At 35.6% G+C, this 144,179-nt stretch overlaps 1 protein-coding gene across 1 annotated transcript; it reads left to right on the forward strand.

Moving 5' to 3' along the window:
* The first annotated feature begins 12,082 nt into the window (after positions 1 to 12,082).
* On the forward strand, positions 12,083 to 104,755 carry LOC142352014 (uncharacterized). Its single transcript, XM_075404343.1, has 4 exons — positions 12,083 to 12,206; positions 18,333 to 18,447; positions 68,821 to 68,936; positions 104,367 to 104,755. Exons 1-4 carry the CDS (start codon positions 12,140 to 12,142, stop codon positions 104,558 to 104,560), a joined length of 492 nt encoding a protein of 163 aa, XP_075260458.1. The 5' UTR covers positions 12,083 to 12,139; the 3' UTR covers positions 104,561 to 104,755.
* Positions 104,756 to 144,179: the final 39,424 nt, after the last annotated feature.

A 144,179-nucleotide genomic window follows, 5' to 3' on the forward strand; every position in this document is an offset into this window, starting at 1 on the left:
AATAAATAGTATTAAAGTACTATAAGTAGTAATAAAGTAGTAATAATGTACTACTAATAGTAATAAGTTAGGCTTAATTAAATAAGTAGTAATTAAGTTAGGCTTTATTGCGGAATATATGCGAAATCGAGCTACATTGCGTGCGAAAAATAAAATCTATACATGAATGGAGCGGATGCGTGATACAACTCGCGCGAAAAATAGGTTATTAAGTTTGTACTTGTATTTCGCGGCTAAAATTAGGACACTTTTGCGAACACGGGATACGATATTCCCTTCCATCTTGCCGGTTTCTGCTAAAGTAGCTATTTTCCGCAATATTGTTTCACTTTCAATGTATTAACATACTAAAAACGAACACAAGATGCACGCATCGGGCATATCTGCCCGTGACGATTTGGGTATACTTCTGCATCGTAATGTCGTTTTTTTCCACGTAATGATCTGGAGTTTATAATAAGTACAGTATGTTCTCTTTCGTGTTCCAATGAAACAAAATGCGACAGATTTATTTTGCAGTACTGTCCCATCTAAAGGTAGACTTTCTGATTTCAGAAGACACTGATTAATTAATCACTATTGGGAAAGTGGTTCCCTGCTGATGCGTTCCTGCAATAATTGAGGGGTTGTTTTCAAAGCTTTAAAGTGCTTTAAATGCATGCAACCACAAAAACTGAATTTTTCTGGAAAATCCCTCGCACATCAAAGGCTTTGTATATCAATGTGGGAGTGGCCGAGTTTAATAAGTAGTAATAAATAGTATTAAAGTACTATAAGTAGTAAAAAAGTAGTAATAATGTACTACTAATAGTAATAAGTTAGGCTTAATTAAATAAGTAGTAATTAAGTTAGGCTTTATTGCGGATTATATGCGAAATCGAGCTACATTGCGTGCGAAAAATAAAATCTATACATGAATGGAGCGGATGCGAAACTGTCCATTACGATGCAGAGGTATACCCCAAAATTTCCGTCTTTGTAAAATTGGCTCAAAAATTAGATACATACAATGAACGAAATTAGGAGACATCCTTTGTATCTTACTTTTCGCAAAAGGGGTTCCGCCAGTTTTGCGAAATAAAAGAACATTCAGTGCGAAAAGTAGGTAACAAATCTTGTAGCACGTTTCCGCTCAATTTAGGTATCTATTACTCGCGCGCATTTTGAGCATGCAATAAGGACTTTAATAAAGATTTAATTAAAATTTTCAAAGCTTTAAAGTGCTTTAAATGCATGCAACCACAAAAACTGAATTTTTCTGGAAAATCCCTCGCACATCAAAGGCTTTGTATATCAATGTGGGAGTGGCCGAGTTTAATAAGTAGTAATAAATAGTATTAAAGTACTATAAGTAGTAATAAAGTAGTAATAATGTACTACTAATAGTAATAAGTTAGGCTTAATTAAATAAGTAGTAATTAAGTTAGGCTTTATTGCGGATTATATGCGAAATCGAGCTACATTGCGTGCGAAAAATAAAATCTATACATGAATGGAGCGGATGCGTGATACAACTCGCGCGAAAAATAGGTTATTAAGTTTGTACTTGTATTTCGCGGCTAAAATTAGGACACTTTTGCGAACACGGGATACGATATTCCCTTCCATCTTGCCGGTTTCTGCTAAAGTAGCTATTTTCCGCAATATTGTTTCACTTTCAATGTATTAACATACTAAAAACGAACACAAGATGCACGCATCGGGCATATCTGCCCGTGACGATTTGGGTATACTTCTGCATCGTAATGTCGTTTTTTTCCACGTAATGATCTGGAGTTTATAATAAGTACAGTATGTTCTCTTTCGTGTTCCAATGAAACAAAATGCGACAGATTTATTTTGCAGTACTGTCCCATCTAAAGGTAGACTTTCTGATTTCAGAAGACACTGATTAATTAATCACTTTTGGGAAAGTGGTTCCCTGCTGATGCGTTTCTGCAATAATTGAGGGGTTGTTTTCTATGCTAGGGCTTTTTTGTATTCTCTCCTGGGGTTTACTAAAATAAGATTTACGAGGAATCAGAATCTTTGATTAAAAAGATCTAGAGATTTTCAATTTTTCCGCGATACAACTCAATTATTCAGTGTGGTTACGCAAGACAATCGAGTGAACTCCAGAAACTGACTTTTATTATCAATTCAAAATAGAAAAAAAACAGCTTCAAGTTACTGTTCTTTACTTACAATTCTTGTTGATCATCCGTTTCGACGAAGAGAAAACGTAACTTGTTCTCTGTGTAATCCCTGTCATCTCAATATGAGAGATCGTATCAAATCCTTTTTGGATATTCCTCGTCTTTGGGTGAGATCAATGCGTCTTTTAATCTCAGTTTAATTGTCCGCTCTCTTTGGGTGACAAGAACTTCTACTTATACTTAAACTGCAAGTCTATGGGAAGAGCACTAGAGGTCCATTGGGCTCTGGTTGGAACCATTCGATGCCTCCATTCGCAAAGACTAATACGGATTGAACAAGCCTGTTGGACGAAACAAGCAGGTCGTGCGACACAAAACATCTGTTGTCAGCTGCAACTGCAACTTTTTTCTGTGTTTTTTCGGAACGTCGACGGAACCTTCAAATCTTACCCAAGACCTCCAAAGCAAGAGCGAGAAATGATTCTCCGATATCATATTAATTTGATTCCTTTAGACCAATTTTAATCCCCTCAGCTGCAAGTAGAGCGTAACTAACCTTCAAAGCCGCATTTGATAAATGAAATTGACTGCAATCTTGAAGCGATCGTCACGTAAAAAAAACCCGTACATCAAATTTTCAACAGAGAAACACATTTCCCGTGCACAAAAAGGCTTCACATATTGTCTTTCTCAAAAATGATGTAAGATCACAGAGGAACAAGCAGGCTCAAACTATGTCTTTTGAGTACATTCTGAGTATCGCTTTTTGTGAACCAAAAACACATATATTTAAAAAATGTTTGCTTGTTGTTCTCAAAAAACTTAAGAAGTTCTTGTAAATCAGATGTCACGGTTTTTTTTACTGCAGACAGCTAGTGGACTGTAGATGCAGTAACGAATTGTTAGTTATGTTTTTGGACTTGATGCTTTGAACAAAGACATTTCGTGCTAGTCTTTTGAACAATGACTGGATACTTTTTAAACGCCAGTTATGGACTTTTTGGTTAGCTCTGATAAAAAGAATTTTAATAAATTTGAGTCACCTCATTTTCTTGTTCAAAAATTTAGAGCCATGGTCTGCTCTTTTTTCTAAATAACATAGTTTTTAAACATAGGGAAATCAGTTAAAAATTCAAAAAACAAAGTTTTTACGTGCTCATCCAAGAAACTAGATCTAAACAGATGAAAATTCTAACACTGAAACCTCTTTATGTTTGATATGAGCCAAATTTCATCGATCAGATTACTAGATCAAAAGAAAAAATATCGGATCTTTTTTTCGAAAAATGCATCTGAAAAAAAGAGCTCACCAGTTTGCATGAAACTGCCGCAGAAACTGTCGACTTTTCCTTCTGAAGAAATGACAAAAGTGGAGGTTTATGCGTTTTTTTTTTTATAGAAAAGCATAAAATCTATGCAATGTGACATATTTTTTGCATTAAATTCACGAAAATTTCGAAAATAAACTAACGAAAGTCTAGATATTCTTGAAGTTTATAGAACTCGACTGATTTATCCATCTACCCACCGAGATCAATGAAATCGCATTTACTTATTACAGTTGAGTTCAAAAAAATCCCAAAACCAATGTTCTTTAAAATTGGCCTGAAATCTTTAAAGTTTGAAATAACTTATAGAATTTGAAAAACTGGGGTGGGGAGATTCCCTAACCAAATCCCAACAATTTGTATATACTTAAATATCCAAAAGAAAACAGAGAACTAGAGTAGTATTAACTTCGCAAGCCTATTATCCCATATAACAGAGAGGGTTATACCAGGCCCTTCTATTACTCCTAAGATTCAGATTGGAGGCAGCAGTATGTTTAAAATAATAATGATAAGTTGGATTCGAAGTTTTTATCCTTAATAAAGAGCTAAGTGTAAGGAAATAGGAAAACAATTATAAATTAGGTGGTACTGTGATTAAGAAGCAAACCGAGTTCTAAATGCAACTAAATTATACTAAGAGATCAATCTGCGACCCTAAAGCCTACTAAAATTGCAGATGAAGCGAAGTGTGTCATAGTTCACTCCACAACACAGCCAAACGAGTATTAACCACTTGAAAAAAGAACGTAAGATCTTTTGCCCATCAGGCACTTCAGGGTTATTGCAGACCGTGTTAAAAGTGTAACCGTTTCGCCCATCCATACTGCATGGGTTAGTCTTACTCGCCAAGTCTTCCTTGAGCAGGCAACCCTACCCTCAGAGTGGCTTCCCTTATTCAGTCTCCAAAGGAGCTCAGTGATTGATACTCTTAGAAACTCTCGTCTTGAAGGTGTCTGCAGTCATTCTCTAGATGTCCCGGGATATCTGAACTTAAACTAACAGTCAATGATCTCTGTAAAACCACCTATCTTCCTAAGTAGCTATTTTATGTTTCGAATTAAGGCCAAACTTTAACTTAAGAAATCACTAGACTTATAAATTAAAGGTTGCAAAGTTACCACAGACCTTATTCCTAACTGAGTCAAACCAAGTGTATTCTACAAAAGTCTCCTCACTGTTTTCCATTTCTCTACTCTATATCTGAGTCTACACCGGATCTATCGAATAATCCTAAGACAATAGAAAAATCAAACTAAGGAACGAACTACTATTACCGATGAGAATAACGAAGGTTGCATAACAAGCATGTGAATTTAGAATCAGGATATTGAGTTAAGAAAAAGGCTCAAAAATTAGCCGTGTTTATACTAGCCAATCTTTTCAAATCTTAAGATAATTGAGTCCTGTGGGCCCAATTTAGCCTAATAATTTGAGAAAATGCTTTTTAAGGGCGCTAAATGTGGCCTTGTTACTAGGGGTTTTAGATGTCCGTATGTATTATGTAAGGTCCAAAAAATGCGTTCCAGGTCATAAGCTGATGCCTAAGTCTTCAGATAGTATTTTTAATATGCTTTCAAGGTGTTTCGTCTACTAAGATTATCAGGTCCGAATAACATCTTTATTTTAAATTTGGTACCAACGTAGAGAATCAAATCATAACTCTAATCTTGATCTGTACAAATAACTATATTTTTCTTTGGTCTAATTTCGGTTGCGGTTTATACGGCTCATTGAGCAAATTTAGAGGTTGGTTCAAATTTCTTTATTTTTTGTTTTTCTGTAGTTCCTAGGTTTCATTTTTTACAAAACTTTATATGTGACTTTATATTATTACGCCGAGTGATAAACTTGTAGCCAGGGGCTTTGTTGTAGTCCGGGCTGGGGCGCCAGATGCAATCTGGTTTATCCAGTCCGTGTCAGATGGAAAGTGTCTAAACTGTGTAATTTTGGAGACTGTCCATTTGAGGAAATACTGCCCATTTTTTCTAAACTATGTAATTGTTCCGACCCCCAGTTTAGTGGAGAGGAGGACCTTTATACACAAGTGGCTTTTTTTGTTCAGTAAATTTTGGCCGATCGATATATTCATCGTAGAGAACTGTGAGTGGTATCATTGAAAAGCCCGTCCAGCGTAGAATACGGAATGAAAAAGATTTTTTCGATTTTCATTTTTTCTATAAGGAGTTATCGAGGTTTCAAATTTTGTGAACTTTCGACTGTTTTTGTTCACAATTTCAATAAATTTTGCTAAAGTTTGGCACAGTTTCGCTAATATAGTTCAAAATAAGTTTAAATTTTTAAAGGCAGTGTGTTGTTATTACCGTTAAAGATACAGGAGATTTGCTGAATTGTTTGATTGAAGTTTTTTTGGGCTGAAATTTTTGATAAAATTTTCAAAATTCAAACTTTTTTCATCAAAAATGGCACAATATATGATTTTTTGGTCCACTTTGTGATAGTTTGCCAGACACAGTAACCTAGAAACTTTAAAAAAGAGTCCCTAATTCTGAAAGGAGCGCTAGTTGCAATTAGGTGCCGTATGAAAGTCTTCTGGAATTAAAGACTTTTCGTTTTTTGGAGATTTAACTCGATAATTATACAAAATGCATCGTTCTTTTTTTAATATATGACGAGTTCCACGCAACAGTTGGTCTAATTCTCGAACACTTGGAACAATTGTTCGGTTTGCTGGGTTCGTGACAAAATCAGGGAGAGGTTCGACAATATCATGGATTCTTAGAATAAGAGACTTTTTGGTTTTTAATTTGATGCTGCCTTTTTTCAAAATATTTTGCCTTTGTTTTTTGAATGTTAATTACTGACAATATTTTTTATTCAGGGATCTTTTTATGACAGCTCCAATTTACGTAAGTTTGAGGCAAATGTAGATACAGTTTGTTTTCAGAGAATCAAATGGTTTTTTTGGCTTTGAGGAAGAGTTTCAGTAAAATTTAACTAAATTCTTGACTTTTGCCCTCAATTGTTATTCTTTTGGCAGTCTGATTTTTAAGTTTAACCAGTCAAATATCTAAATATTTTCCTAGAGAGGTGTAATTGAGCCTTTTCTATTCGTTCGGTTGTTACCAAATATCTCTTTTGTTATTGAATGTATTTGTTTTAAGGAAATTTCAGTGATTTCTTGAATTTAACAAATTTTATATTATTTTAGTCAACATTTTGTTTATTCTCAGTAAGTACAGGTCAATCATCTCTCCGTACATAATTCAAACCAATTGTGTGGCCGATTGGTTTAACGGAAGGTTTTCTTGCTTTTGGTACTACGAGTTTTCATACAAAATTTTCTGATTTTTGTGTATAATTTCCCATTTTTGCTGTTGTTTTTGTTTCTTTTGTAAATTGAAACGTAATTTAACAATACAACTGAAAAAAACTTTGCAACATTTGAAACTTAATATTTTTTTCGTTTTCATAACATCTGGTTTGAAGGGCTGCGACACCGTTCTCTTGCAGAAATTGGTAGTTTTTTATTTTTGCCCTTTATTTGCTGTTAATTTTTGTTGTCATATGCCAAATATTGTGTAATTAAAGGTCTCAGTGACCACTTAAAGATAAACAAATGAACTTATTAACTGATATCGGTAAATAGCTATTGGTTGTTTTGACATTCGAATTAAATTTCTAAAAAAGAGTAATAGTATTCTTAAACTTTTTGTTCTGGTTTGCGTTTTTTCTTATTGTACAATGTTATATCATTTTCGTAAATTAGCTTCATTATTTAGAGCTGTTTTTAATGTTTTGCTGAATTAAAAACCATAAACAATATTTTTTCTGGTGTTTAAACGTTTTAAATGATGTCTTCAGGGCTTAGACAATTTGTCTCAGTAGAATTTTCTGATGTTTAGATACTTTTCAGTTTTTGTGGTTCTCTTTGTTGTCATTTTGTGATATTCGTTTTAAAAAAAGACGTTATAATAGTCAAAGAAGACGCAAATGAAGATGTTGTATTCTCGTGGTTTATATCTTATAAATTTAATGGCTTCAAAACTGTGGTTTCGTAAAGTTGTTTGTGAAACTTATTAGTTCAGCTTGTATTTAATGTTATTTTATTGTCATATGATTTAGTCTCATTAATAAGAGTTGCAATTAATTTTCTGGGTAGTTGCAAGACAAACTGTCTACTCTTTTTTTGTTGGCTTTGAATTCTGAAAATGTTTGTTTTTATTTAAAAAAAGATAGATTTTTGAGATCTGACAATTTTATTTCTGTTTAATTGTAGCTAAGCATCTCAATATGCAATTCAAACCTTTTATCTATTGAAATAGAATCTGCTCTTCATAACGGTGTTATTTTCCTCAAATGGTCTTTCTTCTTAGAACAACCAGTTTTCTTGAAACCAATTTTTGTGATTTTTGCATATTTGCCCCTTTTTTGTAGGTTTTTGTTTTCTTTTCACAGTATCACAATATTTGGCGTCATTTGATTTAAAAATTCTGTCACCTTCAAAAAATGCAAACGAAGATTTTCATTGTTATTAGTGATGAGCTCAATGTTTAATTGAATGGTGAGACATCGTGTTCGTGTATAATTTTTCGTGCAAATTTTTAGTTTTGCCTGTACTTGTCGTTTATTTTTGTAGCCGTATGACATATCCTGGATAATGAAAGACCTCAGTTGCTCTCTATTGAGGTGTAAAAGACTCTCTCAAGGATTTCATTTGATGCGTAATGTTTCTAATCAGTTCGAATTTAATTTTCTTTTAAAAAAAGCAATTTTTTAATTAACTTTGCACCTTTTACTCATTTCTAGTCAACTTGTTGCCAAGTCGCATCGAGGAAAAGTCCCATATTTTGTTCCAAAAATGCCAGTTAATCTGCTGATTATAAATTTTATCTGATGCCATTTTGATTTGGTTATTAGTGGTTTTCAAAAACGGACAAGGAGTTTTGGTCGTAATTAAAATTTAAACTATTTGGTTTTTATTGCCGTCTTTTCTGGTACTCATATTATGGTAGCCACAGATCTCATAGGCCCTCTAGAGTAGATTGTTTTATTATTTTAGTACTTTGTTGAACGGTATGTTGATATGTTATTTTTTTTTCATCTCTTCCTCATTTGGTAGACAATTAAGTGAAAAATGTAGATGAGCGGGATCGGAACTTAAGGTGCGAACGCACATTACCGAGCCCCCCTGTTTATTTACGTACGACACTTCCCTCCCTCCTCATGCGTCCATCTTTGGTCTGGACATGATTTCCTTTGGTTTGGGAGCTCAGCCGGGGAACTATTTATTTAATAGAGAGTCCTTTTCTCAGAACAAGATGAGCTAAAGTAGATAAAAATTTCTTTTCGCTGCATTTTGTTCAATATACTAACGAAAAGTGATAAACTTAAAATGTTAACGTTTAAATTATTTCCATTTATCCGACAAATAATTGGGTTAACAAATTTGAACTGCAAGCCGCATTTTCGTTGAAAAAGAGCATCATTTGCCAGGCCAGGCGTCAAGTGGGTTTTTGATGGTTGAAATCGGCAAGAATCAAGTCGCTGAAAACGAGAGGTTAAAAATATGACCAATTTAAATCCCAGAAAACTACATGAAGAAGAACAATTCATAACCCGGGTTGAGAAATTGCGACGAAATCGAAGCAAGAACTGTCGTTTTTGGTCGACTTTTGTCGATTTCGTCGGTTTTTTATCAAAACGACGAAAAAAACGTAAGGGCTTTGATCGTTTTTGGCGAAGTAAAAGCGACGAAAACCGACGATTTCTTATGTTTAAATCTGAAGAATTTCTCAACACGGGAAGTAACTACTCGTCTTTGAGTGCAAAAAGTAGTGAAAGTTGAAGCCAGTAAGACTGTTCTAGATTAAGTCCAAAACACAGCTTTCCGAGATAGTCGTGAGTTTTTCAATAAAACAAAACTAATTCATCGAGCAAACTATTGTTGAATTTTGGCGTAACCCTAATTTTTTTTAATAAAATGGAACAATTTGCAAAATTGTTGATATATTGCTGCATTGTAAAAATTTTAATCAATCAAATCAATAATGGCTGTTTATTCATCTAAGCACTGAGGACGACACTTTGCTGCTTTTACAAAAATAATGGTTTGACCTCTATGCTTGAACGCTAAAGCTTGCTGGATGAATAAATCTAATAAATCTATCTCAAACAAACAATTAACAGAGCGCTGAGGATCTACATGAGAAAATGTCGTTGGTATAGCGTGCAAAGGCCACTAAACCATCTGTAAGGAGTGCGCAGGCACCGTTAGCAAGTGATTACTTCAGACGAACAAGAAAATCAAAATTGATACGATACTTGAACTCATCCGGAAAAAAACAATACTTGAAAATCAGTTGCAAATGCAAACCGGATTATCTGTACTACTGATCTCAACTGAATATCACCGATTTTATTTCACATTTTCTGAAAGCTTTGAAGGTACGGGAGTGGGCCGTGTAGCCAAAGTTCTCAAAAAAATTTTGTTAAAAGTATTTCATTTCTCCCTTATCAGGTATCAACAGAAAGGCCCTACGAGAAAAGCCAAATGGCAGTGCTGTTTAGATTTTGATAATGGAATGAACAAATAAAGAGCCGATGATAGAGTAACTGTGAAAAATTACTTTTTTACTTCTCGTTTTTTGAAGGAAAAAAGAAACAAACAAAACTTCTTGTTCTTATAATACAGCATACCTAGTGGATCGCTCAGCAATTTCGTGGCTTGGCAGTTTCAAACACTGGTGAAGCCGACCTGCAGAGCCGCAATAAAGTGGGAAGACAATCAGTTCAAAGCTGAATATCTGAAGAATCAATCAACAGTTCCATTAGTCAATTCCAAAACAATTCACAATTTCAAAACTAAAACAATCAGTCATCTTCTTATATAATCTTTTCCTAATCATTTGGTACAATCTTTCGAAAAGCGTACAATATTAAAAAAGCGATGCGAGGTTTGCAACGGCGGTCTATTGGAATAGGTCATCATAGAGCTTTTTACGTCTCATTACTTTTAAGCGTTCTCTTCATTTTTTTGTTTTATTCTTTTTTAGTATTTTTTACTGTTGTATTTTTTATGTTATATTTTTTTGATTATTCAAGAACAGAGAAATCTCTGCCTTATTTTCGTGAATCTTCTTTAATTTCGTAAAAATCCTATTTATTTTCGAAACAACCTCTTTAATTTCGAAACAACCTCATCAAAATTTTTGAGACCTACGTTTTCAATATTTTTTTTGTTATGAATAGATCGACTTGTAGCCCAGAGGTCTAATAATTTGGTCAATTTGGTCAATGATGTTGCTCAACCCCGACCAGGCGCAAAGATTTTTCATTACGATTATTCTCCATATTATCAATATATGATCCCCGAGTTCATATGTATGTTTCATGATAGTTCTTTCGAGAATCGATAACAGCATTTGATATCCTACAACTACTGGAGAATAACAACTAATTCTCTATCCCGGAGGCTAGCCAGTAGCACCACGTAAAAGAAATAGAAGAATGAGAGTCAGCAAAAAACTTTTCGTTGCTTGAAGTGTCTCCCAGAAACAACTCAATCACTTTTTTTTCAAAAACAAGGGCTTTCTGAAAGGGCTATGGCACGAAATTTTCTCTTTTATTTTCAAAACAAATTCTTTTATTTATAACGATGCCTTCTAAATTGAATAATTGTGATTGTATTAAAACGGATTGGTTCATGCTCAATTGTCCATCCCTATTTCGGCAAAATTGGGTATATAAATACTTAATCAATTAACCTCACAGAGGATCACTGATGGATTAAAAATCTTATCATTCCCTCATCTCTCAACGTGTCCTACCACCTTTCGAGAAATTAGACCCTTAATCTTACTTCATCTTACAAACTTAGACAATTTCTCTGTTCAGTCCTACATCAAAATGAAAGGAGTTAGTCGGGGTATTTATGAACGGAAGGCTCGCTGAATTTATGAAAGAACCGTTATATAATAACTCAGTTTTTAGTGATTTCTCGAACATTTTTTTGCCATTGTTGTCATCATAATATAGTAACTCTAAGACTCCAAAGGTTTAGTTAATTTTCATCAATTCAATTAATTGCAATTTCAATTCATGACATATTAACTCTTGTGGTTGATGTGAGCGTAACAAAATTAAGGAGCGAACAGCAACCTAACTATCATCGCTAGGAGTTAACTGGAGTGACCAAAAAAGTTCCAGTAATACAAATTACTTTCAATCTCCGCGTTCATAAACGTTTTCAGCTCAATTTCGCCGCTTGTTGACAGCACTAATTAAAAAGTGTACCATTAACAAAATCACAAAAGTGTATCACGAAAGAAATTAAATTTCAACTTTTCCTGAAGATTTTCCGTCGTTTAACTCGTCACTAAGTCACTGTCTTGTTGCTTTTTTTTCTTATTAAAGCTCAACCAATGCTTGTCTTAACGCGATGTCGGCTCTAATATCAACTATCAACTGCTGAACTTCGAAGTATATTTGTGCGACCCCAATTTCCAAATGCTAAGAGACACTCCTCTCAAGCCGACATCTAAAACATCTTAGCATTTCTATTCGAGATGGTTCTCAAAATGTAAAATCTAAAAAAGAAGGGAAAAATTGACCACCTATTTGACCGCCAAAAAAGCAGATGTTTGTTTTATTTATTCGCAAAATGTTTGTCTGAGTTTATTATTTCAGAACTTTTGAGTCTCATTTTGTCCAAAAATGCGGAGAATTTTAATTCAAGCTATTATTTTTCTGTTAGAGGCAACGTTTATAACAAGCAAACTTGGTACGTAAGTTTTTTTTTTTAAGTTTTTTTGGGCTTCGAACTATGATTATTAAAAAAGTAATCATAAATTCGGGCTTTATTTATTAAGTTACAGATACTTGTTTTCCGTAGTTTTAACTTTGTAAGAGTTTAATTTCCAAAATAGCTCAGTTTCGTGTTTAATGAAAGACGAGTTTTTAAAGCTCCCTAGTCGAGGCCTCGACTCTATGAAAAGACTTAATAAGTCATAGCTGGCGATAAATTTTGACTCGAATTACAGTTTCGACACTTCGAATTAAACCTTTTTTTTAAATATGTCGAGCCTTGTTCTTTTTATACTTCAAGCAAAATCTTTATAAAACTCGACGCAAATGCCGGACATAACCCTGAATGACTCCAGTTTAATTATTTTCGAGGATTTAAAAAAATCGTGGCTATTTCATTTCATAAAATCAATTTAGGAAGAGACGATAAAACAACCTTAGACCCGCCCGTTATTGAGACCAGTACGAGAGTTTTTTGTTAGTTCTAATTAAAATTTTTTGAAAATAATTTAAGAGATCGCGCTTCCAGAAATCTAATGACTGGATAACCGGAGTAATTTTAGAGTTCTCTGTGGAGTATCGTTCCAAAACAATGAAAAGATTTTAAAATTAGCAAAAAATCTGTCAATTATATTCTATAAAAGTATCGTCACTTGTTTTGATTATATATATATATATATATATATATATATATATATATATATATATATATATGTATATATATATATGTATATATATGTATAATTGTATGTTTGTCGACTCAAACTCTTTAACAAGGGTAGGCTCGAGAGAAAAAGTTTGGCGTGGTTCAGCTTACATAAAACCAACAGGTATATTTTCAGTGTCTATCTTTTCAAAAACCGGGTTCAAATCAGCTTTTAAATTTCAAAAATTCAACATTCAAGAGTTGCCTTCAGTTCAATTTTGGGGTTGCATAGCCATTTCTAGTGCATCAATAAAATAAAGCTTGAGTTTATTAAATCTTCTAACCCACTATTAGACCATATTTAAACTTTTAACTTAACCTTTTGTGTGCCGAGTTATTAGCAAAAAATCACTTCGTCGAAATTTTGGAAAATTGAAGTATCAGTTTTTTGAAAAGTTGACAAAATTAACATTTTTTTTGTAAAATGGTGCTGTAGGTAGAATAGTTAGGTAAGCAAAAATTTTCTTTAACTGGATTAACAGATCTAACTCTTAAAAGGTCTATAAACCAATCAAGCTATAGTTTTAAAAAAATCTCTGCATCTGGCTTTGGAAACAAAAAATTCAAAAAAAGCACAAAATCAAGTACTGAATATTTTTAGGATCAACGCTAAAATTTAAAATCTGAATTTATTTTAGTTCAACGCTATTTTTGAACGCCAAAATAAGTACGATCAACGCTATTTTTAATTGTTGCACTGACGTGAGATTTTAACTTAGAAACACAAACCTATGTCAAATCTACGCTTAGAAGCGCCATGGTTTTGTAAGATTAGCGTAGATAGTGTTGACAATATAGAAATTCACCACTTTTCCAAATTTATCTCGCGGGGTTTATGCGTTGAAATGTTGTCTCTAAATTCACCGACGATTCTGTAATGGCGGCCGATTCAATAATTTCTCAACGCTAGTTATTTACCGCTCTTCTTGCATTATTTTGGCACCATTCTGCTGCCCGGGAAATATGCTCACTTTGAAATTGCTTCAATTCGGTTCGCAAAGTTGACAAGTTGTTTCACCTCATAGATATGAGCAGAACTATTTTCAGTTTTAATAATCATATGGACTATACCCGGGTTGACCACCATAAACCTTTCTTGGCAACCATATCCAAGCCATATATGGAGTTTATGGTAACTTGGCAAACATATAGATGACCATGCAAAAAAAATCAACATTGCTCAAAAAGCTCTTAAAACACCCATACAATGCACTCTGAGCGGAGAAAAACTCACCAAGACACTTGAAAAAAAATTGAAGTTCATGGTGTCTTGGAAACCATATCCAAGACTATACACATTTATGGTGCCATATACGACCAAAAAAGTCAAAGTCAAAAAATACAAAAAAATTACAGAGAACAGCCTAATTAACATTTTCTGACTACATTAAGCGTTCCAAAAAAGCAAATTAGGTTATTTCGATTTTTTATTTCTTGGCAACCATATCGAAGACCATAAATATTTATGGTCTTGCATATGGTTGCCAAGCAGTCCATGACTTTTCAGATTTCTTAAAAAATGTCTAAAAAGCTTGAAAAATGGCAATAAGTAAGACGTTTTTGGTAGCAGAACGCATATGTTTACTTCAGCACTATGTGGAGTTCTCAAAAAAATAAAAGAAGAAAAGATAAGAAATGACTTTATAATTTGACACAAATACATTGTTTCTAGAGCCAAAATCAGTAGTAAAAAAACGACCACTCTTTTCACAAATAAAAGGCCATACTAAAGTGCTTTTGCGGGCATTTTGATCAGAGGGCATAATTAGTAACAGAGAGCTCATTCAATTACACAAAAATAAGCTACTGTTCTTCTTAATTATGATTTTTTTTTGAATTGATGTTATTACATTTTGTTGTATTTCGCGGAGTGTGATAAAATGTGCTATAAATGCTGCAATTAACATCTGGAGCTATAATATGCGGCCTCATACCTATAAGATTGTCACTTTTAGCATTTTGTTACAATGGTCTTTGATATGATTGCCAAGAAATCCATAAATGGAATATTATTAAATAAAGATCTCCTTTTCATACGTGTATGTTGTTGCTCCTTAGAAGAGGTAGTTATAAGTTAAAAAAAAGAAAAACAAGTAAAAACTACAGTGGTCATATCAAAGACATTAAGCCTTCGAAAAAGCAAATTCAGTACTTTTATATTCTTCTTGGCAAACACATGAATGTAGGAAACACAGACCAACTACGCAAAAAACACGTACTATACGTGGATATTTAGAGAACTATGGAGCCTTAGAAAAGCCGTTCATAAGTTTTAAAAAAAGAAAAACAAGTAAAAACTACAGTGGCGATATTGAAGACCTTAAGCCTTCGAAAAAGCAAAAACAGTTCTTTTATAATCTTCGTGGCAACCAGATGCATGCAGGAAACACAGAGAAACAATGCGAAAACCAGGTACTATATATGGCTTTTTTGAGAACCAATGGGCATTAGAAAAGGCATTTATAAATTAAGGAATACAGAAAAACAAGTAAAAACTACAGTGGTGATATTAATATGACATTAAGCTTTCGAAAAAGCAGATTCAGTTCCTTTATATTCATCTTGGCATCCATATGCTTGTAGGAAGCCATGCGAAAATCGCGTACTATCGCGTTGATATTTCGAAAACCATAGTGCCATACAGGAACCGTTATGGAACCATTTGTGAGTCATGCAAGAACTATGTACGAAGGTTGTAAGAACCATATATGGATCATGTAACAATCATGTAACTATTCACAAAGGTTTGTTGTAGTAATCTTTTATGGACCATGTAGTAACCAGGTTTGGATCATGTAAAAAACATGTCGGAACCATATTTGAGCCATCAAAGAAACATGTAAGAATCATATATGGATCATGTAACAACCATGTAACCAATCACGAATGTTTCTTGTGATAACCTAATGTGGACCATGCAAGAAACATGTCGGAAGCATATATGAACCATGTAAGAAACATGTAAGAAGCCTATATGGATCACGTAAGAACCATGTAACTATCCACGAGCGTTTTTTGTAATGACCATGTATGGACCATGTAATAGCCATGTAAGGAACATGTCGGAACCGTATGTGAACCATGTAAGAAACATTTAAGAACCATATATGAACCATATAAGAACCATATATGGACCATATAAGAACCATATATGGACCATGTAAGAACCATATATGGTACCAATATGCCATAAGTCGTGTAAAGCGTTTAAAGCTGGAACTGTTGCATAAGCTTTGTATGGGCGTTGAAAGAACGCACGAATGACCATATTGGATTCTTGGATGCCATATAAGAATCATATATGGAGATCGTGGCAACCATAGCAAGATCATATAAGAAAATTTTGTATGGCCTGTATGGGACCATATATGGTTCTTTTATATGGTTGCCAAGAAAGGTCAACCCGGGTATAAAATAAATTAACTTTTAACATTAATGATGATTTGTACATATTATCACTAGTGTTTATTAGTGTTGATTGTAAATAGTTGTACTGTATGGAGGATTGATCGACTCCGATTGATCATTAGGAGTTTATCATAGAATAGTTGTCTGTATTTTTAGTGAACAATGTATTTTATCCTCAATTTATTGGGCTTTATCAACACATGCATGCTATGATTGATGTCATTGTATTTTCTTAGGATAATTTACCTAAATGGTAACTTTTTATTCAAAAAAGGGAACTTCAATGAATTGTAACAATAGCGAGCACTGGAATCTATATTCTTTTAAATTTATGAGTTTTAAGGAAGACAAATTTTTTAGTGCAGTATATTGCGAAATATAATCAAGCTTTTCGGTGCCCTGATACAAGATAGATTGCTTTTATGAAGAGTTGCTTTTAAGTGTGCCTTACTGCGGCTCCTACGTTGCTTTGAGAACATGTTCAACTTGGATGCCACCATTGCGTTTAGTTTGAATTGCAGCAAAGAAACCACAGTTGTTTTAAATGAAGCGGTGCACTTGTTTTTCAAGATGAACTAAAACAGATTCTGAGAGTGCTTTTCTGATTTGCTGTAAGGTTCTTGTCATAAAAATGCGGTGAGTTTACTCAGAAAAGACATGATGTCGGTAATGAATTCTATCATGCCTGGATAATACACTCCAAAAACCTTGATGCATTGTGGTCACCTTATAATGCATTATCTCTGTTTTACAAGATAAACAATTCATTAAAAAATTCTTTTACATTCAAATGAAGGCCAGGAGCCAGTATGGTAGGTGATAAGGCCTGCTGAGTGAACAAGAGAAAAAAAATTGAAACCACGTTTTTTTTCTGTCATAGAGTTTAGCTATACCATTGGTGCTTCGGAAGTTTTATTGCCAAGAGTTTCTTGAATTTTCCCTTTAAAGAAAACTGATAAGTTTCAAGAGTGGATTTTGTTTTAAATCTCTTGAAAAATTTTACCATCTGTTGGACTCTGACATGTTCTACAATAGGCGAACCAATTGTTCACTAATAAGATTGCACGTAATGTTTTCAGGATAATTAATTTTTAGCCCTACCTAGGCCATGAAGTACAATCTCTAACGAGCAGAGCTCTAGCGATGTATTTTGGGGATTCCAATGGTTACTCCTAGACTCCCTAAAGTCGCGAAGTGATTTCTTTCGATTGGGATTAAACGTACAATGGGACTGAAGTTGGATTAGAGTTAATTCAACCTGAACTTGAATAAAAATGAACAATCCTCAAACGAGCAGAAACTGAGGGACTTAATTACGGGCTGGACAAATACACACCCATATAAACTACCTTAAGCCAATTCTGATGATACCTGGATTTGAACTGGGTCATAAACCCCGGCATTATTTTGAACAAGTCAAAGTTGTTTTGATCATAGTCGTTTTGTCTGTATGGATCTGATCCTAGGACATCTTGGTCTGGCATAATCTTTTTTTAAAGCGGGAACTCGGGAGACAGACTGGCGACTCTGGGTTGAAAAGTTTTCAGATGTAAAAAATGAAAAACCCTAAACCAACTTTGGATTAGATTACAACGGCTCTGTAGATTTTAACATTTTAAAAATAACTTGTATTCGTTCTTCTCATAAGAATAGTTTAGAACATCAGCATGTCTCGTGTTAAATGTGACGACTACTCTTAAATTTACGGGATTCATCGCTTTAAAATTTTGCGCCATCTATAATCTGAATCTGATCGAATTGTTGGCCATTTTCTTTGCAAACCAGTTAGTGATTTTTGTCAGACCACGAAAACACAAATTGTGCTCTGATCAGACTTAAAGTCGTGTCCAGATCGTTTTTTTTGTGCTGTGTCCAGATAAGAGTCGCTTAGGGCACGCTCTTTGCAACACCAGGGGGGTCTGGGTCTGAACAATACAGCTTAATGGGGGGCCTTGGTCTTCAAAAAAAGAATTTGATTGTTTGATTTAGAACCATGTCCTGCGGGGTTCGAGGCCTGGCCTGGTATGCACAATACGAAGTGTTACGCTGTTATTAACACCTATTATAGACACTTCGGGGATGCTCACAATGCGTGTCAGAGAAAGTAAGTAAAACTTATTTCCGGAAAACTTCAGCGCATTTCAGCAAAATATTGTTATATTTTTTGCGCTGAAAGTTTTCAGAATTCAGCGCAATTCAACGCATTCCGAAATTTTCAGAAATTTTCTGGAACCGGACTTCATGTTTGTTATCAGATGACTTGAGTTTGTTCATTTGAAACAATCTAATTGAGTGTCAAGTTCTTGAAACAGACATCATATTCATATGTCTACGAAAAAAACCAAATAATTATTACATCGTAAGATGAGTTCACAGATCTCCGTGAATTACACAATTTCATGTCACTCTGCAAAAAAATCTGTGAACTAGTTGAAGCAGCAGGCCTGTATTGCCATATCACTTGACCGAATAAAACTAGGTCAGTTAATCATAGGAACACTGACCCTTTTACCATTTTGAAAAGTGGTATTTATTTAGTTTTCTCTTGAAATTTCTTTATTTTTATAACAAGCAGTATTTTGATTGAATACTAGTTTTTCCAGAATTGCACCAGATCAAGAATTAAACTTTCAAACTACGTTATCACAATTCTTAGCAACATCACATACTTTGACTAAGGCAAGATTTTTTTTTCGAATTATGATTTGACGAAACTCTACCTTGTTTCTATTTAATCTCGTTTTTTGTCTGACATAAAATGCAAAAATGTTGCTTTTGAAAAACTCTATAGAGTTTGAGAAGAAAGGGTAGTAAACAAAGACTCTAATTACTTGGTCGCGGAGCCAGTCAAAGTCAGGCTACACTCTTTTCTTTGTTGAAGCCTAAATTCTTTCGATAAAAAGGACAATAAAAAACAATAAAAAACAAACTTGAGAAAAAAGCAGCATGTCAAGAAGTTTGCCTAATTCAGATCTGAAAACTTTTTTGTCCAGCCAAATTCCAGTCGATGCTTCATATTGTGCAGAATAATGATTTTTGTGATAATTTTGACAAAAAACGGGCTGAATAAGTGTAATACATTTATCTCATGACATCAAATGAAATAGCAGTTTTGGCTGGGCATTGGTTTAAGTTGAGCTAGAATAAAGAAATTATTCCGGTAAAAGCGATGATTTTTATTGTCTTGTTATCTAATGTTATCTGTGAGACGGTATGAGATTTTCAATTTTCTTCTGCTTTATGGGGACAGTCTTCCTCTTAGTTTGATGATAATTGATTCGCTTCGGGCTTCGGAAACGAATTGTCTATTCTTATTTGCAGTTCCCGCGACTGGATGCCTTGTATATGACTAATTTTTGATTCCAATAATTTATCACTTTAGTCAAAACGCATATCAGTTCTTCAATTTCAATCTTGTAGTCCGTATTAAACACAGGTCAATTTCCGAGTCAAAATACAAATCTAGTCTTTTTCAAGTAAACGAGAGGTGTACTTAGTAAAACTCTGAAACAAAAAATGAGCGTCCCCGGGTCGAGATTTTGACAAAAATAATATAAGATTAGCGGTAAATAGCCGTGAAAAAAAAACTTTTTTCACCGCAAAGCGCCCGCGTCTTTTAGCGTTGAATGCGCTGAAAGCGGTGAATTTTTGTAAGAATTGCGTTGAATTTTGCGGTGAAAAATTTTTTTCACCGCATTCACCGGAATTCTCACAAAAAAGAAACTGACGTACAAGGGTTCGAACCTCTACCTCATGCGTGTCACCAACTTCATAATCCACTGCGCCATCTGTCACTTACTTCAATGATATTTCCTGTGAATGTAAGATAAGCGTTGAAGTTAGCGCGGTGAATATTTGTAAGATTTGCGATTCTGCTGGTAGCGGTGAAAAAATTTTTTTTCACAACATTCTGCTGGTTGCGGTGAACTTTTTTTCACCGCACACTGCATGTAGCGGCGAAAAATTTTCTTTCACCGCTTAAATGCTGAAAAAAATTTCACAGCTTAAAAGTTTTTTTTCACCGCATTCATCGCATTGAACGCAAATCTTAAACTTTTTCTCAAATTCACCGCAAATCTTACATCTTTTAGCGATTTTTAGCGGTGACACCTGGGGTCAATCGTGTCATATTTCACTCCGCACCTTAAACAAGTGCAACATTATAGTGCGATTTCAGCAATAGATAGCAAAAGCACCTGGCCTGTCAATCGTTGTTTTCAAAAAGAAAAGAAATAAAATGTTTTCAAGCTTCTAAGACCAAAATCTCCTCCGTCAAAGCAAAAATACTCTAGTACTCATTCTTGCAGCCACAAAATTTATAAACGAAGCTAAAATTTTTTGAGATTTGTACATCGATTAAGTTATTCCATACAAAGGTATCAATTAATGTATTAATTTTTAGGGGGTAATTGGGGTATCCGCCTTGCAATCCCTAATCTTCCATTGTTTTAGCCCCCACCCCCATGCTCGAAGAACGAGCTACATCCTCAGCTGGTTCTCCTTGGTGTCCAAACCATCAAATCTCGACTAGTTCTTGACTATCCATCTATATCAATCTACTCACTATTACCCTAATTACCGCCGTAATCTTACAACTTTTTGTAGGGTAATTTTCAGGCGAGTAAAAAATAAATATTTCCCCCATTAATCCCATCGAGCCGCAACCGAACCACCCATTCGATGGGAGAAATGGCGAAAACAAGTTAAAGCAATATTGCCCCGCGCAAACATCACAATGGACACCTCAGCGACAATATCTACGATCTCAGAACGCAAAAATTGTGGGAAATGCTAGGATTAACATTCATCCAACCCGCAACATAAAATTTGACCGATATGTTTTCTTTTCTAGAAAACAGAAAAATAGGTGGGACAGTTGAACAATTCTACAGCACCCTGAAAGAACCAGCCCAAAATTGTAATTTTGAGAACCGCGGATACGACATAACGCGAAACATTTTTATAACAAACAGTTTACACGATGATTTTTAACGAGAACTACTATGCGATACAGTGGAACTGGAGAGAGCGCGCAGAATTGCTGTCAACATGGAAATGGAACATCAAAACCAACAACGAATTTCCTCTAACAAAACAGGCGGTGTAAACATAGATCAACAAATCAAATGATTTCGCGGCGCGACAGCACGTCCCCAGCTAAGAGGCATAAAATCCTTCAATCGCGAACCAAATGGCCTCTGCAGCAACTGTGGAAAGAATTGGACACCCAAAAACCGTCTGGTCTGCATCGCCATGGGTTAGAAGTGTAATCACAGTGGTCTACTCAAACCCTTTGCGAAGGTTTGTAGGAAAAAAAAACAAAACACATTCAAAAACACACAATAGGGAAATCCGAGAAGTGAATAACCGAGAAAATCACGAAAATACAGATAGTATTTGGATTAAATGATTAGAACTTAAGTTTCTATAATTACAATGAACAGTACAATTCTCAATATTAGTATTCTGAGGACAATTATGTTTCAATGCTAGAAAAGAACTCAAATGAAATCGCACTGCTAAACTTGAACTTCAAAATTGGCAACACAGATTGTTAATTGCTTTTTGATTCTTGGATGTACCATAATTATTCTGTCACCCGCGAAACACATCAAATATAAATGAATACAAGCAATATGCTCGGAGAAAAAACCCATAGAAATAGTGTTTTTTTTCAAATGACAAAGTGGATACTCTGGGAACATTGAAAACACCAATTAAATTTAACGATTGACAAATTCCAGGTGCAGAGATACCCATAGTTGCAGATGGGTTTAAACCTATTCTAGGACGCGAATTATTCAATCAACTAGGCATAACAATAGTGCAAAAACCTTGCCCTAACATCGATCGAAATAGTATTATCCATCAATGTGCCATTAAAAAGTCAATAGCAGAAGAGTTCCTGGAATAAATAACTAGAGTCGACAAATCAAAACGTCATACAGTAATTAAAATTTCCATAGAAATTAAAAAGTCACACACCAAAAAAAAATCAAACAAAAACCAATTCATCTACAACTGAAAATGAAAAATGAACCCGAATAATCATTAAACAAAGATCACATTGAAAAACTGTCGAACTGTATAGACGAATATTTTATTTCACCATATTCATCACAGTTAAAAAGGCTCAATCAGTTAAAGTAGCTCTGGATTCGAAGCTTTTAAATATATTCATCCACAAAAACAGGGGATCAAAATTCCTAACCTTGACTCTTTTTTCAAAACGATTTGTAAAATGCTATGAAACGAGCAACAAGAGACAGAAAATTTCACTGCGCTTGATTTACAATACGTTTGAAGACAATTAAATCTAAACACTGATACGGCCCACAATTGTAAATTTACTTTATGAAGAGCTGATATGTCTGGCACATACCGTTTCAAAACAGTATTTTTTGGCTCAAAAGACTTGCCAGCGGAAGTTCGAAAAGCTGTTCACTTCACCTTGACAGGACTCACTCAGAAATTTTGCCTTCTTTACCATATCCTAATTGTCAGTAGATGAAAGATCGAATAGCGCTTGCAACTTGTAACCAAATGTCTCCGAAAATTGGATGACAGGAATCTAAGAATCAATTTGGCAAAATTTCGTTTTGCAAATACACAAATTGAATAGCTCGGCCACCGAATCACCCAATTGGGAATAACAACGTTAGCAAATAAAACAACGGCTGCACTTCAACAACTTAAGGTACCGAGAAATTTTAAAAAAAGTTAAGAATATTTATGCGTGATGTTCGTCATCATGGCAAATTTATTCCAAATTTTTCACATCTTTGCGACCCCTTACGACCATTATTAATAGAAAAAAATTCGTCTAGACTGACGAACGTGAAAATGATTCTAATGGAATTAAAGAAAAATTGCTGAACCTACCGAGAAAAAACGAAAATAAACACTTTAACGCAAATCTGGAGACACAAATAAAGTGAGACGCTTCAAGAAAAGTTCCCAGATCTGCTCTGAAACAACGTACACCTGATGGCTGGCAAACTGTTGCTTTCTCCTTGCATATCCTCATCACAGTTGAAAAAGGATACAGTATTAACGAACTTGAGCTCGTAGGTGTAGTCTGGTCAATAGAACACTTTAATTTTTACCTCTAAAATAAAAATTTTTATAATGTTTTTATTGATCATAGAGCTTTTTTTTCTAATATGCGTGAAAAAACAGCCAAGAAACCATATAATAGGTGGACTGAACTACTACTTCTCTTTGACTTTACACTTGATAATCTTCCTGGCTCAAAAATGGAGTTGCTGTATTACTTCTCGCGCGATCCTCAACAAGAGGCCGCTAATGTATCAACATATGATGAACAATTCTTTGTTGCTTAATTAGACTCAGCCAAAGGTAGCGCAAAGCGCTTTCTCTTTGATACCAAAAATTATACGGATTTTTCAGAGCAAGAAGATGCATTTAAACCAAACGGAAATAGTTTAAATACCAGCCACAAATTATGTGGTGAATTCGTGGCGCAAAAGCACGAATATTCTGAAAACAGCATTAATTACAACATATTTAACGAATTTTTTTCCAACCACTCCAACTCTACAGCCTTGCCCCAACATCGAGATTAATAATATTGACCATCATTCTACCTTTAGAAGGTAAACAGCAATAGAGTTCACGCAACTAATAGCAAGAGACGGCAAATTAAAGCATCAAACAGTAAATTAAAAACTCCATAGACACTAAAAAGTCACACACCAAAAAGGATGGAAAGTCTCAATTCATCTACAACTGAAAGCCAAAACTGAACACAAAAAATCCTTAAACAAAGACCATATTGAAATACTGTCGAATTGTATAGACTAAAATTTCATTTCACATATATTTATCACAGTCAGAAAGGCTCAATCACATAAACTAGATCTGGAATCGAAGGTTTTAATTATATCCACCCACAAAACAGTTACCAAATGTCTAACTTTGACTATTTAATTCAAAACGATGTGAAAAACGCTATGAAACGCGCCACAAGAGACAGCATATTTCACGACGCTTGATTCACAATCAGCTTGTAGCCAACTAAATTTAGACGCTGATACGGCCCGCCATTGTAACTTTAAATCATTAAGCGCTAAAATTGCTGGGAAATACAAGGTTTTATAGTTCAACAGAGATGCTAGCAGAAATTCGAAAAGGTATTAACTGCAATTTGACAGGACTTACTTATACGTTTTGCCTTTTTGACGATATCTTGATTGTCAGTAGTTGAAAAATCTAAGAATCAATTTAGCAAAATGTCATTTTGCAGAAACCCGAACTGAAGCTGCAATTCAACATATTAATGCACCGACGAGTTTAAAGGAGTTGTGATCATTTTTGAGTTCTGTTCTTTATCTTGGTAAATTATGCCAAATTTATCACAACTTTGCCACCCCATGCGACCATTATAAAAAACACAAAAACATTGACCAATATGAAAATCATTTCAATCAAATTAATTCAAATAGCTGAATCTATCGAAAATAATCACTTTAACTTGAATCTAAAAACAGGTTAAAATTATGACCCTTCAAGAAAAGGTCTCGGATCTGCTCTCGAACAACGTACACCTCACGGCCAGCAAACTGTTGCGTTTGCCTAGCGTATCCTCATCAAAGTTGAGGAAGGATATACCATTAACGAACTTGAGCTCGTAGGTGTAGTTTGGTCAACAGGGCACTTTAAATTTTACCTCTACGGTAAAATAGTTTATACCATTATTATTGATAAAAGAGCTTTTATTCTATTATGCGTCAAAAACAGTCAACAAACCATATAATAGATGGATTGACCAACTACTTGGACTTTGCAATTGATCATCTTCATGGCTCAAAATTGGCTTTGGTGGATTACATCTCGCGCAATCCTCAGCAAGAATTCGCTTAAACAAAAACATATAATGAGCAAAGCATTGTTGCGAAATTAGATTCAGCCAAAGGTAGCGCGAAAGGCTTTCTCTTTAATATCAAAAATTATACGGATTTTGAAGAGCGAAAAGATGCAATTAAACAAACGGAAATAGTTTGACTACCTACCACAAGTTATTTCGTGAATTCGCGGAGCAATAGCACGAACATTCCGAAAACAGCAATAAGGACAACATAATTAACGAATTTTTTTTATAATTGCTCCAAGTCTTCTACGTTGTCCCAACATCGAGATAAATAATGTTAACCATCAATCTACAATCAAAATGTCAATAGCAGTAAAGTTCACTCAACAAAAAACAAAACAGATCGGCAAATCAAAACATCATACAGTAAAAAATCCATGGAAACTAAAAAGTCACGCACCAAAAAGGATGAAAGGTACCAATTCATCTACAACTGAAAGTCAAAATTGAACTCGAATAATTATCAAACGAAGATCACATTGAAAAGATGTCGAACTGTGTAGATCAATATCTCATTTCATCTATAGCCATCACAGTCTAAAAGGATCAATCAATTGAAATAGCTCTGAAGTCGAAGATTTCAAAGAAATCCATCCACAAAAACAACTACCAAATGCCTGACATTGACTCTTTAATTCAAATGATTTGACAAACGCTAATTAAACGCGCCGCGCCGCAGGAGCCAGTATGATTCAGGACCCTTGAATTTGATTACATTTTTAGCTAATTAATTCTACACGCCGATACGGCCCATCATTGTAACTCTTAATTGGTAAGCGGTGATATGACTGGCATTTACCGTTTCAAAACAGTGTTTTATGGCTCAAAAGACATGCCAGCCGAAGTTCAAAAAGCTGTTAACTGAACTTTGACAGGACTCACTAATAATTTTTGACTACTTGACGATTGACGATATCTTAATTGTCATTAGATGAAAATTTGAATATTCCTTACAAACTGTATTAAAATGCCTCCACTTGTAACAAAATGTCTTAAATCGTGAAAATTGGATGATGAGAATCTCAGAATCAGTTTAGCAAATTGTCATTTTGCAAAAACGCAAATTGTTTGGCACGGCCACCGAATCACCCAATTGGGAACAACAACATTAACAAATAAAACGGTTGCACTTCAACAACTTAAGGCACCGACAAATTTAAGAAAAATTGAGATCATTTATGGGTGATGCTCATCATCATGGTATATTTATGGCAAAATTTGAAAAAAACTTTTCCACCCCTACGGTCATTTTTAATAGATAAAAATCAAAATTCATCTGGACTGACGTATATGAAAATCATTTCAATCAAATAAAAGCAAAATAGCTGAATCTACCAAAAGTAAGCTCTTTAACGCAATTTTGGAGACATGCATAAATTGTGACACTTCAAGACAAAGTCTCGGATCTGCTCTCGAATAAAGTACACCTGATGGCTGACAAGCTGTTGCATCCTCATCACAGTTGAAGATAGTTTCAAAGAGCTTGAGCTCCTAGGTGTAATTTTATCAATAGAACACTCGAAATTTTACCTTTACGGTAAATGTTTTTATCACTTTTTTGTTGATCATAGAGCTTTAATCTCTTTTATGCTTTAAAAAGAGCCGACAAATCATATAATAGATGAGTTGACCGACTACTTCCTATTGATTTTGCAATTGATCATCCTCTGGTTGAAAAAAGGTTTTGATGGATTACATCTTGCGTGACCCGCAACCAGAAACCGCTAAAAAATCAACATATGATGATTAATTCATGTTTGCAAAATTAGCCGCAACCAAGTGTAGCGCGAAGCGCTTTCTTTTTATTAACTGAAAATATGCAATTTTGCAGAACAAAAAGAGACATTTAAATTGAACTCAAGAAGTTTAAATACCAGCGACAAAATATGTAGCGAATTCAGGGCGCAGAAGCACAATTGTTCCAAAAACAGTGTCAAAGACAACTTGAATACCAAAATAAATTCCATTTGCTTGAATTCTACAACTTTCACCCACACAACAAACATTCCTAACTCGATTTTTACCTCTAATCACTCTGGAATTCTGTTGCCTCCATCTAATTCTATCTTTAAAAGATTGCAAATACATTTCAATCACATCTGATGATGTTGAAATCTGACGACAAAACGCTTCACAATATCCGATAGGCAAGACCATCAAAGGTGAGATTCGCTGACAAGGCCGGAGCTTCTAACGTCCAATAGACAACTACAACACCGTCCACGCTGGCACCAATACAACAATCGTAAAGAACACGCCTACATTAACAGATTATCCCCATTCAGAATCGTTTGGTTTCCCACTCTCGAACAGTTTTCTCTGTACCCTGATGGCAAGTTTGACTTCAAAAGTAGCCATATTGAAAGAAATCCGTGACTGTATCAACACTTATATCCAGGTCAGATATAAGCAGATCTCACCCTATATTCTCAGTCACTGGAAAGATCCTCACCTGAAGAACGACTGTGTCTGCGTAGATGACGAGATTGCCAAACCAAACTCGATAAACTATACGTACATAGAAGCCATACACGCAACGCATCCAGGAAGCTGGGATATGACTGATATGGCTATCTACGCATGGTGGCCAAATATGCATCAAGATTTGCTGTTCAAAACGGCAACATGTAATCCATGCGTCAAAATTGGTATAATTTAGACTCTATTATTCTACCAAAGGGGCACCATTAAATAGAAGTAAATTTCCTAATGAAGAAAATCAGATAGATTTTTCGCGGCCCTATTTACAACGAGAAACACCAAATACGTCGTTGCCTTCGTTTTTCAAAGTTTCGAACTGCGGATGTATACAATAGAGCGAAGCAGAAAATTTTTCAAAGTGCCATCAAGATAATGTATTTTTGCATGGCCTACCACGTGCAATAGTAATAGATCAAACTAAGTATCAAATCGGTCAGCAAGTTAAATCATTTTATGATCAAAGAAATATAAAGGTCATTGAAACTCCAATTCAGGATCACACAGCAAATGGGCGAGTAGAGAGGCGCGTTCAAACCATATATAGCCTTTTAGCATGTGTTAAAATTGCGATGCGAAATCGACTCAATTGAAAGGCTTCAAAAATTTCGAAAGTCTACCAACTACAAAATGATGTGAAAAGACAATCAATCTTTTACCATTTGAGACCCATTTTGGTTGCAAATCAAATGCTCCTTTTAGTAATACAAATACAGAACCAAACCTAAATACTCTGATATATTAAACCGTATTAAATATATATAAATATCGATCTAAAAACAGTTCGGTGGGACGAAATCACTCCAGAGGACCGCTGGGAGGATGCATTCCCAAGCGATATTGAGTTCAAGCAGACACGCCGCATAGACGGCAAAAAGAAGAAACAAGAAAAAACGAGGCATCTCTGTCCCTTAACCTCGAAAAAACCAAACAACAAAAGATCGAAAAAGAGTCCAAATGGTTTTTTACACTGTTTTGGCTCCAGGTTTGTCATTGATCAAAAAAGATAGCCAAACCTGGATAATTAAAGGGCGGGGAAGTAACAATACGTAATGCAGCCAAAATTGGGATAATAGCCGAGCGGCAAACTGATCTCGAAGAGTATGTGCACCGCAGCCAAAGGCTCCGACAGGAAACACAACGCAGGAACTGAAACAGAAGCAAGCTAGAGACGCCACAAGTAAAAAAATAAAACATCGCCAAAGTACAAATGATTCGAGTTTTGTTTCCTCTTTCCGCTCGAACATCTCTCGCGCGCTGCGAGTTCGAAGGCCAATAATGCCGAAAAACTATGTCCAACCGCGCTGCATATTCAAGATCAACAAAACACATCTACAATTGCAGAGCCAATCACAAAAAAACCATCGCCACAAGGACCGAAAAGAAAGCAGAAGACAACCAACACCAATCAACAATCAACAAGCAAAAGCCAACTCACATAGCACTCAATAACTGAGTCCGGTCAACCAACAATTCGACCCAATCCCGCCCTCCGAATGCCACAGCAAAAACAACGCATCCGATCAGAAATACGTCAATTAATTAAACAGCAGCAAACTGTGAGCAAAAGAATTATCTCCAATATAAAAAAAACCACTGAGCAAAATCCTGAAGGTCCCGAAGTAAACTTACAATTGGAAAACGTTCAGCAGATGTTCACCAATATGACTGTGAGATAGGCTGAATTTGCTGCGGATTCTGATTCAGATTAATGTATTTGAAAATACAAACTTATCAAAACGCATATTTTGTTACTTATATTAGCCAGTACTTATTTTATTAATTTTTTGATATAAATTAACTGTACCTTTGTTTATTTCGTAAAGAGGGAAGAGTGATACATAAGCACATTTCAAGTTATATAAATCTTTTCTTTGTGGCGCTCTTCATTAAATTTTCATCTTATTTCAAATTGCTCTTTATTAAATTAATCTCAATTTTCGTTTGTGATTTGAGGAAAAGTTAGTAATTGTTCAGTTTTCTAAATTTGATGACATGAATCATTGTCTGTACACACAGAGATCTTCCTTTTCTTTGTAAATATAAAGTAGGACCAAATTGAAGGTTAATTTCAATTCTCCTTCTCAATTGATTTTATTCAGTGTTCAGTTTTCTCTATTTCTTTATAATTTCCACTCCACAAAACAGCTTGGATCAAGCTACACTTAATCTCTAGTCGTTTGCTAAGCGAATCTCTAGTCAGATTCAACTAACGCTTGTATTGGGGTGCAAATATCACATTAAATTGGCCTCAAAATGACCAAATTTCAATATACAAAAATATACACAATTGTACATCGCGAAATCACGCAAATTCCAACACAAAACAAAATTGAATTTCGCCAAGCGAAATCACAACTCAGTACATATCGAATTCCAGTACAACAATACCGATACTATTACGCAAAAAATAATTTTGGGAAATAGAACCCAATATCAACACAGATTTCTCCTCTATCACGAAACTACTATTGTGACGAACGAATTGAGTTTTAGTGGAACCATGAGAGTTAGTAGAATCAGAGTTAGACTTTTTTGATTGCAATCAAATTTGAGCTGCATTTTTTACTGATCAACATCTGTCTGAAATTTCTGGACATGTAAATCTTCAAACAAACAATTTTCAGATAAAACCACATGACTAGCAAAAAAAACAACAAGAATGAAAAACCGACAAAAAAGAAACTGTTTCTCTTTTCCCAAAGGTTGCACCAAAGAATATGCCTATTAACTAAAGTTTCAATTAAAAACTTTTAGACACCGTAATTTTAACGTTTATTTTTTGACCGTAGAGGCAACCCGGCACATACAGATTCAGAAAATCTTTTGTAAGGCCGTTTCTACAGATAATCTTTTTTCTCAGCCGTTTGTAAGGCTTCAGCCAATGTTAGTAATGTTGCTAAATTCTCGTTAAGAAAGCTCAACTAATTTAAAACTCGCAAGATCTTAAAATCTGGCAAAACTTAGCGAAAAAGACTAAAGTTGATCATGAATCAAATTTTAGTCCAATCTGAGAGCCAACTGCTCTGTTTAGCAGTTTCTAATGGTTCTAAATGCGACATATTTTCACTATTCAAACAATTTGGTCAAAATAAATAATCAATTAGTTATCATTTATAAAATCATCGCCAGCTGTTTCTGATTGTTTAAACAAGTAATTGATTTATTTCATTATTTTAATAGTAAATTTCAAAATACTGCAATACCTACTTTCATTGACATAAGCACAGAATGTTATAACGTTGCTGTAAATGCCTCAAATGTACGGTATTTGACCTTTAATGGTCACCTTAAGCATCATGGTCACACTTGTTGGTCTGATGCAAAAACGTTTGTTGGGTCCATGAGTAGCTTATAAGTAACCCTAATCTTGTGCCATAACCTCGGCTTGATTGGATTTTCCCTTCCAAAAATCGTGGGGTTGTACAAAATTTCGGTCCCAACTCGTAAAAATTTTCAGTTTTGATCATTTTTAAGTTTTGACGACTTCTAAGTTTTTTCAGTTTCAGACGTTACTTCTTGCTGTCTGATGGCTTTTGTAGCTGGTTTGAAGTGGCGCCAACATTGCCGGCCCTCTTCTGATCTTGGAAACACCATCGTAGAATACTGGCGCTAACTTCACCTCTGACCAGTTTAGATCTCCATGTGCCATTTTGACTCTCGCTGATCTCACAACACCGTCATTGCCAGGAAAGATCTCAATGATTCCTCCCAGTTTGTACTCACATCGTTTCACAGAGTCATCTTTTGGCCAAACAAGTTCACCTTCTTTCAGGTTTCGCACATGTTCTTTTGACCAGTTCGATCTCTGGAAGGTATTCGCGAGTCTATCTTCTCCCAATCATGTCCGCATAAGCTTTTGTCCTTTTGAAGGATTTTCTCATGTCATTGTAGCGTTCACTGGATGGAATGAATGATGCATTCGCGTCCTCTCGTCCTAGTAAGAAATGATTTGGTGTAAGTAGTGTCAGGTCGTCTGGATCGTCACCTACCGCTGTCAGGTATTCTGCGTTGAGAGTCTGCTCTACAAGACACATTGTAGTGCTGAAAACTTCGTGTGGAGGCTTCGGTTGTCCAAGATTGCAATCATGACCTTCTTGCAACTTTGAACCAGTCTTTCCCAGATTCCACCAAAGTGAGGAGCTCGAGAAGGACCGAATTTCCAAACAATTTATTTCTGTGCTAAGTCACTCTCTATCTTAACTTTACCCCTCTTGTTCTTGAATGCTTTCAGCTCGTTGGCTGCTCCAATGAAATTGTTTCCGTTGCTGCTGATGATGATACTTGGGTAGCCACGTCTTGCAAGGAATCTTGTCACTGCAACTAGACATGACTCGGTGTCCAACGACTGTGCGACTTCGATGTGCACTGCTCTCGTTGTTAGACAAGCGAAGAGGCAGCACCATCTCTTCATGGTACGTCGTAACGTCGTAAGAACCTAACTTTGATGAGTCCGAAGTAATCCACTACGGCATGGGTAAATGGGAACACATGATCATCAAGTCGCTCTCGGGGTAGGTCTGCCATGGGTGAATGAATTGGGTTGGCGTTCCTGTGCCTGCATTTGACACATCTCGATTTGATTTCCCTGGGTGCATCTCTTAATTTTATGATCCACTAACCTTGTTGGAGCATGTTGCATACGTATTCTCTGCCCTCGTGTAGTTTGTCTCGATGTGCTTTCTCCAACAGAAGTTATACAACTGGCTGTTTTTCTGTCAATAGTATTGGATGTTTTGAATTGTAATCAAGGTTTTAATGCTTTAGTCGAATTTTTACTGCATTGTTCCATCCTCCTAAATGAAGACCAAGAATTTGCAATGTTTTTAAGATTTCGTTGCTATTTGGTATCGACCTTGAAACATTCGGGAAGCTTTCGTTTTGAACAAATCGATACAGTATTTTTGTGATGGATGGTTTTCGTCTGCTTTGAGAGGGCCCCTTCTGCTTCGTCGTTAACCTCATGAAGTAGGAAAAAAATCCTAACTCGGCGGAAGTTACTGTTTCCTCTCCAGTCGAATAGTTGGTATAGTTCAGTTTCTGTGGCTGCAGTACTTGTAACTTGGTCACCTTCAACTTCGTTCAATTGCAACCACGGCTTTGGCCTCCTTTCTTCATCTGTCTGGAGCCATGCCGACCCGTTTAACCACCCGGACTCCTTGAGACCTTCGATGGACATTTTTTGCCCTATTTTTGCCCTATTTTTGCCAATATATGCTGGGTTTTCGATGCCTTTAGCATGTCCCCATTAATCCATGGAAGAGTTTTCCAGTTTTTCTTGTGAGCTGACTGTGGCCACTTTAAGACTGTAGCTGAATCTGTCCAATGATAGATTTTGTCAATTCTGGCATCAATTTCTAGCAATATCTGCCTAGTGGTCCTAGCTTGTCACATTATGCCCAAATGCTTTTCAGTAGTAACCGCATTCTTATCGTGAAGGGTGAACATATCCTAGTTGAGTCGAACACGGCTGAGACAAAGAATAAGACAATTCTCTGAGTTATTTTGCTGGAACTTTCTGCTCAGTCCCATGACATACCATGAGACTGTCTGTGTCTACATTCTAGTGCAGTCCAAGTTTTGATGATGATTGTGGCTTGGCCTCGGAAGTTTTTCACAACTTTCGTTGATCTGTCTGCCTCTGGGATTTGGGACTTGACTTTTGCGTCACTCGTTATCCTTGTTCATGTGACTTCTTTGTTATCCTTTTCGTCAAATTGAATCCACCGTTGCTAAGGAGGTTTTGAACTTTTTGGAAGATTTCGATTGCTTATTGGGGTGTTCTGCCTAACTTGAGGAACTCGTCCGTGTAGAAATTTCGCTGAACAGTTTTGACAAGATTTTTGTCTGCTTTCGCGTTATCTTTCGCCACTTGATGCAAAGCGTATTTTGCACAAGTCGTTGAGCTCTTCACCCCAAAAGCGTGTCGTGTATACTCGTAGACTTCAAGCCTCTGCTCTGAATCTTCTCGCCAGAGAAATCGTAAACATCGGTTTTCATCGCTTGGGACAGCAACCTGAAGAAACATTGGTTCTATGATGGCTGAAAGTGCTATTTGGTGTTCTCGGAAGCGAAAAATATTTCCGATTAGACTCTGCAACTGGTCTGGTCCAGATAGAAGTTTAGTTTGTCGTTCAGGGCTACACATTGGTACTTTGCTGCCGCGATGAAAACTCTTCTGAATTTTTCGGGTTTGAGAGGGTTGATGACAAGACGATGTGGCAAGTACCACTGAAGCTTGTCTCTGGTTTCGGTCAGTTCAACCTGTTCAACTCTGCGGACTTAATCAGCTTTGACGTCAGTGTCAATGGTTTCCTGATAACGCTTTCGCAACATATCATTTTTCTCTAGGTGTCGTTCTAGGGACTTGAGTTGCCCCAAAGCAGAGTAGAAGATATTTGGTAACTTCAGTTCATCTTTTCGCCATAGAAGTTCAACTTCGTATCTTTCAACGGTGAATTGAGTTGTTTGCTCAGATGTTGTGATTGTTCTCTCTTCATTCTTCGAATGACCGGTCACATCACCTAGGATTTGATGTCCCACCATTTACTCAACTGGCTTGGTAACTTGTCCTGTGATACTGATACTGCTGTTGTAGCAAGAGTTGCTGCTGGCTTCGCTGATAGGGGACCACTTAAGGCCCATCCTAATTTCGATTTCTTGCCCATGGTTCAATTTTTTTGTCGGACTTCTTGAATTCTAATTGGTGATGAATGTCGCAGCAGTCTTGTCCATATTTATTTGAAATTCGTTTAGATTGTGGCTCTGGTTTGGCAATTTTCTCAGATGTCGGTAGCGATGTTTCAACCCCTAGAGATCTACAATTTAGTCACCCAACTTCAATTACTCATGAATATAGAATTGCACTTTTGTCAAGGGTCGAGACTTCTCGTGAGTTGAAACAGCTAGCAGCACAATTTCCTTCTTGACATTTTGTGATCCATGGATTCCTGCTACTGACAAAGACGCTTTTCGGCCTTGCAGCTGTAGTGTAGATACAGTTGACTTGTCCGCGAATGAGATTTAGGATCCCGTATCACACATTGCCAGCACGCTCAGGCTGTGTTTTCCCTTTACCAATTTTAAACGCGCTACTGGGAGTCCCATTTTTGTGATCATTGTTTCTACTGCTGTCGTAGCATCTGAGGCACCTGTTGTATCCTCCTTATTTCGGAAGTTGCTATGCAAAATCTTGTTGTGTTGTCGTCCACAATGGGGCACAATGCAATGCAGGTTCTACTTTTGCATCCCTTTGACCAATGGCCAAGTCTCAGGCAATTGAAACACAGTCTGAACTTCTGCACCTGTTCTCGTTGCTCGTTCAGCTTCATTGATTTAAATTTCTCGCTTTTCCAGATCCAGATTGCGTGCTCTCCGTCTTTGACATTCTGAATTCTTTGGTTTGATAGAATCATCAGCATTTAATTCAAAATTACCTGTTTTTGGTTTCTCGCAGTTTTGAAACTAGGAATTTGTCTGGTCTAACAAGTCTTCATGTGTGAAAGCAGTTGATTCTAACCAAACTTTGAAAACAATCAAGGTCGCTGCTAGTAGTCGATGAACCTGTAGGTGTCGTAGCCACTGCTATTTCAGCTGCAGTGAAAGTTTTCTGGTTGCTGAATTCAGAACTTCCTCCGATTCCAGGTCATGCTGAAATCCAAGCCGAGTCAAAACGTTAACCGTTTTTGTGATTAAATTTGAAAATTAAACAATGCCACTGAAGTCATCGTGTCTAACTGGCGGATGCGTGTATATCTTCTTGAGTTGAGATTCGATTATGACTCGATATCTGCCAAATTTCTTGCAGAGAATGTCCCCAGCTTGATAATATGCCTCTGAGCTCAAACCCATCCAGACATGTTTGCTTTCGATTGACCTGTGAGGCTAATCTTCAGATACTGCATCTTCTCAGTATCGCTCAGCCGCTGTTAATGTACAATGATATCAAAACGTTCTTTCCACTCGGGCCACACCAAGGGATCTCCAGAGAGTTCCGTTAGTTTGAGTTTTGGTAATCCTCTTGTTCACCACTCGGTTGGTAAATTGCCTGTGCCGTAGTTTGGCACACTGTTGTTTGATCTTGGCTCTCCAGCGATCTGTTGCTAGAATGGCTTCTCCGCCTGCTTGGGAACACTGATGTTCCTTGTAGCTTACTCGTCTCGGGCAAAAAACGTCTGGGAATTTGTTATCCTAATTGATTTAGGGATTTCAGGTTTCTTGAGATTTCTCGAATCTTGCAGTTTTGTTGAGAAAAATCCTACACCCGTTTGGAACAACGGGCTAGGCGCTGGAACTTTTGTCACCTCTCTCTAGTATTACGTTCTTAAGAGGGTCGATCACAACATTTGGAGATAGTGGTCGACTAGGGCCAGAGTGTTGGGCCACTGAGTTTTCCCAGCTTGCAGTTCTTTCTAGATTGTGTCTTGATCCAACACTTACTAAGTCGTCTGCTTGAGACCCAGATGCTCTTGAACTTCCTCTTCTCAGTTCAATTTCTATGCGCATTTGTTCCTCGTCGGCCTCAGCTTTCCTTTTTCGTGTTCGAGCTCTGTTTTACGTTGTCGCAAGCGTAGCTTGTCTTCTTGTTGTTGCAACTTGAGACGTAATTCCTGTTCTTGTTGTTGCATTTCTTCTTTTCTACGAAGTTCTATTTCCTCACGCCCCTGCTCTAATTCCAACTCTCGCTCTCGCGGTCGACGCTCTGTTTCTTTCTTAGCTCTTAGGTTTTGGAGATCCGTTTTGTCGTTCCGCCGACTTCTCGATGATCGCCAGTAGCCAATACTGGGTTCAATTCTGCTTCCCTGTGTGGCATAATGACTTGAAGAGATCTCGACGTTCTCTCCATCGTTTTTTAATACTCCATTTCTTGTAAAATTTACGGTCTCGTTTGGGTCTTTATCACCAGCCGATGTAGATGACACTAACGATGTTTGGTTTCCACAATCCTTGCTGTGCGCGTTTCATCTAGTTTTTCTACTAACCGTTCCACCTGATTACACAATGTCGGTTTTTCGGATTCGCTTAAGTTTTCTGTTTTTAACCTCTTCTCCAAACTTGGTAGTTCAGTCGGAATTGGAAGAGCAGCTTTCACTGTTTTGTATGCTCGAAATGTGTCTTCAAATTAACCGTTGAACTCTTTGCGAAACCTTTCGATGTGGCGGAGAAATGGTATTTTGTCAACTACCCATCTCAAAACTTTGCTCTTTTCTGGTTACATACGCTTGGTGTGATTCTCGGAAGCTTCTAAATACTTTGGTTTCAATAGTAACCTTTGCTGCTTTTTGTTGGCGTCAAAGTTGTCGTACGTCTCGAAAAAGGCTCGATATGCACTTTAGGCAGTCATTGTTTTGTTTTGTGTCAGGTAGCCTTCTAGCTCGGTGAGGTGTCTGGAGAAAAATTTGAGTAGGTCAGCTTGCTTTTTTCTAGCGTCTTCAGTTGACCACTTGTTTTCCAATCAACTGTTTTCCAGTGTCTATCGGGCTCTTTCCTGCCATCTTTAAGATTTCGTTCTGGGAAAAAAGGTCGTTCAACCAAATTAAACGGAAGATTCGTTGCTGTTCGTGTTGTTGTCCGGTTCGTCGGACCATATGTTGCGGCTTTTCAAGAATCTCATGGGAACTGGTATATCAGAGCCTGTTCTCGAGTTTTACGTCGGCTTGTTTCTTCACATGGTTCGATTGACTAACAATCTCGTCGAAGCAATTAGTCGCTCGGACGTATTAAGGGAATGTAACTTTATTTGGTTTATTGAAGTTAAGAAAATCCTTAGTGATATTCTATTTTTAAACTCGTGCTGATGTTTGTAAAGATTCAGCCAAGGTTATTAATGTTGCAAACTTCTCGTTTAGAGAACTCATGTAACCGAAAAATCGCAAGATTTTAAGATCTTGCAAAACTTAGCAAAAAAGACTAAAGTTGTTAAAGAATCAAATTTTAGTTCAATCTGAGAGCCAACTGCTCTGTATAACAGCTTCTAAGGGTTCTAAATGCAACAGAATTTCACCATTCAAATAGTTCGGACAAAGTAAATAATCAAAAATTTAACATTTATAACATCATCGCTAACTGTTTCTGATTGTTTAATCAGGAAAGTGATTTATGTCATTGTTTACATAGTAAACGTCAAATTACTGCAATATTTACTCTTATTGACGTAAGCACAGATGATTATAACGTAGCTGTAAATGCCTCGAATGTACGGCATTTGATTTTTAATGGTCATCTTAAGTATCATAAAATAAACAATTAAAGTAATTTAACGATAAATAAATAAATAAAGGAAAATGACAATTTTGCACCATATAGGTGCTAATAGCCACACTTGTTGGTCTGATGCAATAACGTGGGTTCATGAGTGGCTTGGGAGTAACCCTAACCCTGAGCCATAAACTCGAGTTGATCGGGTTTTCCCTTCCAAAAATCGTGGGGGTGTACAGAATTTCGGTCCCAACTTGTAAAAATTTTCAGTTTTGGCCATTTTTGAGTTTTGACGAAGGCTAAGTTTTGTTAGTTTCAAAAATTATTTCTTGAGGTCTGATGGCTTTTGTTGCTGATTTGAAGCGGCGCCAACATCGAGTCTTGACTAAGACTCGACAAGTCTTGCTCAAACTTTGTCCGAGACTTGACAAGTCTTGTGCAAGTCCTGGCCAAGACTTTACAATTTGGAGGTCATGTAATGAGCACAGTTACTGTTATTGGTTTGCTTCCGTTTTGTAACATAAGACGAAGGCCATTACTTATACTGGCCTGCCTATAAAACTTTTCAAAGCGAAAAACGAAGCACAAGACAACACGACAACTTCGACTTCCATAGAGTTCTCTTGATAGAGAATGAAAAACTCTGATATCTAACAAAGATACCCCTGATCAGACGAGTTTCGAGCGCACACATGTTCCCGGTGCGCTCGAATTACATAGTCTGGAAAGGCTTCGATTGCAGTTTTGTCTGGACAATGGTCTGGAACTTGCCTGATCAGAGGACACTTTGTTCTGGGACGGTCTGATCAGAGGTCACTTTCGTCTGGGGTGGTCTGATCAGAGGAAGTTTCATGCGCACACTAGTCTGATCAGAGGCCGATTTGAGCGCACACTAGTCTGTCCAGAGAACAATTCGAGCGAATTTTTTTTCAAGTTTTTTTTGTTTTCTAACTGACTTTTGTTGTCTCGGGTAAGAGTCAACAATAAAACAGCATTCTGATCGGAACTTCATCTGAAAAGCTGATGGGTTTGATCAGAACCAAGGGATCCAGCTGATAACAACCGCCGGTCCAATTTTCTTTCGGTGAATTTACTTTCAATAACAATACTTTCAGGATTGGTTTTTTGTTAGTTGAATGTAAGATGATAAAATGATAGATGAAATGAACATATTATAACGATATTGAGAGATTTGTTCATGTTCAAAATCATTTTCTGACCAGACTATTTCGAACGCACTTTAGTGTAAACAGAGGCATTTTAGAGCGCACTTTTGTCTGATCAGAGGTGATTTCGACCGCAATTTAATCTGGGACAATATTTTGAGCGCACTTTAGTCTGGACAATAGTCTGGAGCTCATCTGGAAAATGGTCTGGAACTTCTCTGATCAGGGGTCACTTTGTTCAGGGGTCACAGTTCTCTTGATAGAGAATGAGAAACTCTGATATCTAACAAAGATACCAGTCTTGGCCACTTTTTCTGCCCGTTAAAAAACGTTGGTTTCGGGATGACAATATGGGCCATTTTAAGTTGGTATATGCTCAATTAAGAAGCAGTTGGGCCCGATTAGCAAATTTTCCCAAAAAAGTGTTTATCAAATTTTGACTACTTTCAAATGCATTAACTTCTAATTGACATAATGTCTTCTTAAAAGTTTAGTTTGCTTGAATGCGCAGAAATCAAGACATGTCAATTCTTTGTGAAAACTTGACTCAATGCTTTTCAAGTCTTGGCCAAGATTTGACTTTATTGATTTGAGCAAGTATTGACATGTCTTCACAAGACTGATTTTAAGAGGTGTATTTCACCGGTGAAGTACTGATCAAGTATTGAAACTCAATCCTGAATATTTAGCACACTGTTTCACATCGAAATAAAAAAAAAACAATTACTCTGAGGATTAAAACTAATCCAAAACATGATTCGACTCAATAAATTTGAAGAAACTTTCTTAGTATATATTCAGTATAAAAAGTAAATATATACTTCTAATTATCTGAAAGGTTTTTCTTATTAAATTGTCATTTTTTGTGTAAACTTTTCAATTGTAATTTCTGCATAGTCTTCACGCGAAACCACGCGAAACAGAGTCTGAACTTCTGCACCTGTTCTCGTTGCTCGTTCAGCTTCATTGATTTAAATTTCTCGCTACTCCAGATCCAGATTGCGTGCTGTCCGTCTTTGACATTCTGAATTCTTTGGTTTGATAGAATCATCAGCATTTAATTCAAAATTACCTGTTTTTGGTTTCTCGCAGTTTTGAAACTAGGAATTAGTCTGGTCTAACAAGTCTTCATGTGTGAAAGCAGTTGATTCTAACCAAACTGCGAGTCTTGACAAGTCTTGTGCAAGTCCTGGCCAAGACTTTACAATTTGGAGGTCATGTAATGAGCACAGTTACTGTTATTGGTTTGCTTCCGTTTTGTAACATAAGACGAAGGCCATTACTTATACTGGCCTGCCTATAAAACTTTTCAAAGCGAAAAACGAAGCACAAGACAACACGACAACTTCGACTTCCATAGAGTTCTCTTGATAGAGAATGAAAAACTCTGATATCTAACAAAGATACCCCTGATCAGACGAGTTTCGAGCGCACACATGTTCCCGGTGCGCTCGAATTACGTAGTCTGGAAAGGCTTCGAGCGCAGTTTTGTCTGGACAATGGTCTGGAACTTGCCTGATCAGAGGACACTTTGTTCTGGGACGGTCTGATCAGAGGTCACTTTCGTCTGGGGTGGTCTGATCAGAGGAAGTTTCAAGCGCACACTAGTCTGATCAGAGGCCGATTTGAGCGCACACTAGTCTGTCCAGAGAACAATTCGAGCGAATTTTTTTTCAAGTTTTTTTTGTTTTCTAACTGACTTTTGTTGTCTCGGGTAAGAGTCAACAATAAAACAGCATTCTGATCGGAACTTCATCTGAAAAGCTGATGGGTTTGATCAGAACCAAGGGATCCAGCTGATAACAACCGCCGGTCCAATTTTCTTTCGGTGAATTTACTTTCAATAACAATACTTTCAGGATTGGTTTTTTGTTAGTTGAATGTAAGATGATAAAATGATAGATGAAATGAACATATTATAACGATATTGAGAGATTTGTTCATGTTCAAAATCATTTTCTGACCAGACTATTTCGAACGCACTTTAGTGTAAACAGAGGCATTTTAGAGCGCACTTTTGTCTGATCAGAGGTGATTTCGACCGCAATTTAATCTGGGACAATATTTTGAGCGCACTTTAGTCTGGACAATAGTCTGGAGCTCATCTGGACAATGGTCTGGAACTTCTCTGATCAGGGGTCACTTTGTTCAGGGGTCACAGTTCTCTTGATAGAGAATGAAAAACTCTGATATCTAACAAAGATACCAGTCTTGGCCACTTTTTCTGCCCGTTAAAAAAACGTTGGTTTCGGGATGACAATATGGGCCATTTTAAGTTGGTATATGCTCAATTAAGAAGCAGTTGGGCCAGATTAGCAAATTTTCCCAAAAAAGTGTTTATCAAATTTTGACTAATTTCAAATGCATTAACTTCTAATTGACATAATGTCTTCTTAAAAGTTTAGTTTGCTTGAATGCGCAGAAATCAAGACATGTCAATTCTTTGTGAAAACTTGACTCAATGCTTTTCAAGTCTTGGCCAAGATTTGACTTTATTGATTTGAGCAAGTATTGACATGTCTTCACAAGACTGATTTTAAGAGGTGTATTTCACCGGTGAAGTACTGATCAAGTATTGAAACTCAATCCTGAATATTTAGCACACTGTTTCACATCGAAATAAAAAAAAACAATTACTCTGAGGATTAAAACTAATCCAAAACATGATTCGACTCAATAAATTTGAAGAAACTTTCTTAGTATATATTCAGTATAAAAAGTAAATATATACTTCTAATTATCTGAAAGGTTTTTCTTATTAAATTGTCATTTTTTGTGTAAACTTTTCAATTGTAATTTCTGCATAGTCTTCACGCGAAACCACGCGAAACAGAGTCTGAACTTCTGCACCTGTTCTCGTTGCTCGTTCAGCTTCATTGATTTAAATTTCTCGCTACTCCAGATCCAGATTGCGTGCTGTCCGTCTTTGACATTCTGAATTCTTTGGTTTGATAGAATCATCAGCATTTAATTCAAAATTACCTGTTTTTGGTTTCTCGCAGTTTTGAAACTAGGAATTAGTCTGGTCTAACAAGTCTTCATGTGTGAAAGCAGTTGATTCTAACCAAACTGCGAGTCTTGACAAGTCTTGTGCAAGTCCTGGCCAAGACTTTACAATTTGGAGGTCATGTAATGAGCACAGTTACTGTTATTGGTTTGCTTCCGTTTTGTAACATAAGACGAAGGCCATTACTTATACTGGCCTGCCTATAAAACTTTTCAAAGCGAAAAACGAAGCACAAGACAAAACGACAACTTCGACTTCCATAGAGTTCTCTTGATAGAGAATGAAAAACTCTGATATCTAACAAAGATACCCCTGATCAGACGAGTTTCGAGCGCACACATGTTCCCGGTGCGCTCGAATTACGTAGTCTGGAAAGGCTTCGAGCGCAGTTTTGTCTGGACAATGGTCTGGAACTTGCCTGATCAGAGGACACTTTGTTCTGGGACGGTCTGATCAGAGGTCACTTTCGTCTGGGGTGGTCTGATCAGAGGAAGTTTCAAGCGCACACTAGTCTGATCAGAGGCCGATTTGAGCGCACACTAGTCTGTCCAGAGAACAATTCGAGCGAATTTTTTTTCAAGTTTTTTTTGTTTTCTAACTGACTTTTGTTGTCTCGGGTAAGAGTCAACAATAAAACAGCATTCTGATCGGAACTTCATCTGAAAAGCTGATGGGTTTGATCAGAACCAAGGGATCCAGCTGATAACAACCGCCGGTCCAATTTTTTTTCGGTGAATTTACTTTCAATAACAATACTTTCAGGATTGGTTTTTTGTTAGTTGAATATAAGATGATAAAATGATAGATGAAATGAACATATTATAACGATATTGAGAGATTTGTTCATGTTCAAAATCATTCTCTGACCAGACTATTTCGAACGCACTTTAGTGTAAACAGAGGCATTTTAGAGCGCACTTTTGTCTGATCAGAGGTGATTTCGACCGCAATTTAATCTGGGACAATATTTTGAGCGCACTTTAGTCTGGACAATAGTCTGGAGCTCATCTGGACAATGGTCTGGAACTTCTCTGATCAGGGGAGCAGTCTGAACTTCTGCACCTGTTCTCGTTGCTCGTTCAGCTTCATTGATTTAAATTTCTCGTTACTCCAGATCCAGATTGCGTGCTCTCCGTCTTTGACATTCTGAATTCTTTGGTTTGATAGAATCATCAGCATTTAATTCAAAATTACCTGTTTTTGGTTTCTCGCAGTTTTGAAACTAGGAATTTGTCTGGTCTAACAAGTCTTCATGTGTGAAAGCAGTTGATTCTAACCAAACTTTGAAAACAATCAAGGTCGCTGCTAGTAGTCGATGAACCTGTAGGTGTCGTAGCCACTGCTATTTCAGCTGCAGTGAAAGTTTTCTGGTTGCTGAATTCAGAACTTCCTCCGATTCCAGGTCATGCTGAAATCCAAGCCGAGTCAAAACGTTAACCGTTTTTGTGATTAAATTTGAAAATTAAACAATGCCACTGAAGTCATCGTGTCTAACTGGCGGATGCGTGTATATCTTCTTGAGTTGAGATTCGATTATGACTCGATATCTGCCAAATTTCTTGCAGAGAATGTCCCCAGCTTGATAATATGCCTCTGAGCTCAAACCCATCCAGACATGTTTGCTTTCGATTGACCTGTGAGGCTAATCTTCAGATACTGCATCTTCTCAGTATCGCTCAGCCGCTGTTAATGTACAATGATATCAAAACGTTCTTTCCACTCGGGCCACACCAAGGGATCTCCAGAGAGTTCCGTTAGTTTGAGTTTTGGTAATCCTCTTGTTCACCACTCGGTTGGTAAATTGCCTGTGCCGTAGTTTGGCACACTGTTGTTTGATCTTGGCTCTCCAGCGATCTGTTGCTAGAATGGCTTCTCCGCCTGCTTGGGAACACTGATGTTCCTTGTAGCTTACTCGTCTCGGGCAAAAAACGTCTGGGAATTTGTTATCCTAATTGATTTAGGGATTTCAGGTTTCTTGAGATTTCTCGAATCTTGCAGTTTTGTTGAGAAAAATCCTACACCCGTTTGGAACAACAGGCTAGGCGCTGGAACTTTTGTCACCTCTCTCTAGTATTACGTTCTTAAGAGGGTCGATCACAACATTTGGAGATAGTGGTCGACTAGGGCCAGAGTGTTGGGCCACTGAGTTTTCCCAGCTTGCAGTTCTTTCTAGATTGTGTCTTGATCCAACACTTACTAAGTCGTCTGCTTGAGACCCAGATGCTCTTGAACTTCCTCTTCTCAGTTCAATTTCTATGCGCATTTGTTCCTCGTCGGCCTCAGCTTTCCTTTTTCGTGTTCGAGCTCTCTTTTACGTTGTCGCAAGCGTAGCTTGTCTTCTTGTTGTTGCAACTTGAGACGTAATTCCTGTTCTTGTTGTTGCATTTCTTCTTTTCTGCGAAGTTCTATTTCCTCACGCCCCTGCTCTAATTCCAACTCTCGCTCTCGCGGTCGACGCTCTGTTTCTTTCTTAGCTCTTAGGTTTTGGAGATCCGTTTTGTCGTTCCGCCGCCTTCTCGATGATCGCCAGTAGCCAATACTGGGTTCAATTCTGCTTCCCTGTGTGGCATAATGACTTGAAGAGATCTCGACGTTCCCTCCATCGTTTTTTAATACTCCATTTCTTGTAAAATTTACGGTCTCGTTTGGGTCTTTATCACCAGCCGATGTAGATGACACTAACGATTTTTGGTTTCCACAATCCTTGCTGTGCGCGTTTCATCTAGTTTTTCTACTAACCGTTCCACCTGATTACACAATGTCGGTTTTTCGGATTCGCTTAAGTTTTCTGTTTTTAACCTGTTCTCCAAACTTGGTAGTTCAGTCGGAATTGGAAGAGCAGCTTTCACTGTTTTGTATGCTCGAAACGTGTCTTCAAATTACCCGTTGATCTCTTTGCGAAACCTTTCGATGTGGCGGAGAAATGGTATTTTGTCAACTACCCATCTCAAAACTTTGCTCTTTTCTGGTTACATACGCTTGGTGTGATTCTCGGAAGCTTCTAAATACTTTGGTTTCAATAGTAACCTTTGCTGCTTTTTGTTGGCGTCAAAGTTGTCGTACGTCTCGAAAAAGACTCGATATGCACTTTAGGCAGTCATTGTTTTGTTTTGTGTCAGGTAGCCTTCTAGCTCGGTGAGGTGTCTGGAGAAAAATTTGAGTAGGTCAGCTTGCTTTTTTCTAGCGTCTTCAGTTGACCACTTGTTTTCCAATCAACTGTTTTCCAGTGTCTATTGGGCTCTTTCCTGCCATCTTTAAGATTTCGTTCTGGGAAAAAAGGTCGTTCAACCAAATTAAACGGAAGATTCGTTGCTGTTCGTGTTGTTGTCCGGTTCGTCGGACCATATGTTGCGGCTTTTCAAGAATCTCATGGGAACTGGTATATCAGAGCCTGTTCTCGAGTTTTACGTCGGCTTGTTTCTTCACATGGTTCGATTGACTAACAATCTCGTCGAAGCAATTAGTCGCTCGGACGTATTAAGGGAATGTAACTTTATTTGGTTTATTGAAGTTAAGAAAATCCTTAGTGATATTCTATTTTTAAACTCGTGCTGATGTTTGTAAAGATTCAGCCAAGGTTATTAATGTTGCAAACTTCTCGTTTAGAGAACTCATGTAACCGAAAAATCGCAAGATTTTAAGATCTTGCAAAACTTAGCAAAAAAGACTAAAGTTGTTAAAGAATCAAATTTTAGTTCAATCTGAGAGCCAACTGCTCTGTATAACAGCTTCTAAGGGTTCTAAATGCAACAGAATTTCACCATTCAAATAGTTCGGACAAAGTAAATAATCAAAAATTTAACATTTATAACATCATCGCTAACTGTTTCTGATTGTTTAATCAGGAAAGTGATTTATGTCATTGTTTACATAGTAAACGTCAAATTACTGCAATATTTACTCTTATTGACGTAAGCACAGATGATTATAACGTAGCTGTAAATGCCTCGAATGTACGGCATTTGATTTTTAATGGTCATCTTAAGTATCATAAAATAAACAATTAAAGTAATTTAACGATAAATAAATAAATAAAGGAAAATGACAATTTTGCACCATATAGGTGCTAATAGCCACACTTGTTGGTCTGATGCAATAACGTGGGTTCATGAGTGGCTTGGGAGTAACCCTAACCCTGAGCCATAAACTCGAGTTGATCGGGTTTTCCCTTCCAAAAATCGTGGGGGTGTACAGAATTTCGGTCCCAACTTGTAAAAATTTTCAGTTTTGGCCATTTTTGAGTTTTGACGAAGGCTAAGTTTTGTTAGTTTCAAAAATTATTTCTTGAGGTCTGATGGCTTTTGTTGCTGATTTGAAGCGGCGCCAACATCGAGTCTTGACTAAGACTCGACAAGTCTTGCTCAAACTTTGTCCGAGACTTGACAAGTCTTGTGCAAGTCCTGGCCAAGACTTTACAATTTGGAGGTCATGTAATGAGCACAGTTACTGTTATTGGTTTGCTTCCGTTTTGTAACATAAGACGAAGGCCATTACTTATACTGGCCTGCCTATAAAACTTTTCAAAGCGAAAAACGAAGCACAAGACAACACGACAACTTCGCCTTCCATAGAGTTCTCTTGATAGAGAATGAAAAACTCTGATATCTAACAAAGATACCCCTGATCAGACGAGTTTCGAGCGCACACATGTTCCCGGTGCGCTCGAATTACATAGTCTGGAAAGGCTTCGATTGCAGTTTTGTCTGGACAATGGTCTGGAACTTGCCTGATCAGAGGACACTTTGTTCTGGGACGGTCTGATCAGAGGTCACTTTCGTCTGGGGTGGTCTGATCAGAGGAAGTTTCATGCGCACACTAGTCTGATCAGAGGCCGATTTGAGCGCACACTAGTCTGTCCAGAGAACAATTCGAGCGAATTTTTTTTCAAGTTTTTTTTGTTTTCTAACTGACTTTTGTTGTCTCGGGTAAGAGTCAACAATAAAACAGCATTCTGATCGGAACTTCATCTGAAAAGCTGATGGGTTTGATCAGAACCAAGGGATCCAGCTGATAACAACCGCCGGTCCAATTTTCTTTCGGTGAATTTACTTTCAATAACAATACTTTCAGGATTGGTTTTTTGTTAGTTGAATGTAAGATGATAAAATGATAGATGAAATGAACATATTATAACGATATTGAGAGATTTGTTCATGTTCAAAATCATTTTCTGACCAGACTATTTCGAACGCACTTTAGTGTAAACAGAGGCATTTTAGAGCGCACTTTTGTCTGATCAGAGGTGATTTCGACCGCAATTTAATCTGGGACAATATTTTGAGCGCACTTTAGTCTGGACAATAGTCTGGAGCTCATCTGGAAAATGGTCTGGAACTTCTCTGATCAGGGGTCACTTTGTTCAGGGGTCACAGTTCTCTTGATAGAGAATGAGAAACTCTGATATCTAACAAAGATACCAGTCTTGGCCACTTTTTCTGCCCGTTAAAAAACGTTGGTTTCGGGATGACAATATGGGCCATTTTAAGTTGGTATATGCTCAATTAAGAAGCAGTTGGGCCCGATTAGCAAATTTTCCCAAAAAAGTGTTTATCAAATTTTGACTACTTTCAAATGCATTAACTTCTATTTGACATAATGTCTTCTTAAAAGTTTAATTTGCTTGAATGCGCAGAAATCAAGACATGTCAATTCTTTGTGAAAACTTGACTCAATGCTTTTCAAGTCTTGGCCAAGATTTGACTTTATTGATTTGAGCAAGTATTGACATGTCTTCACAAGACTGATTTTAAGAGGTGTATTTCACCGGTGAAGTACTGATCAAGTATTGAAACTCAATCCTGAATATTTAGCACACTGTTTCACATCGAAATAAAAAAAAAACAATTACTCTGAGGATTAAAACTAATCCAAAACATGATTCGACTCAATAAATTTGAAGAAACTTTCTTAGTATATATTCAGTATAAAAAGTAAATATATACTTCTAATTATCTGAAAGGTTTTTCTTATTAAATTGTCATTTTTTGTGTAAACTTTTCAATTGTAATTTCTGCATAGTCTTCACGCGAAACCACGCGAAACAGAGTCTGAACTTCTGCACCTGTTCTCGTTGCTCGTTCAGCTTCATTGATTTAAATTTCTCGCTACTCCAGATCCAGATTGCGTGCTGTCCGTCTTTGACATTCTGAATTCTTTGGTTTGATAGAATCATCAGCATTTAATTCAAAATTACCTGTTTTTGGTTTCTCGCAGTTTTGAAACTAGGAATTAGTCTGGTCTAACAAGTCTTCATGTGTGAAAGCAGTTGATTCTAACCAAACTGCGAGTCTTGACAAGTCTTGTGCAAGTCCTGGCCAAGACTTTACAATTTGGAGGTCATGTAATGAGCACAGTTACTGTTATTGGTTTGCTTCCGTTTTGTAACATAAGACGAAGGCCATTACTTATACTGGCCTGCCTATAAAACTTTTCAAAGCGAAAAACGAAGCACAAGACAACACGACAACTTCGACTTCCATAGAGTTCTCTTGATAGAGAATGAAAAACTCTGATATCTAACAAAGATACCCCTGATCAGACGAGTTTCGAGCGCACACATGTTCCCGGTGCGCTCGAATTACGTAGTCTGGAAAGGCTTCGAGCGCAGTTTTGTCTGGACAATGGTCTGGAACTTGCCTGATCAGAGGACACTTTGTTCTGGGACGGTCTGATCAGAGGTCACTTTCGTCTGGGGTGGTCTGATCAGAGGAAGTTTCAAGCGCACACTAGTCTGATCAGAGGCCGATTTGAGCGCACACTAGTCTGTCCAGAGAACAATTCGAGCGAATTTTTTTTCAAGTTTTTTTTGTTTTCTAACTGACTTTTGTTGTCTCGGGTAAGAGTCAACAATAAAACAGCATTCTGATCGGAACTTCATCTGAAAAGCTGATGGGTTTGATCAGAACCAAGGGATCCAGCTGATAACAACCGCCGGTCCAATTTTCTTTCAGTGAATTTACTTTCAATAACAATACTTTCAGGATTGGTTTTTTGTTAGTTGAATGTAAGATGATAAAATGATAGATGAAATGAACATATTATAACGATATTGAGAGATTTGTTCATGTTCAAAATCATTTTCTGACCAGACTATTTCGAACGCACTTTAGTGTAAACAGAGGCATTTTAGAGCGCACTTTTGTCTGATCAGAGGTGATTTCGACCGCAATTTAATCTGGGACAATATTTTGAGCGCACTTTAGTCTGGACAATAGTCTGGAGCTCATCTGGACAATGGTCTGGAACTTCTCTGATCAGGGGTCACTTTGTTCAGGGGTCACAGTTCTCTTGATAGAGAATGAAAAACTCTGATATCTAACAAAGATACCAGTCTTGGCCACTTTTTCTGCCCGTTAAAAAAACGTTGGTTTCGGGATGACAATATGGGCCATTTTAAGTTGGTATATGCTCAATTAAGAAGCAGTTGGGCCAGATTAGCAAATTTTCCCAAAAAAGTGTTTATCAAATTTTGACTAATTTCAAATGCATTAACTTCTAATTGACATAATGTCTTCTTAAAAGTTTAGTTTGCTTGAATGCGCAGAAATCAAGACATGTCAATTCTTTGTGAAAACTTGACTCAGTGCTTTTCAAGTCTTGGCCAAGATTTGACTTTATTGATTTGAGCAAGTATTGACATGTCTTCACAAGACTGATTTTAAGAGGTGTATTTCACCGGTGAAGTACTGATCAAGTATTGAAACTCAATCCTGAATATTTAGCACACTGTTTCACATCGAAATAAAAAAAAACAATTACTCTGAGGATTAAAACTAATCCAAAACATGATTCGACTCAATAAATTTGAAGAAACTTTCTTAGTATATATTCAGTATAAAAAGTAAATATATACTTCTAATTATCTGAAAGGTTTTTCTTATTAAATTGTCATTTTTTGTGTAAACTTTTCAATTGTAATTTCTGCATAGTCTTCACGCGAAACCACGCGAAACAGAGTCTGAACTTCTGCACCTGTTCTCGTTGCTCGTTCAGCTTCATTGATTTAAATTTCTCGCTACTCCAGATCCAGATTGCGTGCTGTCCGTCTTTGACATTCTGAATTCTTTGGTTTGATAGAATCATCAGCATTTAATTCAAAATTACCTGTTTTTGGTTTCTCGCAGTTTTGAAACTAGGAATTAGTCTGGTCTAACAAGTCTTCATGTGTGAAAGCAGTTGATTCTAACCAAACTGCGAGTCTTGACAAGTCTTGTGCAAGTCCTGGCCAAGACTTTACAATTTGGAGGTCATGTAATGAGCACAGTTACTGTTATTGGTTTGCTTCCGTTTTGTAACATAAGACGAAGGCCATTACTTATACTGGCCTGCCTATAAAACTTTTCAAAGCGAAAAACGAAGCACAAGACAAAACGACAACTTCGACTTCCATAGAGTTCTCTTGATAGAGAATGAAAAACTCTGATATCTAACAAAGATACCCCTGATCAGACGAGTTTCGAGCGCACACATGTTCCCGGTGCGCTCGAATTACGTAGTCTGGAAAGGCTTCGAGCGCAGTTTTGTCTGGACAATGGTCTGGAACTTGCCTGATCAGAGGACACTTTGTTCTGGGACGGTCTGATCAGAGGTCACTTTCGTCTGGGGTGGTCTGATCAGAGGAAGTTTCAAGCGCACACTAGTCTGATCAGAGGCCGATTTGAGCGCACACTAGTCTGTCCAGAGAACAATTCGAGCGAATTTTTTTTCAAGTTTTTTTTGTTTTCTAACTGACTTTTGTTGTCTCGGGTAAGAGTCAACAATAAAACAGCATTCTGATCGGAACTTCATCTGAAAAGCTGATGGGTTTGATCAGAACCAAGGGATCCAGCTGATAACAACCGCCGGTCCAATTTTTTTTCGGTGAATTTACTTTCAATAACAATACTTTCAGGATTGGTTTTTTGTTAGTTGAATATAAGATGATAAAATGATAGATGAAATGAACATATTATAACGATATTGAGAGATTTGTTCATGTTCAAAATCATTCTCTGACCAGACTATTTCGAACGCACTTTAGTGTAAACAGAGGCATTTTAGAGCGCACTTTTGTCTGATCAGAGGTGATTTCGACCGCAATTTAATCTGGGACAATATTTTGAGCGCACTTTAGTCTGGACAATAGTCTGGAGCTCATCTGGACAATGGTCTGGAACTTCTCTGATCAGGGGAGCAGTCTGAACTTCTGCACCTGTTCTCGTTGCTCGTTCAGCTTCATTGATTTAAATTTCTCGTTACTCCAGATCCAGATTGCGTGCTCTCCGTCTTTGACATTCTGAATTCTTTGGTTTGATAGAATCATCAGCATTTAATTCAAAATTACCTGTTTTTGGTTTCTCGCAGTTTTGAAACTAGGAATTTGTCTGGTCTAACAAGTCTTCATGTGTGAAAGCAGTTGATTCTAACCAAACTTTGAAAACAATCAAGGTCGCTGCTAGTAGTCGATGAACCTGTAGGTGTCGTAGCCACTGCTATTTCAGCTGCAGTGAAAGTTTTCTGGTTGCTGAATTCAGAACTTCCTCCGATTCCAGGTCATGCTGAAATCCAAGCCGAGTCAAAACGTTAACCGTTTTTGTGATTAAATTTGAAAATTAAACAATGCCACTGAAGTCATCGTGTCTAACTGGCGGATGCGTGTATATCTTCTTGAGTTGAGATTCGATTATGACTCGATATCTGCCAAATTTCTTGCAGAGAATGTCCCCAGCTTGATAATATGCCTCTGAGCTCAAACCCATCCAGACATGTTTGCTTTCGATTGACCTGTGAGGCTAATCTTCAGATACTGCATCTTCTCAGTATCGCTCAGCCGCTGTTAATGTACAATGATATCAAAACGTTCTTTCCACTCGGGCCACACCAAGGGATCTCCAGAGAGTTCCGTTAGTTTGAGTTTTGGTAATCCTCTTGTTCACCACTCGGTTGGTAAATTGCCTGTGCCGTAGTTTGGCACACTGTTGTTTGATCTTGGCTCTCCAGCGATCTGTTGCTAGAATGGCTTCTCCGCCTGCTTGGGAACACTGATGTTCCTTGTAGCTTACTCGTCTCGGGCAAAAAACGTCTGGGAATTTGTTATCCTAATTGATTTAGGGATTTCAGGTTTCTTGAGATTTCTCGAATCTTGCAGTTTTGTTGAGAAAAATCCTACACCCGTTTGGAACAACAGGCTAGGCGCTGGAACTTTTGTCACCTCTCTCTAGTATTACGTTCTTAAGAGGGTCGATCACAACATTTGGAGATAGTGGTCAACTAGGGCCAGAGTGTTGGGCCACTGAGTTTTCCCAGCTTGCAGTTCTTTCTAGATTGTGTCTTGATCCAACACTTACTAAGTCGTCTGCTTGAGACCCAGATGCTCTTGAACTTCCTCTTCTCAGTTCAATTTCTATGCGCATTTGTTCCTCGTCGGCCTCAGCTTTCCTTTTTCGTGTTCGAGCTCTCTTTTACGTTGTCGCAAGCGTAGCTTGTCTTCTTGTTGTTGCAACTTGAGACGTAATTCCTGTTCTTGTTGTTGCATTTCTTCTTTTCTGCGAAGTTCTATTTCCTCACGCCCCTGCTCTAATTCCAACTCTCGCTCTCGCGGTCGACGCTCTGTTTCTTTCTTAGCTCTTAGGTTTTGGAGATCCGTTTTGTCGTTCCGCCGCCTTCTCGATGATCGCCAGTAGCCAATACTGGGTTCAATTCTGCTTCCCTGTGTGGCATAATGACTTGAAGAGATCTCGACGTTCCCTCCATCGTTTTTTAATACTCCATTTCTTGTAAAATTTACGGTCTCGTTTGGGTCTTTATCACCAGCCGATGTAGATGACACTAACGATTTTTGGTTTCCACAATCCTTGCTGTGCGCGTTTCATCTAGTTTTTCTACTAACCGTTCCACCTGATTACACAATGTCGGTTTTTCGGATTCGCTTAAGTTTTCTGTTTTTAACCTGTTCTCCAAACTTGGTAGTTCAGTCGGAATTGGAAGAGCAGCTTTCACTGTTTTGTATGCTCGAAACGTGTCTTCAAATTACCCGTTGATCTCTTTGCGAAACCTTTCGATGTGGCGGAGAAATGGTATTTTGTCAACTACCCATCTCAAAACTTTGCTCTTTTCTGGTTACATACGCTTGGTGTGATTCTCGGAAGCTTCTAAATACTTTGGTTTCAATAGTAACCTTTGCTGCTTTTTGTTGGCGTCAAAGTTGTCGTACGTCTCGAAAAAGACTCGATATGCACTTTAGGCAGTCATTGTTTTGTTTTGTGTCAGGTAGCCTTCTAGCTCGGTGAGGTGTCTGGAGAAAAATTTGAGTAGGTCAGCTTGCTTTTTTCTAGCGTCTTCAGTTGACCACTTGTTTTCCAATCAACTGTTTTCCAGTGTCTATTGGGCTCTTTCCTGCCATCTTTAAGATTTCGTTCTGGGAAAAAAGGTCGTTCAACCAAATTGAACGGAAGATTCGTTGCTGTTCGTGTTGTTGTCCGGTTCGTCGGACCATATGTTGCGGCTTTTCAAGAATCTCATGGGAACTGGTATATCAGAGCCTGTTCTCGAGTTTTACGTCGGCTTGTTTCTTCACATGGTTCGATTGACTAACAATCTCGTCGAAGCAATTAGTCGCTCGGACGTATTAAGGGAATGTAACTTTATTTGGTTTATTGAAGTTAAGAAAATCCTTAGTGATATTCTATTTTTAAACTCGTGCTGATGTTTGTAAAGATTCAGCCAAGGTTATTAATGTTGCAAACTTCTCGTTTAGAGAACTCAGGTAACCGAAAAATCGCAAGATTTTAAGATCTTGCAAAACTTAGCAAAAAAGACTAAAGTTGTTAAAGAATCAAATTTTAGTTCAATCTGAGAGCCAACTGCTCTGTATAACAGCTTCTAAGGGTTCTAAATGCAACAGAATTTCACCATTCAAATAGTTCGGACAAAGTAAATAATCAAAAATTTAACATTTATAACATCATCGCTAACTGTTTCTGATTGTTTAATCAGGAAAGTGATTTATGTTATTGTTTACATAGTAAACGTCAAATTACTGCAATATTTACTCTTATTGACGTATGCACAGATGATTATAACGTAGCTGTAAATGCCTCGAATGTACGGCATTTGATTTTTAATGGTCATCTTAAGTATCATAAAATAAACAATTAAAGTAATTTAACAATAAATAAATAAATAATGGAAAATGACAATTTTGCACCATATAGGTGCTAATAGCCACACTTGTTGGTCTGATGCAATAACGTGGGTTCATGAGTGGCTTGGTAGTAACCCTAACCCTGAGCCATAAACTCGAGTTGATCGGGTTTTCCCTTCCAAAAATCGTGGGGGTGTACAGAATTTCGGTCCCAACTTAAAAAAATTTTCAGTTTTGGCCATTTTTGAGTTTTGGCGAAGGCTAAGTTTTGTTAGTTTCAAAAATTATTTCTTGAGGTCTGATGGCTTTTGTTGCTGATTTGAAGCGGCGCCAACATCGAGTCTTGACTAAGACTCGACAAGTCTTGCTCAAACTTTGTCCGAGACTTGACAAGTCTTGTGCAAGTCCTGGCCAAGACTTTACAATTTGGAGGTCATGTAATGAGCACAGTTACTGTTATTGGTTTGCTTCCGTTTTGTAACATAAGACGAAGGCCATTACCTATATTGGCCTGCCTGTAAAACTTTTCAAAGCGAAAAACGAAGCACAAGACAACACGACAACTTCGACTTCCATAGAGTTCTCTTGATAGAGAATGAAAAACTCTGATATCTAACAAAGATACCCCTGATCAGACGAGTTTCGAGCGCACACATGTTCCCGGTGCGCTCGAATTACATAGTCTGGAAAGGCTTCGAGCGCAGTTTTGTCTGGACAATGGTCTGGAACTTGCCTGATCAGAGGACACTTTGTTCTGGGACGGTCTGATCAGAGGTCACTTTCGTCTGGGGTGGTCTGATCAGAGGAAGTTTCAAGCGCACACTAGTCTGATCAGAGGCCGATTTGAGCGCACACTAGTCTGTCCAGAGAACAATTCGAGCGAATTTTTTTTCAAGTTTTTTTTTGTTTTCTAACTGACTTTTGTTGTCTCGGGTAAGAGTCAACAATAAAACAGCATTCTGATCGGAACTTCATCTGAAAAGCTGATGGGTTTGATCAGAACCAAGGGATCCAGCTGATAACAACCGCCGGTCCAATTTTTTTTCGGTGAATTTACTTTCAATAACAATACTTTCAGGATTGGTTTTTTGTTAGTTGAATATAAGATGATAAAATGATAGATGAAATGAACATATTATAACGATATTGAGAGATTTGTTCATGTTCAAAATCATTCTCTGACCAGACTATTTCGAACGCACTTTAGTGTAAACAGAGGCATTTTAGAGCGCATTTTTGTCTGATCAGAGGTGATTTCGACCGCAATTTAATCTGGGACAATATTTTGAGCGCACTTTAGTCTGGACAATAGTCTGGAGCTCATCTGGACAATGGTCTGGAACTTGTCTGATCAGGGGTCACTTTGTTCAGGGGTCACAGTTCTCTTGATAGAGAATGAAAAACTCTGATATCTAACAAAGATACCAGTCTTGGCCACTTTTTCTGCCCGTTAAAAAAAGGTTGGTTTCGGGATGACAATATGGGCCATTTTAAGTTGGTATATGCTCAATTAAGAAGCAGTTGGGCCCGATTAGCAAATTTTCCCAAAAAAGTGTTTATCAAATTTTGACTACTTTCAAATGCATTAACTTCTAATTGACATAATGTCTTCTTAAAAGTTTAGTTTGCTTGAATGCGCAGAAATCAAGACATGTCAATTCTTTGTGAAAACTTGACTCAGTGCTTTTCAAGTCTTGGCCAAGATTTGACTTTATTGATTTGAGCAAGTATTGACATGTCTTCACAAGACTGATTTGTCATTTTAAGAGGTGTATTTCACCGGTGAAGTACTGATCAAGTATTGAAACTCAATCCTGGATATTTAGCACACTGTTTCACATAGAAATAAAAAAAAACAATTACTCTGAGGATTAAAACTAATCCAAAACTTGATTCGACTCAATAAATTTGAAGAAACTTTTTTAGTATATATTCAGTATAAAAAGTAAATATATCCTTCTAATTATCTGAACGGTTTTTCTTATTAAATTGTCATTTTTGTGTAAACTTTTCAATTGTAATTTCTGCATAGTCTTCACGCGAAACCATTTTTTTATCAAGAGTAGGAGTGCATGAATCACGCTGGGATGACAATTATAGCCCACAACACAAGCGATTGAAGTGACGTAACAATATCGGAATGAGCAACATGCTGAGAGCTGCAATTTGAAAATCGTTAGCTGATCTGAAAATGAATTCGAACCAATATTTTTTTCACAAAAAATGGGAACACTAAATTTACTCGTAGTTCTTAGCAAGCACAAAAAACAAAAGAATGCAAAAATTTTGGCCTAGGTGTGAATAACCAGTTCTTCGAAACAAAGCAAGCGTACGCAATGAGCAGAAGGGGCTCAAAAAACCTTACGCAGGAAAAAACTTGAGAAAACTAACGGACGAAAGGCCCATTTGCATCTACTATAATTTACTTTTAGTAGCGACTCCAAAACATCTATCAGCACAAATTACTTAGACTATATAGAGCAACTATTCCCAGGACGAGGTGGCCAGACCGAAGTGACCCCTGATCAGACGAGTTTCAAGCGCACACATGTTCCCGGTGCGCTCGAATTACATAGTCTGGAAAGGCTTCGAGCGCACTTTTGTCTGGACAATGGTCTGGAACTTGCCTGATCAGAGGACACTTTGTTCTGGGACGGTCTGATCAGAGGTCACTTTCGTCTGGGGTGGTCTGATCAGAGGCAGTGTCAAGCGCACACTAGTATGATCAGAGGCCGATTTGAGCGCACACTAGTCTGTCCAGAGAACAATTCGAGCGAATTTTTTTTCAAGTTTTTTTTTGTTTTCTAACTGACTTTTGTTGTCTCGGGTAAGAGTCAACAATAAAACAGCATTCTGATCGGAACTTCATCTGAAAAGCTGATGGGTTTGATCAGAACCAAGGGGTCCAGCTGATAACAACCGCCGGTCCAAATTTCTTTAGGTGAATTTACTTTCATTAACAATACTTTCAGGATTGGTTTTTTGTTAGTTGAATATAAGATGATAAAATGATAGATGAAATGAACATATTATAACGATATTGAGAGAATTGTTCATGTTCAAAATCATTCTCTGACCAGACTATTTCGAACGCACTTTAGTGTAAACAGAGGCATTTTAGAGCGCACTTTTGTCTGATCAGAGGTGATTTCGACCGCAATTTAGTCTGGGACAATATTTTGAGCGCACTTTAGTCTGGACAATAGTCTGGAGCTCATCTGGACAATGGTCTGGAACTTGTCTGATCAGGGGTCACTTTGGTCTGGAACTCGTCTGATCAGAGGCTGCTTCGAGCGCACTTCGAGCGCACAATGATCTTCTAGCGCATACTCGTCTGATCAAAGGTCACTTCGGTCTGGGGCGGTCTGATCAGAGGTCACACTTGTCTGGGACGGTCTGATCAGAAGCGATTTGTAGCGCGACCTCAACTCGGGTTCTGTAATAGAATATTGCACTTTGTACAGAAGTAAACAGTACAGTAAATGAAAAGGAAGAGGCAAAGAAAAAAAAATTATTTACTATAGAATATGCCAAAACGCAAATTTGCAACCAATACTCTGGAGATATCTTTAATTAAATCTTCCGCTTTATCTGTAACTCAACCAAAACATATCGCATAAACATCAAGCATCTATTAAACACGCAAAGAAGAAAAAAAACTTGAAGAAACGAGATATTTTCAGAATTAGTTTAAGCGAAAATTACAATGTCTAGCTTTCAAGCGTGACTTCATAGTAGCAGCACCGATGGAACAGGGCGCAGGAGCACCATCGCTTCTCTCTCCCATCTGCGGAGTAGTGTGGACACCAGGTTATGGAAGAAATGCGTTGCAAGTAGAAGGTTATGTTAAAATTGCCATCTAATGAATCACTTTGCTGAAATTTGCCGGAAATCGAACAAACAGCCCGAACAAAAAAACAGCTAATGTTCTAGATGAAGAAATTCAACAGAAATTTAGTAAACTAGGTACAATCATCGCCACAAAACGGACTAAACGAATCTGATTATAACAGTGGGGATGACAATATGGTTGCTACAATCGAATATGGTTTCAAAAAACTTGATTCACTTACTATGCCCCTCAAGTTTAGTAAAATTTCCACTTCCCTACTGGTCGATTCGGTAAGTGCATGCAGTTTTCTTGAACAAGTCGCTAGCGACTTGAGTTATTAAGGGTAATTCTCACGTGATCTGGGTGAGCGAAATGAACAAACATTAGTTGCGCACGTTCTCAATCGAACCGGTTGAGACTAAAGGTAAATACGAACCCCAGTGACAAGCATGGGCTGGCTCATTCCAGCTCCAGAATTCACAGTTTCAGCACAAGGGCTCAAAACACTGATCGGCCGCGATAACTTTGATAACATTGAACACGCAATTACTCAACTCCCATCTACAAAAGGTAATCAAATGAATAATATTTCAACACATTGCGCTATCAAAGAACATGTGGCACTTCAAATCCCTAATTTGATAACTCGCATTGAAAGATCAAAAAATCACGTAGCAAGAAAAAGGTAATCTAGAACTCATTCAACCACTTGATAAATACACATCGTAAAACACACAAACTGCCCAGACCAGTGTTTTACTTCCCCTGCTGTATTCATCGTTAAAAAAGAACCTTCAAAAAAGCTAGCACTTGATTCTAAAATTCGTAACAAAGCAATCCGCAAAACTAAATATCAAATTTTAAACATCGAAACGATAATCGATTCAATATCCCAGCAAACTATTGATCCCGCATTGCAGAGCAATACCAAAGAGTTTTCAACGATATGTCTAAATTATGCATTCAGCCAACTAAATTTCCACCCGAAAGCTGCTAAATCTTGCAATTTTATGTTTTTTGCTAAATAGGAGGCCTAGACTGATTTCAAACAAGATATTATTGCCTTACTTATATGCCCAAAGAAATCCAAAAATAATGGATTACACCTTAATAGGAATAATTGTTATACTGCTCTTTAGATAACAAATTATTAGTTAGCAAAATAACAGAAAACGAACAAAAAAAGCATAAATCTGAAAGCCTCTGTTGTCTGGATGAGAAAAATTTTACAAGAAAATTACCTAAAAGTCACTTTGCAAAACTAAAAATAGAGATGGCCTTGGCTATAACATCTCAACGACAAGAATATCCCCGCTCGAAACCGAATCATCTGCCAGTTTTTCTCCTGAAGCACTTACAGCTTCGATCGTTTCTTTGTTCAGTACGTTATATTAGTAACTATATTTCCATTTCTTTCAAAAATTAGTAATCCATTACGCCCTCAACTACAAAAACTAGTGAAGTTTGCGGGACTGAATTCCACGAGAACTAGTGTAGAGAAAAAAATATCGCATTCTGAAAGCAACAGAAAACTCTCATTATAACCCGCATCTTGAAAAACGAGTAAAATGTGACACTTCACGCGTCGGAATCGGTGTAGATCTAGAACTGTTAGGATTTAGACGGGCAGAAACCTACCACTTTTACATCGAGACTTATAATTTCTTGCGAAGAACGCTACAGAGTAAATGAATTGGAATTGTTAGTTACAATTTTTTCGTCTAATGAAAATGTCAGAAATATCTGTACGGACTCAAGGATAACCGTTTCAACAAATCTAATGAATGCCGCATTACCCGTTTGGTTGACACACTTTTCTATCAATTTTCAAATGCCAGTTTTAAAATGGGCCTTGTTGTTTAATTGCTTGACATCCGAAACAAAAAGCTTAAAAAATTATCTGTTTATGATGAGGAATTTATTTTTGTCATTTTAGAATTTTTTCCGCGTGCGCGAGCTCTTTGAATTTATATTCAACGCGATCTGCTCCCCAAATACACACTCTTATTAAAAACAGATTATCATGATCCACAAATTGACTTATTAAACGATTCTGGCAAAAAAATCGATAAAAAAATGTTACACTTGCCACCCATTCACACACACACACACAAACATGCTTATCAATTGTCATTTGCTCATCAAAATCCAACCTTGAAATCCAGTCGAAATCAAAACTATTCTAAATATGCGCATTCTGCGCTGCAAATACCAATTAGCACGCCATTAATTTGGAAATCTGTAATTTAAAAGCGATTGGTTTCCTCCCGTTTACTGTTTACTGTTCTAGAGCTGCTCCGAATCCGGCAAATCAGGCAGACATTTTACTCATGCGTTCCGGGATATAAGGACATTTTTCTGTAGCATTTGCAATGTGGTTTTATATTTCTTTGAAACAATTTTTGTGGACATCAGAGTGTTATAAACTAATTCCAAAGCGGTAAGCGATATTCGAAGTCATGTAATTGTTTCTTAAAACAAATAGGGAGAAAAGGTTAAAAGTTGCAACATTTGAATTGCAACTGTTCTATTCATAAAGTAAGAAAGAGAATGAAACACTTTCAGACACCTTCGAACATAGGCAGACAAATGACAGTTAATATAGCACAAGGATATATGACGCTAAAGGTGACAATAGGTAATCAGAGGTCCAACAACGAGTATGAATAACCCTAAAATCGGGAACAATATGAAAACTATTCGTTAACGCGATAGTCAGGCACTGACCGTAACTGAATTTTTCGCGTGTACCGCACAGTCCAGACGGTTCTGGCTGACTAAATAGAATATGCTAAGTAAAAAAACTCTTCATGCTCATAGTGCTTATGACAAAAAACGATTAATTTAGTACTCATAAACAGAAAGCAAAACAAAGCTCGATTCTTATTTATCACAGCGTCAGATTCGCTTAAGTTTTCGATCGCACAAACAATTTTATGTTCGGAGAATTGTAGAGCCGAACAACAATAGGTTTTTGGGTGTTGTTTGCGAATTCTGCAACGATGGAGACTGAAAATGGAGGTTTATTGAAGATGACTAAAAGCATTTTCTATCAGCACGAAAGTGGCAGATAAAAACATTCAAAACTAAAGATCCCGCAATCATTTTTCTCGGGTCTTTTGTGAAGAGAATGCGAACTGTCATCGTTCGATAATAATAGTTCTTTTTTTAAGTAAAGATAAGGTTTTTGTATTGGTGTTTTGATGCTTGAATAAAATTCAGGCGTTTAAAGTATCGAAAAGTCTTTGCTGTTCTTAAACATATGAAGCATGAAGCGAGCAACGTTAAACACATAGTTTTGGCGGATTGAATATTCTGTAATATCCTTTTTTTAAAAAAATAAAAGAGAATCGTGAGCTGCAACAACTATTAGCTCAACGTCCATTTCATTTTCTAATATTAGAAATTGAGTAGAATTATACAAAACTATAACCTAATTTTTTTCGTATTTTAGAAGTACCTTAAAAGATTAAATTTGTTCCTACGTTATAAGCATTTTTGATCAAGTGATGTGCGTTGCAATTTGCGAGGCAATAATACAGACGCTTATTTAAAACAACCATGGAATCTATTGTTTTGGCCTCCCCAGCTTAAGCGGTGGGCTATTTCAGTTCCCACAGCTAATTAGTGGACTTATATCATTTACGCCCCACAGGTGCACGTGCATTTTTGCATAGTAACGTGCTATGTAAAAAACTATAGTTTGTAGTGTACTCGTGTCGATGCAGTGCACCCGTGCCGACAACGAATGGTTATCTTGCAAGATCTTACAAGGGAACCATTTTTGCAAGATTCTATCAAAATATTTCAATAAAACCAAGTGGTCGCTCGACCAGGTTACATAGTTCAGTGTTCCAGGTCAAACAAAAGCCACGTGTTGGGTTATGGGTTTTCGGAAGCGGAATAAAAGGCGTTTTTAACTAAGTAGAAAAATTAATATCTCAAAATGAGAGGTAACAAAATTGATATTTTACAGTAGAATGTAGAGATTGACAGGAAAGTTCTGAGTATAAGAACAAGATGGTGATTTGATTTTGTGGATGAAAAAAGGCTCAAAAATCAGCTGGGTATATACCAATTATCAGTGCAAGAAAGTCACGATACAAAACCAATATTAGCACCATGATTTACAGTGGGGGTTGCAAGGATTACCCAATATGGTTCGCTTCTGCAAATTTCTTACAAATCAGTCGCAGGGGATACCATGGATGGTATGCATTTACACTTTTCTAAGATTTCGTTCACATTTCAGGTGGTATCATAATCGTTCAATATATGCTGGGAAGATTTTACATCAAATAATCTCAATCTAAGAATAGTTGTCCAGATTCACTAGTTTGAAGCAAATATTGATTCTAAGCACCATTTCCTGACGATAAATTTATATAAATTTTGTGATTAAAATCAATTTGCTAATCTGGTAAGTTAAACTTTCTTTCTTTTAATTTTTACTAAGTTCATGACTAAAATTTGATCGATATTCTAACACTTCCGCTCAGATTGAGCTGATTGCGGTGAGTCTGTTCCCATCAAAACGGTTCTAAATTTTCCCCATTCGGTACGGGTAACGATTTTGTGAAGATTTCGGCTGCCATTTTGTCAGTAGGAACGTAATGAATTGGAATAGTTCCATCGTCCGCCTTGTTCTGAATGAAGTGAAATTTTGTCTCAATGTGTTTGCTCCTCTTGTGCATAACTGGGTTTCGGCACAATTTTATACAACTCTGGTTGTCCTCTCCAAATTCTATTGGATGTTTCGGCTGGATGCCGAAATACGAAATATTCCAGAAAAGGTTTCAGTTACAATGCGTCTTTGACTGCTGCTGCCATGCCTTGATATTCTTCTAGTGATCAAGAAAGAGCACTGTGGCCTGCTTCTTGAAAATCACATCACCGGACCAGTCTAAATCACTTTCCCCCACTAAATCATAACTAGCTTCTTTTGTGACAGTAAGTTTTAAACATTTGAACCTTGAAGATATTGCAGAAGTTGTTTTCCGCATAACCAGTGATGATTGGTAGGTGCATTCATGTGTCTGGGCAGCATGTTGACTGGGAATATGACGTCTGGCCTCGTCTGTTTGGCCAGATACAGAAGTGATCCAAGTAAGCTTCTGCTGATCCTCTGGTTAACTTATTCGTCTCCGTTTTGTGCTGTCTGAAGTTTCAAAATCAAATCAGTTGAGGTTCATAGGGCTTGCATTGATCCATTTGGAGCCGCTCAAGCATTTTTTCTATGAAGCGTTCTTGATCGACTGAGACTTTAACCTCTTCGCGTCTGATTGTTAGACCCGGAAACCAGTGTAATCTCCCTTTGTCTTACATGTGAAATGATGCCTCGAGTGCCTTTCTGACATCGCAGATCACTGTCATGCTACTATGATGTCGTCAATCCAGACCAAAATGAAGGTGTGACCCTCTGTCTCTGCTCTCGCGGACAAGCAAAGATCGTTCCTGCTTCTGGTGAGTCCCTGACTCAGTAGAAAGTTTGCCACTCCCTTATACCAGTTGTTAGTTGCCTGTTTCAGACCATAAATTGATTTATTCAGTCAACATACTAACATCTCTCCATCTGATCGTTGTTTTACAAACTCCCGTGACTGTTACAGATACACTTCTTCCTCTATTGGTTAGTGCAAAAAAGCCGTCTTGACGCCAAACTGATGCATCATATGGCCCTACTTCGCTGATAGTTGAAGTAAAATCTTGAATGTCTCTGGCTTGAAGGTAGGCGCAAAAGACTCAAAGTAGCCCAGTCCTTCCACTTGTTTAAAACCTTTTGCCACATAGCGTGCGTTGTATTTGTCGACTTGACCACTGGGTCAAAATTTCACTTTGTAAACCCGTTCGCCCGGTATGCCGTCCCTGTCTGTGGCTGGTCTCACTAGGTTCCAAGTTTCGTTGTCTTGGAGTGCCCTGATCTTGTCCTTCATTGCCCGGTGCCACTGGTCCCAATCGTCACCTTGCATGGCTTCGTAGACTGTTTTGGGTTTTACATAGTCACCCTCAGTCGCAGCAAGATGGGTCCTGATGTCTCCAAAAAATTGCGTAACATTACTTGTTCGTGTCCGCCATCTGGGCCCTGCACTTTCCGCCTGCTACACTGCCTCATCAAGGAAGCCAACTGTTTCCGACTGTGAGAAGTCCTCTGTATCACTGTTTTCCAGTGACTCCGAGTCTCTGAGATTCCCTCTTGTTGCCGTGGATTTTTAATCCAGTGATGCTTCCTCAACATCCGAGGCATCTAGTCTCAGTGTCGTTTCTTGAGTGTTCACGCTCTCTGCGTCATGCCACTCCTTTTTTTGCAGTAGATGTGCCCTGCTCCTCTCTCTTGCCATCGTCTTGATGGGCAACATCTGGGTGCCAGGTCCTCATTTGCGGTCACCCCTCATCTAGTCTCTGAGATTCCCTCTTGTTGCCGTGGATTTTTAATCCAGTGATGCTTCCTCAACATCCGAGGCATCTAGTCTCAGTGTCGTTTCTTGAGTGTTCACGCTCTCTGCGTCATGCCACTCCTTTTTTTGCAGTAGATGTGCCCTGCTCCTCTCTCTTGCCATCGTCTTGATGGGCAACATCTGGGTGCCAGGTCCTCATTTGCGGTCACCCCTCATCTAGTAAGTTGGGCGTCTCTGTGTCAGGGATTGAGCCAACATTAGGACTTCGCATCTCGAACTGCTACCACCTTCCGTGTATTGGATACGTAGTCCAGGTATGCGTTGTCTCCCTCAGAGTAACTCACGAACTTTCCTTCCAGTGACTTGGGTTCAAGTTTGCTGACGTCTTTGTCCCTCTTCCTCATGAAGCCTGTGCAACCAAAAGTAGATAATCTACTAATTCAAAGCTGGGATTTTTCTTCTCCTTGTCTCACAACTAAGTTCCTGATCCTTGTTTCTTGGAGAATTGCTGCTCCCCATATCATCTTGGTAAAACCCAAGTAAACGAGCAAGCATCTTGCCATCTCCAGCGTTGTCCTGTTGCACCTCTTAGCTAACCCATTCTATTGTGGCGTCTCTAATATGGTCTTCTCCCATAGAATGCCTGCATATACACAGCTCATCTTGAACTGCTCAGAGAATCTCCTTCGCATCGTCTTGTCTCAGTTTTTTGGGCGTCCCCACACTGAGAATAAACTTCTACTTTCTACTCTGAAAGGCCCATCACGTCTGTGAAAACCCTCTCCAGATTCTCTTCTGCTTGAGTCACTGCCACTCGTGGTACTGGAGTCTTTGTGATCGTGGCCAATGCGCACACATTGCATACATCACCGAGTTCCTCTACTGGATTTGATGCTTCCCTGACCACATCCGGTTGATTCAAATGACCCAATTGTCTGTGCCACTTCCTTGCACTGTCAAGTTTCACGCCTTTGAAACTCATCTTGAATTCCAGAACGCTGCAGGGTAAGTAAAACAAATCATTTTCTTGTGTTAGTTTCACCCGAGTTCCCTTCTGGAATTTCTTGGAAGTTTTTCCCTTCTCGATAGTGAAGCTATGTCCCCAATCCGTGGATCTTTAGAGTGATAAGAGGTTTGAAGAATAATCAAGGACACACAAAACATTTTTGAGTTCTTATTGGTACTCCCCTTTGTTCGAGGGTATGCTGATCCTCAAACAACCTCTGCCCACGACTCTGGAAGTCTTTCCGTTGGGATTTCTGACCACTGACTGTATGGGCACAAAGTTCAGGAACGCGTCGATTTTCGTCACTATGTGATCTGTACAACCTCTTTCCACTAGCAAGCCTGCTGTCTTCCACTGGGTAAGAATTGTCTAGTGCTCCTCGTCTGGTGAAGCCAATGTTGGACCCACTGCCACTGACTAATGTTTGCCTTCATCTATTGGTCTCTTGCATGACCTGTCTAGGTGACCTTTTTCACTTGACTCGCTGCATTGTGCTGTCTCCTTCCTCTTGCAGTCATTGGCAAAGTGTCCAGGGATCCCACACAAAAAAGCAGTTTCCTTTCTTGGGTCCCCGCTTGAAGTCACGTTTCACTGCCAGTGCCACTGAACCACTTTGTCCCTTTTGCCTCTGTGCTGTGCTCTCATGGAAATTCTGCAGCCTTTTCCTCAACTCTGTGAAGTTCGTTTCCGGGTTGAATCTCTCCTGTGTAGCAAAACTTTCACACCTCATTGGCAGACCATTGCGGACCAAGGCGTTGAAGAGGGTCTCTGAGACTGCTTCCCCTGCTTCTTATAGCTTTGTAAGCAACTCATGTCCTCTAATGAAGAAGCTATCCAAATCCTCAGAATCCTCGAGCTGCAGTCGAACAAGCTTTGCCACCAAAGTTACCACTGTTGGCGTCTCCACACTATGAAATCTCTTTTGCAAAAGCTTTCTAGCTTTTGCTCCAACTCTGATTCCGTCATCTCCCACACAGTCATTTCTCATCAGCACGAGGGTTGTTGCATCTAGAGTGGCGATGGCACCACACATTGTTCCGTTTCTCCTTGATTTCTGTAAATTCTTTCTCACATGCCTCCTTCTTTCTCACTTTGTGGGTCTTCTTTTCATCAATGATCGCTCCATTGGCTAGTGGCGCAGGCTCATTGGGTTGCTCCTCTGTTCCAAGTAGTGTTTTGTAGATTCCTTTCGTCTGCATCATTGACTTTCTTGTGTAGGTCAGCAGCTTCACTGCCTGTTGATCCATCGTAGTTTGAGCAGGCAAAACAGTTGTGAAAAGAAAAGGAACTAAGTAGAAAAGGATTATGACTATCAACGACAAATTACTTTTGTTTTAGAATTTAGTTTTATGACTTAGAAAATTGCTGGGCCCACAACCTGTTGGGTTATGGTTTTCGCAAGCGGAGTAAGAACCGAATTTAACAAAGTAGAAAAATTAATATCTCAAAATGAGAGAGTAACGAAAAAGTTATATTAGAGTAGGATTTAGAGATTTACAGGAGAGATCTGGTTATTAGATCAAGATGAAGATTTGATTTTGGGGATGTAAAAAGGCTCAAAAATCAGCTGCATATATGCCCATTATCAGTGCAAGAAGGTCACGATTCAAAACTAATCTTAGCACCATGATTTGCAGTGGGGGTCACAAGAGTTACCCAATATGCTTTGCTCTGTAAATTTCTGAGAAATCAATCGCAGGGGGTAAAATAGAATGTATGCATTTACAGTTTTCTAAGAATTTGTTCACTTTTCAGGTGGTATCTTAATCATTCAATATATGCTGGGAAGATTTTACATCAAATAATCTCACTTTAAGAATAGTTATCTAGATTCACTAATTTGAACCGAATATTGATTCATGTAGGATAAGCGGTTAAAAGTTGTTTGATTTTCACCGTAAGTTTTGTACAACATTTTGTGGTGAAATGCGGTGAAATTGTAATTCACCGATACATTAAGCGTTGAACTTACAATAATTCACCACATTTCACCGCTTACTACAAATTACAGGCCTTACACAGATTCGTACCTCTCGACTCCTGCATGTCAGTCTCTTTTTCTTCCACTGCGCCACCTGTCACTAAATGCTGGCATATTTGTTTTGAGTTTAAATCAAATTCACTCTTATTTTGTAAAACATGCGCGTTGAATTTTTGTACGATTAGCAATGAAATTAAAATTTTAGCGGTGAAATGTGGTGATTTTTTATCAGTTACTTCACCGCTTTCTTTGGTGTTGACACTACATGATTTCACCGCTCAAAACAATTTTGAAAAGATATATATTTTTAATTTTGGTTAAACTTTCCGTACGCCTTTCAATAAAGGAATTCTAACTTCGTTGGACAAAAAATAATTTGAAGTGTTTCTAAGCAGGGAACTTATTATTTCACCATTGATTTAATGAAATAACGGGTGGTCCAGTTTGGTATAGTTGAGCTGAAATTGTTTCATGGGTTTCTTGGGCCCAGACCGGTCTTTCCATACCACGATTGCAATTACCCATTCCCGTCCTAGTCTTGTATCGTTTTAACACCCACTTACCCCCTACAGGGATCGAGATGTCAACGCCGTTTCAGCGCATTATTGCGCTGAATGTGCTAAAATTATGTAAGAAATGAGTTGAATGCGCTGAACTGCGTTGAAATGAGCTGAAACGCGCTGATATTTAAAACTTTTCAGCGCAAAAATTTTACATAATTTCGCCCTGAAACGCGTTGAAACTTTGTAAGAACTTTGTGTTCAATTTTCAGCGCAATTCTTAAAATTATTGAGTGCATTTAAACGCTTTTTGACAACGATTCCTCAATTTCGAACCAATTAGTTTTCTTTATGTAACGATTAACTTTTTCTTAAAAAATGCGCTGAAAAGCTCTGAAAATATGTAAGAATTGCGCTGCATTTTTAGCGCATTTCTTATATAATTTCAGCGCATTTCTTCCTAAATTGTCTATTATTATAAAATCAAATTAAATAGGAACAAATACATAAAGCTCTGGCGCAGTTGATTGGGAGAAGGCTATGCGGCACGGGAGAGCAGGGTCCGATTCTCAGTGAAAGCTATTTTTTGGGAAACTCAGTGGTTTTCAGCGCGTTTCTTGCAAAGTTTCAGCGCATTTTAGCACATTTCAGGGCAGTTTTATGTAAGGTTTTTGCGCTGAACTTTTTGAACAATCAGCGCAATCCAGCGCATTTCTTTCATAAATTTTCGTGACCCGAGAATCTTGCGCCGTTTTAAGGCGAAATTTGAGATGAGCTTTGAGGAGAATTTGCTCGATTACCCAGCTAACCCTACATCTTTTGGGGTAAAAATTCAACACGGGTGGCTAATCATGACCTTTTCAAATTCGAATTCCATGCGTGGGTAAATTTTGGCGTCTTTCAGAGGGGTGCATTCAATCTTATTCGAACCCTATTCACTCGAGGAGATTCAAGCTGTGTGGAGTCATTTGGTAAGATCTGGAACGAAAAAACCAATTTGGGTTGGCTATTACCAGTCAGGTAACATTGATTTTTTTGCATCAAACTCTTCTTTTCAGTTTTGAAGTGTACTCTATGCGTAGAGAACACGTTTCTAGTAATGTAAATTCAGTAAGATAATATTAAGTTCAGTCTCTTTTATCGGAGAGTTACTGTTTTACACGTGTTATTTGGACGAAGTCATGTTCCCACTTTCTTGGCGGGAAGAGTTTCAACTTTTCTAATATTGGTTTTGGCCATCTTGAATTGATGAATCATCAAGAGGCTCGGGGAGAGGAAACCCATAAATTAAATCAAAGAAGGGATTAATGACGTAACCAAGAGACCAGAGGGTAGATCGCGTTGCCTAGATATACGTTCCGAGAAAAAAAAGTGAGCAAAAAAAGACGGCTAATCAGCCAAAACACGTGCGCGACCGGCGACGGGGCGGACGTACGTACCGTAAGCCGTTTTTACCTTGACAACGCGTACAGACCCATCTTTTCCAGGCGATGTTTCCACAATCCGTCCCAGAGGTCATATCCCAAGCGGAGTGAGGTCTTTGAGAATCCACACCAGGTCATTGACTTTCAACGAATCATTCTGTTCGGACCATTTGTTTCGCTTCGTTAAAGTGGGAAGGTACTCTTTAACTAGGCGTCTCTAGACGTGGTTCATAAGCTGCTGTACATTTTTTCACGACTTGAAGGATGCTGGCTGGCATGGTTGATGAAAAATCTCTTGGTGGCATTGAATTGTAAGGTCTCTGCACTAGAAAATGATTTGGGGTGATGGGTTCTTCATTGTCTGGTACGTCAGCCACATATGTAAATGGTCGGCAGTTCAGCATGCTTTCGGTCTCAACCATGATGGTGTGGAAGACATCTGATGTAAGCTTCTTGCTCCCTAGAATGATCAAAATGATCCGTTTATAATTTTGGATCAACCGTTCCCACGCACCTTCAAAATGTGGTCCGTATGGTGAGTTAAATTTCCAAACTGTGTTCTTTATAAGAAGTTTAGAGGCAATGCGTTGATTTTCGAGACTACGGACGCATTGCTTCAATTCTTCGTTTGCCCCGACAAATGTTTTGCCGTTGTCACTTAGAATAAGTTTTCGTTGACACCTTCGTGATGCAAAACGTCGCAGGGCTTTGAGAAAAGTCTCCGTGTTTAAATCAGGCATGACTCAAGATGTGCGGCACGTGTGACCGTGCATGTGAAAATGAGGCCGTAGTACTGGTTGAGCTTGTTTTGGTGTCTTCAATATAGAAAGGTCCAAAAAAATCATTTCCTGTATTAGCAAAAGGAAATTGCAAGAGAGTATCAGGAGACATGCACAATGGTAGTGGAGCCTGGATACTAACGGCTGGATATTTTGGGCATCAAAACGGTGGCACAAAAAACATCGAAATCGGATGCTTAACAATGTTTTCCTGAGGCCGATAACAATGTATCGCTTTTTGAACAAAATCTTTGACGGCTTCGGTACCTTGGTGCATACAATTTCGATGCGTATGCTCAAGATACAGGCGTGTTTTTGAGTCTTTGGCATAAAGAATTATTGGTTATTTAACTAATTGTAACTCTTCAGGAGCAAATTGCAGTCGGCCTTGTGATCTAAGTATTCCGTTTTTGTCTAAGTACCGATTTAGGGATCGAATCTTGCATTTACAGTCTAGTTTACGTCCTCTTCTTAGCGAGTGAATAGCTGAATGGAAAACTTTTTCCTGTGAAATTAGAATTAAGCGAAAACTTTGTGCTTGGTGGATGTCATCTGCAGTGTACTGCTCTTTGTTATTTCGTTCTTTTTTAATTCTGAAGAGAGGGTTGTAAATAGTTGGGGTGTTAACAGCAGTTTTGTCCAAGATCGAAAACGGGTTGGGACAATGACAGGTTCATCCGGTTTTGATGTACTCGTTGTGTTAACAGAATCTATTTTGTGTTCGGAGTTCCAGTCGGAATAATGTTTCTTTAGGAAATCAGGAGCCTGTAACCATTTCGAACATAATTCTTCTGGTTCTAGGCCACGTGTTACATGGTCTGCCTGATTTTGGTTCGTTAGTATATAATGCCATTGACTGAATTTTGAAGATTCTATTATTTCTCGGATTCTGTTGGCGACAAACAGTTTCTGTTTCTTCTTAGAAACAATCCAATCAAGAACAACTCGACTGTCTGTCCAAAAATGTGGATCGTCTATCTTGAGTGTTGCCTCTTTTTGAACTGTTTTGAGTAGTCGTACCCCGAATATTGCGGCCTCAAGCTCAAGTTTTGGAACGCTCAACAGTTTTAAAGGAGTTACTTTGCATTTAATGATTATGAAGCTGGTTTCTGTTTGTTTGGTGTTATTGTCATAACTCCGTAGATAAATTATTGCTGCAATAGCACAAGTAGACGCTTCAACAAAGACGTGCAATTGATGTTCAATTTCCTGTGAACTTGCAAGCAAATTTTTTGCTCGCGAGTGTTAAATTGGTGGTGATTCGAAGTAGCTGTTTATTATTTTTTTTGCAGTGGTTTATGTAATTTCTCAGGTAGCGGTGAGTCCCATTTCAAACCCAGTTGCCAAATTTGTTGCATTACAATCTTGAAGCGTATAGTCACCGGTGACACAATGCCGATGGGGTCCAAAATCGACGCAACAAGACTGAAAAGTTTTCTTTGGGTATACATGGCTGCATTCTTTGGAAATTCTTCCAATGGTTTTATGAAAAATTTATCATCAACGAAATTCTATTTGTCCTAATGCGCGAGTGAAATCTTTTGACTCGTCTAAGTATTCACATGGAATTCGTTCCAGCACTACAGGACAATTAGGTAAGAACTTGGTCAGTTTGAAAACCCCTCGTTGGAGGCACCCTTTGACCTGCATTACAGTGTCTTTGGCTTCAGTGATAGTGGGCAGCGAATGAACGTAGTCGTCCATGCAAAAATGTTTCGTTATTGCTGCAAATGCTTTGGGAAATTTTTTTGCATTGTTTTTAGCACATCGATTTAGGACAAAGATGGCCATTGAAGGCGAACAAGTTGCACCAAAAATTAAGCGATTGAACTGATATTGCATTATAGAAGTGTTTTTTCGACCAGAGAAAGCGAAGTGCTGATTGATCTTCTTGTGTGACAGCAATTTGCATGAACATATTTTCAATATCTGCAAGGATTGCAACTGGATACTCACGAAAACGTAGCAGTATGCCAAGTAAGCTGTCAATGAGATCTGGTCCTGTTAGGAGGTTGCTGTTCAATGAATGTCCTCGATACTTTTAAGTGGCGTTTGCCACCCGTCGGATTTTTCCCGATTTGTTTGGATTTTGAACAAGATGATGAGGCAGGTACCAAATTTTTTCAGGTTCAGGTTCTGTCACTTCAACTGGTTTTATGTGAAGGTCTGTTGAAAGCGTTTGTTCTTGTTTTTCTTTGAGCGTTGATTATTACCTAGTCTTTTCTCCAAGCACCGCAGCTGATTAAGAGCACAGTAATAATTGTTCTCCAAAAGGCAACGCGTTTTCCAGGGAAAACCAAATTCATATCTCTCAGAGTTATATCGGATAGTTCTCCTAAAAACAATTAAGGCATCATTGTCTTCATCTGAAAGAACAGAACCGTTTTCTTGGGTTCCTTCACGTTCCAATTTCCAGAATTGCTCAACTAATTCGCTTAAATCTGGTTCTTCCGTCTGCTGTCTTGAAACATGATAAATAAATGGTTTGTTTGTGATTGAGTGATGTCTAAATGTAGATTCGGAAGGATTGAGAGAAGTTTCATTCTCCCCATCTAATGTCCATCCGAGTTTTGTTTTCACACCAAAAGCTTGATTTATGTTTCCGGGTATAACTTCGATTGGATGAGTGTAAGCAAAAGTGTTTACACCTAAGAGGGCTCGAGTTTTGCCACCAGCAACCTGAGGAAATTGGATGTGGCCGAGATTATTAAGCGTGTCACATATTTGATTCAACTCAATTATGTTGGCTGGTGTGAAGTTCATTGCTGGCGTGCTGTTTGCACGAGATATCTTAAAGCCTTGTCTCAATGATTTATATGGAGTGAAAATGAATGGCGCTGTTATCTTTGAGAGTGGCATTTCGCTGTGGGTATTCAAGTATTGGAGTGTAGTTGATGTCTGCACTTCGCAGAGAAGAGCTAGAAAGTTTGTTATGGTGTGAAGCAAGAAAGTGAACTGGCTGCCATGATCTATGAGTGCATACTTATCAAAGGCCTTGTTGCCCTTGACAAAAGCCAGCGGCATCAGCTGTAGTTGTTCAAGCCAGTCTCTCGGAGGAGACAGCTTTTTATTTACGCAGAAGCTTTGATTATTTGAAGGAGAATCGAGGGTACTTCTCTTAGTATTTGACTCTTTCGTTTTACCAAAATATTGTCCAAAGTGACAGTGTTGTTGGTTGTTTTGGCTTGGTGACATTTCATTTGATGAATGTTCTGTAGGAGCAAATGGAGCAGATCCTGTGGAGAATGCTGCTGGCGGTCTTTTAACTTGTTTTGAAGGGTCGTGTAGAGTAGATTGATGTCGGCCGTTGCAGGACTGGCATTTCTTTTGTGAAGAACAATTTTGTCTGAGGTGATTATTGCTCAAACAATTCGTGCACATTTTGTTTTTGATAACGGTTTCATATCGATCTTGTGGTGATTGCTTTTGGTAGTCGGGACAAGTTGCCAAAAAAGGATTATTATTGCAATGGGGGCAATGTCGGATATTTCGCTGTTTTCCGTTAGTTTTTGTGTTGTTTGAGATAGTTAGGGAGGGTTACCACTCCCTATTAGAGGTGGTTATTTGTGGTTTAATTGCAGACTGCAAAACAGCGCTAGAAATGTTTTGCCAAATAAGTTTTGGTTATTTATTCGTGATGACAGTTTATAGTGAGCCATCGGAACACTGAAGTCTTTGACGTAGTCTATGTTGTTTTGTTGTTGTCTAAATGACGTAAAGGTTTGCTTGCGAATGATTGTATCGTAAATTTGAGCATGAAATTCTAAAAATTGTTCAAGTGAGCGAAATGACGCTGGTTCAGCTGTTGTTGCGAGCCTATGTTCAGTCCATTTCAACAAAATTTTGTAGGGCACTTTTTTTTTGCTTTTTCGAGCAATGTGGAACACTGAAGGTCTGCCTGGAAGCCAAGGTATTCGGATGTTTGAACTAAGCGCTTTAGAAAGTTTGAGAATGCGACAAATGATTTTTTATTATTTGAATCAGTGGTGTGCCATGACTCAAGTTGATTTATATAGGCACTAACTACAACACTTGGGTCTCCAAAATGGTTTATCAGTTCATTTAGAGCTGTTCCATAATACGCTGGGTTACAGGACTACGACTCAATGTTTTGTTTTGCTTTTCCAGAGACTGAGTGTTGGAGATACCTGATCCGATGTGTGTCAGTTATACCAGTATTATTATGAACCATAGAAAAGAAATTGTTTATCCATTCATGGTATAGCATAGGGTTGCCATTGAAGTGAGGTATTGGCAGTGGTGGTAGTTTGATGGCTTGCTTGTTACTTACTACGTTGTTGGCATTGTATTTTTTGCCTAGGTTTTCTGGAACTGGTGGTGGCAGACATTGCGGTAATTGAGCAAAATGAGAAGGATTTGGGTTGCTGTTTTCATTAAACATTGCAAATGTTGGACCAAGCAACAGGGAAAACTCATATTGGTAGTTGTTGCTGTTGTTATAAATTGGTGTGGCAGGGGGTCTGTGGTTCAATTGTAAATAATCTGTGTACTTTTTGTCTGAATTTGGTAGACCTAGCAACTGGTTCACCGATGCAGAATGACAATCATTAATTGTTTTTGTCCTGTTTTGTTGTCCAAAAGATTTGGCTCGATGTTATTCGCAATCTCATGACAAACTAAGTGGTTGCCGAGGAGCTGTTGAGGGTGAAAATTTTGCCATGAGTGTGAACTTCCAGCTATCTGATTTTCTGTATTGTGCGCAAAATTCCTCGTTGCGACTGGGTTCACGATGTCCAAAGGGTGGTTTAACGGCTCTGCATTTGCATCATACATATTATTCCCCTTTTCGTTTGACGTCATTGTGTTTTACGAAGTACCAGGGTTTATTTGAGTATTCATTTGAAAATTGGACAGTGGTACTGTGGGATAACTGTTCCTTACTTGTGAAGAAATCGTAGTTTCTGCCATAGTACCAGGAGGAAACTGATAATTGTAAATCTTTTCTGTACTCATTGCGGTTTGCTGTACATTATCAGTTTGAACTTGACACACTTGCTCTATGAGACTATGTACATAGTTGTCAAGTTCGATAGATTCAAGCGGTTGATGAATTTTCGTTTTTGGTCTGACAAATGCTGGCATCGTTTGTTTGCCATTTACATTATCTCTTGTAGCGGAAAGAAACTGCAATTCCGATTGGTTCTGTGCAATAGAACTTTCTAAACCGATCTGTGTTTCACGGTTTTTCAAAAATACTTGATCAGTTTGTTGAGCTTGAATTAATAAAGAGGGGTCATGGTGTTATTCATATGGTCGTGTAACCTGTTGAATGGGACTAGGGGAGATAGTTGTAAAAGTTGACTTGTTATCAATTTTGTTAGGTACAGAAAACTGATTGTAAGGTTTGTTCTGAATACAAATTTCATTACCAAACTGATACGTCTGCAGGAATGTATCCTCAGTGGTTATTTTCTCTTATTGAGGTATGCTAGTCTCAACGTTGTTTTTACTATATCCTGAAATATTTTCAGCTTTTTGTTTAGTATTTTGAATGTTGGTGTTATGTCGTTTGGTGTCAAAATTGTGCTTGTGGCTTTTGACAGTTTAATTTTTGGCAAATCAACAAAGTTTTTGCCGGAGATTAATTCAACCTCAAACGAAACGTCTATTGGTTGCTTTGTTGGAAGTACTGTGATGTCTCCTGATGCGTTGGGATTCGATTCGTCAGTTTGAACTGTGTCAAGGGCAAGCGGATTTGTGGATGTCTCCAGTTGTTGGTTCGCTTTGGCCTTTTTTGCTGAGAAGGTTTGACTAGTTCTCAGAAATTTTGATAACAGTGGTTGTGTATTGCTGTTTCTTGGCAAAAAGAGGGAAGGTTTTCTCCTGGGAGGTATTGGTGGAGGTTGAAGCATAGCTTTAACTTCATTATGGTTGTTCTGAACCGCCTGTGTTGACATCTCGTTTCGTGTTGGCGATGATCTGTTGGATTCAAGAAGGCGTGAGCTGCGTAATCGTGTGGACGACTGGCTAAGTTGTCCGTCGTCATCCAGGCTATTGACTTCATGTTCGAAGATCTGCAATTTCGAGAGAAGGTTTGACTGTCTTTCTGTTATCGATGAAACTGTGCTTGGATGAGGGTTTTCGAGGAAAACTTTTTCAGCGGCTTTTCTCAGTTCTTCCTTTGTTTCTTTGATGTTGTTGATTAGAAGAGTCAGCGTTCTAAAACTTTTTTCTGCAAAATTGCGGTTTGCAGAAGATCGAGCTGATTCTTGAAATTCAATTTTGACATCTTGAAAATGTTCAGTGCGATTTGGCAGCTCTGAGTGTTTTCCTTTGTTATCTTGTTGTTTTGATCTCTTTGTCTTTTCCGAGTTCTTTCCTAATTAGAGATAAGTAAAAACGGCTAGAACATTTCTTCGCGGCATCTCACTTAATTAAGTAAGGGGTTTGAGATTGAAAACACCAATTCTACAATTAGACCTAATAATGTGTTTTTGGTTTGATACTTTTACCCAAAGGAAATCCCTGAAAAACAGTTATACTATAATTGAAGCTAAATCTAGCTTTATGATTTTTTGTTTGAGAAAAACGGAAAAGTCTCGAATGTGTGAACGTAGACCGTTTTTTTTCTCAACAGATTCAAATATTTGCTAGTTTTGTTTATGAGCTTTTGACGAACAAACTTAGGTTGACTAAATAATTGTTACATTAGACCAAGGACTTTTGCTTTTGTTAGTTGCTCGCAATTAAATTCCAGATGTTTTTTTCCTTCAAGTGAATGATACCCTAAGCAATTGTGTCTTAGAAGAAGAATAGAAAAAAGCTTCACTTAATTCCTAATTAGGAAAAAGGCGATGCGTTTAGGCAATACGAGCTACTGAACACAAATTAGGTAGCTTGCAGAGAAACCTTAATGTAGAGAGATCTTTTCTGTTGATTAATTTCTTTTATTTTTGCTGTTTTGAACACCAAACTGAAGAATCTTTTGTGTGAAGGTAACATATGAAACTAGTCTTTAATCATCAATCTTCATCATCTTTTAAGGTGACGTCTGAAACCAGTTTTTCTACTGTGACAGTTGGTGACTACTGTGACCTTTGGGAAAAAACTTCCTTCATCCAGTTGGTAACGACTGTAACCAGGGGAAAAGGGACTTCAACTGTAACTACTGAGACAGAGGACAAATTAAAAGAAAAATCTGAGCTTTGTAGAATCTATGTTGCCATATGTATTGATCAAGATTTTGCTATCTAAGTTGGAAAACTGCATGAAGCGTACAAAATAATCTTGCTTATCAGCTAGCTTTTTGATCAATTGTTTTTAAAAATTCTGGCTCATGTAGCTTTCACTTTTCAATGACTTAGCAAAAGCAGCAAAAAACTTTTTTGTTCTGCCTAATGAATTTATTGCTCCTGTTTTAAACTAGCAAAGGGCTTTTCTTTCTAATAAAAAGGTTGAAAAAAATTCCAACAAACTTTAACGTCTGATTCTGAAAGGGTAAAACTTTTCTCTCAAAACCTTTTCGCAGCTTTTCATTAACAAGCGTGTCCTTTTCTAACAGGATAAAACGACACTGGATTTTTGTTTTGATGGGCCTGAGTTTTAACTGTCATCAACTCTTTTTTATCGAAAAGTTGCAAAAGAATCAGTATTTTTTTGTCCAAAAGTTTTAAGTATTGCCAGAAAATTCAGAAAACTAACAGTTGCTTCTTTGCTCAAACTATGGTAAGAAAAATACCAGTTTTTGAATCAATGTTTTTTAAAGGGGGAACGAGACTTCTTAGGTAACGTCTGAGACCTGGGGCGATCATCTGCGGTAACGTCTGAAACCGAAAACAAATGTCATGGCCTTCTCTAGTTGACTACTGAAACCTATATTTTCCAAAAAAATGTCACAGTTCATATTTTCATTTTTTTTTATTTTTCGTTATAGTAAAAAAAATTGTCGTCAAAGAACACCCATTGTCATAGAGTACCCATTGTCATAGAATACCAATTGTCGTAGAACACCAACAAGACAGGATTCAGCCAACAAGTAAATCTTTTAGAATTCGAGTAACTGTGTAAATTAGAATTCCACCACCGAACTGTCATCAATAAACTCAAATTATATTCAATAGAGCGGGCGGAAAAAAAGGAGAAAAAAATCAACATGAAAAGACACCATCTACATATATTTGCAGCCAAACGATTGTATACGCCATCTTGGGTTGCCGACGGCTCGGGCCGATGAGCCAACGCTAAAAACGCAAAATCCTTCAAGGTTGGCGTTGAATGCGTTAATATTATGTAAGATCAACGATTGAGCCTATCTTTCACATAAATTCAACGCATTCAACGCCAATCTTACATTTTTTGCGTTGATTTTAGCGTAGATCTTACAGATTTTGTTTTGAATTTAGCGTAGATCTTACACATTTTGCGTACGTAGTGGAGAGGGGGGATACGTTGAGGGGGGAAGGGATACATGGGAGGGGGTAGTTGGATGACGGAATAACGTAAGTCATATGTAAGGCATGACTTTTTGCGTTTTTTCTCGAAAAAAATTAACAACCAGCATGGAAAGGAAATTGCTACAATTTGAACAGAGAGAAAAGTAGGTGAAAAATTGAACAGAAAGCGATTGAGATCTACGCTGAATTCAGCGCACAATTATATAAGATTAGCGCTAAATTCAACGCAAAAATTTGTTAGATCAACGCTTAGAATCGCTGAATTTATGTGAAACGTGATGTTACAGTTCGATTTATAAAGATTGCGGTTCTTCAGCTTCTTAAGTTATTGTGGCACTGTAGTACAACAGGTGAAAGGTACGCAGGAGGTCAGTGGTGCGAGTCCCATGATGTTATGTCAAGCTTAAATTGAACGGAAAAACATGTACGATTAACGTAACCAGCGTGAAAAGTCTCCGTATGCTTCTCACATCATTTTGCGTTGAATGCGTTGAATTTGAAGACGTGAACTCAACGCATTCAACGCAAATATTTATTACAAAAATCGCGGTGAATTTTTTGACCTAGGAAGAGACTTAAGATAGAGCTGATTATCCTAGATCAGACTTAGTGTCGTAGAACACCAACAAGACAGGATTCAGCCAACAAGTAAATCTTTTAGAATTCGAGTAACTGCGTAAATTAGAATTCCACCACCGAACTGTCATCAATAAACTCAAATTATATTCAATAGAGCGGGCGGAAAAAAAGGAGAAAAAAATCAACATGAAAAGACACCATCTACATATATTTGCAGCCAAACGATTGTATACGCCATCTTGGGTTGCCGACGGCTCGGGCCGATGAGCCAACGCTAAAAACGCAAAATTCTTCAAGGTTGGCGTTGAATGCGTTAATATTATGTAAGATCAACGATTGAGCCTATCTTTCACATAAATTCAACGCATTCAACGCCAATCTTACATTTTTTGCGTTGATTTTAGCGTAGATCTTACAGATTTTGTTTTGAATTTAGCGTAGATCTTACACATTTTGCGTACGTAGTGGAGAGGGGGGATACGTTGAGGGGGGAAGGGATACATGGGAGGGGGTAGTTGGATGACGGAATAATGTAAGTCATATGTAAGGCATGACTTTTTGCGTTTTTTCTCGAAAAAAATTAACAACCAGCATGGAAAGGAAATTGCTACGATTTGAACAGAGAGAAAAGTAGGTGAAAAATTGAACAGAAAGCGAATGAGATCTACGCTGAATTCAGCGCACAATTATATAAGATTAGCGCTAAATTCAACGCAAAAATTTGTTAGATCAACGCTTAGAATCGCTGAATTTATGTGAAACGTGATGTTACAGTTCGATTTATAAAGATTGCGGTTCTTCAGCTTCTTAAGTTATTGTGGCACTGTAGTACAACCGGTGAAAGGTACGCAGGAGGTCAGTGGTGCGAGTCCCATGATGTTATGTCAAAATTAAATTGAACGGAAAAACATGTACGATTAACGTAACCAGCGTGAAAAGTCTCCGTATGCTTCTCACATCATTTTGCGTTGAATGCGTTGAATTTAAAGACGTGAACTCAACGCATTCAACGCAATTATTTATTACAAAAATCGCGGTGAGTTTTTTGACCTAAGAAGAGACTTAAGATAGAGCTGATTATCCTAGATCAGACTTAGGATACCCAAAGACACGCCCCATTGGTTCTTTATGTGACAGTTTACACTATAATGCTAGCTGCTAGAAGAAAGCTTCCACTATGTTTTACAGGGATCAGAGTAGTGGGAAAAAGATGCTATCCAGACAAAAAACTCTACCCTAACGGGTATTCGTTTTTGTCTGGATAAATTCACCTTTTCCCCCACTACTACATATAAACATTACTTTATTTCCCTTTTTTTAACCCTTATATTTCCCCTTTATATTTCCTCAAAAATTATAAACTCTTATCTCACTTAGTGCTATCCGCTAGTAAAGAGTTAAGCTGGTAATTATCCATTATCAGACGGAAAGATCGGGTTCTATCCCCACCGACTCTTGTGTACATATCCCAGATACTAGTGTAACTAGAGAGACCGTGTAAAAAACACGTAAACCAACTTGCGCAAAAACTTGAAGAAAAAAATTGAAAAAAAAAATTCAATAATAAAATTTTTCATATGTTCTCTAGTCAATATTCAATCAATCTAAAATTAAAAAATTCTGTCTCACTTGGGGTTGTTGTTAAATCATCGAGTCTAGTTAAGTTGTTTCAGCATACGGAATGCGGGGGGTTCCTTCCTCACTGAGTCCAGTGAACGTCCCCCGATTTGATCAATTACTATGAAATTAAGTGAGATGAAAGAAAACCAAATTCAAAGTTCTTAAAAAGGATGATCCCTGCTGTGAGACTGTATATGGGACACACTGTGACCAATATACAGTCAAAAACAACACTGAGATTGGTGGAAACACAGTGATTAGTGTTTTTTTCAGTGTAAATTGCAAAAATTGGTGAAGCCACTACATGGATAATCTGCAAAAAACCAGCTGAACTCGAAACTTCTATATTAAATTTTTCAGCATATTCCTTGAATCTATCTTTGATATGTGTATATGTATATCTATGCAGATAAATACATAATCTGCATCTCCCATTTCTAAACCTAAAGAAAGAAATATGCTTATAAACTTTACACATATTACACTCTAGATATTGATCTGGATTAACATAATGTTCTCCTAAAAGTTTAATGTAATCCTTTTCTTTATCTATGTCATTGCATATATAACAACAATTTTCTAACTCTATGCAATCATTACAACATTTTTTCCAAGGCTTATTTTCATACCTACCAAACTTCATTTTTCACTTTTCAGCATATTTTTCAGCATATTCCTTGAATCTTTGGTATGTTTATATCTATATCTATGCAGATGAATACATAATTTGCATCTTCCATTTCTAAACCCAAAGAAAAGATATGCTTATAAACTTTACACATATTACACTCAAGACAATCATCTGGATTAACGTAATGTTCTCCTAAATGTTTAATATAATCTTTTACTTTAAACATGTCCTTGCATATATAACAAAAATATTCTAACTCTTTGCAATCTTTACATTTTTTCCAAGGCTTATCTTTATACCTATCACACTTCATTTTTCACTTTCGAAAAATTTTTTGTTCTCAAAAACTTTCTCGAATGAAATACACAACGGATCACTCAACAAACGGTAATGTAAACTTCTGTGATATCTGTAACGTATCTTTCAATTCGATGAAGGATTTCCAAAAACAAACTCTATTGAGTAGCCACCAGAAAAGAACCTGGGATATGATTATGGATCTTGATGAAGCTGAGACGGCTTCACCTCCACAACCACAACCCAAGCCTAAAAGTTCCCCAACACCAGTTAGTGAAACAAGGCTTGCCTTTCATAAACCTAAACCTAAACCAATACCTGAAAACACGTAGAGAGTGTACGACCCCGAAGGAGATGACTACATTCTCGTTCCTAAAATGTTTTGCCTGAACTTGAAACTGGGGCTAAACCCCAAACTGTAGTTCCCTGTGTTGGGTCTGTGGCCAAACTTTTAAAAATGATATAGGTCTACAAACCCACATGAATAAACACTGGAGGGGAAACGTAGCCGAGGACAATTATTTTAATATTAAACAAGCTTCAATTAAAGACAGTTATATATAACTAAATCTGATGACAGTTTCATCAAAGATGTTAACGAGCCAATAGATCACATATTAGACGAGTTTAAACCATTTAAATCCTATAAATATAAGATTGCTGCTAATTGCGTTTATAGAAAGAGAACTCCCGATGGTGGAGAAGGGGCCTCAAAGACTTTTAAAAAACTCTAGAACTATTGAATATATGATGTAAGACCATCGACTGAATCTAAACCAAAGGCTTGATCATGTTAAAGAAACATATGAAGGCTATGGTTACGATTTTGAGTTTTTTGGAATATCAGACGTTTAATTAACTATAGAAAGATCTAAGGAACTAAGCCATCATTAGGATCTTATAATGAACTACCACCCGGACTAAGAAGTAAAAAAAGCAAACTTAAATATTAGAAACAATAAATTTAAATGTATTACAACAGCATTATTCCCTACAGCTGATCATGCAACTAGAGAAAGTAAAGATATTATTTACCTAGTTGATGACTGGGATGATAGTGAAAACACTTATGATTATTTAGCAAGAATGCAGAATAAATATAACATCAGCATTTGGTTTTACCAACCCTCAACTGAAGACGAAACCAAAGTACAAATATTAGAGAGATGCTTCAAAGGTCGTAAGAATGGAAGAATACTAGGCTGGAGTGAACATGGTGGAAGGGCCTCCGGGCTTGGTCCACCAACATGGTCGAAGACCAATTGAGCTTTGATTAAAAACATAGATGTATTATTGGAAAGACATAATACAAAATGGTTAACGTATTAATTTTGTGATAATTGTACCCATGAATGCTGCACACAAACCAAACCAAAGATTGTATGCCCCAAATTAAAGCAAATCAAATTCAAGAACCATTATAAACAACAAGAAATGAAGAATGTCATCTATAGCAATATTGAATGTTATATGGATAGCATCAATCAAAAGATTGGTGATAATACATATAAAATGTCTGAACATGTACCTATTGCCGTTGGCTGTAGTTTTAATGGCGACTATGGTTCATATTTTGATCCAGACTGTATCAAAATTAGGTCAAAGATCATTGGAAAAAGAAACTGAGAATAATTTAAACAATAAGTTAAACAATCCCAAGATATTTAAAAAAGAAGATAAACTATATCATGAAGCCAATCCCACTTGTCATATATGAGGTAAAACATGCATTAATAAAGTGAGAGATCACTGTCATGAAACAATTAACTATAGAGGTCCTGCATGTAATGTTTGTACTTTAAACTATAAACCACAAAACTTCATTCCCGTAATACTTATTAATGGTAAAGGCTACGACTTCAATCTAATAATTTATGAGATATTTAATCAGAATTTTAGCAAGAGAAAAGTTGATGTGTTACCTAGTACTTATGGTAAAGCTAGAGTGTTTAGAGTAGGTATACTAAAGTTTATAGACAGTCACAATTTTATGACAATGTCTCTTCATAAAATGGCAAATGTCTATCAATTTAAAAGTAAAACATTATATCCCTATGAATATGTTAAGGATGAGAATAGCTATAATAATCTATTGGGCAATATAACACTAGAAGACTTTAGATCACCGCTAACAGCCAAGCTACCAAATCAAGCAGTTATTGATAACTTTAATAATTCTAATAGTATGAAAACATTAAAGAATTAACACTAGAGTATATGCAGAATGATGTCAGAATATCAGAACATTTCTTCAATCTATTTGTTAAGTCAAAAATAGACATATATAAATCCAATCCTTTGCGTTATATCAGTATACCTGGTTCCAGCTTTGGTTGTTTCCTAAAACTAAGGGAAGTTGAATTAGAAGCAATACAATTTGAACAAATACTAAAAGATTTCATTAGTTAAATGAAAGGTGGTATGTGAGTTGTTATGAGCAATAGATATATTAAAAGTCAAAGTAAAAGTCAAAATCAAAGCCAAAGTCAGAGATCCATATGGTACATTGATGCTAATAACCTATACTGTTATGGACTAATGCAAAAGCTACCATATAAAGACTTCAGCTTTACTAACGTGACCGTAGACGAAGGGTGAACCACGCATCAGCTTATATTAAAAACTCCAGATGATAGTGGTTATGACTACTGGCTTATCTGTTATTTAGATTAAACTGATAAATGTAAAGATAGAACTAGTAACTTTCAATTACTACCTCATTGAAAAGTAGTAGCGAATATTGAACCAGGATATAAAACAAAGAAGTAAAACTTCTGCTAAAAGTGAGAAACTAATTTGAGATCAGAATAAGAAATATGAATATTCAATACTCTATCGAATGTTGAAGTTTGCTGTTAAGATGGGTATAAAGGTTAATAAAGTTGATAGAATAATTAAACTTAAACAAGATTATATTATTAGAGACTATATCGAACTTAGTACTAAAATAAGAGCAGAAGTTAAGGCTGAGGCTGAGAAGGATACATTTAAGTGAATACTTCTCTATGTGGTAAAAGTTGTGAGATGCCCTAAATGTACTTAGAAGCTAAGATTCTAACAGATGATTACGAAATACTTAAAGCTGTAAGTAAGCAAACATGTAAATGTGTAAATAGATATGATAGTTAAACTCTAATAGGTTTAATAAAAAAAGTAATACAATATGATAAACCAATATACTTGGGATCAACAGTATTAGAAATTAGCAAACTCTGCATGTATGAATTCTTTTATGAAGTTTTACAACCATCGCTTAAAGATCTAATGCTGCAATATAATGATACTGATTACTTTCTATTAAGTTTTGGCGAGGGTAACGTTGATGATAAGTACATGGACTTATGTAAACTAGATAAGGCAATCTTAACTAATAATAAAGTCCCAGGCAAATTCAAACATGAACTCGGAAGTAGAGAGATAAAAGAATTCATAGTATTATAACCAAAGACCTATGGCTTGGTTGCACAAGGGCTGAACAGAACAGCAAAAAAGAACGGAGTAAAGAAAAAAGATGGCAAACATGAAGACTACTATAATGCATTAATGTATAGAAAAGAAAGAATTGTAGAAGATTGTAGAATACAAAAAGTTGGGATAAGATGTCAACCAATAAACCTAATAAAAGAAGTCTGAATAACTTTGATGATAAAAAGATTCCAAGTAAAAAATCTTAAAAGCTATCGGCATGATGAGAATCTATATCTAATCAAAAGATATTTAACAAACAAAATTGATAAAACTACTTTAGAGTTAGATTTAGACAAAAACCAACTGGTTTGATAATGTTTTAGAACTAACCAGTAATGATGATAAAAAGTTATTTGAAGCCGCTATTAAATTATTTAGTGATTTAAAATCTTAACAAACAGACTTGTTAATAATATTCTCTAACCTGCTTTTAATAAAATGATCAATTGCATCCCCGGTCGGGTAGTTAGTACATTATAGATCATAATCTCTCCCAAATGTATTCCCATATAACTATTTCTTTTTGTTAATTTGTTTTTAGTATATTCTCTAAATTTTATTATTTCACTGGTTTCCCTTTCATCTATATATTTGGAATAACTTGATGGTTTTGATTCATCATTCCAGGGGTTCATAGCATGGTCGATAAACTCTTCCATAGTCCGATATTGTTTTCCACAAGCTAAACAAAACTCAGAGTACTTTTCATCAAGAGAGATTTTTGTTTTCCATTTTCCTATTATTATAAGTTTTCGATATAAAAAATTGACCAAGCTACATAAACTTACAGAATTCAATAAATTAGAAAAAGAAAAAGAATAGATTAGAAGATAAATTAAGACAACAGGAATTTTATGGTTAAATAGAAGAGTTATTTGATCCTTTAACTAAAACTTTAATTAAAAACAATGAACAAAAATTAAGAGCAAAAAATTGACAAAATCAAGAGTCAGATAAACAAACTAAGATGATGCAGCAAGCTGGTTCCCAGTTTAATGAAGCATTAATGAAGTCTAATGAAGCTTTAATAAAGTTCCATGAAGCTGTAGATGAAGCCCGAGATAGAGAAGGAATTATAGTAGAGAAAGACACAGCTCAAATTTCTAATTTAGTGACATTTCGATCTAACCCTCATTTAAAGTTATTATTCAGAAATTTAGATATTGGTGAATTTGCAATGAATGGTGTAAAAGTAACTTATCAAGGAAAATCAATTATAGTTAGGGATAACTTATCTGAGTTTTCAGAGGAGTTTATTAGCCATTTTAATAACCCAAATAAGTTTTAGTAACATATGGCGATATCGATGAAGATTGAAACAAAATTAAAAGGTTTTTACTAGATATTAGATATGATATAAGAAAGGGTGATAAGAGAAGCAGTAGATGTAAAACAACAAAACTTATATTAGGGGATGAAGAGGAAATCTATGGCAGGGATTTAACTGAAGATATACTCGACAATCATAGCTGTATCTTCATCCTTTCTCTAATAGAAAGATTAGAATTACTTATCCTAGAAAAAAAGCCGGGCATGATGGATTATATGATGAAAAGTTAAAAATAAAACAACCAAAACAACTTTTATCTTTGAATATTATTAATTAACAACAGCTAGATGATTTTGTTGGCATGGTAAGTAAATAATGGTGGAAAAACATCAACTAGTAGCTAAAAAAATATTCAGTCCTCAAATAACAAGATTTAGCAGAGAAAGAATAATACCATTCAATAAAGATGAAACTTGGTCAGCTGATTTAATTGATAAGTCTTCTTCAAATAAATATAACAATAATTATAAGTTTATTTTAACTGTTATAGATATATTCACAAAATAAGCTTGGGCTATTTCATTGAAGAAAAATCCAGTATATATATATATATATATATATATATATATATATATATATATATATATATATATAACCAATGGTTTTTAAACAATCCTATCAGAAGGACGAAAACCAGAAAAATTATGGGTAGATTGAGGTAGTGAGTATTACAATAAAACATTTAAATCTTTACTAAAAAGATATGAAACCCAATTATATTCTACTTATAGTGATTTAAGGCTGTCTTTATAGAGAGATTTAATAGATTGTTAATACACATAATTAATAAACCAATGGTCATCAATGGCGATGGTAATTGGGTAAACATATTAAGTGATGCAGTAAAAACCTATAACAATAACATTCATTATCAATTAATATGATACCCGTTGATGCTTCTAATAATCCTGATAAAGTTAATAACTATGTTAATTCTACCAAAGCAACACCCAAACTTATTGTCGGTGATTATGTCAGGAATGCTGATAAACGTAAAATCTTTTCTAAAGGATACACTTCCAGCTGGAATAGAGAATTGTTTAAAGTTATATAAATTTTAAAATCACAACTGCCAACATATAAGATAGAAGATTTTAATGGAGAGATAATAGCAGGTAAATACTATGAACAGGAACTAATAAAATCCGATTTTGATTTTGAATCTAAAAAAAATGTTTTAGAATCATTAAATTTTAACCTTCGGTAATAAGCCATCGAAGCTGGATTCAATTCTTTCTGTAAACAAATACAAAGATGACAACAAAGAGAGTCAATCAAGCTAAACAACAGTCGGGGAACGCGCTTCTGGGATCAGCCAAAACCAATAATCTAACAACAAATAAGGCCCGGCAATTATTTTTAGAAGATAACGATAATATTGACATGAAAGGTACCTATAAAATTACAAATGTACATCCACCCATAGATCAAAAAGATCTTGTTAATAAAGTGTATTGTGACAATAACTTATTATCCTCTTCTGATAAAATAGACATTTTAAGTAAAAAAAAAATAACTGAACTAAGAAACGGTGACTTTGATAAAGTCACAACTAAAAGCTTACAGCTAAACAAAATACAAGTTAATGAAGAACTAATTAATGAGTCCATTAAATCAGCAAAAGAAGTTACAAATACTGTTAACTTTTGTATTAAAGTTGCTAGTGATACCATCTCTAAGTATATCAATTAAAACTATAGATTGATAATGATAAGTTTAATCAGAATATTACTAACATACAGCCAAATGATACGTTCACTACTGGTCTAAAGGAATTTGAAGAAGGTAATGAAAAGACTAATTCTTTAAAATTTGAAGCCCTTATAAAGAATAAAACACAATAGTACAATATAAAATAGCTATATTACTAGAAAGTAAGCTAGTAGACAACAAAGAACAAGCATGACTAGAGATACATTATGATTTTAATCAAGAAGATATAGTGAAAGAGATTGAGGTTTGTTTTTTTAAAATTAAAATGGTAGAAACTAAACCCAGTCCACCTTTACTTTATCCCAATGTCACCTCCGTCTCAGAACAATACATAAACGATAAAATCCTAGCTAATAATAAATTTAATGACAATATTAACATTATAAAATATGTTAGAAATTATTATGAAACTCAAAACTAATAATTAAGTAGATATAAGAATTTTTTTAACGTAGCTGAGATAACAGAAACATTATTATCATTAATAGCAACAACTGCAACATCAACATCAGCTGCAATAACAGTTATAGGTCTACCTTATTCTATACCAACAGTTTTTGCTACAGCAAGTGTTTGTGGTTCATTATAAAAAAACAATTAATACTAAAATAGGAAAAAAGTTATAAAGCATTTCACAAATTTTAAGTAAACAGTTTAGTGACAAGTTTACCAAACTACATACTAAATCGATGAAAGATAATAAAATAGATAATGATGAGTATAATGAATTAGTTAAGGTATAAGAGAATTATAAGAAGAACAATAAAATCAAGCTGTGTATTTTTTTAAACTAAAGTTATTAGTGTTTAGTTATAATAGTATGTTTAGTAAAAATATTATAAGTTTTAATGTCTACCATTAGATATGGCTAGTTATGGTGAAACATGGACAAAGTCCCATAGTTATGGTGAAACATGGGCAAGGTCCGATAGTCATAGGCGAGCCATATTTAAACCAATGCCCATACCTATACTTATAGCTATAATTATAGTTATATTCAAACTCTAATATTTAAACTCGGATATAATGAATTATCTTTTATTTTTACCTAAATATAATCCTCTACCTTCTTGTACTACTTTAATACCTTCACCAGTAGTTGCAAATTTAAAAAAATCAGGGGTGGCTGATAAAGCAGCTCTTGGGTTTCTACTCGCAGCTGCACTTCCTATTTTACTTGCACTTTCTAAGGCTCTTACTGGCTTATTAGCAATTTTCTTTCCTAAGTTGGCAATAGCTTTACCAACAATTTTTAAGAAATTCTTCAATCCCTCGGCTTCTATTGTTGCATCACTGACAGTCTTTGACTTATTTCTCTTACATTTAACACAATTACCCTTTAACATCTTAGTTCCTTTAGCTGTGACGACCCCTCGAATATTATTAGTACCACTATAATGTCTACCACCAACACAGTATGAATTACTTTTAAACCTATTAGAGCAACTCATATAAAAAATATTGGAAGTTAAAAGTATAATCTCTTTGTTGTTAAGCCTAAATCCCAACAATTACCTAAGGCTGAGACTAAGCTTAAGCCCAAAACTAAACTTGAAGCTAACGGACAGTCTCTAGAGAATAAAGAGAAATTAGATATTCTTTATGCTAAACGTTTTGTTAAGACTAGTAGGAGATGGTTTGACTATAGTAATTACTATAACATTAGATAGGACCAAGATATAATATCAACAATCTTGTTACCATCACTATTAACACTAATAAACTTTCTAGTTAATATTAATGCAGGACATAAAACATCTGCAACTGCAACTCTAAATTTAAAATTAAGTTGTATCGGTTGTGGGCCTATACGATCATTTGATATCTAGTTTCAAATACATATATTCAACAATTGCTTTGAATGTTCCATGCTTTTTATATGGTTTAATATTATGAGGTAATCGATAATAATCTTTATTAAAATTAACAATCTCTTTAAAAGACTCATTTTAATCATAAGTACCATAATTAATATTCATTCTATCCTCGGGATAAAATTCACTGCTAATCTTAAAACAACATTCAGCAACATTCAATTTATCAAATGTACTTGCATCATGAGTTTGTTCATTAACATTATTATTTTCAAAACCAATTATTTTATATTGTTGTCTTTCCATACCACTTTTCATGCCAAGATCAAATAAGAGGATGGTAGCATTAGGGACATTCTTATAAAATGTCTGCCTTTCATAATAACAAAAATGAATATTCTTCTTTTTTTAATCCTTTCTGTACAATAATTTCTATTATCATTAGTAGGATCAATACTAGGTACACACCACGATTTATCTCTAATTTCTATGTTACCATCATTAGCTACTGCATCAGCACCAGCATTAACTCTAATTAGAGCTCTATAATTATTATTTTATTTTTAATGTTAGTTTAAGTCCTAACCCATATATAATCTTTTCTAAATCATTCATAAACCCAATTAGATCACTCATCTTAACCATCATATACCTATGACCTAGTTCTGCAGCAATATGATCACCTTTAAGTTGACTATCTCTATTACCTTGATTTCTAACAAAACCATTCTCATATTCATCATTAGTACTAGTTAATAACTTATACATCAATAGATTAGAATGACAATGATCTATATATTCAAAAGCTCTACCACCACTAATTTCAAGCTTAACTGAACTAAACAATGCCATCTTACCATAATTACCTAATCTGATTTTAGAATTATTAGCAAATACACAGCCAGCATTATATAATACAACAAACTCTATCTCTAGATATGAATCATGTATATTTAAATGATTGTCTTCTCTATTGAGTATGATATTAATGTTGGCGCTAATTGTTTTCATTGTTTCTAGAATATTTGGTTTATATTTTATAATCCTACTTTTGTTTATATCATTATTATAACCATACGTTGCATCCAAATTAAAGTCCATTTTTATAAGGCAAGAATTTAATTATAACTAAGACTTTAACTATTGCTATGAATATAGCTATAACTATGAATATAAATACAACTATAATTATAGTATTATTTGCATTAAAAAAATTACAGACAACCTAATACTATATGAACTCCAAAAATTGCATGAAGCTCTAACTACAACTAAAGAAGAACACACACTTAAACTTAGAATGATAAAGCCAACAGAAAAGTTTAACTTTAGTGAACCTATACTTAATTCAACAAAATTAGGTTTAATTAGATTATCGGTTTAGAACTCTGTGCTTAATGTCAATAAAATGAATAATCAATTTTTATATGATAATCATAATCTAGCTGTTATACCATACGCATTTGAATTAATCAAAAAAGCAGAATTAATAAAATAAGAAGCTAATGGCAATGTTATAGTAGAACCTCATAAAAATACAATGAAATGTATAATGGAAAAAAACCGTGTTCAATTAAATTTGATATAGAAAACTCAATAGCCCCATTACTAGGATTTAGAAAAATACTTTATAAACCAGGCAGAATTACGTCTAAAAAAATTATTGATATTATTGGTTTTAGTACCATTAATATCCACGTTAATGTTATATCAGGTGATGAAGATAATGGCAAAGATACAGACAACTATATACTTTTACTCTAACTGAACCACCAGTTTACTTGATAAATATTATATCAACTTATATCTTTTTCTAAACCAACAGCTTTTGCTAGAGCGACTGTTTGTGGTTCATTATCAAAAACAATTAATGCTAAAATAAGAAATAAATTTATAAAGTATTCACGAATGTATATTTGAAGTAAACAGTTTAGTGACAAGTTTAATAAACTATTTACTAAATCAATGAGTGATAACAAAATAGATAATGATGAGTATAATGAATTAGTAAGGGTATATTAGGATTATAGGAAGAACAACAAAATCAAGCTGTGTATTTGTTTAAACTAAAGTTATTAGTGTTTAGTTATAATAGTATGTTTAGTAAAAATAATATTAGTTTCAATGTCTACCATTAGATATGGCTAGTTATGGTGAAACATGGACAAAGTCCCATAGTTATGGTGAAACATGGGCAAAGTCCGATAGTCATAGGCGAGCCATATTTAAACCAATGCCCATACCTATACTTATAGCTATAATTATAGTTATATTCAAACTCTAATATTTAAACTCGGATATAATGAATTATCTTTTATTTTTACCTAAATATAATCCTCTACCTTCTTGTACTACTTTAATACCTTCACCAGTAGTTGCAAATTTAAAAAAATCAGGGGTGGCTGATAAAGCAGCTCTTGGGTTTCTACTCGCAGCTGCACTTCCTATTTTACTTTCACTTTCTAATGCTCTTGCTGGCTTATTAGCAACATTCTTTCCTAACTTAACAATAGTTTTACCAACAATTTTTAAGAAATCTTTCAATCCCTCAGCTTCTATTGTTGCATCACTGACAGTCTTTGACTTAGTTCTCTTACACTTAACACAAATACCCTTTAACATCTTAGCTACTTTAGCTCTGACGACCCCTCGAATATTATTAATACCACAATAGTGTCTACCACCAACACAATACGAATTACTGTTAAACCTATTAAAGCTGCTCATTTTTATATTTAAAAAATATTGGAAGGTAAAATGTATAATCCCTTTGTTGTTAAGCCTAAACCCCAGCCACTACCTAAGGCTGAGACACAGCAAAAGCCCAAAACTAAACTTGAAGCTAAAGGACTGTCTCCAGAGAATAAAAAGAAATTGGATATTATTTGTGCTAAAGGTTTTGTTAAGATTAGTAGGAGATAGTTTGACTATGACAATTACTATAACATTAGATATGACAAAGATATAATATCAACCATCTTGTTACCGTCAATATTAACAATAATAACCTTTCTAGTTAAGACTAATGACTGACGTATAACATATGCAACTGCAACTCTAAATTTACAATTAAGTTGTATTGGTTGTGGGCCTATATGATCATTTTTATATCTAGTATCAAATACATATATTCTATAACTACTTTTGAATGTTCTATAAATTATATATGGTTTAATATTATGAGGCAATCCATTATGGTCTTTATTAAAATTAACCATCTCTTTAAAAGCCTCATTATAATTATAAGTATCATAATTAAAATTCATTCTATCCTCAGGATAAAAGTCACTACCAATCTTACAATAACATTCAGTATCATTCATTATATCAAATGTACTTGGATCATGAGTTTGTTCATCAACATTATTATTTTAAAAACCACTTTTTAAATTTTGCGGTCCCTCCATACCACTTTCAATACCAAGATCAAAAAATAAGGTAGTAGCATTGGGCACATTCTTATAAAATGTCTTTCTTTCATAATAACTAAAATCAATCTTATTCTTTTTATTTAATCCTTTCTGTACAATAATTCTATTATCATTACTAGGATCAATACTAGGTACACACCACAATTTATCTCTAATTTTTATACTACCATCATTAGCCTCTGCATTAGCACCAGCACAAACTCTAATTAGAGCTCTATCATTATTATTTCTTTCTAATGTTAGTTTTAATCCTAAAGCATATATAATCTTTTCTAAATCATTCACAAATCCAAATAGATCAGTCATCCTAACCATCATATGCATATGACCTCGTCTGCAGCAATATGATCACATCTAAGTTGATTATCTCTAATACCTTGATTTCCAACAAAACTACTCTCATATTCATCCTTAGTACTAGTTAATAATTTTCACAACAATAGATTAGGATGACCGTGATCTATATTTTCAATAGTTCTACAACCACTAGTTTCGAGCATAACTGAACTATTCAAAGCCATCTTACCATAATTACCAAATCTCATATTAGCATTACTAGCAAATACACCGCCAGCATTATCTAATACGATAAACTCTATCTCTAGATATGAATCATGTATATTTAATTGATTATCTTCTCTATTGAGTATGATATTAATGTTGGGGCTAATTGTTTTCATCGTTTCTAGATTAATTGGTGTATATTTTATAATCCTACTTTTGTTTATATCATTATTATCACCATACGTTGCATCCAAATTAAAGTCCATTTTTATAAGGAAAGAATTTAATTATAACTAAGACTTTAACTATTACTATGAATATAGCTATAACTATGGATATAAATACAACTATAATTATAGTATTATTTGCATTAAAAAAATTACAGACAACCTAATCCTATATGAACTCCAAAAAATACATGAAGCTCTAACTACAACTAAAGAAGAACACACACTTAAATTTAGAATGATAAAGCCAACAGAAAAGTTTAACTTTAGTGAACCTATACTTATTTCAACAAAATTAGGTTTAATTAGATTATCGGTTTAGAACTCTGTGCTTAATGTCAATAAAATGAATAATCATTTTTTATATGATAATCATAATCTAGCTGTTATACCATACGAATATGAATTAATCAAAAAAGCAGAATAAATAAAATAAGAAGCTAATGGCAATGTTATAGTAGAACCTCATAAAAATACAATGAAATGTATAATGGAAATAAAACAGTGTTCAACTAGCTTTGACATAGAAAACCCAATAGCCCCATTACTAGGGTTTAGAAAAAATGCTTCCTAAACCATGCAAATATACATCTCAAATGATTTTTGATATTATGGGTTTATGTACCATTAACATCCACTGTAATGTTATATCAGGTGATAAAGATAGTGGTAAAGAAATAGACATACTGTAAACTTTTACTCTAACTGAACCAACAGATTACTTGATATTTATTATACCAACTAATATCAAAATGTAAGGAAGGATAGAATAGAATATATTGTATTTCATGTTAAAGATGAGCATGGAAGACCAATTGATTTCAATGGCGATGTATAAAGTTTTACTTTACATCTAATGTAACTAGCTGACCAAATGTCCATTTGATTTAGACTTAGACCTCTACTTAGGCTTATACTTATACTTAGATCTATAAATAGACTTAAACTTAGACTTATACTTAGACTTATACTTAGACTTATACTTACACTTACTCATACATTTATACTTATACTTGCCCATAAATTTACACTTAAACTTACACTTAATCGTAGTCATACACTTCCACTTACACTCACACTTACACTTACACTTATACTTACACAAAAATATTATTAAACTAAAAGCTCTCCTACCCCAAATAATTCTTAGTTTACCCTTAAATATTTTACTTATAGATAAATCAATGACTAGATATATGAGTTATAGCGTTCCCCCATACCTTAGTACTTATAGTATCAAAATCTTTATAAACAATTTCAGTTTCTTTAAAGAAGTCAGAATGTAATCTATTGAGTACATTGCCCCTTTGTTCAAATAAAACAAATTTTTTACAATTCTCTCTAGCACTTTGTCTACCTAATTAGAATAGATTCCGATTAAGATAATCATACTACAATTATTATGTCTACCTCTACAGAAATTTTGTTAAATATTTGTTTTCTTATGTTCAACATCATCAAATATAATGAGTTTCTTTATATCTTCTGGTAGTTCTTCGTGTGGGGGTAATTTTTTCATATCTTTAATAAATTCTTTCTGGGGACCAGCTTTGCTGATATTGGTCTTAGACAATGCTTTGACTTTTTCATAATTTAAATCATCATATTGATCACCTATAGGACCGATGATGTATGGTATATCAAGTTGTATACAACGCAGAAATTGATTCTGTAATATGAATGTCTTTCCACATTCACTAGGACCAGATATTACACATCTGAGGCTTTCTGGGAATGCAGCAGCAACAAGTAAATTTTAATCATCTAGCCATGACCGTAGACTCCCATTAACATCAATCAGTAAAATATATTTACTATTAGCTGGAGAGGGGCTCTAGGGCTTGTTGGTGTTAGGGTCTTCATCTTTTCACCAATAGGGCCTGAAGTCTTTGGTGAAGGGTGACTACCCTCAGACTTGTTGTCAACACTGACTATCCCACCACATTTACATTGTAGACCGAGTTTATTTCTTTGTTTTTTTTTCTACTAAAAATTATATCATCATCACTATCATCATATCATCATCAGCAAATAAGATTGTTCTCTGTTTATCATTATTATTAACATTGTTATTGACGTTGACATTGACATTGACATTATCATTATCATTGTCATTAACATTATCTTTGACATAAACATTATCCTTGTCATTAACATTATGGGTCTTCGACCATGCTTTGCCATCATTGAAATTATCATTGTCATTAACATTAACATTATCATTATTATTATCATTATCATCGTCATTGACATTGACTCTGCCATTAACAATATTAATTTCATTGCCCTTATCATTAACATTGTTATTGACGTCGACATTGAGTCTGACATTATCATTGTCATTAACATTATCATTGACATTAACATTATACTTGTCATTAACATTATGTGTCTTCGACCATGTTTTGCAATCATTGACATTATCTTTGTCATTAACGTTAACATTGTTATTAACATTATCATTATAATTATCATTATCATCGTCATTGACATTGACTCTGCCATTAACATTATCATTTTCATTGTGATTATCATCATCATTTTCATTGACACTGGCATTGACCTTAACATTGTCATTGACATTGTCATTGACATTATCATTAACTTTAACATTACAACCAGACCACAAACACTTTTTAAATAACCCAGGACATTTCACTTGATTATCTAGTATTACCAAAGCACTCTTTATTCTAAATCCTTTATCAATAAGGTAGATCAAATATAAACAATATGCCCCACAATAAGATTCGTCATATTCTTGTATTCTCTCATTAGAGCCCAAATCAACATAATCTTTTAAAAATAATTGTGCAGTCTGAACATCAAAACGTTCAAAGTAATACACAGTACCACCCTCTCTTCTTATAACTAAAACCCAATGTGTATTATCGGTTGGATGTAAATTTACAACTATATAAAAGTTGGTTCCTCAGTGCTATCAGATTTCTGATCTCTCATTACTATTTCTATTGGAGTTAGACTTATATATTTGCCTGTATCTTCTAGTCTGATATTGGTAATAGCTTTATTACCAATATGAAATTCATTAATGAGTTCCTCAAAAGTTAGAATAAACAATTTTTATATGATAAAAATTCTTTTAAACAAAGTTAATTATAAAGTTAATTAAGTCTATTTATAACTCTAATTATACCTCTAAATCTAAGTCTAGTTATAAATCTAATTATAACACTAATTATAAATCTGATTATAAGTCTAAGTCTAATTATAAGTTTATTATAGGTGTAACTCTAAGTCTAATTATAAGTCTTATTATAAGTCTTATTTTATGTCTAAGTCTAATTATAACTCTAATTATGAGTCTAACTAAACTCTTATTATAACTCCAAGTCTAAGTGTAATTATGAATCTAATTAGAACTCTAAATATAAATCTAATGATAAGTCTAAGTATAAGTCTAATTATAAGTCTAAGCCTAAGTCTAATTATAAGTCTAATTTTCGGTCTAAGTCTAATTACAACTCTTATTATAAGTCTAACTATAAGTCTAAGTATAAGTCTTATTATAAGTCTAAGTGTAAGTCTAATTCTAAGTCTTAGTCTAAGTCTAAGGCTAAGTCTGATTCTAATAGTGAAACATTGGCAAAGCCCAATTACAAGTCTATATTTTATATACAAAAATGGAGTTGGGTCTTATAATTTGTATAATTGGGTTAATAGCAGTGGTTTGTTAAATTATATATGATGACAAGGCAACTAAATAAAAAAAATTAGAAAAAAAAATTGTTGGTATTATGAGTAGAAATCTAGTTAGATTCGAATTTGAAAAGTCGCCATTACATACTTTTTATTGTTTATGGTGGTACAGGCAAGACTTATTTTGTTAGACAATATTTAAATTTGTATCAGGGAACCTTCATCGAAGATGGGTCTTCGACCATGTTTCACCATCAGCAAAGCTGCTTTGCAGATCAGCAGCAGGATGACCAAGGGGCCGTAGGCCCTGCCCCCCAGCATGGTCGGAGACCCATCAAGACCAAAAGCGTATGGTGGAACATGACCGGAAGTCCATAATCATAGTACGTAAAGATGAAGGAGATTGAATCAATCCAGAATCTGGCAAACATTATAGTGGTTTAACAATGTGTGATATAAAAGAGATTACATCAAAAATATAGATAATTTTGAAAACTGCGTAATTGTTCTTGATGATATGGACAAAAAAAACTAAAAAATGATACAGCTGATTGTTTTGCCGAAAGAAGACATGATGATATTCAAATGATTGTAATGGGACATAAACCAGCTCAGATAGTTAATACAGCAAGAATGAGTTGCCATACTATTTATATTACAACTTATACTGGGGCAGACCTATTTAGAAATTTTAATGAAACATAAATGTAAACATTACTTCCATGGTATAATTAGTGAGATAAATAAAAGTTATTATAATTGTACAGATGGAATGGCTCCTGAACGTCATGAGTAAATATAAAGTTAATGAGGATACAATTATTGTTATCGATTGATATAGAACTATGATATATGACTCAATAATTGATTTCCTAGACCTTAAAGCCCTTAGTTTAAATGATAAATTAGAAAGTGATCAGATAAATAAACTCATAGCTTATATTAAACCACTAATGACTAGTTTCACAGATAGAAATACTATTATTACCGATAAGTATCAGTTCTATTTTAATAAACTTCTAACCTCAAAAGTTATTGAGATTCAGAATGATGTTCTAACTAAAGAACTATTTAGAAATAATTTTATAAAGTATGCACGATATACAGCATTGGCTACAGGTTTCATCTTATGGATACATGAAATTTTTAAACCCGATACAACAGTAAAAACTGTAGCACGAGCCGCGACATGATCAAGTCCGTTTATAAATAGAACGATTTCATTAATGAAGTATGCTTATGCGACAGAGTCCATGCCTTGCAATGGAGAAGAACATGATGGCGCTTCATCCATATATAACCATGGGACTTCATCCAATCATTGGGCTGCACCCGAGACTATATGGATGAAGAGACTGCAGCTTTAAACAAAAAGGGAAGAGATGGTTTAAATTAACTATATAAAATAATCAAAATTTTAGAGATGAAATTATAAATTTTGTTGGAGATAAAGCTCAATTGAGTAATGAAATGATTTTAGATGAAAGATATAAACATAATACTCTTAATAAGTTAGGTATGGAAACATTAGCTAAGTTTGCTTTCTCTAAAGATCATACTAGAAATTTAATTGAACATTTAGCTCATCATAAATAATGATTATAATTTGTTTAGAGTGTAATTTTATAACTGGATTCCTTTTGAATTTACCATTTCATTATAAAGAAAAACATAAGGATAAAGTTGATGTGTGTATATGTGGAGATTATTTATTAAGTGGTTTTTGTATAGATGGGTCTTATACAGAAATAACAGGGGTTGCTTCGAAGTGTTCTAACTCCAGCTCTATCTGTAGATTTAGCTTTAGATCTAATTGTTTTTCTAATATTGAGACATTGGCAAAGCCCAATTCTAATATTGACGCTGCCTCTGACCCTGGTTCCCCAACATTGGCAAAACCCAAGTCTAAATCTAATTCTAATTCTAGTTCTATTTCTAATTCCAATTCTAGTTCCAATTCTAATACTAATTCTAGCTCTAAATCTAATTCTAGTTCTAATTCTAGCTCTAATTCAAATTCTATTTCTAATTCTAATTAAAATTCTAATTCTAATTGTAATCCTATTACTAACTATAATAGTGAAACATTGGCAAAGCCCTCGGGTCTTGATCCCCTAACATTGGCAAAGCCAATTCAAACTATAGTCCTACTTCTATTTTTACTGAAACTAATATCAGAATTGATATAACAAATAAAATTTGTAATAGGTGTAGAGTTATAAAAGAAATAACCTGTTTTGATAAAAGAAGGCAATATGTAAAGAATGTGCTTCAACAAAAGTAAGGTGTAATTATTGTTCTTCTGTATATATATATATATATATATATATATATATATATATATATATATATATATATATATATATATCGCTTTAGTGGGTTAAAGGGTCATATAAAAAAGTCTCACAATGAAGTAGATTTACCCAGAGGTGTTTATTCATCTAGAGAGAAAGCCTGCTTCACAATTGAAATAAAAACTGTTTGTGAATTTATTAAGTCTAATCCAAAATATGGTGAACGGGCTGTAAGACCTGGTACCTTAGCATTGCCAGAGACCCATAAGCCTGATGAACCAGAATATTATAAATATTATATATTGATTTGTAAATTAAAAGCAAAAGGTTTAGATGTAGATAAATTATTAGAAAATTAGATTATGAAATATTACAGGCCCTATAATATTATAAGCCCTAGCATTAATGATATTATAAACCCTATCATTAATAATATTATAAGGCCCAATAATATTATAAGCCCTATCATTAATAATATTAAAAACCCTATCATTAATAATCTTATAGACCTTTATCATTTATGTTAATTATAAACCCCACTATAATTAAAAACATTATAGGCTCTATCATTAAATATTATTATAAGTCTTATCTTTATTGATATTATAGACCTTATCACTAAATAATAGTTTAAGTCCTATCATTTTTATTATTATGAGTCTTATCTTTATTAATATTATAAGAGACTCATAAGTCTGATGAACCAGAGTATTGTAAGTATTTTATAATGACTTGTAAATTAAAAGCAAAAGTATAAAATTAGATCAATTATTAGAAAATTAGATTACTAAATATTATAGGCCCTATATTTTTATAAGTCCTATCAGTAATAATATTGTAAACCCTATCATTAATAAATTTATAGACCCTATCATGAATAATATCATAAGGCCCAATAATAATTTAAGCCCTATCATTAATAATATTATAAACCCTATCATTAATAATAATATAGACCCTATCATTAATAATAATATAAGCCCTATCATTAATAATATTATAAGCCCTATCATTAATTTTATTATAAGTCCTATCATTAATAATATTATAAGCCCTATCAATATTAATCTTACTGACCTTTATCATTAGTATTATTCATAAGCACCACTATTATTAATAATATTATAGGTTCTATCATTACATATTATTATAAGTCTTGTCTTTTTTAATATCATAGACCTTATCACTAAATATTATTTTAAGTCCTATCATTATCATTATCATTATCTTTATCATTATCATTATCATTATCATTATCATTATCATTATCATTATCATTATCATTATCATTATCATTATCATTATCATTATCATTATCATTATCATTATCATTATCATTATAATTATCATTATCATTATCATTATCATTATCATTATCATTATCACTATCATTATCATTATCATTATCATTATCATTATCATTATCATTATCATTATCATTATCATTATCATTGTCATTATCATTATCATTATCAATATAATTATCATTATCATTATCATTATCATTATCATTATCATTATCATTATCATTATCATTATCATTATCATTATAATTATCATTATCATTATCATTTTCATTATCATTATCATTATCATTATCAATATAATTATCATTATCATTATCATTATCATTATCATTATCATTATCATTATCATTATCATGATCATTATCATTATCATTATCATTATCATTATCATTATCATTATCATTATCATTATCATTATCATTATCATTATCATTATCATTATCATTATCATTATCATTATCATTATCATTATCATTATCATTATCATTATCATTATCATTATCATTATCATTATCATTATCATTATCATTATCATTATCATAATATAGCCTTATTATTAATAAAAAATTATAATATAATAAATTTTTAGAGAAAAAATTAAATAACTAGCGTGAACGCAATTCCACATAACAAAAGCACATAATTTGAATAGAAAAAGAGTGTGAAATGTGTGGAATTTGCGTGTGTGTGATTTTTATTTTTTTAAAGACAAATTTTTATTTTTTTTTCAATATTTAGATGGTGTAGTGGGAAAAAGGTGCATTTATCCAGACAAAAACGAATACCCGTTAGGGTTGAGTTTTTGGTCTGGATAGCACCTTTTTCCCACTACTGATCAGCTCTAGTTTTCGGTTTTCCTTACTGTTGGATTTCTAAATAGCTTTTTTCTATGACGAGGTTCACATCAAAATCCCCTCTGATCAAACAGTCCAATTCCAACTTAATCAGACTATCGTGTGCTCCCAGGCATCATCTGAACAGACTACCGCGCACTCGAACGTCAACCCTTCGCTAGTGTGCGCACGAATCCGCCTCTGAGAAGAATAGTGTGCGCTCGAAATTCACTTCTGATCTGTCTGAAATTAACTCCGACTTAGATCAACTCAAATCAGACTCTAGTGTGCTCGAATATGGCTCTCATACTAGACTCAACTGCAATCTAACATTCTGATCAGAGATTGTTTTGAAACGCGAACAAATATCTTAATATTCCTGAATTATATTCATTTAGTAGAAAAAGATGTTTTCAGTTGTATATTCAAATAAAGAGAATCTAAGAGAATTGTCAATGGGGTTATGAAAAACATTGTACGCCTTTTGAGCAATTTTCCTACTCAGTAGATGAATATTAAAGACTGATTTTCAAATTTTACCTTTTATTCGAATTTACTTCTAAAGGAGACAGGTAATTTATATCAGCTGGACTCATTGGTTCTGATCACCTTCAGCGGACTCTATACAAGTCTCTGGTTGTTGGCATCAACTCTGATGATCTCCAAAAGGCAGCAAATTCTAAGAAATAACATTTGAAGCTGGAAAAAAATTCGGTTTTGTTCAGTATCGTCGGTTTCGAACGTCAGGAAGATTCTGTATGGTCGTTTTTAGACGCAAGAATGATTCGGTATGTTCGGTATTTAACGCAAGAGATCGTCGGCATGTTTGGTTTTAGGCGTAAAGTTTTTCGTTTTTTTTCTATTGGGAAATTGTTTATCGTTGTTTTTGGCAAGAAAAAACACGACGATACCGACGAGTTCTTATGTTTAAAAACCGAAAATTTCTCAACTAGGGCTTTTTTTGGACGAAGAATTCGTCTTGGGTAATAGACAAAATCCACTGTCAAGATCCCAAGATCCGAATGCCAAAATTGAGTAGTGGGAGGATTGTGAGATGGAAATTTGTGAAAATTGCACTCGCAATTTGAGAATTTCAAATTTACTACTTGTAATTCAATGTGACAGGCGTGAGTGAAAAGTCTCATTTCAAGAAAAAAAATCGTACAAAACATCATAAACACCAAACTGGAAGTCCCTGGAGGCTATATTACTACATGTTTTTGTGCCCAATACACTAGTTACACATGGTGTAGGCAATATAAGTAAAAAAAACAACTATTGAATATTTTTTTTTGAAACCGGTCTTTCAAATACGTTATCGCCGGAAAATTACATATGAAACTTTTTGTTTAGGCCCGAGAGAAAAATTGGTTTCAGGCAAAAAATTTTTTGACTCAAATTTTCCAAGTTAAACTGTGTGTTACCCTCAGTAGGAGTGTTGTTCTGCTATAGAACGCTTTTTAAATGGATCGGAAGGCTTACCAAACTGACAATTTACGATTTTCGACATGTACACATTAAATCAACAAAAAACGTTATCTTATCGCTATGCAAAACGTAATATCAGCTTTTCTGCCTCCCATTCAAGTGTGGTCCAATTCATCGCACTACTTTCAATTAATTTTCATGGTATTTAAACACTACTTGTAATTCAATGTGACTGGAATCAGTGAAAAGGCTTTTTTCGCCATGTACATATTCAATCAGTAAAAACGTTGTTTTATCGCTACAAAAAACGTTAAATCAACGTTTCTGATTGTTTTCAAGTTTAAAACTACCAAATTTTTTTGACGGTTATCTTGCAAGATCTTGCAAGATTCTTGCAAGATAAACGTCCGGATCTTGCATCTTGCAAGATAAACGTTGTTTGCAAGAGTCTTGCAAGATCTTGCAAGATAAACGTTATTTGCAAGAATCTTGCAAGATCTTTCAAGATAACCGTTGGAGTTCGTCTGGGGATTACATATTTCAATTGAAATAATAATAACAATAACAACAACAGTAGATGTCACTATAGGTAAAATTTACGATTTTTTGAAAAACAAAAAATTAGACTGTGTGCCTAAAATCATCGCTTTTATTTTGTGTAAATCACTTCGTTACCGATTAAATGTTTTTCTCAAAGGGCATAACTGGAACAGCAAATCGACGGGTGAAAGTATTCAAATCCCGGATGTCATGTGGGGATGGAAGGAACCGAATGGTGGACATGAACACAATGTTATGATGAAAGATGGAATCCTAGCGGATATTCGAAATGATTACAATTGCCTTCCAATCTGTGAGATAACAAGAAAAGAGATTACGAGCAGTTCTTAATCCGCAATGCCAGAGTCTACAATGCAAGCTTCTCTTGGCCACTTAAAAAACCTACATTTGAAGAAGAAGGCTGCCCCTTACACACTAAAAAAGAAAAATGAGTATAATTAAGTACACACTTTCTCAAGGAATAAATAAACAGAAGTCTAAACCAGCTATAGAAGTGATATTTTACTCAAAAAATGGCTTCCTATAGACCTGTAATGGAGGGAATTTTCATTTTTTTAAAGAATTTTGGTGACTTTTTGTGATATCAGAGCATTTCCAGCAAAACCAAATTCATCGCCGTTTTTACATAATTTTATGCTGAAAAAATACCAACAGCGCAAACCTGGTTTGACTCTATCGATCAATTTTAAGGTTGAGGCTATTCTGAAGGCATATAAGATGATATTTATTGTGCAATTTAAACCAACAAATTGATTTCAATTTAAAATTATTTTTGATTTAACCAGTGCAGCAGTTACAGGTGGTGGAAAGGAAACTTAATCATTCTGCAAGATGTGTAATTCCATGCCCGTAATGGTGAGCTTGTTATTTTTGGTTATGTTAGGATTTGTCTTATTTGAGTTTAGCGTTCTAAAATAAGAGGCCATTGCTTCAAAAGCGCCACAGAGGGGAAATGATTGAAATATTTTAAAGAAACAAACTACTGGACAGAGCATAATGCGCCGTCAAAAACTGTCGCTTACTTCGAAAAATTTTATATGCGCAAATGAGCAAATATCAGTCCAATGAGCAAATGTGTGGTTCGACAAAATTAATTTCAGTCATCCACCTTAGAGCGAATAAGAAGTGATCTTGATAGTTGAAGATAAGAGTGCCAGAATTTGTATCTGAAGTGAAGAAACTAAATTTACCAGAACAACCTTTATCTAGTAGTATTAGTATGAAAATAAAGTAAAACTGAAGATCGTAAGAAGTGCACAAGTTCAAATCTCTTTCAACTTTCATACTATTTGAAAACAAGTGTCATCAAATATTTGAATTAAATTGGGACATAGAGGTCTAGTAGAGTTGAGTTTTATTGATTTAGGTTAACACAAGTGCATTTTATCAGTTTTAAGAGAAACGCCTTCAGCAATCTTTTAGAACTGTCCATGGGTAGTCCATGGGTAGTCCTATTATCTTTAGTGCACCAAATTTTTAAGTAGTATGTACTACAACGGTCCCCAGGAGTCGTATAGCTTTGGGAGCGATTCGAATCCCCACCCTTGTGTTCTTAACAATCGATTTAGCGTGATTTGGAAATCTTTATATATTTTTAAGAAAAATGTGATGGTATTGATGAAAAAAAACGGCATTAACCAAAACCTAAAATTGCTTGTGGAGCATTAGTTGTAGCCTTACGATTTTGGGAGCGTTACCGTAACTTTGAAAGGGCTTTCTAATTATAATATTTCAAACTTCCGAGTGCAACCGATGGTTGATGTCTCGAGATGACGCAAGTGCCAAAATCCAAAATTTGTGCTTCTTTAGAGGCTAAGCGTCTTTGAAACCATTTTAACTGATAACATGAGACAGTTAATGACAAAAATACCCATCCCGGTCAACTTTGACAAATAGATATTTTTCGATTATTAGCACTCACGATAAAATAGTTTTTACCGATGAGGTTTTGACTGATAGAACTCGAGACACGACCTTTGAAGTTTGACCAATGCGGAAAAACTTCGAGAGATCTGCGCATGCACTGCTTGTGTCTTAGTAAGAGTTAGGTCATAAGGATTCGAGAGTAAGTGCGTCTGTGGAAGAACTTTTCGCTACACCAGTTGTTGCTATTAGGTTGACCACATTTTGGACGTTCAACATCCTAATAACGACTAAAGAACAGTTTTTGCGCTTTTAGCAAAACTGGCTTTCGATTTTTTTAAGTTGAAGGGAATAGCATGGAAAGGAAAGGTTTTCAATGAGACCAAAAGTTCTCTTGCTCTTCGTGTTAAGTTTAGTTGGCGAGTCATAGCACGGTTTTTGACAGAGATTGATCAGAGCTAGTTGGTTTTGATACAAAAAACGCAACGATAGGATCTCTTTCAAAACAACTTTCAATGGTTAATTAGCAAACAGTTCTAGATATTTAAATGCATATTTTGATGCGAATTAGGTTTTTTATATGCGAGTCAAAAGTTATTTTACTTAAGATAAATTGGAAACCGAACAATGGTTGGCAGCGTTTTTGAATGCTAGAGCGTAAATTGACAATGATACCTTTGCATACCAAAACGAGTTTTCTCTTACGAAATGTGAAAAGCAAGATGCCTCTTTTACTTAAGAGAAAAAAATTGTTTGCTTAAGATATGAGTATAATTTGAAACAACACACGTTTATTGAGAGACTTGGAAACGGAGACTTTTGAGAGAAACTGTGAACAAAAGACTAGTTGATTGGGAATAGATAAGCAGCCAGAGCGAAAGAACTTGACAATTTGAATCTTCGAGGAAAAATAGGATTTCACTAGTTAGTGAGACTAAACAAAAGAAATTTGTTAATGCAAGTTCAGCTGGGATACTGTTGGAATTTTGGTTGAATTCATTTGGGAAGTGGCCTACGTAAACTGTGCTATCATTCTTCTAATTATTTTTGTAAGTTGCCCTCATTTTTTTATTTCTGCTGAAAAGCAATCAAAATCTTTACCTATGTTATCTATATGAGCAGAATTGATCCTACTGGCTTTATTGTGAAAAAAAATTTTCTGAGACGACCTAAATTGCATCAACGTAGAGGAAGAGTTGAAGAAGACAATTCGTAGAGTAACATGGTAGCAGTAGCATCAACAATCTAAATCCTTTGGTTTTTTAACTTATTGACTTTTGGGGCAAGAGTTTCCCCTCACTTTTGGCGCAGTTGAAGTTTAGAAGACGACAATTTCATGTTTTTTTATGTTTACAGTTAACTGTTGCGGTTTAAAAGATACACGTTTTGTTACGGTTTTGTTTTCGTCTTATTTTTTGCGAACCTTGACTTGCAGGGTTTGAGAATGTTAGTTGAAAAAGTTACATATGACTGGTTAAATTATGTAAACACTTTCAATATGAGTATGCAGTAAAAAATCGTATTGCCTCAAGATCTCAAGATTTGATTGGTTTTGTTTTGATTAACGAAAGATTTTCTAGTCCTTTATATGTGTTTATAAGTTCGTGATAATTAGTGCAACTCGTTTTTGAAGCAAACCAATTTATCTTGCCCGATTGGAGTTTTGCAACCAAAATAATGCAAGAATTGCGGTGATCAGAGCTCAAAATAGATAACTGCCATTGCAAATCTCTCGCAAAGTTTTGCGGCAAATTTGCGCTTGAGCGGTAAAAACTTTAAATATTTCTGGTATTAGCGGTGATGATTTTATTTTGACAGCAATTAACAGGATTTTTTAAAACAAAAATACCTGTCCTGCACGACAGTGGCAACCCCAATTGAGACCGGATTGTTATCTTGCAAGATGTTGCAAGAATCTTGCAAAAAAAGTTATCTTGCAAGGTCTTGCAAGATTAACGGTTATCTTGCAAGATTCTTGCAAAAACAAAGAGCTCCAAAACTTATTCAACAGAAATCCAGATTAAACATTTATAACGAAAAATTTGCTGAGTTTGTATGTTTGTGGAAATTGAGGTGCATTTCAGAAACAAAAAACTACACACTAAATAACAACTGTGCTCAATACTTGACTCAAAAGTTGTCAAGTCTTGGCCAAGACTTACAAGACACTTGCAAAGTCTTGGCCGAAGTTTGATCGAGACCAACTCGAGACTTGCAGGACCTAAATTTGATTTGAGACGTGCTAAGTCTAAAAAGTGACATTATCTGAGCTCTGATACATTACCCCGGGTCAACGATCATACAACTTTCTTTGATATCGTACTAGGTCATTTATGGTTCTTAGTAATCATACTAGGTCATATATGATTTGTATGAATTCTTGGTAGTCATACAAGGACCATATATGATTTCCTAGAAAGCATACAGGGATGATACAAAAAATTCAAAGATTAAAAACAGTATAGTTTTGATTTTCCATTGTACAAGTTGAAAAAATTTTTTCGGATATCATACAAGGTCATATATGACACATAATACATTGACTGGTGCCACAAATTCTCGTATAATGTAGTCAGAGGATTTTTAAATTATTATTTTGCATTTGCAATCGACATTTGATTCTTTGTGCGCGCTAAAAGAATAACTTTGTGGTTTAAACGTATTCAGAAGAGGAATTTGACGTGATATGCAAACGCTTTTCTTGATTAATTTTTTTTATAAATGAGCATTTATATGTATAAACTATCTTCAGAGTATGTCAAAAATGTTGTTATCTGTTTGGATTTACTGTTTTATTTTGTGCCCAACCTGCAATTGATATTGTACGTTAGGGTCGTTTGGCGGATCACAATGTGATGCCGGGGTATCATATAGGTGATGCCCTACCGAATAGAAACAAAAAAAACATAAATAGTTAAAGATTTTCAAAAAATAGATGTATGATTCTTGGTATTTGTACTAGGATCATATATGATTTCTTGGTACTCATACAAGGATCATATATGATTTCTTTGGTTTCATACAGGGATCGTACTGAGAAATCAAGTATGGACGGTATGAAATCATATATGATCCTTGTATGAAATCAAAGAAACTTCAACCCGGGACGGGTAAGAGACTTTTTAACTAACTATTTTCCGTCAAGAGCATCGAGTCATAATTTTGTATTCGGAGTGAACTTTAACAATTGTGAGCAAAAATGGGTCCAATTGTGAGAAATATTCGTTTTGTTTCATCGGCATGATCAGTTTTCTACGCAAGTTTTTTTTCGGTACCTTCTGTTTGAGATATTAACGGAGCTTCAGTACGCTTCTTGGTACAACGGAGCTTCTGGGTACAAGAAACTTTGACCGGATATTACATTGTTTTATCTATAATGTAGTGAAGCGTTATGAGAGCTCTTTAAAAGAGCAATGTCAAAATTAACTTTAAGGAAAGATTTTTCAAACATTTCTGTATCCTTTTTCAGTTGGTCAGCAATTAGAAATGCTTGACCAATGACATTCAATGGTGACAATGTCCGCAGGAAAAAATGTGCCTTTCTTCCAATTGAATTTTGGGAATTTCTCCTGTTTAAATCAACTTGAGAGTTTTTGTATGGAAAGATTCTCCGAAACTTGCAGAACAATGGGCGTGAGTCGAGGTGTCGCCAAAAACCTTAAAAAATATTAAGTTGCAAGAATGGCCAAGAATGTGTTGAAAAAATTGTGTTTGTTAGCGTTTATTGCTGCAAAAAAGATTTAGACCTGAAAACGGCAAATTCTAAATTTAACCGGAAATCCTCGCCCGAATGTTTTTTTTGCGATACACATTTGTTCATTGTTTACTTCACACTAAACAAATGCAGTAAGGTAACTGATAATTACAGAATACCTTAGCTAATCAGAGCCATTCAGTCAGTTTTAACTAACTTTAAAAAACGTTAAATAACTTCAACCCTGGTTGCACACGATAGTGCGCCATCCGTCACTTTCTACTTTTTGTTGTGAAACAATCAAGTCAAGCGCATGAAAACTTGACTCAAGACCTTGAACAAGTTGAAAACGGTTACCCGCAGATATGCAATCATCAAAAAACTGTAACAAAAACCTTTACTCAATATAATATTTCGACTAGAAAACTTGTTCCGAAATATATATAGAACAAGTAATTGGTGACCCTCTCCGGACAGAAGCTTCCTTTGCGGCCCTAAATGTCGGACTTGAGTCTCCCCACAGTTCTACATTCGGTGCTGGGCACAACACAAAAGCTTTACATTACAACTGTCACAGCAAGGACATGAGGCCCAGAGACTGTGCGACGCACGAAATACAGAACAGAAAAGACCAAAACACTAAAGACAAAGGCCCTAAAGAAAAAGACACTTTTGGAGCCAAATTTTTTGGTTACAGGCGTTTCCCAGAAGGACGATTTTTTTGGGGGGTGTCAGACGTTACCCCTAGAGGATTTTTTTCCAATACGGTTTTGGACGTCACCGTCGCTGATCGCCCGAGTTTTAAGACGTCACCTCCAGAAGTCCTGCTCCCCGGTGAGATCAATCCAAAAATCAGTATTTTTTACAGGTCAAAAAAGAGAAAAAAAGACAACACTTGAAATTTTTCCACTTTTATCAAAAGTTCACTGCTTTTTTAGGCAAATTTCTTTGACGCATACCTGTCAAAATTGATTTAACGCAATGACAACTTCTTAGTGCAAGAAATTGTTCCTAAAAACAAAAATTGTCGAAAAAAAACGTTTTTGAAAACAGAAATTCAAAAAAGGTTCGTCAAATTCTTAGCCTGATATTCTCATAGAATCTACTTTTAAAAGTTCAACCTCACTTTTGAACCTGTTGTTAATGAAACAGAAAGGTCATTAAATGGATAATTTCAGTTAGCTATTCAGAAACGAAAATTGACGAGAAAAACGTTTTTGAAAACAGAAATTCAAAAAACGTTCATCACATTCGTAGCCCGAAATTCTCTTAGAATTCGTAGAATCTACTTTTAATAATTCCACCTCACTATTGAACTTAATGTTAACGAACCAGAAACGTCATTAATTGTACAAATTCAAATAGCTATTCAGAAACGAAAATTTTCGAGAATAACGTTTTTGAAAACAGAAATTCAAAAAACGTTCATCAAATTCTTAGCCTGATATTCTCATAGAATCTAATTTTAATAGCTCAACCTCTCTATTGAACTTATTGTTTATGAACCAGGAAGGTCTTTGGTTGGATAAATTCAGTTAGCTATTCAGAAACGAAAATTGACAAAAAAACGTTTTTGAAAACAAAAAATCACAAAACGTTCCTCAAGCTCTTATTCTGATATTCTCATAGAATCTACTTTTAAAGCTTTAACCTCACTTTTGAACTTATTGTTAATGAACCACGAAGGTTATTAGTTGGATAAATTCAATTAGCTATACAAAAACGAAAATTGACGAAAAAAAAAACATTTTTTTGGCCAGATAAAATCAAAAAACGTTTTTTTTTAAACTGCCGGCTTCATTTTATTATGGAGAAAAAATTATCATAAACCAAAAATCGTCCCTTAAATTCTCCTGTGAGATTTTTTTTAAACATTAATTAGCGAAAAAAAACTTTATTTGTCAAAAATAACTGAAAAAATCTTGTCATACCCCCCAAAAAACCAAAAGAGAGCAAAAATTGTTTTTTGAAAAAACCTATTTTTTGCAGAAGTCCTCGGTCTCAGAAGTTGCCGTCTGCGAAGTCCGATAGCCCTATGATTCGATTGATACAGGCAGCGAAAAGAACGCTGCTGATCAATCTACGCTAAAAACGACTCTCACTTGACGTATTCCAAAAAATACTGGTAGAGAGCGAAGCCATCTTGAATTCAAGACCTCTCACAAATGTCGCTGATCTTCCAGATAACGAGATGCCTCTCACACCTAATCACTTCCTGATTAGTCGTCCATTCAACTCTCTGTCACCAGGAAAATTTGACAGCCAGATTCCAGCCAGCTTCAGGACATGGCGAAATCTGCAACAGATGATGAACCACTTCTGGAAGCGACCTTTCAAAGAATACCTACCGACACTATTTAAGAGATCAAAATGGAATGAGAACAAAAAGTCGCCACTTAAAGTTAATGATGTTGTCTGGATCCTGAAAGACATGACTCCTCGTTGAATTTGGCCTCTTGGGCGTGTGTTGGAAGTGTACCCTGGACGAGATGGACATCACCGTGTGGTGAAAGTAAAAACGGATTACGGTACGTTCGTTTGCCCCGTTTCTGCACTCGCACGCGTTTTGGCTGATTAGCCACGTTTTTTTTCACGTAACGGTTTCTAGGCAACTTGGGTTACCCCCTCTTCAAGGTTTTGCTGGCCCCCCTGTGCATTACCCACTCTTCGACGACCTCTCCAAACGTGTTGCTGGCCCCCTGTTCTTCTTGGAGCTTGTTGTGAAGCAATCAAGTCAAGCGCATGAAAACTTGACTCAAGTTCTTGAACAAGTTGAAAATGGTTACCCGGAAATATATAATCATCAAAAAACTGTAACAAAAACCTTTACTCAATATAATTTTTTGACTAGAGAACTTGTTCCCAAGTATATATAGAACTTCTAATTGTCTTAAGTTTGAATGAGTTTGACTCCATTTTTGTGACTAGAGAGAGAGGTGGTAATAATTTTCAAGATCGGCCGATTTTGGCCTTGAAATGTATTTCATCACTGTGAACCTCAACACTTACAATGGTTTATCGCCAAAAAGGTCCGGTAAAATATTCCGGTTAAGTGTAAGATTTGCTGCCCTAGACGCTAAGAAACACAGTTGTTTCCAGGTCGATAACTCGACTTATGAAAAGACCTATAAAGTCTGAGGGGGAGGTATAAAAAGACTTAAATTACATAGTCGAGGACCCAGTTAAAGTCGACCTAAAATCTTTTCATAAATCCGGCCAATTTCTTTTCAATTGAAAAAGGTATCGCATAAGGTTGCGCCAATTCCTGAGATCAATTTCGTAACCTTCCTCAACCATACATAACGGTTAAAAAAATTCGCGTAATTCCAGGAAACACTCTATTGTCTCGCCAACCCCGAGGAAGGTCGTCTTAGTTCCAGTCAAAGTCAAGATCATCACTCAAGAACCAGAAAAAATCGTTTTGTAACTTTATCACGGACTGTCTTTTCGTGCTTTATGGCAGTCGAGGACGGACTTCTAATAATTCCAGGTCTAGACTACGGTTACAACCATTTAGCCTATTCTTCTCAAATCTTACTTCTGAATAAATTTTGATGGTGACACCTCGACACCCACCCATTTCTTAAAAAATCTAAGAATGTTTCAATAGAAAAAAATCTCATCTTGTTATTCACCGGAGAGTTTTGCTACGTTGCAAAAGGGTTTTCAAAATTTCTTAAAATTTTATTGGAAGATTAACACCCTTTTCCTGCAGATAATGTCATCCTTGAATGGAAGTAGACAAACTTTCCATCTGCTGACAAGCTGAATCAAGGCAAAAAATACACGAAGCATCTTGCGCAAACTTTTCATAAAAGTTAAGTTTGATATTGCTAGCTTGAATCACCCCAAAATGCTTCACTACATTATAGATGTAACAATAGAAAGTCTCATCATCAACTAAATTTTCATATATTTCTTGTACCCAAATGAAGGTACGGAACAAATGTTTGCGTAAAAAAAACGATGATACCGGTGAAACAACTCAGATCTTTCTAACGATTGCAACAAACTTTTGTTCTCAAAATTTTTCAAATCCACTCCCAGTACAAAATGAACAACTCGCTGAAATTGACAAAAAAATTAATGAAAAAAGTTATGGATCAGTACCGTATCAGAGTTCTGATCATGTCATTTTTTAGGCTTGACACGTCTTAGATCAAGTCTTAAGTGTTGGCAGGTCTCGAGTCAGGTCTCGAAAAAGACTTGAAAGGTCTTGAGCAAGTCTTGGCCAAAACTTTACAGGTCTTTTGCAAGTATTGACTGAAACTTGACAAGTCTCGGTTGAAGTATTGAGCACAGTTGATGTTGTTGTATTTACAGTGGCTTGCCTATAAAACTCTGTAAAGTTAAAAAAGAGAAGCACGAGAAAGCGCGAGAACTTTCGCAAAGTTAGATTGTTAGAGAATGAAAAAAGTTCTGATACTGCTCATGGATACCAGTCATGGTCACCTCTTTCTGCCCTTTGAAAAAAGTTTGGTTTCGGCGTGAATATATCGGACAACAAAATTTTTTTGTTATTTATCTAACCACATTTTTGAAAAGCCTTAATTCTAAATGAATTCCTCTATAAACTATTTTTTGCTGATTAACTCCGCAATAATCAGGACTTGTCAGGTCCTAGTCGAGACTTGACTGAAGACTTGCCAAGTCATGGCAAGATGGCCTAAATGCGAAAAGTCTTCAGCAAGTCCTGGCATGTTTTCAGAAGTCTTAAGACTTGAAAAGAGGCGTGATCACTACTGATATTGAATTCAAGGCATGTAATACAGTTGAGAAAACACAACACTTATCAAGAGTTGAGGCTCGTTCCGGGTAGCTTGTTTTCTTGAGTTTTTTATTTGTTTTTTGTTTCCAAATATAAAATTGGTATGCTTGGTTCTAAAACTTAATAAAAAACCGGAGAGTTCAGATTTAGACGAAGGAACGCATCATTGCGGAAGTTCAATTTTGATACCAGAAAATCAAAAACAGTATCTATCATATTTTTTGTACTTTATTCACACCGAAACCCATAAGTGTGAGTTAATGAGCTGAATCCAACCAAACGTTCAACGTATTTGCTAAATTTGAAACAAACAAGAAATTAATGTTTGGTTAACTACTTTTGGCTTCGACTTACAAACAAAGTTAATAGAGTTGCTGAATCGATGAAACTAAATATCTCCAATGAATACATATAAAATTGCGCAGAATCAAACTTAAAGTTGAATTTTAATCTTGACTAGAGTTGAAATAAAGAGAATCAATATAGGTTTAATTGACAGGAGAAAGGAAACTGACAATTTTCTCATTTTAAAATAAACATACCGGATTTGCTACGCTCTAAAACCGATTAAACTTTACATTTTCACCCAAATTAACAATGATATTCACAAAATCGAATATCGCAAAACTCTTTTGTTTCATCTTCTGGTCTAATTAAGAGTAACGGAGGCGCAATGAAGATTTCATCAAATGTCTGCCCCAAAAGTATAGAGGGGCGCCGATTTATGATGAAGGAAATTCGTTGATGTAAAAACTGATGCCAATATGAAGTATAATTCGAGGTCGATCTCCATTTTGCTACTCAATACGTCGCCAATCCTAAACTTTGAGCAAGCACATTTTCTTTCTAATGACAGCATTGCCCGCTCCCCCGTGTTTTAAGATTAGACGTTATAGAATTTTGCTAACAACAGGGACTGTGAGTTTAATCAAAATTGGGAATATTTGCCCCTGATATCCGCGATTTCGGAATTTCATGACACACCAGAAAGGCGGACAGATTTTTGTCACTATTATCCGCCAATTTGCGTCACTAACATCCGAGCTAAGCTAACTACTTCCCACGCAAGTCTTCTAACACCGACTAAAGCAGAAAACGTGGGATATAATTGGTTCCTCTTATCAAAATGCAGCGAGGAGTATTTACAAATTTTATCCGTCAAAATTCTGAACCTAAAATAAGGTTTCAAACCTAATTAAAAGTGGTTTCAACTTAAAGGGAGCGATAATTATTCGTTTAATGCGTCAAAGCTTCTGAAATTGATTGAAGAAGAAAAAAGGGATATAACTAATACTTCTTATCAAAGTGACCTGATTGGTATTTATAATATCAATTCATCAAAATTTTCAAGTTAAATAAAATATTGAAATGCTGTGATGACGATACCCCTGGTCACAAAATGCAGACATTAATGACATAAAAACGTGACTTCTGAGATCAGTGACGAAATCTTGTAAGGATTGTCGGCCGTTTTGTTATGACTGTTGGCACAATTTAACCAATTTTCTCCCACGCGAGAGTTGGTGACAAAATGTCGTACGATTGGCGACGTAATGCTGCCTTTATGCCGCTGTACACTAGGAGCAGTAGCGAAAAATTAAGATCAGTTGCGAAAAGATTTTAATTTTCATCAATGCGTTGATACAGGTTCTGGTAAGGCTAAATGAGTGTTGTATAAAGTCAAAATCAACTGAATGTTATACTTGCCGGAAAAATTTGAAAAATTCACTCCACAAACCTCTCTTTTTTAATTGAAATCATAACAGTGCAGATTTTCCCCCATAGGATTCAGTTAATTAATATAGACAATTAGCAAATCTAGTTACTGCACATCTTTTGTCGGTTCTGCCGTTTTACGCGCCCTAAAGCCTTTAGAACTCGACAATTTTTTTTCTAAAATTTTTACACGTCGAATGAGAAAATTGTTGTGGCATAGTCTTTACATGGATTATCACTAAAAAAAATCATTTTTTTGCCATTGGATTGCACGTTTGTGAATCCGTATTACACGCGAGCTCTTAGTACACACAAAAAATAAACATTTACCTGCTACTCAACGCAGACTTTTATACTAACAGGGTAAAATGTGGCTCTCAGCAAATGTAATCAGATGTTATTAACCTCTGCTCTTGTGCAAAGCAAATGGATGAATTTGTTTGTAGATGGCGTTTTTTCACAGTCAATATTATTTGAATTGTTTTGGTGCGCTCTTTTTTAAGGACTCCAAGAGGAGTAATAATGTAGCGTCTCAGCGTCTTTTCCTGAATTTTAATATTGTTGGTGTATTTGATACAGGTACTGAAATGCATTATAAGGACGTGTTTAGGTTAAAGTTCTAACTAATCAAGAGAAGATAGAGCGTTTTTCATTCATGAAGCTTAATTGAGCGCAAAGAGAGAAGAATGTGAAAAAAATCACTATTCGAGCGATTTTTTTTATCAAGTGCGGTTTTCAAAGCAGTTTTCTTAGTTTTAACCCCAACTCCCTCAGTAGAAGGTCTTATTTGCAAACAGCTAAAGCAATAAAGGTGAAGTTCGAAGTATCTTGACCGTCTGAATGAGGACTTAAACTATTAGGTTCATTTTAAGCGGTTTTTATCTTTTTGCCTTGTTTTAAGCTTTTTGCAACATTTTTTTTATTTTTTTCTTCAATTTAATAGTATTTGCGGATTTTTCTTGTTACTCTAAATTGCTCTAGAACACATAGTTGTCTCTCAATGAGATTGAATTTGAATTCGAGTTGTGGTAAATTTGAGCAAATTTTTGCCCATTTTTGTGTTTAAGATTGTTTGCCTATTTCTTCTAATATTATGTTTTTGGCAGTAAAATATCTTGTTGAATTATAAACAAAAAGCAAATCGGTAGGCGTTGCCACTATGAAGTCACACTTGAGAGCTAGACAATGCGCTTTTCTCTGAAACAAGTGTTACATTTTCGTTTTTTCAGGTTTTTGTTCATCAACTCTCACTTTCTTCAGTTTTTCTGAAAGAGCTGCCTATATTTTCCATACAATTGTAATATATCAACGCAAACTTTTGGCATTCAAGTTACTCAATAACTGTTTTACAACATTTCTGCAGAGAATCTCGCTTAAAGTAAACTTTAAGTATTTTTTTAACAAAATATGATCTCAAGTAAATTTTCCTGTTTTATTAGTAAAATGTTCAACCAAACCAAATTGGCAGGAGATGCACGAGCTGGGCTAATTTCGAGTAATGTTGACGCAGATAACAATTAAACTGAAAGTTTGCTTTATAAGGATATAAGGGCGGCAACATCTAATGAGGGGAACTCTTGTGATTAAAAAGGGGTGTCAAATTAAGTGGTAAAATAAGAACCATCCAAATAGCAAAACTTTTGGTTCCAACAAAGGTCCCGATTCTCTTCTTAGTCTCTCCCTAGTTGATGAAAACGCAAAAAAAACGCAAGAAATGAGTGGAATTTGAGCGGAAAATTTAACAAATTTCCTTATAAGACATAATTGAACAAAAATAAGCCAAATTTGAAAAATGCAAGAAAGCAGCGGATTTTGGGTGCAATAAAATGTCAAGAAAGGGGTAGAACTTAAACATCACCAAAAATGCAAGACACAAGCGGATATTGAGTGGAAACCAGAAAAGCAAAAAATATGCAGAATTTGAGAGGAGCAAAAACGCTAATTAAAAGAACTTGAGAATCCAGAGAAGTGCAATAGAGCCCAGAAATCTATCCCACAGAGCTTAGAATTCTATCTTAACCTATGCAAAATCAAAAATTGCTAAGTTTTGATTTTAAGAAAATATTTTCTCTTTGTTTCATCCGTTCAATGGTTACATTTTCTATGTTTGTTGATTTTTGTCTGCCTTTTCTGCTTCTTGCTCTCTTATCACTGGAAATCATTGATGACAGACCTCAATACTTGCTAATGAAATTGGAGAAAAAAATCGCTCGATGCGCATGCTTTCTGTATTATACATTATTTTATACACTACTTGTGATCAAAAAGTACATGCAAGTTTTTGCAAAAGTCGGTTGTAGTTTTTGTTGACTTAACTTTCAGTCTCTTTTATGAAAGTTCTCAAATGTGGCTGAAGAGACACAACCGCATCGAAGTGGTTTAATGAGATCGCATGATTCATTTTAACACAAGTTTCTTGTTCAAAAAATATATTTTTAGCTTTGTTATCGCTATGACTCAAAATCGATTCTCTTTGGTAATTTTTGTCGTTTTATTGGCTGCATATTGGAGCTAAAGTTGTTGAAACGGTTAAAGGAGTTCACGATGTTCGCCTCATTCACGAGAACTTTTTCAAAATCCATTGAGCTACTACTCTTCCGGAGAAATGCTACCACCTATCAACGCAAATTGATTACGGAAATGCAAAATTTGTCTTAAATAAACCGGAAAAAACGGGGTTGCTTGGAAACCTAATTCTAATAGTCCCTGATGATATGGTTCCTAAAAGCGTGATAGGAAAAACCAAGAAATTGCTGGATCAGCAACGGAAAAAAATTTTCTGTGTATAAAACAGAGATTGTGAAATAAATATTTAGAAACGAGAGCAGTAGACAGTAGAGAACAGTATGACTAAACTAAAAGACGGAACTTAAAAATTATTTATGCGGAAAGAATAAAAAAAGCGTTACTCTGAATAAAAATTTGGTAAATAAAAAGCGCTTAATAAAAAAATTTTTCTAGCTACCTAAAATTTAGCTCCGAAACCATTTATAGCTTCGAAACCAAAGAAGCAAGATCATGCAGATCCTAAAAGAAAATTGCTTCCTATTTGAACTACACTTTTTCAAGGAACTGAGACTATGATCTAAAATTATGAGTAAAGATTACTCTGGTGAAAGAAAAAATGGCTTCGTGGCAAATAGAGAAATAGCGAGATCCCTTGAATTTTAGCAGCACCAAAAACTCAAGAAACAAGCGGATATTGAGTGAAATCGAAAATTAAGAAAAACGACAGACATCAAGATGAAATTAAAATCGCTAATTAAAAGTCCTTGAGAATCAATAGAAGTGCAATGAAGCCTAGAAATCTATCATACAGAGCCTCTAAATCATTTGAACTGAAGTGTGATACACTCAGTAGCACTGTTTGATAATCTTAGTGCTATTTTGAGATCTTATGTTGTAGTGCGTGAAGCAAAAACTTGAATTGGACAAAGTTCTTTTTAACATGCGAACAAATTGCTAAGTAGTTTTCAATAAACTACTATTTTAAGACCACTAACTCAAACTGAGACAGCTATGGCGTGATGTTGTCACACCACTTTGAGAACACCAACTTAATCTTCGTAACTCTGTCGACACCGTTATCTCTATCCAATAGAATACTAGAGAGCCACGTGTCCACAAGTATAAAAGGAGCTTGCATGCTTAACCACCAGCACAATTTGGTTCCCGATAACTTCTGATTAAAATCATATTCTCGTACTGCTCCCTTGCTTAAATCTCAGCTTATATGAGATATTTTTCAACTTAGAATATTTTGTAACTATTTCTTACTTAAGCAGTCTCTAAGTAAAAAATGTTAACTTACCACAATTTTGCAAATCAAGTAAGTTCAGAATAACTCTCTAAGTTATAGGTTAACATTTCTGAAAGTTCTATGTAAGTTACAAGTATAACTTAGAATATTTCAAACTGTGCTATCTAGCGCAATCTATGTCTTAATGAGTTAACCATTCTATCCCTTCATGCTCGGTTCAATATTGATGCTGTTTAACATAAATCATACTTGCATTTAACCTTCTTTAATACTTACTTTTATACCAAGAGTAAAACTAGGGGGTTGAACTCTCAAGTTATACACGTGGTTCCGCTATTAACCCTGTTGTTTAAGTATCTAATCATCGGACCATCAGTATAAATGGTGGTCCCATAGAGGCTATTTTACTTTAACTTGTTCATTTAAGTTATCAAAATGGCTCTAAGATTAATTTGTTCTATTTGAAAGTCATACAAAATAACTTGATAATTTATACTATTAGAGAAGTCTTGAAATTCAACTTGTCTCACTTAACTATTCAACAGGCTTCTGCTTTAATTGTAAACTTCTTATTGGAGTTTGATTTATAGTGCTCTTCGGTTCTTAACACTTTTTTAAGTAAACTCTACTGGTAGTACTAGTCCTCCGCCACCCGCTCCCCCCCGCTATCCCCCCACTTGAAACTCCCATAACACATCCAAATTTTTCACTTGTGTCTTTCTCAGGCAATGCTGCTAATCAGGATGTCACGTCTATTTGGAACTCCGTAGAAAACAAAACACTCTTTTTATTAGGAACCAGGCCTACATCACCAGGCCACAAGCTATGATAAACGGCAACAATCCTTTTTCGGCTGATACACCACTAGAATGGTTTGAAAGTAAAGTTACAGATGCTACAAAAAGAGTACTTCAAAACATGAGTTTATAAAAATATTTGCAAACGGTAGAGACCAATTCAGATTTAGACTTGAGATTGAGAACACATTCTTGCAGGAAGGAGAATTAATAAAGAACTATCTACATAGAATCAAGAGTGAAGTTGATAAAGGTTGGCCAGAAAATATACCAACAAGTATTGAAGGTGTTGTGAATGTAAGGAAAGAGAAAGAAATTCAACAGAGACAACGAAGTCAGAAATATATAGATTTTGCTATAAGAAGACTAAGACCACAAGGCTTAAAACGCTAAGCACAAAAAAAATTGTTGAAAAACCTTTATTAACTTGGACACAATATGTTGATCTATTAGCCGTAAATGACTTAACTTTTTCTGTAACAACAAATTCTAATGGAGCTACAGGACTAGATAAACTTAAAACATTCGAAAGTAAAATCAATGATTTTACCAGTCTTTTCAAAAACAATGAAGAAACTGCTATAGATACTTCTAGGCCGAGAGACCCAAACAAAAAAGGCAGACCCAACAAAACTAGATTCTCGAAATACTGCAGAAGCATTGGTCATTCCATCTCTAGATATACAAGGAAACAAATAGATGATAGTGTTAACAAATTGAAGAAGGAACTAGTAGAACCAAGAAGGCAAAATATAACATTCTCTAATGACTATACAAAGAACAATAGAGGCGATATAAGATTCACTGGTCTGTGAAGGCAAAGCTCTCAGCACAGAGGTGTTTACTCGAACTAAAATCCTAGGTTCAACAAGCCTAACTATCAACAACAAAATACATTTTTTAAAAATTATTGTAAGAGATTTTCTCAAGCATACGGGCAGAAGTTCCCTCAGCAGAACACATATGATTGAACCAAATCTTGAACAACCATCACCACATCAACAACGGCAACAGCCACATCAAGGCGCTAGATTTTATGCAACAAACAGAAATAACTCTCTTCAACCGCGACAACCAAAACCCAACAATATTCAGCAACAATCAAACTAAGTAAATTTTGTTGAAGGTGACGATGACTACGTAAATGCCACTACAGACTTCTTTCCTTTAAACTATTGAAGTCTCCAAACGCTACTAAAGAAGGTAGTACTAAGTCAAGAATATACCTCTTTGCCACCAGAGACATTAAAAATAATAGTGGTTTAGAAGTAGAATTTTAGATTGATCCAGGATCAATTTGCACTATCATCAATCATCCTTCATACCTTGCACTAGTCTTGGACAAAATTTGCATCTGCAAAGTAAAAATGCGATCCAAAAACATCTGCTGGTTCATCAATCAGAATGCTTAGCTACACAACTATTCAATCTAGTTTTGAGACCGAGGGTAGAGGTACAGTTCACCATAAAGCATAAAGTATTCGTTACTAAAGAAGAGAGACAGAATATAATTTGTTTTGATTTTTGACATTTGTTTGTAAAAACACTTCACTTCGATATACCCGTAGTTGAATTAAAGACTGAAAGAAGCCTAATTTGCTACGGCTTACTCAACAACGAGAAAGACTATCCATACATAAGTAAAATGACTGCTTTAGGCATAGTTCAACCGATCTTTCTACGACAGAAAAATATGCAATTGCAAAAGCAAAAGCACCCCAATCAAGCCTTATTTGAACAAGCGACATTTTTCATGCCTCATATTAATGTTGCAAAGACTGATCTAGTCTTTGTGAACACAATTTGTTCACAACCTGACAAAATTCTACGCATATTCCTGGAGAATCAAAAGAATCACCCAATACAGATAAATAGAGGAATTATAGGCTATACTATGTGTGACATAGCAAACAAACCTGTACGAAAATACTATATCAAAAACTGTGCTAAATTCACAAGCAGAAAACTAAATGAAACTGACAACCATAACGGTTGCTTCACACTGAACACAGTAGTAAACAATTTAAAAGAAGGACAAATTCACAGAAACTTTTGTTTTAGATATGTAGATTTTCTTACACAATCTATCTTTGAATCTAATATGCCTATAGCGCAAACAATACCATCAAAGGCATAGATGAGAAAAAGTTTTGCCATTACAATTTCAAAACAATGCCCTTTTTAAAGAAATACTGAAAAAGTAGAAAGTGTGATACAGGCGACATAATAACTTTCAGAGCAGATAATAACTTAGTTTGTAATCTGATAACTAAGGCTAATCACTATGAAAAGCCAACAACTGATACAATCAAAACAACGGTACTTGCTATGAGAGATTACGCACTAGGATTAAATCTACGTTGTATATCAATGCCAAAAATAGCTGGTTGTTTGAATGGAATGGACTGCAGAGAGATATCTTCTCTAATTGAACAAACATTAAAGAATTCAGGAATGACTATCTAGGTGAATACAAGCAAAGTTAATATTGACAAACTACAAAAAGTAGAAACCAATACACCAGAACAGGAGGAGGTACTCGAAATTATTGAAAGCGAGTTATTAGAAAAATTCAAAGAAGGTGAAAGAGAGTAAGCTATAGACTTCTCAACCGAAGCTGAAGAACGAGCAGTTTCCTAAGTTTAGAGATAAACTGCAAAGTAACCGAATCATAAATGAAGCAGTTACTGACTTCGTAATTAAGCAAAACAGAAATACAGTTCAAAACATGGAGTATCAAGAGAGGTACTGGGATAACTTTGATTTCACACAAAGCAACTTGACTGACGACAAAATGTTTGAGTTGATAGATGAAGTACATGAGGATAATGATTTTTGTTCACATCATAAGTATGATATTGGTAGGACTAAACATAAGTTTAATCAGCCCCTAGAGAAAGATGCTACCTTTAAAAAGCAACACCCTAGCAAAGTAATCATTCATCTTAGAGGTCAATTTGAATAGCTGATGGTTGAATTAATCCAAGCAGGAATAATCAGAGGGCTCAATAAAAATGACGATATGAGTAGTTGGTTTGTCAATCCTTTATCAAACTGCCTAAGAAGTATTATGTAAAACTAGTCATTGATGCTAGATACTTAAACTCTATAACTGTTACAAGCTACTCTAGTCGGTCACCTGTAACACTAAACGTTTCAATGACAAAAATAATTGGAACTTTTTTACGAGTAGTGATTTAACATCAGCTTACTATCAGGTACCACTAACTGAAGATACACAAAAAGTTACAAGTTTTATTGTAGGAGGCAGAAAGTACACCTATCAATTTGGTTTTTATGGCCTTAAACCATTACCCAGTTTCTTCAGTAAACTATTGCGTTATGCATTTGGACCTCTTCTAAAACGTAAACAAGGCATAACATACATAGACGGCACCTTATTTCAAGATAAAGATAAACGAGGAATGTTCACAATAGTAAGAGAGTATTACATTTTCCTTCGAAAGGCAAACTTTAAAGCAACCCCTGATAAAACAATGTTCTTCTTACAAAAAATGAGATTTCAAGGACATGTTATATCTAAGGACGGACTATCCCCTATTGCTTCACACATAGATGCTTTAGGAATGATGGGCTTCAATGACACCTTTATTTTAAACTTTCATATAGATGCAAAATCTCTATATGGTTTAACTAAAGACACAACACTACTCAAATGGTTACCAGAACACGAAAAAGTATCCACAGACCTTAAACAAAGATTCTGTCGCGACATTTCTTATGCATTTCCTTCTAATGACTATCCCATTCATATACATGCCGAATCATCTAAGTTAGGAACAGATTGAGTTCTTAAACAAGATTTCCCAGATAGAAATCGTATGATTTCAGCAAACACGAGAGTATTTGACAAAGCTGAACAAAAGATGTCCCCTCAACATAGAGATTTATGCGGAATAATATCCGCATTAAACATTAGAGTTTTATGTTATTGGCTCCAGTAATAATAGGGTGGGCAAGGCTCCCCAGGGGGGGGGGGGGTGTAGACCCCGTGTATTAAGATAGGGTATAGGAGTATTTTTTGGGAGAGGGTCTACTCTAATGTATTAGATAGGGTATAGCGTAAATGTATTAAGATAGGTTATGGTGGCCGCCACGTATTAAGATTAGGTGGCGCCACGTTTTAAGATTAGCCACTGCAACGTATTAAGTTTAGGAATAGCCGCCGCAACGTAATATTATTGGGAATAGCCGCCGCAAGGTATTAAGATTGGGATTAGCAGCCGCAATATATTTTGATTAGGAAGAGCCGCCGCAACGTATTAAGATCAGGAATAGCGCCGCAACGTATTAAGATTAGGAATAGCCGCCGCAACGTATTAAGATTGGGTATAGCCGCCGCAACGTATTAAGATTAATTATAGGGACCAGGGTATTAGTAGTATAGTGTGAGCAGATCAGGCCCCATTTTCGGAGCCGGTCATTAGCCTTTCCGCGCAGGGAATTGTACAGGCGGGGAATTGTAAAGGCAGCGCGCACGGGAATTGTACAGGTGGGGAATTGTACAGGCAGCGGATAATTCCGTTCGCAGTAAATTGCAACATATTTATTGGTATAACCAGCGCAATTTATTAGGATTAAGTATAGCCACCGCAAAGTATTGCCGCCGCAAAGTAGGTATAGCTGCCGCAATGTTTTAAGATTAGGTGTAGCCGCCGCAATGTATTAAGATTAGGTATAGCCACCGCAATGTATTAAGATTAGGTATAGCCGCCGCAATGTATCAAGATTAGGTATAGCCGCCGCAATGTATTAAAATTAGGTATAACCGATGCTAAAAAGCAAGATGGCGCTGCGGTAGCGTGCTGTGCTCATAACCCAGAAGTTGGTAGATCGAAACTACCTCTTGCTGATCTGGCATTGTCACAGGACTAGTGGACTTTTACGCGCTCATAACTCGGTAAAAATGATAAATTAAAAAAAAATTGATTTAAAAAGTACAAATTATTAAGTACAGATATAAGTACAAATATAAGTACAAATATAAGTACAGATTAAAAAAGTACAAAGGCGGGGAATTGCACAGGCAGCGAGCACGGGACTTGTACAGGCGGGGAATTGTACAGGCAGCGAGCACGGGAATTGTATAGGTGGGGAATTGTACAGGCAGCGGATAATTCCCTTCGCAGTAAATTGCAACATATTTATTGGTATAACCAGCGCAATGTATTAAGATTAGGTATAGCCGCCGCAATCTATTAGGATTAGGTACAGCCGCCGCAATGTATTAAGATTAGGTATAGCCGCCGCAAAATATTAAGAGTAGGTATAGCTGCCGCAATGTTTTAAGATTAGGTGTAGCCGCCGCAATGTATTAAGATTAGGTATAACCGATGCTAAATAGCAAGATGGCGCTGCGGTAGCGTGCTGTGCTCATAAACCAGAAGTTGGTAGATCGAAACTACCTCCTGCTGATCTGGCATTGTCGCCGCAATATATTAAGAGTAGGTATAGCTGCCGCAATGTTTTGAGATTAGGTGTAGCCGCCGCAATGTATTAAGATTAGGTATAGCCGCCGCAAAGTATTAAGATTAGGTATAGCCGCCGCAATGTATCAAGATTAGGTATAGCCGCCGCAATGTATTAAAATTAGGTATAACCGATGCTAAAAAGCAAGATGCGGTAGCGTGCTGTGCTCATAACCCAGAAGTTGGTAGATCGAAACTACCTCTTGCTGATCTGGCATTGTCACAGGACTAGTGGACTTTTACTTGCTCATAACTCGGAAAAATGATAAATTAAAAAAAATTGATTTAAAAAGTCCAAATTAAGAGACACAGTACAAATTAAGCACATGCAAATACAAATTCAATCAATCGCTTACATGATGATAGTAAAAAAGGAAAGAGTATTTAAGTACATTTAGCCGAGTAGTTAATAAAGTCGACAACAAAAATTTGAGTAACTAACGAAAAATTTAGAAATTTAGAAAAAAAATTAATGTCGACTTTATCACACTTCGACCTATTTTACATTATATTTATCTAATTCACATATAATTACTTATAAAGTTTAAAACATGAACATCATGAACATTGTTCAGTTTTGTTTGAAAAATTTTGAATAGTTGAAATGCTGCAAAAATTGGGTAAAATCCACACAAATTATTAGTTTTCTGAGCTGGTTGTTGAATCATTTTCTAATACCTATTATTCAAAAATTTGTATTTTGTGATTGTACGAGCCAAAGAATCAGCATAGTAATAATTCGATTGAGTCGAGCAATCATTATCCAATGCTCTCCAGCTTCACTGCTTGGAGAAGTGTTGATGATAGCAAAGCTGAATGTGGGTAGTCTTGGAATACAATATGCTGGAAAGGATCCAATATAGCGGTATTTGAGTTCTGGGATTCGTTCTGGGATAATCTCTCTCAGGAAAGTGTTATCCATGAAAAACATTTTTTCTCTGCTTTAATTCGCAAGTAGCATTAACACAAGGATTTCTAATTCTACAGTCAAGCTGAAAAGACTCATTCTCTCCAAAAAAGCAACAGTCATTGAGTTTTTTCCTTGCTCTAATGAAAATTTGCCTGATTTTTTAATTTTGTCAACAGAATTGCTATGGGAGTCGGGACAGAAAAAAAATAATTATAAAAAAAGTACCAGAAAAAATTAATAGAGGAACGTAAACAAAATTTTGAATTAGTTTGAATTAGTACATTTTAAGAAAATATTTGGTGAAGAGAATTGCAACTGGGTGACGATAATAAAACCTACAAATGTTCCAATGCAGAAAGCAACGATGTAAAACCCATGATGACACGTTTCTTTGCGGTTGGTCGAAAAATATTTCTAATTGAATACTTTCAGCCCTGAGTTCAGGATAATGAATATTTTCTCCAGCATCTTGAAGTGAAGTGAGATCAAATACAAGCACGTAATGATTCTGAAATAGATTATTTAGTAGCGCAGGAATTTCTTCGTTATAATTCATTGCTTTCATTGTTGCTACATATGCCCTACAGTCATTGGTTGTATCAACTGATACTATAGCTCTACTTCCTCGAACAATTTTTAGTTCTCGTAAACCAAATTTCTGATAAAGGAAAGGATTTTCTTGAAGATATCCTGCGAATGCTGAATTTGTGTTCATCGCAATAGCTATTCTTCTGATTGGAGCATTGCTAAAAACATTTTCCTGAATAAACTGGTTCTGGTCTGAAGGAATAATAAATTTGCGTGCAATTGTTTCCATAAAGTTGTCACAAGCAGGTTGATGAGTTAATTTATATTTGATAGTCTGGTGATACACTTTGTTAACAACAACACGTCTTGTAAACAGAGAACAGTCACGAACTTTAAAGCAGACGTGAGGATTGTAGGAGATCCTGTAAAAATTGGGTCTTGCACGAATCAATTTCAGTCTAACTTTCTAACTTTTGTATTTGGAAGCAGTAACTTTTCACATTGGAACATATCAATTGCTAATTTACCGTAATAAGTAGTTCCATTTTTCAGCAAAATTTCCTGCTTTCGATCTATAAAAGGGCTTTCCTCAAAATCGCTAGGTTCTTTTTCAAATTTTTATCCATGGCAATCCAAAATACCTTCATTATTTCTTGTGGAAGCGTTAAATTCATTGGAAATTAAAGCTTTGTGTCCATAGAGACCAATTGAGTTGTAAACTTGTTGATTGTTCAGATACACTTCACAGTTGGAGAAGAGCGAGTGTAATAAAATGTTGATGTGAGTTAGATATTGTAAATCATCATCTGTGAAAGACATTCCTATATCTGCTTTTCAATGCTCGTCCTTTTTCATAAAATCATCAAACAATCTTCCCTTTTGTAAACCAACTTTGATTTGAAGGTGGATATCTCTCATATCAAGATATATGCTTCTATCTGTTTCCAGCTCGAATTCAATGCTGCTTTCATCCAATGAAGTACTGGGATAAACTTCTTGAATGTGAGAAGATTCAATTGGTTCCAAAACAGGAATTTTGTCAAAAATCTCCGAGCAAGAGTTCGTAAAGTGACCATAACGAAAGTTCCTATCGTTTGTTGATCTAGTATTCATTTTAGCTTAGAAAAAATATCTCTTCTAGTTCGACGACGTCGTCTGCTTTCTGAGGGCATTCTTCAAATAATGCGACGTTTCCTAATTTTTCCACCACCTAGCTGTTTAAGTAAAGTTTTCTTTCCAAGATCTGCACCCACAGATTTGAAATTTTTCTTTCCAGTTAGAACATTTCCAATTTCTCTGCAGCTATATCAAGCAAATCAGCACCAAATCTTTTTGCTGCTGGGACAACATATCTCCTCAAGGTTGGAACAGCTGTCCTCCCAATTGTTTGTGCTAACGCTCCGAATCCTCTTCCCCTCTGTCTTGAATAACCACGAAAATACGGTAAATCACTATCAGCAATCATTTTGTACATCTTTAAATCTAAAAATGATTTTCAGAATTTTTTCTAAACATTAGTACCGCTCTTGTTTTACCAACTGAGATGAAAGGAACTTTTTCACCATAAGAGTCCCGGAGCTCGAGTTTTATGCTGTGGAATGAGTTTTTTAGAAATTTTTTTAAATTTTAAGTTTGGAAAATTTTGATATATCATTTATTGTCCCGTTGAGATGATATCTCTATTCTTAACTTTTGATATAAACGGAATGCATCGTAAAAGAGCAGCTTTTGTATCACCCACAATATTGCATTCAACAATATCACTATATATCATTAAGGTGTGTATTCGTACAATGTCATAAGGGAACTTGGGAAAATGTGGACCGGCACCACTCATGAAAACACCCATACCATAAACAGCTTCTTCGCATTCAAAGACATGACAAAGATCTGCACAAAAAATGACAAGTAAAGAGTTCTGATTAGGAAGACTCAATGAAATTCGCTGCGTAATTTTGTTAACGTGAAAGTTGATTGGTGTTTTTTCATACTTTTCATGTTCCTGCATTTTTCTTTTCATTTCATTGACAATATCAGAGATCGAGGGATATAGACCCGGATCGAATGTGTAATAGTCCGATGGTTTTGTATATGGTGTTGCTTCATCTAGATAGAAGAGTTTTTCCTCTGTTATGTTTTGGTACAAGGATGGATACGACATTTCTGTTATCGCTACCTCCCATTCTCCATCAAGATTAATTTGTTCAGGTAGAAAACTTGTAAATGAACTTAATGTAATGTTTGGGTAACAATCGAACGACGCATTGGAAACTAACTCAACGGTGAAAAAACTCATCTTTATATGATACACTTTGAAAGCTCTTGTTCATGAAACTTACCTAATATTTCATCACCTTGTTCTCCACAAAGGTTATAGGTTGGTGGTTTAAAAGTAGCAATTTTAACCATTTTGAAGACTTCACTTGTGAACTGAGATTTATAACTTTTTCTGAACAGAATATCTTTAATTGATATACGAACATTTTCACCCACTTAAAAACGTGGTTGCTTATATTGGTTAATTGGGTTTCTGTAATATATTGACAAAAAGTCTTTGTTTGTTAAACTTTTTGGAGCTTTACCTGTTGAGTGATTAACTCTTGTGTTCATAGTTTTGAGAAAGGAATCCATTTTTCTCATGTTTTTGTAACCATTTTCTTCCATATAGCAATAAATAATGTTTTTCAAAGATTTTATGGCTCATTCTGCTACAGCAGCTTTTGTTTCACTTCTAGTAGAGTAAATTTTGATTTTCTGGTCCGTACAAAACTTTCGAAACTCACCACTAAACTCTCTTCCCTGATCAACCCATACTTTCGTTGGCATACTCTTTTTACGCAACAATTTTTTGAAAGCTACAACTGCATCGTTAGAGTAGTTTGACTTCATTGGTTGCACACGAACAAAGCGAGAAAAGACGTCAAAACTTACTAATAAATACTTCACTCCACTATTACTGTCCGACAATATATCCATAAAAGCTAGATCGAGACAGCAGATCTCATTAATTCGATTATCAAATGCTGGTAACCTTTTGAAATGTCGTGTTGCATGACGATACTTTGTGTAGGAATCTTTCCTGCGCAGAAAGCAGGCAACTTTCTTTTTGGATAAACCGCTTGCCTTTTGTAGGTTTTTAACTGATCCATATGCGGCTTTTCCATCTCTATACAGTCTTTGTAGCTTGGCTTTTTCCAGATTTTGAAAGAAATCCAGCCCCTCTGTCTTTGCTTTTGGCATCTTTGTTTATTACTTTTTGCGAATTCATTCCGGTAGCATCAAGTATTGTGTAATATATGTCGGGAAAATCAACGTTCTTTCTTTTTAATGCAAAAATAAAATCTGCAAAAGCTACTTCTGTATCTCTTCCATCTAATAAAATTGTGTCGTTGAGAGACAGCTTGACTCGCGGAGAATTCAAAATTTGATCTACAATTGATTCATTCTTTAATGATGTGGTTTTGTGGCCGATTTTCTTGTAATTAGGGCTCAAATGTGTTGTGACAGAAACTGGTTTCTGCTCAAAAGTGTCCAACTTTTGAACATCCAATTTAAATTTTTGTTCTTAAAGGTGTTGAGGAATCAAAACAAACTGTTCCATTTCAAGAAAATTGATTAATGATTGATGGTGTCAAAATGTATATTGGCTCTATTCCTTTTCGTGAACTTACGATTGCTCCTCTTTTATTTATTCCGGTTCTTCTTAGCACGAGTTGATGAATTTCGTCTCTGTACTTTATTACATCTTGTTTTTGTATTTCCTGTAGTTTTCCTCCGAGAATGTTTACTATGCATTCGTTTAGAAACTGAATGAAAACTATTGGACAATTTCTTAGGAACGTTTTCTTGAAGTTCTGGGAATACGTTCGGAACGTTATCAGTGTAGAGAGATGTTGTGCCTTCATCGTTCAAAAAGTAACCTATTGTTTTGTTTGAGTGAGAGAAAAATAGTGGGAATAGAGCCACTGTTTGTGCAAAATCTAAGAGAGTCGACTGTTTTCAGAGTTTGATCAGTGAGTAAATGACCATACGGGATTGAAGTAGCTGTTGTATACCAATCTTTTAATTGTGATCCCAACCCGAGCTGTTGACTAAGAGTGTTAATCTGGAGAACATCTCTAGGAGTATTTCGTAACTCAATATCTCTTCCCAACCTACTCTGATGAAAAAGATTATGCTTTATTTATATATTATACTCAGTCCTTTGTGTCTTCCAGCTGTCGCGATTTTGACAAAATCTTTCGAGCTTGAGATTTCCTCACAATAATCATCAAAAATCAGCAAATACTTTGTTCCATTATTAGGTAGACTCTGAATGAACTCAAAGTCAACTCCTTGAAAAAAATGAATGTTCTTACTGTTTTTGTACATTAGTCCGTAAAGTGATTGATAATGTTGATAAAAATAGTAATTTTTATCAAAATCGGGTTGAAAAGTTCCAATAATTTGCCAATCATGGATAAGATGAGATTTTCCAGACCCGCTTGGTCCCACCAATGAAATAAAAATGCGTTCCTTAGTAGAAATTATTTTGTTCATAGTTTAAGAGAACGTAAAATATTACCGACTGTACTAGATAAGATAGCAAACCAAACTGTTGTTCCTTTACAGGTTTTGGGTAAGAGTTATTCTTACTATAGAGCACGCTAATATTAACAAAATAACAAAAATTGGGACAAAAAACCACCAGAGAGCTATTACAAGTCTGTCCAAAACATTTCCACGATTGTCGTTCCTGGTTATTATCATTAAGACAAACTTACCTAAATTTAAACCGTTATCTGTATGCTCTGTCATTTATAACTTATTTTAAGGGAAAATCAATTTTTCCAACTCGAAATGCGACTTCTCTCTGATTTCCAAAGTAGTAAAATAAAAATAATTAATTACAAAAAGATCACAAATACAATTCGAAATTACGAATATTATACGTTATCAAGAAAATCAAGAGTCCAAGTTCCGTAAGCATAAGCTTTATTCTCTGCACAGTGAGATGTCTTTTGGTGTCGATACGGATAGTTGCTAAAATCCCAGTCAGTATCCGAGTTGTTGAGAAGTTTGGACACTTTTGGACAACCAAGATCATCCAGATTCTCCACATCTTTACACAAGTATTTTGAGAGGAGATTACACTTCTCTCACCCTTTTGCAAAGTATTCTCTTGTAGGTTAACAATGTTGGTGAATGATTGATGAGAACTCAGTGTATTCCAGTTTTCCATAGTTCCAATTAATTCCATGTAAATTTTCAGTGTTCCACTTTGCTTGAAAATTAGGTTTATAGTCTTTGGTTGGGAGGAAACTGTATCCCAATACAATTCCATCCATGAAAACACCCAACTCCTTGACAAGTTTTCCCTCCAATCACTCAATATCAAACACAACGAGAGACATTCTTTCTTTTAGGCTGGATTATTACAAAAATGATTAGCAGTCTAGCATTTTGAAAATTTGGGGATGATAAAATATAATAAAAACACAAAAGATTAACCCAGTTAAATGTCCCAGGAAACATGAGCTAGGAACATTTGGTAACATGTAACAGTATCCTGGACCCTTGTTTCCGGTTGCTTTAACCGCTCCAGCAGAATCGTGTAGTATAGCATGTAATCGAAAAAATTTCAATCTAGCTAAGAAAAAGTCTAAAAAGGAATTTCAATAACCAATAAGTCCTCCATGAGGAAATTTTTGGATAATTTTATATTCTCGTCCCAATTTTTACAGGCCGCTAAAAAAACAGTTTTTGCGTTTTTCATTTTCGGGAAATATTGAAAGTATGCTTCCGTAACAATTGAATATGTTGACAAGAATGACAATATCCATCAGTTTTGCGTTCCTTCATCCATGTCAATGCAATTTTTCTTAAACTTTTCCATATAAAATAAAAGTGTAGGGAGATTTTCTAGTAAGTTCTCGTACACTTCTCTTTTTATTTCAGTATTCGTCAGAAAACTCTGTTGTGAAATGGTAACAACGATGTTGTGAAATGGTAACATGTTGTTTATCTGAACAATATATAAGACTTGTTCTGCGTAATGTGTTGTGAATAATCCACTTAAATTCTGAAAATTGAAACTCTATGTCCAAATTTTCTATTTTGGGAATTTTTTGAGCTTCAAGAACAGTATAGGAATATCTTTTAATTTCGTAATGAAGTCTAACGTGAAAAACCTTTGACTTATCTCTGAGACTCAAAAAAATGTTTCTTGAGCAACCTATATACCAATCCATTCTCAGATCAAAAATTTTTAAAATGAAAAATGTGTTGTAGAGAAGTCAAAGACATATTACAAAATCACACAACAATTATTACTGAAATGTACATTGTTCAATGTTAGAAAAGTCATTCAATTTTTGAATCAGTTCTTGAACTCGTCTAAAATGTAGCTGACATAAGTCACCTGCTTGAACTCATTGTTTTCTTTTCGACAAAAGAGCCGAATCTGCACATAAATGGAGGCTGGATTCTCGTGAAAGAACTGAATGAAAGTCACTTATATTCGTCTATTTCGTCCTATGCGGACTTCTCTGACTTTCTGTCTTTGTTGCAGCACATCCTCCATACATGGGTTCTTATGAAATTGAGTCGGGTGCTCACTCAGGTCCAACTCCCCATTCAGAATATTGTTCTTGATGAAACAGATTTTTTTGAATTCGTAATCTCCAATTCGAAGTTGTTGATACTTCTCAAATGTTCCAGAGTTATCTTTTTTTTGATTACTTGGAAATTTGGGTCAGAATAATTTTGTCCATTTTTAAAGATCTGGGACACAGTAAATCTCCCAAATATTTTCGGGTTAGAACCAAAGTCTATATAAAAGGAACCGAATCAGTCCCAGTTTTAGGTTGAGAATCGGTAAAACTAGAAGGAGCACTCGAGTAAAACGGAGAGAGACATTTTATCAACTGAACCTAACAGAGAGAAATTTATTGAATGATTTGACTTGTAATTTTATTCCCTCTATTGTTTCCGATCACCTTTATTTGGAAATGATGTCATTATCCTTCTTTCATTTCCAAACATGGAAAATTCAATTGCGTCATTTTGCATAAAGTCCTTATAAGGGAACTTAGTCAGAAGTTTTAAGTTGAATTTGAACTAGATCAGCATATTTTTCCTGATGTTTAGCACTTCTGTGTTGCATTGGCGAGTAATAGTGTTTGAAATATTTAGAACTAGTAAAACAACGGATTTTTTTGAGCTGCTGTCTCTTGAACTGTGTCACTTTTCAAATGAAATTTTCGTTGAGTTAGAACTGATTCGCGTTACTTCCTTATACGGCAGTTTATAGGAATCACTCCAAAATCACTTTGGTTACAGAATGGCAGCGGTTATGTGTCAAGTTTTACCTGACTTTTATAAAAAATTTTGTGAGAAAGCTTTGTTCAATTGCGTATCGGATAAAGATTATAAACCTTACTTGCTTATAAGTGAATACTCTGTTGCGTCTCACAATTACACTTTTTGTCCTCTGAATAATTGTTCTGATCGCATAATTCTCATGTCATCTTCCATTAATGAATTACGCCAAAAATGGATGATTTATCATTTCAATATCAAACAGTGAACTGCTTATACACCTTATATAGATATCAGTTTTTTGGTCAAACAATGGACGAAGCAGGACTTGTTTTTACTCAATTGAAGAGAGCAGTACAACATAAATCGGAAAACAAATTTGTTGTAAAACTACCCAGCGTATCCAAGAAGAGATTGAGTAGAAAGAAGTTCAAGAGAGATGTACTGAGAGCTGAGCAAAGAAATGCAAGCACAAAAAAATTAAGATTGTCCTTCTTCAACCGAATTCAGACACTTAAGAATTCAAAGTATGAGAGCAAATTAATAAAAATTGTTGATTGTTTACAAGATGGCCATGGAATAATTGATAATCCCATGTTGTACTTTGAAGTTAGAAAGTAAAATAGTCTTTGTACTAAAATACTTCAAATTTGATGTATTTTCTAAAAGTTGAAATTTGAACTCATATTATTTGTTAAATTGGGAATTTTCATACAACATTTTTTGTTAAAAGTCAAAAATAGAACCTCAGATTTTTCGTTAAAAATCAAAAAGGTTATCGATTTGTGCGTACAAAATGTGCAATTTTTTCTCATTTTTCTTAGTTTTATGGTATGATTTTAAGCAAAAAACAAAAATTTTAATCATTTTTAAAATGACAAGTTTTGAATCTGTTCTTGCAGACTAAAAATCGGATATGTAACAATAATTTTTTCTTAAAAATCGAACATTTTTCTCGACATTTTTTGTTAAATAAATGTCAAAATCAGTTTGGCATTTTTCTTAATTGTCGAAAAACAAAGTTCTTAGAAATAACCAAGTACCTAAATTATCAAGTAACCTTTCGTGTTAATCCTTTATTCTGAAAAACTGGAAAAAATAGTTAAAAAATTATATATTTGAAAATGTAAATTTAATACGAAACACCTAAAAGGTATTCAACAACTTTATAATTTTTACGAACAAATACAAAATAGTTTACAAAATTGAACACAGAAATCATACAAAAAGAATTTCAATAACATATTCTGGCAAGTTCTGAATTTCATTGCCGAAACCTCTTTGTCGCTCAATTCTACCAGGTAGTTGGGTTGGTTGAACAGTGACTGGGGTAATAGGTAAATCGCTCAAAAAGTTTGGGTTGTGAGCTGTTCCTTCCTCAATCGAAGGAGTTGTCATCGAGGGTGTAGTTGACATGTCAGTATATCCGAAGTACTGCGCTGCATCAAAGTTTTCCAGGTCGTTAAATGACGTGGTGTTACTAGTATCGATACTCAACTCGCTATGTTCTCTACTATGAGCTCTTGAAACTATTTGGAGAAGATTATTTTCCACCTCCAATCTTGATGCCTCACCTATCTCCGGTGAAGTGAACCAGCTGTTTGGAATTTGCTCTTCCTCCCACGGAAATGTGTACTGAATGTTACCAGTGACGTATTTGGCGGGAAAATCAGATCCATTACGTAAGGATAGTGGTGTCCACTAACAACAGCAACTTCGTGTCCCATCGCGTGAGTTCCGAGCTGATGCTCTGTATTGGAACGTCACCCTGATGATATGTATCAAACTGTTGTCGCTGGTGCTCAATAATGTGCCCCACAGTAATGGGTAAAGTGATCACTGACTCATACAGTCCGTTTGATAAATCCTGAACTCCTATCCGAGGAATCTCCTCAGTGAAAAAAAACTGAGTACAGAAGGTTATTATTTTGAACAGTGAACTCCATTTTGGATTAAATGAAAGAAGAGATTTTTTATTAGAAATTGTTGAGAAGGGAACAAAAAAAGTGATCCGTGGAGAGTAAGTTAGAAAGCAGCAAATTTTGTTTTTAGGAAGAAAATAGAATATCTAAATTAGATTTAAACAAAAGTTAGAACTAAAGTAAGTTTTTATTAATAAGAAGAATGTGAATGTTGGAGCTCGATAGCAGAATAATATGTTGACGAGTAGTTAGTATAATGGTGAGAAACAGTAGTGATGATGTTTTCAGACAAGCTGGATCAAATGATAACTGTTGTCGCTGGTGCTCAATAATGTGCCCCACAGTAATGGGTAAAGTGATCACTGACTCATACAGTCCGTTTGATAAATCCTGAACTCCTATCTGAGGAATCTCCTCAGTGAAAAAAACTGAGTACAGAAGGTTATTATTTTGAACAGTGAACTCCATTTTGGATTAAATGAAAGAAGAGATTTTTTATTAGAAATTGTTGAGAAGGGAACAAAAAAAAGTGATCCGTGGAGAGTAAGTTAGAAAGCAGCAAATTTTGTTTTTAGGAAGAAAATAGAATATCTAAATTAGATTTAAACAAAAGTTAGAACTAAAGTAAGTTTTTATTAATAAGAAGAATGTGAATGTTGGAGCTCGATAGCAGAATAATATGTTGACGAGTAGTTAGTATAATGGTGAGAAACAGTAGTGATGATGTTTTCAGACAAGCTGGATCAAATGATAACTGTTGTCGCTGGTGCTCAATAATGTGCCCCACAGTAATGGGTAAAGTGATCACTGACTCATACAGTCCGTTTGATAAATCCTGAACTCCTATCCGAGGAATCTCCTCAGTGAAAAAAACTGAGTACAGAAGGTTATTATTTTGAACAGTGAACTCCATTTTGGATTAAATGAAAGAAGAGATTTTTTATTAGAAATTGTGGAGAAGGGAACAAAAAAAAAGTGATCCGTGGAGAGTAAGTTAGAAAGCAGCAAATTTTGTTTTTAGGAAGAAAATAGAATATCTAAATTAGATTTAAACAAAAGTTAGAACTAAAGTAAGTTTTTATTAATAAGAAGAATGTGAATGTTGGTGCTCGATAGCAGAATAATATGTTGACGAGTAGTTAGTATAATGGTGAGAAACAGTAGTGATGATGTTTTCAGACAAGCTGGATCAAATGATAACGTCAAAATCAACAACCTCTATATATAGTGTGCTCTGTCCAATCAGAGAACAGTAACCAAAGATGGAAGATTTTACGAGAAAAAGTGACGTTTAGCTTGAAACTTCTGGAAGAACTGAAATTCAAATCCAAATTTGGGTACAATTTCGCAACAGGGTAGGAAGTGAAGGATACGTACAATTTTCCTACTATGCTTCTACCTAAAATGGACTTTTTTAGTTAAAATGAGCTGACATATTTTCCCAAAAAAGTCAAGCTTTGATAAAAATTTTTTCAATTCGTTAAATTTGAGATCAATCTCGGAAATTGTTCCATTTTTGGAATCAAATTTTTGTATATATGCGTTAGGTAAATGAATTGCCAACCTGATCCGTACTCCCACTGCATTGTAGTCGTTGTAGTAATGGAAGTACAAAGCACTCTGTAGTGAAGAGGTTTTTGTTATTGCGTCTGGGAGAGGAACAAAGTTTGTTTGTGAAATATTTCTGTACTGCTCCAATATATCGGGGACGGAGTTAAAAATGAACAACAATTCGTATTTGCTTACATGCAATACTGAGGATAAATCGAAAGACTGTTTCGCAATAAACTCTTCATATTCAAATTTTTTAATAGAGAAGGTTGCATACTCAAGACCTTTACTAAATCTGATTATTCTGTTGGATTTTGTGAAAATGTCAAAAAAATTGTAAAAAAGTATGAATCTATATCAATTTCGTCAATTTTGTATGCATCAGGTACACCTTCTTTTCTCTCGTAAATCTTCTCCAAAACTTGTAAGTGGTTTTTGATCAGCATAATTCGCAACTGATCAATATTTCACGTAATTATCTATTAAAATAAAAAATAAATGTTAAAAGAGAAAACGAGATAAACAAAACGATATCATTATTTTTTACAACAAGTTTCCTATTACTAAAATTTGATTGGTTTGTAGTTTGTAATATAATCACGTTAACGTCAATTGTATATAAGTTATCTTCAATTATAGTAGGAGATTTCTTCTCAAATGTTTTAATATTATTGTAAAAACTCATTTAGTGTACTATCGATAAAATTACAAAATAATTCTTTTACAATAATGTTTGTATTCTCTAAGTGAGCAAACACCTGACAGATAGATTTTGTTAAAAAGTCTGTTTTGGGATGAAAAGTATTGTTTTGTAAAAAAAGTAACACAAATAAGCAATATGACAACTAAATATAACTTCAGATTTCCAATTTTCCTCCTAGGAACAAAATTACATATTTTGGATGTTTTCTGGATTTAAATACAATGTATAATGCAACACTGTGACTGCTTCGTAGGAAGTTCTTGAACTTTCTTATTTCGTAATGTTACTAAAATAGAAATTGCGTCATGTCCTTATATGGAAATAATGAGTCATACGAGTTATTCTGACTAACAAAGCAAAAATTGTATTCATTCTCACTTTGTTATCAGATACCGTTGATCGGCACTTTACCTGAATTTTATAAAATTTATTTTGAATCAAAACAATACAATGCCTTCTCTTGATAGAAATCTAACTGTCAAATGCACAAAGTGCGAGAAAATGGTTGTCAAGCAGCAAATGGCTCGACACAAAAATCATGTAATAGTGGGACTTAAAATTGTCCTAAGTGACCACATTTCTATACAAAGAGGAAAGAGGACTTGAACTACCACCTTGCTAAGCATCACGCTCCTCAAGATAAGAAGCTTAATACAGTGTGCACTATATGCTTGGGGTAATTTCCAAGTTTTTATTCTTTTCAACATCATAGAAGACGAAAACACGGAACATCGACCAAAATTGGAACCAAATCCAGCGAAAACTTGAAAGAAGTACTAGAATCGGAAGAATTGGATAAGAACAACGAACAGTTACAGCAGGAGCTTAGTGCCTGTCAACACTTCTTTGACAATACTGAGATGGTGAATGGGAGACATAGAGTATTCAAATTTAAATAGCCGAAACTTGATCCCAGCAAAATTAATGAAAAACTGAAGGAAGTGTTTGAAAAGCGTAACTGCGCTGCAAAAATAAATTTATCGCTTGGATTTATTTTACGAAATGTGGACACAGACGAATACCGAGACCTTTATGCTCATGAGAACAACACCGTCTTTGAGAAGACAAATTCACTTTGTTCTAAGAGGCAAATATTCTCACTTCAGAATAGACTAGAGAAAATGGATTTGGTTGAGACTTGTGCTCAAGAAAGGGCAAATACAAAATGGCGGTATGCACTAACAACGATTGTAACAATTTTCTGTGCTCTTCTCAACAGTATCCCAAGGGGATGTTTAGATGCTGTTATATCTGAACAGTTGTTGAGAAGATCAGATGTAAATTGTCTTAATACAAATGCATACGGATAAACCTACAAGGACTATCTTTGCTTGTTTAGAGCTGTGGCTGCTCACTTGTAGGGATCAGCTGACCGGGAAACAAACGCAGCTAAGTTGTTCAGTGACTTTCTCCACGAGTCTGGTCAAGATGCAATTAACTTTAGAGGAGTGTCAATGGATCACCTTGTGTTTGTTGAAAACGCAAAAAACACAACATTTTTATTTATGACATTGATATTGAGGACGGGGATTTTTGAGGTGAGCTCGCAAGAAGAAGTATTGAGATGTACGAGAACAACATTAATCTACTGCGCTACAACAACTACATTTGCTATGTTGATGATATCAGCACGTTCTTCGAACGATTCCGATGTCCTAATTGTGATACTTTTATTAGGCGTGCTAGTAATTTCCAACGCCACGTGAAATCTTGTAAAGATAGGATACAGCAAGTTTATCCGAAGAATGTTTACACTTTGAGAGAAACTTTGTTCGATAAGCTTGACGGTTTTGGAATTAGATATGAGGAAGATTAAAAACTGTTCAAAAACTTGGCTGTATTTGATTTCGAATCAATCTGCGTCCCATTTAATGAACTAAAAGATACCAATACAACTGTTCGGATAGAGAAACATGAACCAATCTCTGTGTCAATTTCCTCTAATCCATAACAAGAACCTATTTTCTATGCAGCAAAGACCCCAAGACTCTGATTGTATCTTTTGTTGAATCACTAGAAGAACTAGCTAGCAAAAGTAAAGCAGAAATGTTGCATAAATTTTCCTCCATTGAAAATGCAAATAAAAGCAGAGTAAATTCTATTTTCGAGAAGCCAAATGAAATGAAAAATGAGAGTACTCCAATATTTGAATTTCCAAAAATCGAAGAAGAAGAAGAAGAAATTGATATGTCGACTCAAATCCTCCAAATTCAGAAAAATCAACTTCTCGAACTACAACAACATTTTGAACGTTATGTCAACACTTTATCTGTATTTGGATTCAACAGCGGGAAATATGATCTGAATCTTATCAAGTCTTTTTTACTACCCTACCTTATTCACGAGCGCGATATTCAACCAACGGTTATTTAAAAAGTTAATCATTTTGTATCCTTTAAATTTGGTGATGAACAGTTTCTCGATATTCTAAACTTTCTTGGTGGAGCAACATCACTAGATTCGTTCCCCAAAGCTTACAAGACAAATGAGACCAAAGGATTTTTCCCTTATGAATGGTTCGACTCGCCAAACAAATTGGATGCAAATTTCCTTCCCCCTTATGAACGTTTCTTTAGTAAACTGAGAGATAACAATCCCTTGGAGAAATAGTTTACAGATTTCACAAAATTGTTGAATAGTGGACTTTCCCAACAGGAGGCTCTGAAAAAACTTAGGTTGAAGGTAGTGCCCCCTCGGGAGTTGACAGCTAAAATTACTTGGAAATTGTGTGGGAGCAGGAGCAAATGACAATTTTTCAAGACTTTGTCAGGTGGTATAACAACAAGGATGTTGTCCCGACACTAGAAGCGATGCAGAAAATGATGGAAATTTATCATAACAAGGGATTGACATGTTAAAAATGGCTTGCACACTACCTAATTTGGCAAATAATTGTCTACACAAATCAACTAACAACAATATCTATCCTTTCGTTGAAGCAGACAAAAATTAACATGATAAAATACGCGAGAATATGACTGGTGGTCCCTTTATCGTCTCTACTAGAAAAGCGGTTGTGGATCAAACATATATTCGAAACTCAGAAAACATTTGCAAATAAACTATGGGTAAAGACGCCAGTCAACTTTACCCCTTCTCAATGTGTCAAGAAAAGCCAACTGGGCTTCACACTAGATGGGAGTTTGATTCAGACTCTCCGTAGTTTAAATCTAGGCAAAATAAATTGAGAAAATTTGAGAACATGGTTATATCGTACCTACAATCGCAGCGTCCTAACTGCACTATTGAAAGTTACTACACAACCGGAACTCAGAAAAAGATTGATCGTTTTAATGTAGACGAATTTTGTGCTCACTGTAAAACCATATATTTGAAGCAATGGGTTGTTACTTTCATTTTTCTGCATGTCAGGAAGCAAGAGCAAGTATGTCAGAGGAAGAGACTTAGAGAGGACTCAAGAAACGGGAAAACGATGAACTAAGTCGAGACTATTTGCTGAACAAAGGATATAAAGTTGTTAAGATATGGGAATGTAACTGGTGGGAAACTCTCAAACGCGATGAATCTGTAAAAATTCACGTGAGAAACAATTTCCCATCCAAGTTAGCTATGACTCAAAAACTTCTACTTGCTAAGATAAGAGAAGATAAACTGTTTGGTTACGTTCAGTGTGATCTCGAAGTTCCAGATGGGTTGAAATACAAGTTCTCGAATTTTCCACCAATCTTTAAAAACTTTAATGTTAGTCGAGCAGATATTGGTGATTAAATGAGGGATTATGCAATTGAAAACGATTTACTCAAGCAACCGCAACGCATGTTGATTTCGAGATTCAAGATGGAGAATGGAACAGTCATAACACCTTAACTCAACTTTTACCTGACTCCCTTAGTCTTGGGCTGAAATGCACCAAAAGTTATCGTTTCGTTCAGTACACACACAAAAAATGTCTCAACAATTTTGTCCAATCAGTTGTTGATGCAAGAAGAGCTGGAGATGAAAATCCTGAATCAGGCGTTGTAGCAGAAACAATGAAATTGTTAGGGAATAGTTCCTATGGTTACCAAATCATGGACAGAAGCAGACATACAGAAGCAAAATACCTGAACGATGAAGAGACACACAAAGCTATTAATGGGAAATTGTTTAAGAGACTTAACAGTATGTCGAAAGAACTATACGAAGTTGAATTTGCTGGAGCTTTATTACATTTTTTTTGATAAATTTGGCGATGTCGACACATTCGAAGAGTTAGAAATGGACACTGACTCCTTATACTAAGCTCTAGCACACAAAAATTTGTACGATTGCATTCGTCCATCTGAAAAGGCATAGTGGGAAGCTCTGAGGGAACACGATTTTGATGATTCTTTCAAAGCTGATGCTGTACAAAATTTCTTCCCTAGAACTTGTTGCGATGATCATAAAAAGCACGATAAGCGTGAACCAGGTCTGTCCAAGGAAGAATTGAATGTACTGAAATGATTTGTCTCTGAAGCAAAACTTATTGTTGTTACGATGCCAAATCGGATAAGTACAAATTCAGCAGCAAAGGGCTAAACAAACGAACATTGGAAGAGACCGGAGATGGTCCTTTGGAAAAGTATCGGCGAGTGATGGAAGAAATCATCAATTTAACATCTACAAATAGAGGATTTCGAACAATCAACCACTGCGTCGCTACATATGAACAAACAAAGAAAGGACTCTCATATTTTTATCCTAAAGGAAAAGTGTTATCTGATGGAATTCATACTGTACCCCTGAACTTGTAAACTATTTAATTATTTTTCAAATTGTGAGCGCTCTCTGTTGTGTTTAAAATTATTATAATGTACTTGATTAATACTGTGTCTGCCTTCTTGTACCTTCATATTTCAATCTTTTAAAAATTTTCAATTTTCTCAATTTTTAGCGGTGGCTATGCCTAATCTTAAAACATTGCGGCGGCTATACCTAATGTTAATACATTGCGGCGGCTATAACTA

Source organism: Convolutriloba macropyga, chromosome 13 (assembly GCF_964194025.1).
Source record: "Convolutriloba macropyga chromosome 13, txConMacr16.3, whole genome shotgun sequence".
NCBI lineage: Eukaryota > Metazoa > Xenacoelomorpha > Acoela > Convolutidae > Convolutriloba > Convolutriloba macropyga.

What these genes read in the sequence shown, in the direction of transcription:
- LOC142352014 (XM_075404343.1), top strand. Translation starts at nt 12,140, where the DNA reads ATGCGGAGAATTTTAATTCAAGCTATTATTTTTCTGTTAGAGGCAACG. An exon ending in GTTTATAACAAGCAAACTTG is followed by an intron (nt 12,207 to 18,332) that starts GTACGTAAGTTT and finishes TGTTTGATTTAG; the next exon opens with AACCATGTCCTGCGGGGTTC. An exon ending in CACAATGCGTGTCAGAGAAA is followed by an intron (nt 18,448 to 68,820) that starts GTAAGTAAAACT and finishes GGCGTCTTTCAG; the next exon opens with AGGGGTGCATTCAATCTTAT.